This window comes from Triturus cristatus, chromosome 6, assembly GCF_964204655.1.
Source record: "Triturus cristatus chromosome 6, aTriCri1.1, whole genome shotgun sequence".
Taxonomy (NCBI): Eukaryota; Metazoa; Chordata; class Amphibia; order Caudata; family Salamandridae; genus Triturus; species Triturus cristatus.
Window position 1 is genome coordinate 704,258,979 of NC_140589.1, and position 144,179 is coordinate 704,403,157.

Here is a 144,179-nt window from a genome sequence, read left to right on the forward strand (position 1 = left end):
AGATGTTCACAGGCAAACTTTTCAGCTGCAGTATATTTGATAGGAATGTTCATTCAGCCAGCACTTTCCCAGTTAAACATGGGTGGAATTTTGCATATAACCGTCCTTTTAAATGAAAGTGGCGCAAAAATGTGACGCGTTTCAAGTTGGGCTTATGCGCTTAGGCTTGTGAGTTAATGTGTCCAAAATGATAGGCAAGGGATGCAGCTTGCTTTTTATATGTGGAATTATCACAAAAACGAATAAGTGGTTGTGTTTTTTTAAAGAAACTTATTTAACATGGAAATTTTTTTTTTTTTTAAATAAGTGCTTTTCAAAATCGTTTTTTAATATTTATAAAGCTTAATACTCATACTATGACCTCCTAGCATTAAAATTTGATTTGAGTTGTGTTGCATCACTAAAATGACAAGCACTCGTGTGTACAATTTTCCCTTGGCACAGGAGCAAACAAGCTCATTTTTATAAAGTATAAGTTATTGTTTCCAATGCCTGACTCATGGGTTATGTAATAGACATTCTGGTAATGCATATTATGCAAGAAAATTGTAGGATATTCGTTTTTTAATGCCTAAAATATCAAAGTCGAATTTGGGTAAAAGCACTGTTTAAACTGCATTTTCTTTCATTCAGAGTACTTTTTAAAGTGTCTCAGGCTTCAGTAAATGCATACATTTAGGTTTGATATATATTTACAGGTTGTGCCTTCTTATGATTCAATGAGTCAATGTGCCAGTACAACGGCTTGTTTTAATATCAGGGTTGAAGGTTCTAACTTCAGCTGGGCCTACTGAGAAGTTCATTAATTTAAGGTTGATGAAATGTGTACCATTGCATAAGATTGCAACGAGCATTTATTCTAAAAACTGGTATGTGTGTTATTAAGTTTTGTGAATTATTCACAGTAAATGTAGTTTAATAATCTGGGAATAGAGATAATTTTTTAGCACCTAAAAAGGAGAAATTATTTTTCAAAATAGAGTAAATTATTGCAAGTTAGGAGGAATTACAAAGGCCTTCTGGCTTTGACAAATTCAGAGTGGCAGAAGCTGGGGTCTAGGAGAGCTGCAGAGGCTGGCTCAAGTCATGCTGCTGAGATGCTATCTTTAGTTTTCCCCTAAACAATGGAGTAGGCTGCCACGTTGACATTTATGACCTTTTAAATTAGGGCCTTGTCTCTGTGGAATGCAGAATGACCTTGCTACACGGGCCTCTAAAGGTGGGGTTTCTGGTTTCTCCATAAGAACATCAATAAAACTAAAGAACTTAATTCCAAAGGGAAAATATAGAAAAAGGGTTTCTTTGAAAGTCCAAACATTATGTTAAATGCTTTGCAGAACTGATACATTTGTGTCTTGCTCTATAAAAAATAGAATGATGCCTGCTAGTTGCTTTTATTTGACAGGAAACAAAGTGTTGCATTAAGTCTTAGACAGAAAATAAGATGCAGCCCTTTTCTGAAATTTTGGAGGCTACATGCCTAAGTGAGAACGAATTGCGAATTAAGACTTCTTTTTCACAGTGGAAATTGTAGGTGCCAAATTAATATGGAGTGTCAGTGTAACGATTTTTACTTTTAGAAAGGTAAAACTACGGTGGCTTGATGTTGCAAGGACTGACAAGAGGGTAACAGTTAAGTAATGGAAATTTATTTTTGTGTATTTGGTCCTATCATGAATTGTTCTTGCTGGTCCTGTATGTTAGAAGAGAGACAGTAAAGTTATATTTGACAGCAGATTTCCATTGCCTGGTGATCTGCTGACAAATTAAACATGCCCAAATATTGGGTTTTGGGCTGCAGGTTTACAGTGCATAAAAGTACATGACATGGTGTTGTGTGTCACCGCTTATTCACATATGCTATTGTTTTGTCTATGCCTTTTGTGCTTGATATACAGCAAGTATATCTGATGGCTTGACGTTTTGTGCGTTTTTATTATTTTTTTTATTATTATGCATGTTTTTGTTCTTTTTGTTGCTGCTTTTGATACTATTACAAGGTTACCTGTGTTGTGAGGGGATGGTGATGACGATGCCCATCGCTACGCAACAGTTGGTTGAACTTGTTCTGGTTACTAAATTCCACAGCTAATGATATTTCATGCTGTGAACATGAGAGACAACACTTCACCAGTGCATGTCTATTTGGCTATAATGGTATTGAAGGAAAATAAAAGAGATATACAGGATCAAAGTGTGTCATCTGTAGTTAGTCACGTTACTGTCCCTTCCCTTAAAGGAACAGGCAGCCTTACATTTATGTATCCTTGATTGGACCTAAGGATGAAATTATAGATCTGTGACTCAAGGTGGCCTAATTTCTATATTACATTAGTTAATGATGTTCTGTTTTCTAAGTAGCATATGGCTTTTGTTCCTTAAAAGAAAAACCAGGTTTTCATTTTTCCCTGAAGAAGGAACTGGAATATTACCTAGGAGTATCGTATATGGTGTAGTCGCCAGCGGTAGAGTTAAAATTTGTGTAACTTTGGCCTTTTGTGTATCACCCGCACTCTTGGTGTTGTGTCACATGCCTGACTATCACCCAAGTAAATTCTTGTTCTTCCTATTTTTTTTTCCCTTTTGTTGCTTCTCCCCTGACCGATGTCGCATCATGCTTAGTTATTGGGGATTTTAGTTGTGTCCTAGTTCCAATTCCCTTTTCCGTATTCCTTTCACCAGTCAGCCCATTTATTATTGTAGGTGTATTGTTCAGGTACACACTTCCAGACTGCAGTGATGTACCAGGGACCCCCATGTTATGTATAATTCCCTTTTGTATGGCCAGACTGGTATTCAAGAATTTTCCTTAGGCCTGCTTCAATGTTTTCCAGCCTGACTGTCAGGGTAGCGATAGACTGGTTAACTGACTCAATATTATAGTAAGACAAGTTTTCCATAGCAATAGGAGATATCTTACGTTTACCCTTTTGAACATGACGAATTTTCAATGTCTATTTTTTAATGTGGTTTTTACCCTTTTGTTCCTGCTGCTTTAATTTTTGGTGGGATCAGATGTGTTCTAATCATGCAAATATCAGGACCCTCTTGTTCTTGTCTTTTGTTTGCATATTTGACTATTAGCCTGTGTATTGCATAGTGCACCTGATGTGAAAGTTTTCTACATGCCCATGATAATCTGTACCATGTGATTTCTCTATTGAGATGTTCTAGATAAGGAATTTAGGAACACCTAGATGTAATCATTGAGAAAAAATGTGTTTGCCCCACTAGACAATGCCACCATATGTGAAGACATCCATTTAGATAGAATTCTCGTGTAGTTATCTACCCTTAGATGATGGAGGCTCTCACACGGAAACCCAATTGAAAAGATTAGAGACACTGTTTGGCCTACTGCCTTTATATTTGTATTGCTTTTTGAGAATGACAGTGTATTCTAGACCAAAATTGTCCCATGGCGTGTGGCCACTCCTTTGAAAGACCGCAGGCCACCTGTTTGCAGTCCCCTTGTTATACAATGAACTGTTTAAAGCATCGCACTTGCTTCATCAGAAGGCGTTCAACATCAGAAAAGAAGGAGGAGCTGGTTTTTCCACAAAACCAGAATTTCAGTGCAAAAGAGCGCCTGTCATGTGCTGGAAACCTCTGACAGTGTGCAGTCCCTTGAGCCCCTTGGCCTGAGTTTTTGGCCACACACCCCTCCTCTTTTTCCTTTGCTCCAATGGAAGTGCAGTGCACCGGCGGATCCAAGATTGACAAAAGGCACTACATTCTGGTGCCCATGAAAGAGCAGCCTAAGCGTCCTCTGACACCGAATGATGAGTGTTGGATCCTGAGAATGGTCCCGGGTCTGCACAAGATGATCTGTGCCCATGACCAATGAAGAGCATATTATTTGTAGTGTCTGCTGCAGACGAGAGACACTGGTGCACTGCCTTGAGACATTGAGACTTTCGAGTGAGCTGTGGGGGTTTGCCAGGAGGGCACTCCAACTAAGCAGTACTTTTCTCATGAAAGGCTTGAATGAAGAGGCCCATGCGAAAGAAAACAACAAAAGAAGATTTGATGGGCAATAGAAGCCTGCCAGAGAGGCTTTTTGAATGGACTCTGGGCATAGTTGGTTTCACAAGAGGTTTCCGTGTGATTGTATAGACTAGGTGTTAGGAGACTGATTGTTTTGCTGGCATTGTTTTAAAGTACTATTCTGTTTAGTAAACGCAGAATAAAGTCCATTTTCTGTGGAAAGAGTACCCCCTTTTCACCTTAGAGTATTGATGAGGGTCACCACTGTTTCACCTGAACATACAAGAATTACTGAAATGCATAGGAGCCCTAAAAATGTTACTAGATAATTTTGGGATTTGCTTTTTGCTTAGGGTTGTGAAAAATTAGTATTTCATTTGTAATAGTGGTCACTACTTTCTCCCGTTGTCTATATGTTCTTAATAACGTGTTTTCTAGTGTATTTTTAAACATGACGTTGTCATTTATGGGTGGGATTGTTTTTCTCTACTCAATTGACTTCTGCACCCGCTTCCCAACCTATGTCTTTTCCTACTACTGTTTCTTTGCACTCTTTTCACCCTTTTCCTGAACATGAGCAGGTTGAAAGATCAGAATTCGTAAGCAATTCTTTTGTACAGCTTCTGCATCAACACCAGTTAGTAGTGAAGATCACTAATTGTTGGGTTTGAGATCTTATGCCACCTACTACAGATAGAGGTATTCCTTATTTTGTCCTGCCATATGTGGCCTTTGTGCTTCTTCATGTTCAAGGAGACCTGTCCAGAGAGAGTTACCAAGTACTAGGATTTTGCTCCATCAGCAACATCTTGATGATCTGATGAATGTAAACCTGGAATCAGATTAGTATGAGTATAGTTATTGCCTATGTAAGGGCAAAAGGAGGGTCTGCGGTACTGTAAAATTCGGAACCACATTGGAGGCATGGCCCCACCATGCCTATTTTGGTGTCAACGAACCGCAAATGACAAAAGCGGTATGTACAAGTGTTTTCGTCATGTTTCACTGATGAATTCACGGTGTATACGATACTACATATTGTATCCGTGGGTTCCATTTTACAATAGTAGCCATTTTGTGGTTGCCCTCAAATAGGCTGCGCTCAGAGGCCATGCCTAGGCCTAAAGGACACGTACACCTTCTGTGACTTCTCTGTGACCTGTGCAAACTGACTCCGATGCCCGAGGTCAATCCTGTCCGGCCAGTTCCTATTACCCGCGGCCTAATGTGATTAGCATCAGGGCTCACACATCATAAAGTCCTTGTTCCCACACGATCTCTGACTAAGCTATTTCACACCTGACTCTGTTTCCTACTTTATTGCTTGTTTTACGAGCAGGAGGTGCCCGTGTTATTGGGGTCTGCTGATATCTGATGAGGGTTCTGAGCCTTGCTGGGTTAAATGATAGTGGGCTGAACGAGCTGAAATGTGGGATTGTCATCATAACTCTGTTCCTTCTTTGAAGCGAAAATATGTGAATGACCACTTGTAAAACAGGGGCGGTGTTGCCCAAAGCGTAATATTCTGTATAAAAGAGAAGACTGGTTTTTGTTCTGGAGACTGCCTCGTTCAGTTGCTAAGGCTTCTGTGTGACGTAGTCTTACTCAATTGAGTTTAATAAAGATGTCTTTTTCATATTTCAGCTTCTTTTGCCAAGTTCTTTGTTATATTACCATGAGAATGAAAATCAGCAGTACCTCAATCCTCATGCAATACCTATTCAATATCGAAATCCAAAGACATGCATTCAGATGGATCTGCTTTTCCTTACTGGGATGACCCACTTAGTCAGCCTGGCACCGTACATCTCCGACGTCCGCAACCTCATTTGCAGAGTTCTGCAACGATCCCCCCTGAGCCTGACCCTCTTCAATGCACAATGGTCACTATAGTCAGCATCATACACTCTCACAACATCAACATCCTATCGTACCTGACAACATGCAACTTATTCTCTCCCTCCCTAACAGACAAGACACCAAATACCCAGATCAAATTTAATGCGTACAAGTTAGACCTGAAATCCTTGGCTTAGTATTACCCCAAATGTTTTGTTTATACTCCCCTACTATGCTGAACTCATTTTGGACAATGTGTACTTTACCCCTGCTAATCAATGCTAAAGTGCTTGTGTTCGCTCCTTAAAACATGTAAACTTGGCCTAAACCTAATTGTACTTATAAGTCCCTAGCAAATGGTTCTACCTGTACCCAGGCCATGTAAGTTAAATGCTACTAGTGTCAGCAGCACTCATTTTACCACCCACTAAAGTAGCTCTGTATACTAATCTCGAGCCTGCCATTGTAAACTGTAGTTCATTTTTAAAATGCCATTATGATCTGGCAAGGCAGAACCTTTTGCCAGACTTAAATCTTCTGTATTTACAGATAAGTCACCCTAAGGTAGGCCCTAAAGGCTATTAAGAAAGGCTGCGTGGTATTTAAAAAGTAGGGCGTGTACAATAAAGTTTTACATGTCCTTGCAGTAAAAATCTCCTAAAGTCATTTTCCACTACTGTACGGCTATCTTTCCCTTACACTAACACCGTGTTGCATTATACAATGATGTTTACACTTAAATTAATTGTAATGTAAAATCCTCTTTATTGGTAGTTTGATTTTATGTTACAGTTTTAAAATTGCCACTTTTAGCAAGTTTATCGTGAACAAAAAGGGGGTGTACCTGACTCCTTTCGTATTTTCAGCTTTTATCTCTTTACAGCATCTATCAAACAAAAACTTTTTATGTTTGATTTAGGTTATTTGTGAAACCACTTTGTTTAAGATTTTTCGTATATATTTTGGAAACATTTTTCAAAAGTAGGAAAAGAAGATCCACATAAATTTCAATAATCATAAACAAGTAATAAATAAAACAATTCACAAAATTACATTCATAGACAAAACGTTGGAAAATGCAACAATTCATTAAACACTACGTGAGCCTTCTGACTGTCAATTAGGCCAATAATCCCAGCAACGCCTAACACAGGGAACTACTTTCTGCAAATAGGAGGGAAATTAATTTTTCAGTCCAATTCCCTCACTCACAAATCACAAAGAATTACATTTTTGACAGTTCCTCAGTGTTTTAGTAGAATGCCAACGCGTTTCAAAGCACAGGCATCAAGTACTGTGCCTATCATCAGTGCTTCTTATTCATGGGTATTTCTCAAAGGTCTGGCAAGACCTGGTTACAATCATTAGTATGCTTTCATCATGGCAACAAAGTCGCGAGTCTATATGTGCTTTTACTTCGTGACAACGCGGTTTGCTGATTGAAAGTTGTACTTCGTTTCATATATCGCTTTACAAGCACGAAAGTGTCACGCACTCGTGGATCTCAGTTCAACCATGTCCCGAATTGTTCTGGCAAACTTCATTGAATCATTCCGCCATAATTCGACCGGCAAGTAGCTAGAGTGAGGTCATAATATAATTCAGTGTCATAGAGCTGCCACTGGCAACATACTATAGTGACTTATCTAATCAAAAAAAGGAACCCTCCTTTAGGAGTGTCTTTTTCCTTAGTCTAAACCTTAATAAAAATATATAAGTTGATGAATGCCGTCCAATAAAACAATGGTAGTGTTTCCCAGCTCTGTTTGCGATTGAAGCAATTGACGGCTTCTGAGAAGATTAGTCAGCATAAAAGAAATAGTTTCTGCTTTCAATATGTCACAATTTCCTGCACTTTTTGTATATAAAATAAATTGCTCTGGTTGAATAAACATCTAAGACCTGTTTATAGGAAATATATTTTTTACTGCACTTTAATACAGCTTGAGAGGTCTAGGCTAAAGCATGTTGACTTTGTCAAAATGGGAGAATCAATTTTATTGAAGAACTGAAGCCTATATCAAGGGATTCATGACGAGGTTCTATTTCTCAACTACAATTTAGATTTACAAAAAAGGTTGATTCAAGAAATGCCATGGGAGTACCCCATAAATATTTCATTTGCTTCTTTCTGTTGTAAAAATAAGAAACTTAAGGTCTCCTTTATAGTTTTTCTGAAAAGTGGTTGAACTATTGTTTGGCAGAGATAGATAGTCTTGCTGCAGTTAAATTGTCTTTTGAACCCTATGATACTTATCTCTGGAAAAATGGTCTGCCTTTCCTCACTACAGTGTGTTAAAGATCTCACAAGACCTGATTGGAAGCTGCTGCCGTGATTTATGCTAATAGCTTGTTCTACTAGTACCTCAGTTTGGACACTAAACACTTGTTTTATTCACCTAGCTTGTTTTTCTAAAGAGCATGTGAGAACTCTATTGTGCATCAGTGTAGGCGATGCAACCAATAATGTAATTGTTTTTTATGTGCCCAACTCACTGTGCTTATTGCATTAATTATTTAATACTGTCTTAGGTGGGGTTGTTGTATTAGCTAGAATTGTTTATCTATGAATTCCAGCTCGTTCCTGGTGTTCCAGTCTCCATGGTAATGTCTCTGCCGAGACAGTTAGAGGCTGGAGTCCGCGGAGCTTGCAGTGTCTGTTGGTGGTGCACTTCTTGGAATAAAATTCTTCCACAAATCTACTCAGTGTTTGTCTTTACAACACTGGCGATGAGCGACGCTAGAGGGGGACAAGCCTACCCACCAACAACTCCCCCGTGAACCCACGAATATTATGCGACTTGGTTTTACTGCCGGCGGACTAATGAACTTTATCATCTTTACTTTACTGCCATCTTTCTAGCATTCCTTCCGCATCTACATGGACTTTCATACTGCTTGGATTGGTAATTATATTTAAAATTACCTTAGACTTTGAATTTGATTTCTCGCAGCTTCTCGCGTCTGACTCGTGCTTGTCTCTTGCTCTTGACTCGCGCCTGCACCATTCGAGCCCTTGACGTCTCGCTGGTCATCGTCACGTCTTCATGCATGTTACGTTACATCACGTCGTGCGCCCATTTTGTTTACTGATTGCCATAGTAACACTCATAACCGAGTAAGGATTGTTTTGGGCTCATTTTTACTAACGAAGAAATTGCAACAAGTTAAATTCAGTGGATATCGACTTTGGCTCAGTTATTTTACTTTGGTTTTCATTTATTTTTCATTGTTATCATTATGTCTACAACATCTATGAGCCAACCTTCTGCTTTTCTCAGTGAAAAAGGTGAGCCTTTACTTCCATGGAAGAGATGGAAGAAATTATTCGATTCTTACCTAGTGGCTATAGGTGGGGAAAGATTTTCAGCATTTAGGAAACAAGCCATTCTTCTTCACATTTTAGGCATTGAGGGTCGTAATATCTATGAAAGCATTGATGAATTGCCTATTGGTGAGGAGGATAGCGAGCCTGCGGATGTTTATGAAATGTCCATGAAGATGCTCCTTACTTATTTTGGTCCACGTATCAATGTTGTACTTGAAAGAAATTAATTCTTAATGAGAATCCAAGAGCCAAATGAGAAAGTTGGAAACTATGTTGCATCTTTAAAAACACTGGCCGTAACTTGTGAATTTGGTGATTAATCCGTGATCAGTTAGTTAGATGCACTAAGAGCTTTAGAGTTCAAGAAAAACTCTTGTCAAGGAATCCTTCACTGAAGGAGGGAATTGCTATTGTCGAAGGCGTAAAGAACACTTCCGGATGGGTTAAAGAAATGAAAGGACAAAAACCAGTGACTGAAAAAACTCTCATACTTAGTAACATTCATGAAGTTTTGCTTACTGATACTCAACAAGACCAAGTAGACAATATTTGTAAAGTTTTTCAAACACCCAAAGGCAAAACTCATAATGAACCATGCAAAATGAAGTGCTATCATTGTGGGAGTTTTAACCATACATCAAATTATCCAAATTGTTATGCTACAAATGCTACCTGTCTCAAATGTGGTATTAGGGGCCCCCATGCTAGGGTCTGTAGGTCTAGTGGGAAAGTGCTCACTGTGGAGAGTATTGAAACTATAAGTGTTAGACCAAAAATGGTTGTGTCAAATGTAAGGAGTGATGGTGTGGTGGATGCTGATCCCATCTGCATGCCGGAATGGGATGTTGAGATTGGAGGAAAATTATTTGTTGTTTTAGTAGATTCAGGCTCTCCCTTCACTATGACTGGAAATGAGTTATTGAACAAGATGTTTCCTGATGTTCAGTTGCTTCTGCCTGATATTAATCCTGTGAGTTATGGGGGTGCGCGCATTGGAGTATCTGGTTATGCTGTAATGAGAATACATTTCAAAGGCAGGGAAACCATTGGGAAAATATATGTGGCAGAACGAGGGGACAATCTGTTAGGTTGGAGGCACCAAAGAGATTTGGGTATAATCCTTAATCCCAATGCTCTTAAAGTCTCTGATCAAGTTATGTTAGTGGATTGTAGTTTACATTCTAACAAATTCTTTGATAAATTTCCTCAAGTTTTTACTGACAAGCTTGGTCTGTTGAAGGACTTTGAGCATCACATTATTCTCAAACTGAATGCTGTGCCATGTGTACACAAAGTCAGGAAAGTTCCTAATTTGATGATGACTCCTCTGAAGGTTGAACTAGATAGACTAATGAGCTTAATGTGATAGAGGAAATTGAATCCTCTGAGTGGTTGGCCCCAGTGGTTTTGGCACCCAAGGATGGTGGAAAGAGCATCAAAATGTGTGTGGACTTAAGAGGTCTTAATAAATGGATATGGGTAGACCGAAAACCTCTCCCTAACATCGCCGAGTACATTACTATGCTCAATGGGGCTAAAGTTTTTCTGTACTTGATTTGTCCTCGGCATATCACCAGGTGCCGCTTCATCAAGACTCTAAATATCTTACATTTTTCATGACACCGTTGGGAGCTTTCCGCTTCATTAACATGCCGTTTGGTTTGGCTTCAGCCGCAGCTTGTTTCCAACGTGTCATGAAGATGGTTCTGGGTCATATGCCGAATGTATTATTTTTTCAGGATGATATCTTAGTTTATGGTAAAGATGTCAATGAACATGACAATATATTAAGGAAAGTTCCCTTAAAACTGTCAGATAAAGGACTCACTGTCAACAAACAGAAGTGTAAAATTGGTGTGTCTTCAGTCACATATTTAGGTCATGTGATTTCTGGCATCCAATCAAAACAAAACTTGAACTTGCCAAGAGCATCATTGATGCTCCTGCTCCTACTGACAAGGAGCAGGTCAGGTCTTTTCTTGGGCTATCTGAGTTCTACACAAAGTTTGTCAAGGGTTTTGCAACTGTTGGAGAACCAATTAGGACTTTGCTCAAGAAAGGAACTCAATTTGTGTGGAGTGAGGATTGCAATGCTGCTTTTTGTTCTGTTAAATGTGCAATCAGTGAAATGCCTAATCTTGGTCATTTTGACACTAAGAAAAAAACTATTCTCACTACTGATGCTAGTCTGTCTGGTCTGGGTGCGGTTCTCACTCAAGTGGATGAATGTGTTGAGAAGGTGGTTGCGTTTGCATCCAGGGCTAAAGAAAGCTGAGCAACAATACTCATGCATAGAAAGAGAAACACTTGCAATTGTGTGGGCAGTCAGACATTTTAGATTTTACTTATGGTGGATCCCCTTTATTGTGAGATCTGATCATCGTCCACTTGTGCAAGTATTTTCTTGCATGGAGAGTGAGAGATTTACTCCAAGATTGAAGCGTTGGAGCGAAGGTCTGTGAGAATTCAACTTTCAGGTGCAATATCTCCCTGGTTCTGCTAATAAGGCTGCTGACTGTTTGTCGAGGCTGCCTATTGAGGTTCAGGAAGATTTTGGTGATGCCGAATCCATGAGAATTTTTTGGGTCAAAGAGCCGGCTATCAAACCAGATGAATGGACTGAAGCTATGTCTCATGATCCTCTCTTGCCTGTTGTTACTGATTTTGTGATCAAAGGATGGCCCAGATGCAGCACAAGTGTTAATGCTGACCCTCATGCCTTTTTGGTCCACTAGGGATGAGTTAACCTTACTGCAAGATGAGTTGATGCATGGAGAGAGGTTAATACCTCTTTGTGACTTGAGATCCAAACTTGTCAACCTTGCGCATGAAGGGCATTTGGTAAGGAGTCTCACCAATGCCCGGCTATGTGAGAGATACTGGTGGCCAGGTATGGATCATCATGTTGAAGAGGTAGTCAAAGATTGTTACTAATATGCTACTAATGGCAAGTCTAGGGTCATCAATTCTGCTCCTTTGTCTCCTGTGGAGGTTCCGCGAGAACCTTGGTCAAAACTGGGTTTGGATCTGATGGATCCCTTTGAGCTATTGGGGCCTTCAGAAACATTTGTTATTCTTTTAGTGGATTACAAGTCAAAATGGGTCTCTACCAGGTGTGTGAGCACAGTCAACACTAGTGTAATTCTTGACTTTCTCAAAGATGAATTTGATTATGAGGGTAGTCTCAACTTTTTGATCACTGACAACGGGGTACAATTTACTTCTCAGCATATGCAAAATTTCTTAGATGATTTTGGAATAACCCATCTCAAAACAGCCCTTTATTCTCCGCAGGCCAATGGTCTTGCGGAATGTATGAACAGAGTGGTCAAAGCTTGTGTTCAAAGAGCTTTGGAGTTGAAAGTTCCTCTTAAAGAAGTTTTATGTGATCCTTTGTGGGCTCATCGCACCACTGTTAACTATGTCATGCAGCGTTCTCCATTTCAAGTGTTGCGAGGTAGAAAAGCTCACTCTAAGTTGAACCCTGGATAGTTGCCTTTTCAAAATATTATTTCCTTGGCTAAAGATGAGGTGGATTCTAGAATAAAATCTCATCAAAGGAAATATAAAAAGAGGTATGACTTCAAAAATTCTGTAAAAGCAAGATCGTGGAGTGTGGGTGAGTGGTGATGGTCAAGAAACCCAGGTGGAAGAAGAAGGGTGTCACTGAATTTATGGGTCCTTTTGTCATTACCTCAATCCCGAAGAATGTTGTGACAAAGCACAATGGAAGTAAGCGGAGCATATCAAGACTTGTAAAGTTCAATGGTGACAAGTCACTGTTTCCTTCTTGTTCTGATTCTAATTTTTCTGGTGCTGATCTGCTTAATTTTGATCCTGCTTCTAGAAGGAGATTTCCTTCCAGATCTTATCGTCTTCCTTTACGCTTTAAAGATTATGATATGAATGTATCTTAATTCGATGGTTTTTTTCTGTTGTTTTCTTCTCTTTTTCTTTCTTTTCATAGTATTAGTATAGGGGATGTGTTGAATTAGCTAGAATTGTTTATCTAAGAGTTCCAGCTCGTTCCTGGTGTTCCAGACTCCATGGTAATGTCTCTGCCGAGACAGTTCGAGGCTGGAGACCACGGAGCTGGCAGTGTCTGTTGGTGGTGCACTTCTTGGAATAAACTTCTTCCACAAATTTACTTAGGGTTTGTCTTTACAACAGGGGTCCTACATTTCCATTGCTAATTCACAAAGATATTTCCAAGTGTAATTTGATATTACTCCAGAATTAGGGTTCACTTACTCAAAACTAGAAATGTTTACTCACAGGGAAGATTTTGTACTACTCTCCTATCTGGTTCTATGACCAATATGTGTAGAGGTGTGCCATTGTTACATGCACATGCTTAGTTTCCATGACTCGAAGCTGTGGTGGGTTACAGAGCAGATCCTGTCACTGCCCTCTGCCTATTCTCTTATCTGTGGGTTTCTGTAGTAGCCCTTACTTTGGTACAGCAATAGATGTATATCCTAAAGTACCTCCTGTTACCAGAATAATGAGGCACACTCGCAAAGTGACAGTTAAGGCTTTTTTCTATTTAAAAGCACTGGCAACCCAACACGTTTTATTGCTCATGAGCTTCTTCACAGTTGTAAGTATGCATAGTCTTTAGTAGTTGCAATTGAACCACAAAACATTTGCACAATTGTATTTATACACTTGGTGGACTCCCAGATGGGTTATCAGTGTACTGCATACTGGGATTTGTGGTACGCCGCAAATCAATTAAATCCTTCCAGTGGGAAATGTCTATAGCTTTGCCATCCCTGTGCTTTAAATCTCACTTACATTGCCAATCTCTGCTCTGCATTTAGCTGACTTTAAACGCATTGCAGACCGATTCCGCAGCGATACAAGACAGCTGCCTTCCCCCTGTTTATTGCAGACATTCCCAACTTGGTCCTCTTTCGGGGGAGAATTGTGCTTTTGCAGGTGGTGGGTACTCTACGGCAGAACCAAGGGGCATATTATCAATGACGGCATTAAAAATTATCGCCGGTTTAGCGGCAGAAAACTGCCACTAAAGCGGCGATAATGGGCTTGATAATATGCCCTTGAGAATTCCAATAGAAGTCCATGTTCTGATGTGAACATGGGCTTCTATTGGAATTCTCCAGGGCATATTATCAAGACCTTTATCGCCACTTTAGCGGCAGTTTTCTGCCACTAAACCGGCGATAATTTTAACGCCGTCCTTGATAATATGCCCCCAAGTCACTTGTATATTCAAAAACACCTTATATTACTAGAAGAATGAGGTGTACTCGCAAAGTGGCAGTGAAAGATTTTTATTCATTTAAATGCACTGATAACCCTTCCCATTTCGCTCCTCATAAGCTTCTTCACAGGTGTAAGTATTCACAGTCTTTAATAGTTTAAACATTTGCACAATTTACTTATGTCCGGAGATGGGTTTTCAGTGTACTGTATGCTGAAATTTCTGGTCCTCTGCAAGTCAATTCAATCCCTTCAGTGGGAAATGTATGTAACTTTGCCATCACTATGCTTGAAATCTCATTTAGATTGCCATTTTTTGCTCCACATTTAGCTGACTTTGAAGGCTATGCTGACCCATGTCACAGCGATCTGCGTCATCTGCCTTCCCCCTGTCAATTGAACGGTTCCCAACTTGTTCCTGTTTTGGGAAGATGGCGCTCTTGCTGGTGGTGCCTACCTCTTCAGTGGAACCAACCTGCTTGCATAACCCAAAGCACTTTTTCTTACCAGAAGAATGAGGCACTCTCGCGAAGTGATAGTGAAAGGCTTTTATTCAATTAAAAGCACTGGCAACCTGACGTGTTTCACTCCTCACAAGCTTCTTCACAGGTGTAAGTATTCACAGTCTACAGTAGTTGCAGGTGAGCCACAAAACATTTGCACAATTGTATCTATGCCCATGGAGGTCTCCCAGATGGGTCATCAGTGTACTGCATTCTAGGATTTGTGATCTGCTGCAAATCAAATAAGTCCCTTCAGCAGTAAATGTCTGTATCTTTGCCATCACTGTGCTTCAAATCTCACTTTACATTGCCAGTCTTGCTCCACATTTAGCCAAATTTGAAGGCTATAAGGACCCCAGCAAGAGCACCTACTCCCCTGAAACAGGACCAAGTTGGGAACGTGTACAATCGACAGGGGGAAGGCAGTGGCCGCGGATCGCTGTGCCATAATTCCGCAAAGACATTTTGTTATGTATTTTAATGATTTTTTATTATTTAAACATTTTATTTCAATAATGTTTTTATTGATGCCAGTCATTTGCAAGTGTGCTTGGCCCAACAGGTTTGAATAAGATTGTTAAATGGCTTGATGGAGGTGGAAATTCAGCAAATCATTAGATATCATGATTTTTGTGGCTGTATCTGATTTATAGAAAAATGAATCCATAGAATGACAATTCTGAGAAATTCACCTAAACTATTAAATCAAAACTACTAACAACAATGACATTTACTTCTTCATATCAACCAATCCATAGAATGACTTTTTAAGCTGCCTTTTTACATGCATTTTTATTTAAGGTATGAATGATTTTTTTCTTGAAAATGTATTCAGTATGTTAAGTACTCATTAGGGTTAGTGCAGATCATTTGTCGTTTCACTACTTTTCTTCTGATGTTTCACCTCTTCATAAAAATTGCTGCTCCCAGAGTGGTCCGTCGACATCCCATTACCTCTTTCACTTTCTAATTTCCTCTCCTATATCCCTTCCCCTAACTCTTTCTACATTAAGTTTGGTGATTCCTAAAATTGATTTTTGGAGGCATTTTCACTAAAATGTCTAGATAATCTAATGAATTTAACAAAGCTAATGAGGTATAATACATGGGCAACGGAGTAGTCGGTATTATAGATACCTATCTCTACATTTCTAAGATAATGGATCTTGGCTATCCCTGGATATCCAAATATCATATTTCTTAAGTGTGGCATGGTCCAGGGGCAGGGGACACATCTGGGCAAAGCCCAGGCCAAGGGCAGGCGGTCCATGCCCGTCGAAGCCTGGAGGAGACTGGACTGGGCCATCCCTCTAACTCCTATTGCCTTTTCTTTTTTCTCTGCAATTTTCTTCCAACTTTCATTCAATGGACAAATGGAAAGCAACATCTAGTGACCAAGAGTCCTCTAGACCATCAGTTGAGTCCTCTAGACCATCAGTGAGTCCTCTAGACCATCAGTTGAGTCCTCTAGACCATCAACGAGTCCTCTAGACCCTCAGTGAGTCCTCTAGACCATCAGTTGAGTCCTCTAGACCAGTCCTTGAGTAGTCCTTCAGCTGAATCCATACTGAAGGTGATTAAAGCCACCCTTCTCCCTGCCCTACATTATGGGCACCAGGCCTTTCCTGAAACATGTACAGCCAGTCTTGACCAGGCCCAGATTACTATCTACCCAAAAATATTTTGACTTCTGAAATATATACACAGGGCAAGACTACGACTGGAGTTGGGCCTCACGAAACAATCTCTCTCCTGTGAGGCAGATACCCTGAAGAACTATATAAGGGTACTAAAAGACGTTTTTTCTTTGGTGTTTTTTTTGTCCACATTAAAGAAAGAAAGTGAATGGTCGTAAAGCAGTACCATTGCACCCTCCTGGACCCGATAGAGAGGACACGCCGCCCTGTAGATCTCTTTCCACCTCAAAGGGTACCTGGGGACGCGGACCGCATGACATTTGGGAATTTACCAGGATAATATCGAGCCCATGGTTTCTGCATGAACCATCTTCCCAAAAACTCACTTGTTTCAAAATCATTCGACTTTTGTGTATACTAGGAAGTCACAGGACCCAAGTTAACTAACCCACTCTTCCCATAATCCCCCAAAATCTTTTTCTTTTCTTTGACTTACAACCCAGGTCCAAAATATCCGAAGTAACCCAATCTAAGAACTTTGGTGGATTAGGGGAGATCCAGTTTAAACAGATTTCCCTTCTTGCCACAAGAATTAGAACAAACAGAAGTGAAGCTGTCATCAGGTAAAATTCCCAAAATAATTAAAACCAGGCTTATCTTAATTTCTTGGCCAATTACGTCTGAGATAGTCTTACCCACTTGCCTCCAGAAGCCCTGGATCTGAGAACACTGCATGAACATGTGCACATCATTCGCACTCCTCAGGGTACATTTCACGCAAGACTTCTCTCCACCTCCCAGCTTGGAAAGCCTCTTCGGGGCCCAATAAGGGCTGTGGAGTGTGAACAGATGATTTCTCCTCAATGGTGCAGCCTTGACAACCCTCCACAAAGTGCTCAATGATAATTGCCAGTAAGATGTGACGTCACTGGAAGGCAGTTCTCTTCTCCAGGGCTCCTCCATGGACAATGGTGGTGTGTCTTCTTTAATAAACAGCCAGTACCATTTAGATACTTCTTTGCTTTGGTGGCGAGGAACTAAAAACGTATCCTCCAGCTCATCATTTATAGCTCCTTCTTTGCCCAGATTTGCAGCCCAACAAGACAGTTGATAAAATGTGAATCTAGATAGGCTTTGATTTGTTTGTGAGTTCAACTCATCACAAGGCAGTAGTGTATTATCTCCGAGTAATTGGCCCCATTTCTGAAAGCCATTTTCCCATGAAGGGGCTGATAATCTGTCGTTTAGGCAATCGGGGGTACCTGGCGAGTTCCATATAGGAGCATTTGAACAATAGTATGGAATTCTTAAAAGCTTCCTCACCTGGAACCATAGTTCACAGGCCGACTGTAGCACCTTCAATTTGACCTTTTTAAAGTATCTGGGATGTCCAAATTTAAAAAGAAATCCATCTCCCCCTGGGGGACACTGTTTGACATGGCTATGAGGTAAGACGGAAAGCAAGAAGAGTCAAGGAGCAAGGATCTCATATTCTTAAAATGGAAAGCCCAGCTGTAGAAACCGAGGTCAGTGCTGGCTACTCCCCCGGTTGCTTTCTCACATCTTAATTTCTTCCATGCGATCCTGACCCCTTTGTCAGCCCAAAGAAAACTATTTATATCCGACTGTAGATTTTTTAAAGTGGCCGTGCTAAAAAATAAAGGGATTGTATCAAGAATGAATGTGATTTTAGGCAAAACAGACATCTTAACAAGATTGGATCGGCCAAGAATTGATAGTGGAAGGTTGCACCAACATTTTAATAGCGATCTGACCTCTTTCCTTTTAACCTCCAGATTGACTTGAGCCAATTTGTCGAGGTCCTAAGTGATTTGAATGCCTAAACATCTTATTTGATTATGAACTAAAGGCGAGCTAGATTGGCAGTTCCAAGACATGATTTCAGTTTTTTGCGTATTAATTAAATAACCCGATATCTTCCCATCATCATTCAGCAGTTGCTCCAACTTTGGCAGAATCGCTGGTGATTCTTTCGTAAAAATTATCAGATCATCGGCATATAAGGTCAGCTTTTTTACCCATCTCCTATATTCGAATGGAGCAAAAAGCTTGCTGGTCCTAATGTTATGTGCCAGTGGTTCTATGTAAAGTTCGCAGAGGAGAGGGGAAAGGGGGCAACCCTGCCTAGTACCTCGCTCTAAACTAACTAAGTTGGGTACATTTCCATTGACTATTATCCTAGCTGTGTGTGTTTTATAGATGTTCCTAATAGTCTTAGAGATGTTATCTCCTAAACCGAACGCTTGGACTATATGGTGTAAACTAGACCAGCTCATCTGGTCAAATGCTTTAGCCACGTCAAATGCAAAAATTATGAGCGGTAAATTGTTAGCTGAGCCGATATTGAATGCTCCTATCAGCTCATGAGTTAAATCATGAAGTTGATGACCTCTAATAAACCCCTTTTGATCCGGATGAACTAAATGTCCCATCATGTTATCCAGTCTCCCTGCTATAATTTGTGCAAAACTTTTATAGTCACAATTCAGCAGGGAGATAGGTCTATAGGACTCACATTTTTTTTATCTTAATTGGGCTTTAAAATCAAGGAAACCGCTGCCTCATTCCAGGAACTGGGGATTGGAGAATTGTTAGAATAAATGCTGTCAAATAATTTCTCCATATTGGGGGCGAGGGTCTCACTAAGTGCAATATAGAACTCGTTGGGGATAGCATCTAAACCTGCAGCACTACCTCTTTTTAGATTTTTTATTATAGATTTAATTTCAAGTAGTGTTATCTTCCTATTTAACTGTTGTGCCTGGTCTACAGATAAGGGTTGTAAGGAAGTTTTATCCACATCGTTTTTTATTTGGGAATCTGGGAAAACTAGGTCTTCAGTGTACAATTTTTGAAAGAATAACTCAAACGCTTTTTCCATGTTAGCCCTGTCTGATTTGCAGATCTCCTTAATTAAGTTTCTGGTTAAATTAACTTGGGATTTTCAGGCCAGAAGATTCCCGCACCCTTCTCCATATTCGTAATTAGCGAGTTTACTAACTTCCCACCTTCTTCTAAAGATAGTATCAAGATAGTCTGCCATATACTGCCGCTTAGCTAGTATCTCTGAGCTTTCCTCCCTCTGTTCTGCATTATTTCGATTGGCTGCTTGATTAAGCGAGGCTCTGAGGATTTCGGCTTCCAATAACCTAAGTCTTTCTTTAGCTTCCTTGTTGATTTTAGCTGAAATGCTAATAATTCTACCTCTAATAAATTCCTTATAGGCGTCCCATAATACCTCCATTGGAGCTGACCGATTGTTCACTTAAAAAAAAAAGCAGTGTCTATCTTTAACTGTTCTACTGCTGAAACATCTTTAAGAATAACTTTATCAAATGTCCATCTTTTTATTTCCTGTTGACCAGAAAATTTTAAATCTATCCGGACGGCTGAATGATCTGATAAGTGTTCTGGGATGTGAGATACTGCACTTACATAATTTATCAATCTGGAATCTGTCAGGAAGTAATCAATTCAAGAACGATGGCTATGTTTTTTATTATGAAAAATAAAATTCTGATGGCCAATTACGGACCTATTTTTAACTCTCCAAATATCTACCAAATTCAGGTCATCCATAAGAACTTTAATCAGGGAGCCCATTTTCGTAGGAACCAATGTCCCCCCCTTGGAACTATCAAGAGGGGGGTTCAGCAAAATGTTAAAATCACCACCCATAATAATCGGGAAATTAGTTTCGAGTAGGTGATTGTATATAAATTTAAGGGATGACTCATCGTCTATGTTAGGGCCATAGTAACCCACCACAACCACCCACTCATCTCTTATTTTAATATCCGTTATGATCTATTGTCTATCTTTGAGGAGCCCAAGATTGCTTTGGCAGATTTTTTAACGATGATGGCGACACCTTTAGTACAAGAGGGTTGCGTGGTGTGGAGCGAGCAGTGAATCATCTGTGCTTAGCAACCGCCCTCTCCCATTCCTCGACTGTGAGGTGAGTTTCTTACAGAATCATAATATCAAAATCGGCTTGACTTAGGTATTGAAAAATCCTCCTTCGTCTGCTCGCTACCCTTAATCCATGTACAAATTCTGGTTTCAGCCATTTAAGCCATACCCAAGTGCCTTATCTTTAAACCTGGAGAATGCAGGCTGTTCCTTTATGGTTAGTGACTTCCTTAACATAAATGTGTACATGAGGACTTTTTCTATTTTTTCCCTATTTTGCTCCCCACCCAGTGAAAATCTAACATTACTTTCTTCTCGTGTGTTCCCCCCCCATCCCCGGGAACCCTCCTAAACCACATTGGGTATGATGAAATTTAACCCCTGTGAGCTCACTACCCACTCACCACAGCCACCGATACTTATAACAGACTTTCATGCAAAACTATCCCTGAGCTTTAATTTGGTCAATGAATTTTCCACATCACCCTAAGGAGGGCAGGAAACCTTAGCTTTACAGAGGCACCCATAGATCTTAAATGCTACATGAATTTTCCCGGGTCCCATTGTCTGTTCTGCGTACTTCTTGAGAGGTCTGACCTTATCCGAAATACCCAGTTCCCTTTCGTGAAGCTGCCAGCTTTTAAGGCTTTCGATAGTACACGCTCTTTTAGCGCATACATTTTAAACTTTATCAGAATTGACCGGGGATTTTTTCTGTTTGGGTTTTTGGAGAAAGGATCTCTGTGAATTCTCTAGATGTCTGATTCCAATTCCTTAACATCCAGCATGGGGATACATTCTTTTAGCAGATTTATGACATAGGTTTTGATATCCCCACCCTCTGAACCCTCTGGAATATTCATAATTTTAATGTTGTTATGCCTAGCATTATTTTCTAGGGTCTCCACTTTATCTAGCATGTCCTTTTCTCCTTTCTTTAATGCCAGCATCTCAGTGCAGTTCAGCTCAACTTGTTTATTCAAGGCTTCTATTGAGGCTTCCATTACACAAATTCTTTCAGTAATTGCCATCATTTTGGCTTCTAAGGGCTCACATGACTCTTGTATTTTAGCCTGATTTGTCTCTGAGATAGTAAACTTACTCCGAATTTCCAAAGATAAGGCAGCTAACATATGTGCCAGATTTAGTTGATCTGGAGTAATTAATCCTGATGGCATTGCTAAAGAGGCTGACGTAGAGTTAGAAGTGTCAGAACCGGAGCCAGAGCCAGAACCAGGACCAGAGACAGATTCCAAACCATTTTCGCCTAATACCTCAAACCTGTTAGCAGTTGTAATGTTGGCGAATCCCACCTCACCGGGAACCGGGATAGTTTTCATTGTGTCCATTTTCGCCTCTAATAACTGTAGAGTCCTACTTGGTGCTGTCTTTCTCTTGTCTTTACTTATAGAAGACTGGGACTCGTCCCCTGGCAAAGCAGCAATTTGTGCTTTTTCCTTTATTTTACAGTACTACCTTAGAGACGGCGTAATCTTAAGTATCGAAGTTTCTTTCAGTTGTCGCGAGGCTGAAATGGCTTGCAGACCCCCTTTAGGTTCTTGCCTGTTTTCTTATTGGGGGGTTTCCCTGATGTGGGGACCAGGGGGTGATGGTGGAAGGAGCTTCCAAGTACTCCGATATATGTGGTATGATGCACTGTGGTTATGACTTTGTCTTCTGGAACCGCTTGTGAGTGCCGGCTCTCCAACAACCCGGAGGGCTCAGGCGGAGTTGAATTATCAGCAAGACCCCCTTTATCTGTGTTGTCTACTTGGGGTGATCCCAGGGCTGATGACTTTGATTTTGCTTTCTTTTTTGTCTTTGGGGGCTGGTTTGGGGGGGAGATCGCATTACAGTCCCCCTTGTTTGAATTTTTGGTTCGTCTGGGGGTCATAGGCTGAATCAAACTGATAAACCTGTGGATTTCAATCTGCGGAAGCTGCAAATTAGTGAAAGGTACGAGTGATTGAGACACTATTCTGTGCCCTTGTTCGTTTTGAAAGTCAGCTGGGGGATACGCCGGGGGATATTTCAATAGAAAGACTCTATTACAATCAGGCACTACCTTATCTCTGTTAGCATACCCATTGAAGGATGACCATTTATATTTTGTAATCCTACCTGGAGTTCCACGCATTGGGATCCTTGCAGCTGCACGCCTGTCGATGCAGATTTCAAATGCTGCCTGAATCAGCCGGCCTCTGCCGTGAAAGTCCGAGAAGCTCCTGCTCAGCCGAGCCGGATCCAGTCCTATGTTGAGGGCCAGCAGACCTGCCCGGTTATCTGCAGGCCGTTTGAACGCCTGCACCCGCCAACCGACCACAGCTACGGAATGCCCAGAACCATGCCCAGCATAGTGCAGCGTGAGACACGGCCATGGCCATGAACGAGCCGAGCCGCCGGACGGATACGGGGGAAAACAAAATGCTGAAATCCGCAGAGGAAAAAGCACAGAAGAGAAACACAGGCAGCCTTTGATGAGCCGCTGCCTTCCGTAAGTACACTACATGCTGAGAACTTGCTAGGCTCAGGAATCTTTACTGAAGGTGCCGGGAGGTAGAGAGGAGCTCGCGGCGCAGACTAACCTGCCGCCATGTTCCCTCAATAATACTCTTAAAGCTCGCTTAAAAGAAACCTTTGTCAGTCCTGGGAACCCATGGAATAGTCAAATTGTAAAGGCCATAAGATCCCTACATATTGTTGATTCAACATTATCAGCAGACTCTATCCCTTACACAGCCTGGAAAAGGGTCATAAACAAGCAGGCAAAACAAATCTCTTACGAGATGGACTTGCAGTCTCTAAAATCGTCCACTATTCTGCAACCCCTGAACGAATCATACCTCCCAGTGTTACCGCAACCTTATTTCTTTGAAAGTTTAAACACATCGGCCAGCAGAAACATTATGTTCATGCGCCTTCTATGCTTGCTTTCCATTGCTTTTAATCGATGAGCCCCATGTGGTGAGGAGGGGGCTTGCAGATCGTGTAATTACAGATCTGAATCATGGCTCCATTTCTTGTGCTACTGTCCTGCCCTAGATGGCCCTAGAAGAGTCCTCCTAAAATCATTATATCTAAAAAGGGGCATTAATACTTGTTTGGAGGCATCTGCACTTTGCTTCACACAATCGGACATTCAAACGCTTGCAAGGTCCGGAAAATACGTGAGAGTCTTGGAAAATCTACTATCTCCCCACACTGTCTCTCCTATTCTGGGGCCTGCGCCTCAAAAACTCATTACAGACTACTTTGGACAATGCCCTAGTGTTTTCTTATTACACTAAGGCATAATGTTTATTTTATCTTTGACTTTGATGTTTTTTATCTTCTGTTGCGGTTATTGTACATGATTGCCTTGTCTTTACAACGTGTTTTGAATGCGATGGTCAGCCTTGCCCTGCTCCTAAAAATGCAAAGACGCTACAGAGGCATTTTTTCTTGCAATGGTTAATTCACTGTGTAAAATGTAATAATAAGTTCACAAATGTTCTCCTTAGGCAGATAGAATTATGGCGATCCATTACTCTAAACTGTTAATGATTTTATTGCACAGTATTTCTTTGATGTTTGCACAATGCACTTTTCAAATGATTGGCTTATGTTTAGTCAGGTTGACATAGGATGGCCTATGATTTTAATCTGGTTATGCTCTTTATGCTCTTTTGCACAGTATGTCATCTGCCTGACTCTCCTGCCTTCAGCTACTGGACATAGGATGCCGTCTGACGTTAAACTATTAAAGCTCCTTTGCACAGCACCTCGTTGCTCTTTGAACAATGCTCAAAAGATTGTCTTGTGCCTTGCCAGGTTGATACAGTATGGTTAACAGTCTACGATCCTCTGTATAGTGTGCCTTTGATGCCCATACAATTTACTCTCTGCATGATTCACTAGTGTTTATTCAGGTTGACGCAGAGATTAATTTTAGATTTATTAACTTACGTGAAGATGTAAGGAGGACTATTTTTACAATCCTTGTTCTTTGAATGTTTATGGTTTTTACTTACTAATAACAATAAACTAACTAACTATATATATATATATACATATATATATATATATATATATATATATTCACTGAAAAAACCATAGGTTTCAGGGGTGTTATAGTTAGCTGGACTTTTCACTTGTACAAAACCATTGAAATTCCCCCGTTATAGTTAGTTCAGCTAACTATAACTGGCGCGCCCGTGATGTTATTTGAGATGTCATCAGTGATGTCATGAGTGATGTCACTGACCATGTCATGAGTGATGTAATATGTGATGTCATCAGCAGTGCATTGCGGGCGCGCGAGTTATAGTTAGCTGAACTAACTATAACGGGGGAATTTCAATGGTTTTGTACAAGTGAAAAGTCCAGCTAACTATAACACCCCTGAAATCTATGGTTTTTTCAGTGAATTTCTGAGGTTTTTTAAATGCTAATTCCTAACTAGAACGTGCCTGAAACCTATGTTTTTTTCTGTGAATTTCAAAGGTTTTTTAAATGCTAATTTCTAACTATGCCTACAGAGATAGGACATGTGAAGAAAGAAGAAAAAATGCACAGAAAGAAAAAAAGAAGTGCAGAAAGAAGCAACAGAAGTCCTCAAAGACGAAGAAAAGTGCAGGAAGAAGGATAACGTGCAGAAAGAACAAAAAGAAGAGCAGAAAGAAGCCTTGTTGCAAAATCATCCTGTACCCTCAACTTTTTCAGACGGATACTGGTGGTAACTGAGTCTGACTAACCAGTCCTAGAGCCAGTGCTATGTTAAAAGACACTTAGAATACAGTGAAAACACCTACATACACTAGGGAACATTATGCGTTGGGGTCCCCCTGTGATTAGCATGACCTCCTCTGTAAGCCCCTAGTATATAATAGGGCAGGGGGATTAAAACTACCTCTTAAAACAGGCCACAGGGTGTTTTTGCACACGTTAACTCAGGCCCCATCCCCTTCCTTCACCACTGTGTAAACACGCCCTGTGTCCGTTTTTAGTTGGGAGATTAAGTTCATTTGAATCCTGAGGGTCCCTAGGGTCCAACTAGCCCACTAGGTACCTCCAGTAAGTGCCACAGAGCTGCGTTGCAGAGAGGTGTAAAAAGTGGCACGGCCTGGACCACCTCTCTGCAATGCAGCTCAGTGGCGCTTACTGGAAGCACTTGGTGGGCTAGTTAGCCCCCAGGGGCCCTCAGTATTGAAGGGAAATTATATCCCCAATTTAAAACGTGCCATAGTGCGTGTTTGCACACGTCACCTCAGGCCCCGTCCCCTCCCTTCACCACTGTGTAAACGCGCCTTGTGGCTGTTCTAAGTTGAGAGATTAAGTCCCCTTGAATCCTAAGGGTCTCTAGGGTCAAACTAGACCACTAGGTACCTCCAGTAAGCGCCACAGAGCTGCGTTGCAGAGAGGTGTAAAAAGGGGCTTGGCCTCAGAACACCTGTCTGCAGCGCAGCTCCCTGGCGCATACTGGAGATGCCTGTTGGTCTAGTTGGCCCTCAGGGACCCTCAGTATTGAAGAGGAATTAATTCCCCAACTTACTATTCGCCAGGGGGCGCGTTTGCAAAGGGCTGCAAGGCGGGGGCGTGGCCTCCGGCACGATGCCAGTCTTTTATTTATTTTAATTTTTTAAGAAGGGGGGCTGTGTGGTTCCCCTTCTTATTCTAATTTATTGGCCCTGATGACCCCATCCCCCAAGGCCTGTCTCCTAATTATATTTTTTTGACCCCAATCCCCAGGGCCGGCCACTGTTTTTTATTATTTTTGAAAAATATATATTTATGGACACACCTAGGACATGCTGGACAAACCGTACATACCTATCACCATGACGATTTGCATGATATTCATTAAAAGGCGACTATGCATACAATGATTCCAAGTGGAATGTATTTACACCACTAGTGAAGCTCTGACATGTCTGATGCCCTACCGTGCCTAATCCCGGTAGACACCCTTGTCGTTTATTTATACAAACATGGGTAGCTATTGACGGGCACATTTAATACACATGCACACCAAGCCATTCGAAGGGGATTCGTCAAAAATTCGACCAAAACTATGCAAGAAACCCCCCTCACGGTTAATAAAACACACATCCACTGCCGGATGTTTAATACTTTTTATTTTACTCTCAGGAAAGGGGACGAACATCACTTGAGAGTCACAGCGCGCTCCTGTCAGAGCCCAATGCTGTGTTACACCCACCATTGCCTGCTGAGTGCCACAGACCTCTGTGTTGTATTCCACTAGCTAGTGCATATGCTATGACACTCTCTAGCCCATGTGCACTGTAACACCACCCCGTGAATATGTCATGCCACACTTGCCTTTGCGTGGGTTATATTGCCCCATCTAACGTGCCTTCCTCGATGCCTATGTTATAACGCACAGTGCTATGCCATACATATTACAATCTGGGATCCATATCTTTGTCACAGTGCATATGCAACGTTACACTCCCCAGCACATATTTTATTTTACAACTTTAGAGACTACTTAGGTTACACAACACTGCCCTGTGCATATTACACTCCAAGGCGCATATCGCATAGCACGCGCTAGTGCCTGTGCTATCTCGCGCTCTCCAATGAATCTGTAATTGCACACAATGTATTGCATATTATATTTCACTCCCGGTTCATCTTATATCACACTTTTTGGTGCATAGTTTATACCATACACCATATCTAGTTTTCATTTTCAATCGTGCTCTCAGGACTATGTTCTATATAACACTGTGTTCACCTACCCTTTTCACGGGCATTACATTTTGCGAAAGGGGGTGGAGGGTCAGGGGGTGTTTCTGCCAAGTGAGCCCGGAGTCACAGTCACAAACGTCCTCTTCTTCCTGAATAAAAGTGAGATTATGCTGCATACTTGTTCATATTTTAAGTAGTTCGCACAGACACACATTTTAAAAACAATAAAGTTCCTAATACCCGCCTTCTCTGAACAGTTAGCTTGCTGCCCCATCCCCCTCCTCCCTATCCTCTGTTGTGTGAATCCATGGACTAGCCTCCTCCCTCCTGCCATGCATGGTCTGATGTGCTGCCACTGCCCTCAATTTAGTATGATGTACCAGTCCACTCCTCCTGCCCTCCATTGCCCAATTCTATGCCCCATCATTGACCTCCTGCTTAAACTCTGTGCTTAGCTTGCTGCCCCTATTCTCCTTCCCCTGCCCTCCGATGTCTTTGTGCATGCCCCTGCTCCATCCTATTTGCCCACCATGTTGCATGGACCTGCCACTCCTATCTACTCTGAGTGTTCTGTTTAGCTGCCACTCCCCTCCCACCTGCCTAGCATTGTCCGATGACTGTAACCTGTCCCTGCCACCTCCACCCTGCCTGTCCACATGCCATGCCCCTATCCTCTTCCTCCTGTCCTACATGGTCCATTGTACTGCCACACCCTTCTTCCCTCCCTGGTCTGTTGTGCTGCAACTGCTCCTCCTGCCTGCCCCGTGCGGTCTGTTGTGAGGCCCCTTCCCCTGAACTTTCTTGTCTGTGCACAGGTCCTGACCCTCCCTTCTATCCTCCATCGTCCTTTGTGCATGCCCCTGCACCCTCCTTCTTGCCCATCATAGCCATTGTGCTGCCACTAACCCTCCCACTTGCCATGCATGGTCTTCTGTGCTGCCATGGCCCCTCCCACCTTCCCTGTGTGGTCAGTTAGCTGCCCCTGACCCCCTCCCACCTTCCCACCATGGTCTGTGTGTATGCAATCACAGTCTCAGTGTTGCTCTTTATGGTGTGTCTTGCTTCTAGTGCCCATCCTGCCTGACCTCCATGGCTATCTTGCTGCTCCTGCCCTGCCCCCTTGCCCCCAGCCCTCTGTTTACATGTGCAGACCCCTACTCCCTCCCTCCTGGCTTGTCTGTTCCATTGTAATGCCCCTGATCCGTCCCTCTTGCCCTTTATGGTCTGTTATGTTGCAGCTTTCTCTCCTGTCTGTCCATTATGGTCAGCTAGCTACCATTGCCTCTTGCCCCTCTGTTCTCTGTTGTCCATGTGCATGGTCCTGTCCCCTCCCTCTTGCTCTCTATGGATTGTTGTGCTGCACTCCCGTCCCGCATGCCCTGTGTGGTGTATTGTGCTGCTGCAAACCCTGAGGACTGCCCTGCAGGGTCAGTTTGGTGCACCTCTCCATGTCCCTCCTGTCCTCTGTTATCCAAGTCCATGTCCCTACCCCATTTCCTTCCATGATCCAATGTACCATACTTGCGAACATTTTGAACTTGGTAAGAGGGAGATTTTGAAAAAAAACTGGGGTATTGATTTTCCCCTTTGAGTTACATTGAAAAAGAGGAGATTGTAGACAGGAGACAGATCAAATAAACCCCATTTGAGCTTAAAAACATTGGACGTTTCCTGGCTGAATCGGGTCTGTTGGCATGTATGGTTGTACTACCATTGCCTCTTCCTTCTGCCCACAATGGTCTATTACATTGCCACAGCCTCTCTTGCAAGTCCTGTATTGTTGGTTTGTTGCCACTGCCCCCCTTTCCACTGCCCTCCATAGTCTGTTGTGCTGCCAGGGCCCTTCCTGCCTGCTCAGTGTGGTTAAATTGTTGCCTTTGCACCCTCCTACCTGCCTTCAATTTTCAGAGTCCGTGACCCTGGCCTCTGCCTCTCAACAGTATCCTAATGAACAACTAGATTGCTAACATTCTATATTTATTACAAAAGTGTGGAACGCCTGACGTCATCATGATGTAATCAAAACTGTAATACCTAGAGCATTTCCTTTAGAAATTACATATATGAGAGGGTCTTATTGGCATCAAAATTATGGTTAGTGCTCTAAAAGACTAAAATAAGGACATATTTTCTGAGTTTTCAAATAGCGACAAAGCACTTTTAAATTATTTGTTATCTTTATGTTTTTTTATCCAGTTGACCACTTGTTTAAATGTTGCACTTAGGGGAGAGGATGTGGTGTTACTTCCAGAACTGCAGACTTTGCAACTGGGGAACCAGGTTGGAGTTTCTGCTTCAGCTCGACATTCTGTGATTCTGGTCAAATCACTTAGTCTCCCCATGTCTACAACCAAAATGAATTTGTTCTTGTGTGATGTAACCAATGCTCATGTAAAGCACTCCAATACCTGACAAGTCTGCACTATATAACACTGCAAAAACACAAAATAATAAGTGTTTTGCACACTTCTGTCATTGGGCTATATTTGGGCTACATCTGGGTGATTTTGGGCTACATTTGGGCTCTTTTGTCTCCGGTGGCCATCTTGGGAGATTTATTTGTTATGAAGTTTCCTAATTTCCTCATGTACTGCAGTCTCCTCAGTAGGAAATGCTTTCAGTTTTTTACTTTGATTCCATCATGAAGGTATTCAGATATGTCACACATTTGCCATAAATTCAGAATGTTAGCACTCTAGTTGCTCATTAGATCACTGTAGTAAAACTACAGTTCACCATGGAAGTCTGCTCCTGGTATTAAAAGTGCATGTTTCAGTCTGCATGTCAGAATTTTTTAATGAAATAGAAGAGGATTTGAGAAGTCACTCAAAATGTGCCCTCATTTTCTTTCTTCAGCATTAATCATAATTTCTATGGCAAAATGAACCCCCTCATTGTGTTCCTTTTTAAATTAAATGTTTTAAGTGTTACCAGTTTATTCCAATCAAGATGGCTTCAGGTGTGCCATACTTTTGTCATAATGAAGACAGTAAGCGCTCTAGTTGTTTTTAAGAACACTCTGGGACATTCTGTCATTGGGCTTTACTTGGGCTACATCTGGGTGATATTTGGGCTACATTTGGGCTCTTTTGTCTCTGGTGGCCATCTTGGGAGACTTATTTGTTATGAAGTTTCCTAATTTCCTCATTTACTGTAGTCTCCTCAGTAGGAAATACTTTCAGTTTTTTACTTTGATTCCATCAAGAAGGCATTCAGATGTGTCACACATTTGCCATACATTCAGAATGTTAGCACTCTTTTTGCTCATTAGATCACTGTAGTAAAGCTACTGCTCACCAGGGAAAACTGCTGCTGGTATTGAAAGTGCATGTTTCAGTCTGCATGTCAGAATTTTTTAATGAAATAGAAGAGCATTTGAGAAGTCACTCAAAATGTGCCCTAATTTTTCTTTCTGCAGCACTAATCATACTTTTTATGAAAAAATGAACCCCCTCATTTTGTTCCTTTTTAAATTAAATGTTTTAAGAGTTACCACTTTAATCCAAGCTAGATGGCTTCAGGTGTGCCATATGTTTATCATAAGTAGGACTGTTAGCGCTCTAGTTGTTCTTTGGAACACTCTGGGAAGCTGCAGTAGAACACAAAGGAATCAACTGACAGTCTCTGCCCTTGTTGGATGTACATGTTTTACTGAGAATGTCAGACTTCATTCTCACATGACTGAGAAAGATAATGTGAATTTACAGAAAATAAGCTCTCAGTTTAGCTTATAGATCACCTTCCAAACCTCTGTGGGAAAAGCATGAGAAAATATGTTTCTCTCAATCATGATATCCCAGCAGGAGGCTTTTTCACATGGTGAAATCACCTTAGAACATACCACAATTCCTAAAATGAGTATGGTACCATCAACAAATGATTTATAATGTAACTAAAGTCTTAAAACCTTCTATTAACTGCAATGCTTTTTAATGAGGTGCTATCATGTATATTGGTCCGAAGATGGCTGCCAACACTTCTTGGATGAAGTGCTGACAGCCAATCAGATCTCAGGATGAGATGTGTGGTTAGGCTCCGCCCACATATATATATGATTTTACTTTTGATTTTCTCAGGAACTACTGAACAGATTGACACCAGACCTGCAAAAGGCACTTCCCTGACCTGAGGACTACCTCTCTGCCAAATTTCAAGTAATTCTGTTCAGCCGTTCGGGCTGTACCTTGGACTAAAGGTCCCTATGGAAAATTGCATGGGGAAAACGCGTTTTGGGACCCCCTTTTTTCCCAGCCCCCGCTTGACGAATCCCCCCGAGACTTTCAGGGTAGGAGCGGAGCGGAGCGCCCCACATATTTTGAAAATTTCGCGAGGATTCGTCAACCGGCGCCAAAGTTATTCCAAATAGAATGTTGCGGATTTCCTATGGAAACACGGTCCTAACTATAACTATCTACTGGCGACCGCCAGTAGATAATGTATATATATATATATATACTTTGAAAACACAGTAATCAATCTCACCAACATGGAACTCACGACCGATGAACAAAGAATCCTTTCTTTAGGCCTCACGTTCTGTGCTAAAAACAATTTCGATTATGTTCACACTAGGGTGGACCTTTTCCAACTTGTAAGAAAACTTAAATTACAAAAAAAAATGATTACAATTCTAAAATTAACAATGACATTGCAACTAGTGATGACACCAGCAATATACTCACTATGGGAGACATGTCTCTTCTCCAGAATTTGGCTAATATGGAAGAAACCGAGTATCAGGAAACAACAACCGACTTTGCCATATTAGCAGGCCTGGACATTTTTAGTATAGTGAGAACACCAGTCAAACCCAAATCAGTGTTCACACCTATGATGCCCAAAGATGGGCTTGACATCTTTGCCGAGAATGTAATAAAAGACTTGAAGGAACTAGCCTACAAAAGCAGTAAGGAGTTTGCCAGTACCAACCGGAACACGATGACCAAATATAATGAACTCATCGACAAAATAAAGCAACGACAAGACATAGAGGTCCGCTGGTCGGATAAAGGCGGAAATTTTGTCCTTTGGCCACTGGAACAATCCAATAAAGAAGCGCTAAAAAAACTTCAAAACAGAGAATGCTACAGCCGAATAACTCCAAATAGCATCATCGGAATTAAAGAGAAGTTCCAAAGATCATTGTATGAATGGAGAGGAGTGGGACTGTTATCCAAACAAGAATTTGAGTTCCTTAACCCCTTCCATGCGGGGCAAATTCTGCTGCGGTGCGAGGGGGGGCGGGGCTGGGCGTGGCGCTCAGGTGCTCAGGACGGCTCCCGGCCATCATAAATCATGGTGGGCGTGTGCTCATGACGGCCGGGAGCCGTCCTAACTCCGCCCACTAATTGATTCACCCGCACAGGCGGGGAATGTGCCGCGCGTGGGCGGAGGGGCAACGGTCGGACGGCTCCCGGCCGTCATGAGCACACGACTACCGTGACTCATGACGGCTGGGAGCCGTCCTGAGCATGGAAGGGGTTAAGACAGACTACCCAGTCACACCACAGTTGTATTTCATTCCCAAAATACATAAAAATCCACTGGAACCCCCGGGAAGACCAATCATCGCAGCAATCGGGGACTCTTTGAAAATACGTCCAGATTCATCAACTACTTTTTACAACCAGTTGTATGTGATCTACCTGCCTACATAAAAGACACGGGTGATTTTTTAACCAAAATCTATGATGTATCTTGGGAAAGTGACTATATACTGATGACTTTGGATGTGAACACACGTTATACTAGTATTAGACACAAGGATGGACTCAATGCCCTCAGTTACTATCTAGGCAAAATGCCTATGCATTTGTTTCAACATACTAGGATGCTATTGCAAATGACAGAGATGTGTTTTAAAAATAACATTTTCATATTTGACAAATCGACTTACAAACAGCTGCAGGGCACTGCCATGGGTACTTTTTTCGCCCCCAGCTATGCTAATTTGCATATGGGATGGGATAGGGTCCTTAGAAAGTGCGAACATCTTCTCAGAGGAAATTAACAGCAACTCTCTGAATCTCACTTTCACATGCAATACTAGTACGAAGAGCATACATTTCCCAGACCTCGAAATCTTTGTAGAGAATAACAAAACCCAATTGAGAACTTTCAGAAACCCCAATGCAGAAAACGCCATACTCCATGCTAGTAGTTTCCACCCCACCTCACTAAAGGAGAGCATACCTCACGCTGAATGCTTGCGCATGAAACAGAACTGTAGTACCATTGAAAGGTCTAGAACAGTCCACTAGTGATCTCTGTAACAGATTAGAGTGCAGAGGGTACAGCTCAGACACACTTGTGAAAGCAAAAACTAAAACAGCCAACATACTGAGGGGAGACCTTCTATTTAGGAAAGACAAGAAAACTGAAAATGTCAATAATTCCAACAAAATCGACACCCCTAGACTAATCACAGGATTCAATGCCTATCACACAATTGTAAGTAGAATATTACACAGACACTGGAACACTGTACGCAACAACCCAGTTATAGGCCCCGTTTGTACTTGAACACCACAAATCACATTCAGGAGGGCCAAATCAATGCACTAGGAAATAGTCAGCAATGCTCCGGCTATCACCAAAAATTGTACCTGGCTTAAAGCATTGAAGGGTTTTCACAAATGTGCAAAGTGTAAGGCATGCAAACGTGGTGTCAACACCAGAATGGTCCAAATGCCTTTCTGACAATCCCCTTATGTAATTAGAGGCAGTTTCACATGCAAATCGGATTTCACTGTCTATGTCCTGTACTGCACATGCGACAAAGTGTACGTGGGTAGAACCATCCACCCAGTGCACATCCGCATTCTACAACACCTTAGGGCCATCTCCAATATTGACCCTACTTACCCTGTTGCCAGGCACATAAATACATCTCATGAAGGTAAAGCACAGGATCTATTCTTCTATGTGACCAACACCGTTCCCAGAAACCCTAGAGGAGGGAACAGACAGTTGGCCCTTAGAAGATTGGAATCACGCTACATCATCCTCTTCAATTCTAAAATCCCCAATGGAATGAATGTGGATGCGGCCCTGAATGTGCATCTATAATCTGTTTTAGCTGCCAGTCCCACCCTAGCCCAGCCTCCGTAAACGTTAGGTCACATTCACTAATATTTTTGCTAAGTTTCTTTTCACCTTTTTCACTCACGATAGGGACAATCACTTGTGACATGGTTTCTAAACTTAGATACTCAGTGTTATTGCCTGTTTATATTCTTTTTAATCCAGCATAGGAGCATTCAAGCCTAGCTACCCTGCCCACCGGGGCCAGATGGCTGTTTTCTCATGGTTACATAGCCTTGAGACTCTCACATGTATTCTTAGTGAGAACACATATAACGTTATGTTGAGTGTTTGGCTGAGCGACCATTATGTAGAAATACGAGAGGATTTCCTCTAGGTCAGATTCACAAACACCACGCAAACAATTAGTGTTGGACCTTACGGTAACCATAGATACACTTCTACCGTAAATATAATATACCTCAGCGTATAGCTTGTGCGCTCCCCCACTGCAGTATACAGGTCAATTGAGGCTCTGCTATTTCTTATATGTCCTTACATGTGAACTGGAACAATGTCACAATCGGTATAATTCCACATGCTGCTTATTAACTTTTCATTTTTTAGGTATTGTTATGCTGATAATGATGGTGCATTAACAATAATACTGTGTATTTCCTTACTTTATTTAATTTATTTTGTTTTCAATACAAGTAAAATGCACGCTCATGTGAATTTAGACATAGGTGACTTCTATGTCTATTACCTAACCACTGGTTACTGTGACAACCATTTGTGAGTAATGCATAAATTATGAGAATGTACCGCGTCTAGGTCGTTGAAGGATTAAACTTCTTTGTTGTCATCATTTCAGTGCCTGTCTGTTCGCCGCCGTCAGGATTGGTGTAAAAAAAAAATATTAAAAAAAAATATATATATATATATAAATGTAGCTCGCCGCTGACACTGCCTTACTGACAAAGTGACGAAGAGCGGTCCCATGGAAATAGTGCTTTATTTAATCGCCCAGCTAGACCGCCATATACATATATATATATATATATATATAGTGACCAAGGGGAGGTGACTACTAACACCCTGGACTCATTCCTTAATAGAGCTGCAGATGCCTTGTCTAAGAGTTTGAGTTAACCGAATGCCAGCTATCCACAGGAGAGCTGAGAATCCTGCTACAAATTAGAGACAGCGTGAACAATGTTTTGAGACTATAAGTGATGTATGTTCCTCCCTTTCTAATGGTAGCATACCATCTCACTCTCCCATTCTTACAGCCGTCACTGAAGGAGATCATGGTTCCCCCAAGGAACTGCCAGTGAAAAAGAAAAGAGGGGGTGGGAGGTTGTGCAACCCCCCTAAAGTGGTCACTAGCATTAGGCCAAGATCTAATTTAGACACGCAAATTTAAATTGATGCCCGCTATACCAAGCTAGAACAGACCATCTCCCGACACCTTCAACTCCTTTCAGATAGATTTAAAAGGATCGAAGATATTTTAGTTCTAATTAACACACGAGGGGCTGGGACACACGAGAGGGCAATTAGGGTGCCAGAGGTCACGCAGGATTTACAGCTGAATTTACCAAATTACAACACTAGTCTAACTGCCACTTCTAAGTGATTGGCCATGTGTGAACGCCCAGTATTAAATCACCAGAGACAGAGAGGTTTGGGCGACTGCGTGGGGGATGGTTTTTTAAATTCCACCCCCCAGATTATACCAGAGAAAATTGTAAGATCCTTGCCAACCCTTTTTCCTACCCCTTGCTCTCATCTTCCCCAAGATTCCAAAACTCCTATTTCCAGTGGCCAAGCCCCACAAACCGTGCTTGTTATGGGGAATCCAGAGGCCCCCCTCTTGCCCAGAACGGAAGCAATGACTGGAGTGAGGCAGCCCCGATCTGGGAAAATCTGGGAGGGTGCAAATCGACAGAAGACTCACTTCAATTTAAATCTTCTCCCAGCAGCTTGTCCTTTTGTAATCATTTTGGCAAATACTCCTGAATTGAAACATACCCACTCAGAGTCAACACAGCAATTGATGTTTAAAGCACTACACTGGATGTCAAAGTACACCCATGGTGGACTTGACCTATCGAATCATATTATTATGGCAAGAAGAGTTCAATGGTTGGGTAATTCTGCTAAATCGCTCAGAGGGGGTTGTATAGTAGTAAATGTTAATGATCAATACCTTATGAGACCTTTGCTGGACATACTCTCCAACCACCCCTCAACTGCCACTCAGCTTCATGCACTGCCATTAGGATTTTTCTATAGACCGTTAGGGTTAAATATAAATGGGCCAGGTTATGGTAGTACCATCAATCTTCCTTGCATTCAAGATAACAATCATTATGCTGTGGCCATACCTGCAAATAACTAATACGATATTTTGGAAGGTCTTGATGCATGTGATTGACAGAAGGTAGATAGGCTAGCCGAACAAGTACCTAACCACCCTGTAGATAACCCCCTAATGGTCATTGCTGTGTTGGAGCCCAGTGATGGCATGATACAACTAATAACCTGGAACATATCCAGGCTCAGGTTGAAGCTGGATGACCCCGAATGGGCCAGGCTCATTCATTCTTATGATCTATTATGCCTACAGGAAACCGGGGAAAGTGGCCCTACTCATATAGATGGGTTTCATTCTTTTTACACTCCAGCGATCCCCTTAAGAACAGGCAGAGCAAAAGGGGGATTACCTATGATGAATCCTTATTAACATCTCCAAGTGGGTGCAGGTCCTGGAGGTGTGGATATGTTGTTAATAAACTTCTAGAATAATAATTTTGAGCGAGATATATCTCAGGTGACCAACTCACTTGAGAAGGCGATTGATACTGTCATGACAAACCAGCATCATTCTCTTAATATCCTATGGATGGGCAACTTTAACACTCACAGTGTATTAGGATGCTGAAACCAACGTGAAGCCTAATTTATGAAGAGGGGGATGTAATCCTTTATTTCCTACAAAACTCCTATGGCAGCTCATTGAATAGACTTTCAACCATAAGGAATTTGGTTATTTAACTCGATGGAGTAAATCTCTGGTCTTCCGGAAAAGATTTTTGGGATTAGCTCACAGGGTTCTACTATTGATTATCTGGTGGTCTCGGTCCCTTTTAAATCCTTTTTTAGTAACATTGAAACCCTTGTTACAGCATTTAGTGATCATTCTGCTATAACCTTCCAACTTAAATGAAACAAATATCCCAGTCTTCCACTGAGAAGAGTCCCTGCACCCTATATAGCAAGAAAGAATGGCATAGTCCTTAAATGGACTAAGATAAACAAAAATGAATTGAGACCTATGGCTGTAGGAGCCACTCAGAGGGGCATAATGACTTTCCTTGACCATTTGTATTATTTCCTCTTGGATATTGCAGGCCTTTGGCAATACTGAGCGAAGTGAGAAGTATCTTAAAACATTCTAGGCGGTCTTTTACACCCGAGGAACCTCGCTGGTTCAATGCCGCTTGTACTAAGGCACTCAGTAATTTACATGTAGCATTGAGAATTAAACCAAGAGATAAGGTTGCAGTCAGACACACCGGCCACCAATATAAGGAAACTAGAAAGGCCAGGCTGTAAGCCCTGAAGGATGAGGCATGGGTAAACCTTCAACACTCAGCATCCACTAAAAATACAAGAGAGTTTTGGGAGGTAATTCATTCTCTCTTTTAAAGCAAGACACAGCTCCAAATCTTGACGTACACGTGGACAAGGACACTTGGGTCAACCACTGTATTAGTATATCTCGGACCGATTCGGAACGGGAAAATTATTCCCCCAGTAGTGAAATTAAAGTCCCTCTACCCCTTTTAACATTTTCTATGGCAGAGGTGAGGTATGGACTACTCCAATGCAGATGCATTAAGGCCCCTGCCCAGACGGAGCCCCTATAGATTTATTTTTTGATAACCTGGACCTTTGGGTACATTTGCTGACTAACGTGTTCAATGCAATTGTGCTGGTGGGCCCACCCCGAATCATGGAAAAAGACGGTCATCCTTCCTATTTATGAAAAAAAGTGATAGAGCATTGCCTAAAAACTACAGGCCCATCTCTCTTGTGGACGACATAGTCAAATTGATTGGCTGTTTATTATTAAACAGATTAGAGGACTGGGCCACTGCATAAAATATTTTAATACGATTACAGTACGGTTTTAAGAAATGTAAAGGGACCCTGGACCAATGCTTAAATTTGAACCTGATTGCAGCTAAGTATATCCTAGCATTTATGGACTTATTGGCAGCTTTTAACTGTGTTTCTCATCATAAACGTTGGGGAATTATGAGAGAGATGGGTGCAGATGAGAAAATTATATCTATCATACATCAATTGTATTGCAAAAAATGGGCATGTGTACGGTATGCGAGTCAGGGGGAATGTACAAGATGGTTCCCAATTCATAGAGGAGTTAGGCAGGGCTGTGTCCTAGCTCCTTTTCTGTTTTCCATTCATTAGAATGGTATTGAATTAGCCTGGGCAAATCCTACAATAGATGTTCCTATGGTAAATAAAATGTGTATTCCTATACTATTGTAGGTCGATGACGCAGTGCTGATAGCAAGGACAAGGGTGGCATTGCAAAACCTTATTGATGAGTACGTCCTTTTTATGGCATCAGTAGATCTCCATGTTAATTAATCTAAAACTTTTCTTTTGATGACAGAGAAACAGTCTAAAAAAGTACCATCCATTCAAATTGCAGGACGTAGAGTGGAAATTACCCAAACCTTTTCTTACTTGGACATTTTATTTAATAGCATGTCCACATGGACCAATATGGTAGCTAACTGATGTCTTATGCTAGAAAAAAGTATTTTGGACATTTTTTCTTTTATTAAATAATTAGATTCTAAGCAATTGGAGGCTATTCAAAAGATGAATTCAGCAAAAGCAGTTTCTGTAGCCACATATGGGGCAGGGGTTTAGGGCCTGGCAAATGTTGACTGTTGGACTTGGCCCTTTTCGCAGGGTCATCCCTAAACTTTTTGCCTTTCTCCTAGCCTTTTTTCTGACATGGTGTTGGTGGTTCTAGGACTCTGGGACTTTAGCACTAATGTCCAGTGTAAAGTGCATGTGCTCTCTGTGTTAAATATGATAAGGATAGTCTACACCTGTTTTGGCCTATTTAATTTACCTGTCAGTACCTTGTAAAGTGGTATCTCATATACCCAGGGCTGTCAAATTAAATGCTACTGGTGGGCTTGCAGCGCTGATTGCGCCACCCACCAAAGTAGCCCTTTCAAACAGGGCCTGTGCGCGCAGTGTGACTGCCGCTGTGACGTGGCACCTAAAGTGTGTGCCATGTCCGTGACCCCCATTTTACTACATGTCAGTCACCCCTAAGGTAGGCCCTAGCTAGCCCTATGGGCAGGGTGCATTGTAGGCAAAAGATAGGGCATGTACCTTAAGTGTGTGACATGTCCTGTTAGTGATAAATAGCCATTTTGGTTTCTCACTACTGTGGGGCTGCCCTCCCATAGGAATGCATTGGGGATTCCCTGATAAGTGTTTCAGTGGTAATCCCTGATATGAGAGGTGGAGCGTGGTCAAGTTTGGTATGTTTGGAATAGTGATAATAAATGCTGCGCAATGGTGTGCACAGATTTATAACTATTTTAGAAATGCCACTTTTAGAAGTTGGCATTTCTGTGTGATATGTGTCTGCCTGCCTGATGTGAATTGCATGTCTGGCTTTTGAGTGACAGGGGCTAGGAGGTGTGTGTGGGTCCAGGAGGGGCAGGGTGAGTCGGCGCTAGGCTGAATGGGACATCTACATTTTGAGTAGTGGGAGGGGAAGTCCCTGGTCTCTGAATAGGATGGTACCTGCCCTAGTGAATGCTGGCTCCACCCCCATGTGGCGTGTCTGATGGCAGAGCCCCATCTCTGAAAGGAGGGTGTGAGCACTGTAAGCAGAGTGTTCCAAAAAACCCCAGAACCAGTTGCATCTGGTTCCCTCATGCCCTGCACCACAGACAAAGGAGGAGTATGTGTATATATGTAGGGGCTGTGACCCCATGGGTGGGACTGGTTCCTGTGCTTGTTCTGATGCTGGGGGCTGCTGCTGCTGGGCTCCAGGAGGAACCGCCACAAGGGACTACCTCCCTGCTGGAGGGCCCTGTGTGCTGGCCTGTCTGAGCCCAGCCTTGTGTCCCCTGACCTTTGCCTTGGACTTTCTCAGGACTTTTTGCTTCAGCTAGCTCCTTGTGAGCACTTTCTTTTAACTGCCCAAGCAGGAGAAGAGTGTGGGATGCGCAGCGCTGACCTGCTGTCTTTTTCGAGGGAATCCCCATCATAGGTATTCCCACGTGGTACCAGGAAAGCGGGTGCCCACCCCGCATTGCGCCTACAGAGCGGGAGCCCACCCCGCTTTATAGATATTTAAAATAGCAGGAACCCACCCCGCATTGCGGATGCTTCCAAACCAAAGTGGGAGCCCACCCCATGGTTGTGCTTCATCGAGCGGGAGCCCACCCCGCATTGCCGAGAAGTCACCGTCGCAACCCAGGCCAAGAACAAAAGGACAGCCACGATCACCGAGTGACCATGAAGTCAGGTGCTAGTGCCTGACTGTAGGTGGGCAGGCCGGCAGAAGGAAGGAAGTTCCGGGGTCCTGACGTTGGGGCCTCGAGGGCTCCTGCTGCCGCTGCAGAGGCCAGGAGGAGAGACGTCGCGTTGAAGGAGTCCCGGTGGAGGTCTGCGGGCCCCAGAAGGAGGTGCCTGAGGCCCGGCAGGAGCCCAACCCGCCTTCGCGGGAACAGGAGGAGTGCGGCCGGAACAGGCAGCACCTGTGCAGGATTTGATGTGGGGCTCTCGTGAGCAGAGAGAGCCCCGCGTGTTGTGGCACCGGCCTACGGAGATGCCACAGAGTTCCCCAGACTGCCGGTAAGTGGGGCTAGCCTGGGGGAGCGAGAGTGAGGCACATTGCTGGTGCCTGGTTACCTGAGCAGCCCCACAGGACAGCGGTCCCCTCCAACATTGGGGGCAGTTGTTGTTTAGGAGCCCCAGTGGGGGCTCAGTAGACACAGTAGTGCCAGCCCTTAATTATGGATGCGCCGCACCAGTGCGGGCAGCTGCAAAGTGGCCATACCAGTTTGGAGGGCCCCAGTGGGAGTCCAGAGGGCACCGGAGTGCCGGTGCCCCTCGTTAGTTCCTCAGTTGCACCACCATAGCGGGCAACTGCAAGGTTTGGGCATATTTGGGTTTTAGAGTCCCAGTGGGGGACGGACAGCAAAGTGAGTGCCAGTACCCACCTTTTGCTGCACAGCTGCACCGCAATTAGCGGCAGCTGCACTGTTTAGGCCAGAGTGTATTGAGGAGTCCCAGAAGGGGACCCAGGAGGCACAGTGGTGCCAGAGCATTGTGCACTTTTTGCTTCAGCTGCAAGTGGTATATTAGAGCCCTGACATTCTGGACAGAGAGCATTTGAGCCCTAGAGAAGGCCAGATGGCCTGGGGTCATTGTGGGTGAGATTGGTAGAGCGCCAGGCTCTACAAGGCTATACAATGTGTTTTTATGCCTCGTATGATTGTGATTGCATATTGTGATTTATGTGATGTGAATTATGCACCCTGATTTAGGCCTCTAATGATGTTTATGGTTATACGGTTATTGCATAATGTGTTTACGCTGGTGAGGATTAGTTCATAATGTGTTTATGCTAATGAGGTTTGGGCCTAATATGTTTTATGCCTAATGTAGTAATGCTGAAGTCATTACTGTACCAGTAGTTACTGGTTGTGTTCTATGTTTATTACCTGCATTCTGATGGTTCTAATCGTGGCCCGATTGGCCGGGCCCTGTATATAATCTCCTGTGAATATTGCCCAGAGCCAGTTGGCACAGTGTAAATGTGTGATTATGTGTCTAATGTGTTTATGATAATACAAAGGCTATCTTTTGTATAACCTTTTGTGGAGTTTCTTTTTGTGGTGTACCTATGTGTGTTGCGCAAACGCTTTGCACATTGCCTCTGGGATAAGCCTGACTGCTCGTGCCAAGCTACCAAGGGGGTGAGCAGGGGTTAACTTCAGCGTGTAACTCCCTTGCCCTGACTAGAGTGGTGGTTTCTGCCTGGCTTTGGGGCAAGCCTTAACCAACCAGAAATCCCATTTCTAACATTGACGCTTTACAAACTATAGAAGATTCCTTCTTCAAAAGTCTTTTAATGCTCCCTAGTAAAAGTGACTTAATCCTATATATAACTCTTTATTGTTTGGTTTAAAAAAACATTTACAACAACATGCTAAAAATTGAATAATCAAGTTAACTATAATAAAAGTTTTAAAACAATTAATCAATAAGATAAAATTCAATAATCATAAAAGTCTGGTAATATTCTAATACAATACATCACCCTGGATTTCATGTAGTTTCTGATTTGAATAAATCGTCTTTTAGTTCAAAATCTCTACTCTGGCTAGAATGAAAGTTTGGCTTCAAGAAGTCTTGACGCTTTATGAACAAATTTCGCAAGCCCAATATTTAACTTGGTGTTAACAGGGTTGAGGGCAGCCATTATTGCTTGACGGCAGGAGCGTACACCCAACATAATACATTGGCCTCTCAGCAACTGCCGTCTGGCTTGAAGTAATGCTGGGCATGCACAAACAATATGTTCCATTGATTCAGTATGATAGCCGCACAGCCTGCATGCAATGCTACTGCCCGACCGGCGCCATACCGGGAGATTCTTCAAAAAGGGCGATTCTCCCATCCTCAAGGCTAAAAACTTACGTTTCCAATAAAGTGCATATGTGCTAGACAGGTAGGGCAACTGGACACCCACTTCGTAATTGGCAATTACCGCCCAGGCATGTCCCCTCTTTGATAGTGTTGCCCTGTCTGAGTGGAAGGACCACAACCTAACAGATTTCTTTATAACAGATTTTAACACCGATGGAGAGGGATTTGAGTCCCATAAGTCTTTTACGCCTAACAGCTGTAAACTGTAATCCAAGAGTTGTCGGTGCTTTTGACTTGTAGGCTTTTTCTGTATTTCCTGCCAGAGTCGGGCCTCCAAAGAACCCTCCCTGGCCTGGCGCAGTCTGTGGCACAATTTAACAAAAGCACCTGCCTCCACGCCGAGGTGATCTTGAAGTCCCAGTTCTAGTCTCACCTGGGCTGGCGATGCAGATTTTGGCAGCCGAAAGGCTCGTTTGAAGATTTTTGTAATTAATTTATTTATTAATATACTGGTTGAGCCCTTGGTGATCTCGTGACTATATGTCAATGAGTTAATTACTTTGGCTTTCATTACTTTCAGCATAGATGTAAGGCTGGGACCTAATAGCTGGTTTGTCAATTTTGCGGCGGCCACCTCTAATGAAAGTGCTTTTATTTGTAATGCTTCCTTGTGCTTACCAAAAGAGCCACTTGCCTCCAGAAAAATGCCCAGATATTTATAACTGGGATTTGAGTCCAGCTTTGTTTTATTAAAGTACCACCTTTCTATTGTCTTTTTTTGCTTCCCAAAGGAGATAGTTTTGGTTTTTGACAAATTAAGTTCTAGATGGTTTTTTGTCGAGTATGACAACAATTCGTCCAATAACCTCTGTAGACCCACTTTTGTGTGGCTTAGTAGCACCAGGTCATCGGCATAAAGTAAGTTGGTAATGCGGGTCCCATCAAGTTTAGGAGGGTGACAATTTACTCTATCAAGTGCTGGGGAAAGGTCTGATATGAATAGGTTAAACAGGAGTGGAGCCAATACACATCCCTGTTTAACACCAGTTACAGTTTTGATCTTCCTGGAGACATGACGGCCTTCGCCCAGCTTGATTTTAATCCATGTTTCGGTATGAAGCTGAATTATTGCCTGTAGAAGAGACTGTGGTATTCCCCATGATTTTAATTTCTGCCATAACAGGCTTCTGGGAACTCGGTCGAAGGCTGCTTTGAAGTCTACGAAGCAGCAGTGCAGCTGTATGTGTTGGCATGCTGCTTTATCCATCAAAACTGTTAATGTTAGCAAATTGGTTATTGTCCCGGTGTTGGCTACGAAGCCCGTCTGATTGAAGGGGAGACGCGCGGTTTTTTCGGCCCAGGCCTGTAGCTCCTCTAGTAAGATGTTTGCAAAATACTTGGACTCCACGTCAAGAAGTGCAATCATTCGATAATTTTTTGGCTCGTTTCTCTTTCCGCCTTTATAGATCGGGTGAATGATTGCTCCTCGCCAAGATTCTGGGACCGTGTTGTTTAATCTGCAATAATAGAACAGCGGGGTCAAGTAATCTGACCATAAATTGATGTCAGATTTAAACATTGCTTGGGGAAGGCCATTCGGACCCGGGGCTCCATCAGCTCTTGCTTTCCTTATGTGATTTGAAATCTTATTTTTTAATACTGCTGGCAACACCGTAGGCTCTGGTAGGATGTCATTCCGTTCCATGGGGTCCTTTTTTATCGGGTCATCTAATGGGGTGTTTTCGGGCCAAACCCTCCTCTGGCTCTCTGGACCCGAAAAAAGGAACTTAAAGCTTACTGGGCTGGCAGAGTCGAGACCAACTTTGTTGTCATGAGTGTCTCCAAAATGAAGAGATAAAAACTTGCTCCAGTCTGCTTCACTGATGTTTGCGCTGCCGTGCCCAGTTACACTTTGATTACTCCTATTCACAAGGGACCAGAAATGCTTCGGATTAGGATTTTTACTTTCATGGATGAGCTTCAGCCAGAATTGATCCGAGGCCTTTAATTTTTCTTTTTGGATGGCGGTTCTGAAAGAAACTTGCGTTTGCTTGTAATTATTGAAGTGGATTTTGTTACTAGGGAACCTAGTAGCTGTTCTAAATTTAATACGCATCAAGAGTTGAATGCACCTTATATATCAGATATAGTTTGTCTCGCTCTGATTTTATTATGGCACTCACTGTGGAGAAGAGAAACTGTGGCCTTGACACAAATTATCATTAGGGATTGTTTAACCCTTGACCAGGTACAGAAGGTTCCCTGGATACAATATGTTAAAGATACATTGACTGCTGTGGGACTGCAATCTCTGTTTATAAACCCAGCTAATTGCCAAACGACCTCTAAAGAACAAATTAGAAAACTCTTTTTAAAGAAAAGGTGGAATAACGAATATGAAAATAGTTGTAACAAAATCATAGCAATATCATACTCAAAAATGCCTTTTATCCCTTTTGATGCAAACTCTTACCTAACGTTTTTCACCAATATGTGTCATCATTTTATACTAGCAAGATTTCAATTACACATTATTCCATGCATGCTGGGCCACCCTATGGGAATCTATTCACCAAATGCATTGCTGGATTGCCCATGCGATGGAACCTCTCCACAATCTAATTTGCATCTCATCTTTTTTTGTAAATTTTATACGGTGCATCGCAAAAAGTACATCCTCCCTCTTATGCGGAAATATAAATTCACACAATGTCGCCCTGTCTTATACTTCCTTCAAATGTTGTCTGATTATACTGGGGCATATCTCTGCTTTTCTGCTTTTCTGGCTTTAAAAGCCAGAAAAGCGGAGATAAAACCAACGCTCTAACAGCAAGAGGGTGCTAACATGCGTATTCGCATGTTAGCACCCTTTTACACTACGCCTGCCTTTGTATCTTTAATGCGATGCAAAGTGGGCGTTCCTGACATACACTACATGTCAGGAGAGCAATAACGCGTCTTTGCGCTATCAGCAAGGATGCCCTTGCATTTTAGCAGACGTCACTTTTTGGAGAAAACTGCTGTTTTCTCCAAGAACTAACGTCTGCTAAAATCCTGACTAAGCCACCCCTAACATTGGGGGTGGATTATGCTGATACGACCACAGGGTCGTATCAACAAGGTTATCACCCTTTTGCAGGGAACATCGCTGGGAAACCAGCGATGTTCCCTGCAAAACGGCAATAACATCGCTATCTCTGGAACTTTTATCACCCTGGAGCAGCGCATTGATGATAACGCGCTACCAGGGCGATAAAAAGCAGAGATAGCCAGCGATAAGAAAATTATCACTAAGCACGGCCAGTGATAATTATCGCTGGGCTTTGCTGATATGGCCCTATGTGTGCTATTGCCTTGCATCCTACCTTTGTTTGTCAATAAGGACTAGGAGATCACTTGACCTATAATGATAAGAATAATCAGTTTTAGAGATTATATATTTTAATCTTATAAAGCCCATTTCTAATGGAATTATGTATATTACAACCTCAATTATTTTTCGATTACGCAAAGATTGCAACACTGCAATATTAGTTAAGGAAACGCGGGAGTGTTTTGTTGGTCTCCTGTGTGAGGTTTTAGTTCCCATATTAATATCTGCGTTTTAATTCCTTTTTTACTATCTACTATTCATGCATAAGATTCTTATGTAAACTTTGATCTGATGTATTATATGGGTATTAAGTGTTTGCACTGACATTTTATGAGATTGTAATCCATGCTGTAATGAACTGTTTTGATCTCTAGTTTACTTTTATGATCTTTATTTACAAAAAAGATCGTATAAAGTGACTTCCGATCTCATCTGATACAGCAGGGTTGAAAAGAAAACTAGGACATGCAGGTGATAGTATACTCGTAGGAGAAACAGGAATGAGGTGAAATAAAGACTTCACAGCCTTGGCCTCAACATTCGGCAGCGGCCTAACCAGCTTCTTTAAAACAACTGGGTCCCAGAATGTACTCATTTAAAAATTAAGCACTAAATTAAGAGGCTTTGAAGTCAAATATAATATTCATTTATTATTTTGTCTGACCTATTTGCTGCGTGTTGCATTTCTATGCAATGATCATTGAAAGCAGGCAGCATTTAAATGCATTCAGAAAATGATAAAGTAGCAAACAACATTTCTCTTATTTTCCCATCACCCACACATCTTTGTTGCTGATTAGTCCAGTTTTTTAAGGCTCCGAGGAGACAAATATGTCCTCAAAACCAGACCAGATGATCTAATCAGCAGATAGCCCGCTGGCACGTGAACAACCAGCAGCTGGTGTCGTGAAAGCCTATCACGGCCAATGAATCTCAAGCTACGCGAACACCGCCCTCGAGAACAAGCTGCTGCCTCCATTCACTTTTTCTCTTGTTCTGAAAATTGAATGCGACTGAGGTGACAGGTATAATAGGTATCAAAAGTTGCGTTTTCTGAAAAAAAAATGTTTTTATTTGCAAACATTTTTTTCTCTTCTTTTCCATTTGCTCTGCAATAAGTCCCAAATGTATTTAAATTAGTGTGACTCTTTAATTCATCTTCAGTCATTCTTCTCGGTGAGCAAAGGGGGAAGCTTGGTCTCACACATTTGCTTTTTCAGCCCTTTAAAATTTGAAAAAGGCATACACATGTAGCATATTTATTTTTGCCAGATGCATTATAGTCACATACATTAGGAGTACATCAGAACGGATGTATGACGTTACAACGCATACATTTACATCGCGGTACATTACATCGTGGTTTTTACAACGCAAGTCGTTACAACGACTTGCGTTGGAGGGCGCTGGACTTAGGAGTAGTATAATTTACTATTCCAACTCCAGTCTACGTACAGTAGGGAAGGTGTTGGATAGTAAATTATACTATTCCTTGTCCTAGAGCGCCATCCAGCGCAAGTCGTTGTAACGACTTGCGTTGTAAAAACCGCGATGTAATGGCATCGCGATGTAATCCCCGCGTTGTAAACGATGTTTCCCCATCAGGACCAACCAAAATAGATTTCTGGGAAACTGTCGGTTCAGAATGTGTGGAGCCTTCATAAAACAAGTTGTTATTCTAACAAGAATTGGCAAAGCCAATAGGCCTCGCCAATGTCAACGCTTTTCGCTGACTTTGTTCAGCATTTAAACATAAACAGTGGCGTGCCATGGGAGGCGGGGTACCTCACAGGCCGCTGCAAGTGAAGGGGTGAGGTTGAGAGCAGCAGACTCATTGCCTCCTCCAATAACATTGCAGAATCTATGGACCACCCACTTGTGACCGACCCTCAGTGGGCTATGATCGACAACACAGTGGAGAGACCCACAGAAAAGGTACAGCCAAAAGTACTGCGGGAGGCAGCAGGAAGAAAGACAATATGGACAGTGGGAGGGGGGTGGGAACAAAGGGAATGGATACAACAGGAATGGGTAGGAGCATGTTGAACACAGGCAAGGGGAGGGGGCGAGAGCAAAGTAATAAACAACAGGAAATTAAAAAACAAGCCAAGGCAAAAGAAAACATAGTGTGGCTACCAAAACATATGGCCCGTATAGAAAGGATCCATGCTGCAGGGACAAACGTCAAGGTAAACAAAAAAACAACCACAAGGTGTGACAAATGTACTCTATCCACGAACCAAAATTATGGCATTTAGAAAGGCAGACTAAGTAACCAATCAGAAGTGGTGGCCATGTGGTGGGTGTCTTCTAACTTCCCAGAGACATTACCACAGGACTCGAAAAGCAGCGCATGCACGCTGCCTCTAGACTCGACCTAAAAATTATTAGAACTTTTGGGCTAGCTTGGCAGGAATGAGGGCTGAGAGACAAGAAAGGCTACGAAGATCATTTAGACCCTAGCAATTAGCCAGCCACCACGGCACCAGATCAGTGAAGTCAGGAGCCACAAATCCTGGGCAAGGAACCCGCCTTTGCTCTACAGTCAGAACATCATTTACAGAGCAACTACTGAGCAGAGGTTGCGCTGAGGGTAGAAAAATGTGCATTGTGTCTTTTGTGGATGTTTGTTCTTGAAAGACAAAGGCCAAGTGACCTCAACAGGCAGTTTGTCCTGTGCATGAGTGCCATTGGGAGATTTAAATGCCAGATAAATCTTTGATCAAAGTAGGAAAATCTAGTGATGGTCACAATGGACTAAACAGGGCAGAGTAACCATCAATGAGCCTTGACTGTCTTGAGATTCTGTTGCCCAAAACACTTTGGTTCCCTCCACCTCTTAATGAGCTGGCAGTGCCACACATTTGGCAACTGAGAGGTGAGCTGCTGATTTATACTGCTTCACCCACACTGCCAAGCTTTAAATGAGCTCCAGCCATACCTAGGCTAAAACTATTCCCATTTAAAAGTGAACTGTATCTAACTCAGCTCTTGATTTAGAAGGAAGGTCTGGTGCAAATGCCAAAAAATGGCAATCGAACATTTTGCACTTTATTGACAAAACCATCTTTTGAGTCTGGTTTGCAGAAATAACAAGGTGGTAAAGACCCTGGGTTCACCAAGGTGAAGAGCTAACTACTATAAAAAGTAGTGAATCAACAGTCAATGAAGAGTGGTAGACCTTCCCAAAATGCCTGAAAAGGTAAGCTAGGTGATAAGCTCCCACAAAAAGGGTGACAGACTTTCAAGAAAATGTAAGTAAGAAATACCTCAAATTATGGTGATTCCCAGCAGGTAGGGAAGATTAGAGAGGTGGGCTCTGACAATATACATCCATTACCAGAACTATATTTGGTGGAGGAACTTCATCCATTGACGTGGAATCTGGCAGATTGTGGACCAGAGTTTTCCCTTCTACTACCTTTGCCTTTCCCATGCGTGATGCAGGCATTTTTGTAGTGCAACCTCCTCTGAAATGTGTTCTAATGAAAATGTAGCCTTCAGGTTCCAGAAGAGAACTAGACTGAAACAGAGGGGGGGCATGTCTCATGACAAGATCAATTAGGGATTTTCTCACCTTAACTCAAGCCTGGCTAAAACATAAAGCAAACAAGTTTACATTTGTTTGTTCTATTAGGGCCAAACTTTCAGCAAGTAAAGAGGGCAGTAGAGGTGGAGACCTTGGTGGTGAGGAGAAAGTGAAGAATTCATTGTGAGAAGTTGGAGGGAAAGTTTAGATGCTGACTCCCCTTGAGGAAAATGGTACTGAGACAAAAAAAGGCATGTAGTCCATCAGATGTATTGGTGGCTGTTAGACTCAGTCACAGTGATGATAAAAACAAGGAGCTGAATTGCAAATACCAATGCAGTCTTTGTGGGGACACAATTGGGTGCTGTGATTTAGGAGGCTTTGTACCATTGGTACAGAGAGGAAGACTAGTGATGAAGCTGATCTCAGCTTCTGGTTCCATGCCCTGGTGAACAGAGGGATGTCAAGGTCTTCAGTCAGGAGAGAAGATGTAGGTGTCTGCCAATGGATTCTGAGGCAGTGAGCTTATTCCCAAGTTGCACCACTTTGTTGTTGAGGTGCTGGACAGAAATACACAGAAAATGCCTTAAAGGGTGACTAGCATCCTGTTGCCTACTCTGAGCTAAGAGTATGCATAGGGATCCTAAAAAAGGGAAAGCAAATGGGATTCGAAATTGACTGTGCACCACTTGCTCATGCTTCACCCAGAGAAGTCGGAGAGCATTTAGTGAGGCACAATTAGGCTTCTCAAAGGGGGGATCAGTATCACAGTTAATCTCAACAAAATGCTCTGCAGTCAATATACAAGAATGCTGAAAGGCTATGAAGAATACAATTGGAAAAACATTTCACTCCTAAAATGCAGCTTCTGTGAGGATGTGATTTCACATTATTGCATTGGAATTCCAATATAGCATTGTCGATGCAAGTGCACTTCATCAGCTTGATGTTGCCATTTAGTCTTAATTTGATTTTACATTGACATTTGTTTTGTTTCCTGATTGGGAGCTGTTTATCTTCAAGGTTCTATCTCTAATTGAGGGGTCTTTGTGACCTGTTGTGAAACAAAGATTCCAGTGACGCAATTGGCGGTAGGTTGGAGCTTGTAAAGGTGAAGAGAATGCTTGTAATTTAAAAGATACAGAAAGAGAGAAAAGGGAAGCAGCAGACGTGCCCATATATCTCTATGGAGGACTTTGTAGGATATGCCAGGATAACTCATTATTTAGAGAATGACTCAGAGGCTCTGATAAGCTTATGTGTCTGGACAACATAAACTGTGTCTTAGGGCATCAAGATCCCTTTTTCAATTCAATTACTTCACGAGTACAGGCGGACCCTGGGGAAAATAGTATCTAGGTGAACTACTAAGGGTCATAGCATACCAGAATTAAGGTGATGAAGTATCGTCCTGGTTTTCTTGCTTGTTTGGTGTTATTGTCACACCTTGCAAGATGAATTTATCAATCGGAAGAGGGGGTAGAAGACCCATCAAAAGTGCAGATTCTATCATAGCTATAAGGACGTAGCCTGGAAGGGGTAAACACCACCATTTACTATGAACATTGTTGGAGGTAAGCATGTTTGTTCTAAATGTAAAAAAAGTTAAAAGTAGGTTACTAGAGTTAGTTATCCATACAGAAGATGGATGGAATCAGGTTTCTCCATTTTAGGTGTTGAAGATGGATCTTGCTTCCAGGGTTATGCATGTGTATGGCAAAGAATACCCACAGCCTATGAGATATGAGTGAAAACCTTTCTTGCTAACTGTACAAAGGTTTTTTCTTGGTATCTAGAGGGCATGACAGACTGATATGTCAGTTATTTTGAAAATGCAGCGTCACAGAACTATGCTTGGGATCATAGACCCTCAGTAGACAGGGACTGAGTCATCCTGCCACCTGAGTACCCATGAACCCAGGACCGACTAGCTATAGTGGCTCACTTGCTCTCCTACTCTCTCACGGAGGAAGATGTGATTAGACAACCCAGAACACAACACTCCCAACCCTCTCAGGATTCACGGTTATAGGACACACCCTTTCGGTCTCACACTTGCACTAGTCCACAATACATTCTGACAAAGACACAAGGAAAGTTTAAAATGTTCATTTTAACTATTGTGCTTTAGAATGCAGTATATGTGCTACAATAAGTAAGAAAATGTCTAACACAAATACGGTCAACATAGTAAGTAGTCCATAATTCATAAAAGGGGCTGTCACAGCCTAACGTCCCTCCCCTTCTACAGAAGCAAAATGATTATATACCCGAATATCTCTGGGTGTTAGCAACAGACTTCGTACCTTAGCAGACACAGATGAAAGTTCAACATCTCAGGTGCTGTCACAATCTCCTCCCTGGAAAGACCCCTCTCCAAGTGTGTGTTGTTTCCTATCTGTGCATACCTATATGACAAAAGTATGTGTTCCCAAACAACAGCTGCATTTGTATGTTTTGTCTAGGTGCTAGAGCCTGACCAGAACAGAATAACAAGGTGCATTGTTGCTTGACCTTGTCTACAGTGTTCAGACTAAATCCCAGGAAAGAACAGAACGCAAAAACAACAGCAGGTTCTCTATGAAAGTACAGTGCAGCACAAAGCAAAATATGTTTATAGAGTAACGTGCACAAAGCAGAGGACCGTTTGCAATGTGCTCATGCTAACATAGGGAAAACGACAATGGGCCTTAACGAGACATATGACACCCTCCCCTTGGTCAGGATGGTAGCACGAAATGACATCAGAAATCAGCTGATAAGCAGAACCAAAGCATACAATCCATGCATTTGGAGAGCATATAAAAAATAGTATTGCCAATTGAGAAGGAAAGTTTTGTGCGCAAAAATATATCCAATTACAGCGTATTGGATACAGTATATTATATATCTGACAATGCACCGAAACACATACAATACTGTTACTAGTCTCTTTGCTCAGCAACAATTTCTTTTACAGTTGTCGATTGAAGTTCAACAAATGATGGTATGAAAGGTCTTTTTTTTATTCCAACAATAAACACAGGAGTAGCAGCCAACACGTGTTTCAGCCTCCTGGACGTTTTTAAGGATATCACATAATCCAGTAAAAAACAATCCAATCCAACCATTTGTTGCCTCACCAAGTAAAAATCATTTGTCTGGTAGAGTTCACGGGACGTTTGTCGTCCGTGAGGTTCTTGTCAGAGTAGTTAGACGTGCAATTATCATGGTCCAGTGACAAACAAAATTATTTTTACTTGGTGAGGCAACAAATGATTGGATTGGATCATTTTTTACTGGAATATGTTGCATACATGAGAGAGACTAATTCCTTGCTGACCTACAGCACTTCAGTGATGATTTGTTTTATCTTACTTTTAACAGCCATGAAAAAGTCCAGGAGGACGAAACGCTTGCCGGCTGCTGCTTTTCTGTTAACTGTCGGAATAAAAAAAGACCTTGCACATCATCATCTGTTGAAGTTCAATCGACGAATGTAAAAGAAACTATTGCTGATCATAGAGACTATTTCGTTTTGGATAATAGTAACAGTATTATGTGTGCTTTGGTGCATTGTTGGATTAATTGTACTAGACTGCATTGCTGTGCAGTTTAGGGGATTCATACCTAAGATGGATGGGAATTATGGTGCCACGAGATCACCACTTAATAGGAAATTCATCAGATTGGGAATGAGTAAATTGAAAACTGACTAATAGATGTGTAGACATTTAAGCATATCCACCAAAAGATTATATATATATATATATATATATATATATATATATATATATATATATATTTATATATATTATCTACTGGCGGTCGCCAGTAGATAGTTATAGTTAGGACCGTGTTTCCATAGGAAATCCGCAACATTCTATTTGGAATAACTTTGGCGCCGGTTGACGAATCCTCGCAAAATTTTCAAAATAGGTGGGGCGCTCCGCTCCGCTCCTACCCTGAAAGTCTCGGGGTGATTCGTCAAGCGGGGGCCGAGAAAAAAGGGGGGTCCGAAAACGCGTTTTCCCCATGCATTTTTCCATAGGACCTTTAGTCGAAGGTACAGTCCGAACGGCTGAACAGAATTACTTGAAATTTGGCAGAGAGGTAGTCCTCAGGTCAGGGAAGTGCCTTTTGCAGGTCTGGTGTCAATCTGTTCAGTAGTTCCTGAGAAAATCAAAAGTAAAATCATATATATATGTGGGCGGAGCCTAACCACACATCTCATCCTGAGATCTGATTGGCTGTCAGCACTTCATCCAAGAAGTGTTGGCAGCCATCTTGGGACCAATATACATGATAGCACCTCATTAAAAAGCATTGCAGTTAATAGAAGGTTTTAAGACTTTAGTTACATTATAAATCATTTGTTGATGGTACCATACTCATTTTAGGAATTGTGGTATGTTCTAAGGTGATTTCACCATGTGAAAAAGCCGTCTGCTGGGATATCATGATTGAGAGAAAAATATTTTCTCATGCTTTTCCCACAGAGGTTTGGAAGGTGATCTATAAGCTAAACTGAGAGCTTATTTTCTGTAAATTCACAATATCTTTCTCAGTCATGTGAGAATGAAGTCTGACATTCTCAGTAAAACATGTACATCCAACAAGGGCAGAGACTGTCAGTTGATTCCTTTGTGTTCTACTGCAGCTTCCCAGAGTGTTCCAAAGAACTACTAGAGCGCTAACAGTCCTACTTATGATAAACGTATGGCACACCTGAAGCCATCTTGCTTGGATTAAAGTGGTAACTCTTAAAACATTTAATTTAAAAAGGAACAAAATAAGGGGGTTCATTTTTCCATAAAAAGTATGATTAGTGCTGCAGAAAGAAACATTAGGGCACATTTTGAGTGACTTCTCAAATCCTCTTCTATTTCCTTAAAAAATTCTGACATGCAGACTGAAACATGCACTTTCAATACCAGCAGCAGTTTTCCCTGGTGAGCAGTAGCTATACTACAGTGATCTAATGAGCAAAAAGAGTGCTAACATTCTGAATTTATGGCAAATGTGTGACACATCTGAATGCCTTCTTGATGGAATCAAAGTAAAAAACTGAAAGTATTTCCTACTGAGGAGACTGCAGTAAATGAGAAAATTAGGAAACTTCATAACAAATAAGTCTCCCAAGATGGCCACCAGAGACAAAAGAGCCCAAATGTAGCCCAAATATCACCCAGATGTAGCCCAAATATAGCCCAATGACAGAATGTCCCAGAGTGTTCTTAAAAACAACTAGAGCGCTTACTGTCTTCATTATGACAAAAGTATGGCACACCTGAAGCCATCTTGATTGGAATAAACTGGTAACACTTAAAACATTTAATTTAAAAAGGAACTCAATGAGGGGGTTCATTTTGCCATAGAAATTATGATTAATGCTGAAGAAAGAAAATGAGGGCACATTTTGAGTGACTTCTCAAATCATCTTCTATTTCATTAAAAAATTCTGACATGCAGACTGAAACATGCACTTTTAATACCAGGAGCAGACTTCCATGGTGAACAGTAGTTTTACTACAGTGATCTAATGAGCAACTAGAGTGCTAACATTCAGAATTTATGGCAAATGTGTGACATATCTGAATACCTTCATGATGGAATCAAAGTAAAAAACTGAAAGCATTTCCTACTGAGGAGACTGCAGTACATGAGAAAATTAGGAAACTTCATAACAAATAAATCTCCCAAGATGGCCACCGGAGACAAAAGAGCCCAAATGTAGCCCAAAATCACCCAGATGTAGCCCAAATATAGCCCAATGACAGAAGTGTGCAAAACACTTATTATTTTGTGTTTTTGCAGTGTTATATAGTGCAGACTTGTCAGGTATTGGAGTGCTTTACATGAGCATTGGTTACATCACACAAGAACAAATTCATTTTGGTTGTAGACATGGGGAGACTAAGTGATTTGGCCAGAATCACAGAATGTCGAGCTGAAGCAGAAACTCCAACCTGGTTCCCCAGTTGCAAAGTCTGCAGTTCTGGAAGTAACACCACATCCTCTCCCCTAAGTGCAACATTTAATCAAGTGGTCAACTGGATAAAAAAACATAAAGATAACAAATAATTTAAAAGTGCTTTGTCGCTATTTGAAAACTCAGAAAATATGTCCTTATTTTAGTCATTTAGAGCACTAACCATAATTTTGATGCCAATAAGACCCTCTCATATATGTAATTTCTAAAGGAAATGCTCTAGGTATTACAGTTTTGATTACATCAAGATGACGTCAGGCGTTCCACACTTTTGTAATAAATATAGAATGTTAGCAATCTAGTTGTTCATTAGGATACTGTTGAGAGGCAGAGGCCAGGGGCACGGACTCTGAAAATTGAAGGCAGGTAGGAGGGTGCAAAGGCAACAATTTAACCACACTGAGCAGGCAGGAAGGGCCGTGGAAGCACAACAGACTATGGAGGGCAGTGGAAAGGGGGGCAGGGGCAACAAACCAACAATACAGGACTTGCAAGAGAGGCTGTGGCAATGTAATAGACCATTGTGCGCAGAAGGAAGAGGCAATGGTAGTACAACCATACATGTCAACAGACCCGATTCAGCCAGGAAACGTCCAATGTTTTTAAGCTCAAATGGGATTTATTTGATCTGTCTCCTGTCTACAATCTCCTCTTTTTCAATGTAACTCAAAGGGGAAAATCAATACCCCAGTTTTTTTTCAAAATCTCCCTCTTACCAAGTTCTAAATGTTCGCAAGTATGGTACATTGGATCATGGAAGGAAATGGGGTAGGGACATGGACTTGGATAACAGAGGACAGGAGGGACATGGAGAGGTGCACCAAACTGACCCTACAGGGCAGGCATCAGTTTTTGCAGTAGCACAATACACCACTCAGGGCATGTGGGACGGGAGTGCAGCACAACAATCCATAGAAAGCACATGGACAACGGAAAACAAAGGGGAAAGAGGCAATGGTAGCTAGCTGACCATAATGGACAGACAGGAGAAAAAGCTGCAGCATAACAGACCATAAAGGGCAGGAGGGACGGATCAGGGGAATTACAATGGAACAGACAAGCCAGGAGGGAGGGAATAGGGGTCTGCACATGGAAACAGAGGGCTGGGGGCAAGGGGGCAGGGCAGGAGCAGCAAGATGACCATGGAGGTCAGGCAGGAGGGGCACTAGAGACAAGACACACCATAGAGAGCAACAATGAGACTATGATGGCATATACACAGACCATGGAGGGAAGGTGGGAGGGGGTCAGGGGCAGCTAGCTGACCACACAGGGAAGGTGGGAGGGGCCATGGCAGCACAGAAGACCATGCATGGCAAGCAGGAGGGTTAGTGGCAGCACAATGGCTATGATGGGCAAGAAGGAGGGTGCAGGGGCATGCACAAAGGACCATTGAGGATAGAAGGGAGGGTCAGGACCTGGGCACAGACAAGAGAGTTCAGGGGAAGGGGCCTCACAACAGACCGCGCGGGGCAGGCAGGAGGAGCAGTTGCAGCACAACAGACCATGGAGGGCAGAAGGGTGTGGCAGTAAAATGGACCCTGGAGGACAGGAGGAAGGGGATAGGGGCATGGCATGTGGACAGGCAGGGTGGAGGTGGCAGGGACAGGTTACAGTCATCTAACAATGCTAGGCAGGTGGGAGGGGAGTGGCAGCTCAACAGAAGACTCAGAGTAGATAGGAGTGGAGGTCCATGAAACATGGTGGGCAAAAAGGATGGAGCAGGGGCATGCACAAAGACATCGGAGGGCAGGGGGAAGGAGAATATGGGCAGCAAGCTAAGCACAGAGGCTAAGCAGGAGGTCAATGATGTGCCATAGAATTGGGCAATGGAGGGCAGGATGAGTGGACTGGTACATCATGCTAAATGGAGGGCAGTGGCAGCACATCAGACCATGCATGGCACGAGGGAGGAGGCTAGTCCTTGGATTCAGACAACAGAGGATAGGGAGGAGGTGGATGGGGCAGCAAGCTAACTGTTCAGAGAAGGTGGGTATTAGGAACTTTATCGTTTTTAAAATGTGTGTCTGTGCGAACTACTTAAAATATGAACAAGTATGTAGCAAAATCTCACTTTTATTCAGAAGAAGAGGACGTTTTGTGACTGTGACTCCGGGCTCACTTGGCAGAAACACCCCCTGACCCTCCACCCCCATCGCAAAATGAAATGCCCATGAAAAGGGTAGGTGGACGCAGTGTTATATAGAACTTAGTCCTGAGAGCACGATTGAAAATGAAAACTAGATGTAGTATATGGTATAAACTATTCACCAAAAAGTGTGATATAAGATGAACCGGGCGTGAAATATAATATGCAATACATTGTGCGCAATGACAGATTCATTGGAGAGTGCAAGATAGCACAGGCACTAGCGCGTGCTATGCAATATGCGCCTTGGAGTGTAATATGCACAGGGCAGTGGTGTGTAACCTAACTAGTCTCTAAAGTTGTAATATAAAATATGTGCTGGGGAGTGTAACGCTGCATATGCACTGTGACAAAGATATGGATCTCAGATTGTAATATGTATGGCATAGAGCTGTGCGTTATAACATAGGCATCGAGAAGGGCACGTTAGATGGGGCAATATAACCTGTGCGAAGGCAAGTGTGGCATGACATATTCACAGGATGGTGTTACAGTGCACATGGGCTAGAGAGTGTCATAGCATACGCACTAGCTGATGGAATACAACACAGAGTTGTCTGGCACTCGGCGGGCACTGGTGGGTGTAACACAGCATTGGGCTCAGCCAGGAGCATGCTGTGACTCTCAAGTGAGGTTCGTCTCCTTTCCAGAGAGTAAAATAAAAAGTATTACACATCAGGCGGTGGATGTGTGTTTTATCAACCGTGAGGGGGGTTTCTTGCATAGTTTGGTCGAATGTTTGTTGAATTCCCTTTGAATGGCTTGGTGTGCGTGTGTATTAAATGTGCCCATCAATAGCTACCCATGTTTGTATAAATAAACGACAAGGGTGTCTACTTGGAGAGTACCCACCGACGGGGGCGCCGGGATTAGGCACGGTAGGGCGTCAGACACGTCAGAGCTTCACTAGCGGTGTAAATACATTCCACGTGGATTCATTGTATGCATAGTCGCCTTTTAATGAATATCACGAAAATCGTCATGGTGATAGGTACATACGGTTTGTCCAGCATGTCCTAGGTGTTTCTATAAATATATATTTTTTTTAAATAATAAAAAACAAAGGCCGTCCCCGGGGGATGGGGTCCCCGGGGCCATAAGTGGCCTGAGGAGGGGAGCAACGCAGCCCCCCTCCTAAAGATTTTTTTTTAAAAAGGCCATGAACCGGGGGTTGGGGTCCCCTGGGCCAAATAAGGCCTTGGGAGGGCCAAATTTATTTTTTTCAACAAAAAAAAATTAGGGTGCAGGTCCTGGGGGATGGGATCACCAGGGCCAATAAATTAGAAAAAGATGGGGGGGCCACACAGCCCTCCTTCTTAAAAAAATAAAATAAATAAAAGACCGGCATCGCGTCGGAGGCCACGCCCCCTCCTTGCAGCACTCTGCAAACGCGCCCCCTGGCCAGTTGTAAGTTGGGGAATTATTTCCCCTTCAATACTGAGGGTCCCTGAGGGCCAACTAGCCCAACAGGTATCTCCAGTATGCGCCAGGGAGCTGCGTTGCAGACAGGTGTTCTGAGGCCACGCCCCTTTTTACCCCTCTATGCAACGCAGCTCTGTGGCGCTTACTGGAGGTACCTAGTGGTCTAGTTTGACCCTAGGGACCCTTAGGATTCAAGGGGACTTAATCTCTCAACTTAGAACGGCCACATGGCGCATTTACACAGTGGTTATGGGAGGGGACGGGGCCTGAGGTGACGTGTGCAAACACGCCCTGTGGTGCATTTTAAGTTGGGGAAATAATTCCCTTTCAATCCTGAGGGACCCTGGGGGCCAACTAGCCCACCAGGTGCTTCCAGTAAGTGCCACTGCTCTGCGTTGCAGAGAGGTGGTGCAGGCCGTGCCCCTTTTTACACCTCTCTACAATGGTGCTTACTGGACGTACCTAGTGGGCTATTTTGCCCCTAGGGACCCTCAGGATTCTAGGGGACTTAATCTCCCAACTTAAAAAACGGCCACAGGGCGTGTTTACACAGTGGGGAAGGGAGGGGACGGGGCCTGAGGTGACATGTGCAAACACGCCCTATGGCGCGTTTTAAGTTGGGGAAATAATTCCCCTTCAATCCTGAGGGCCCCTGGGGGCTAACTAGCCCACCAGGTGCTTCCAGTAAGCACCACTGAGCTGCGTTGCAGAGAGGTGGTCCAGGCCGTGCCATTTTTTACACCTCTCTGCAATGCAGCTCTGTGGCGCTTACTGGAGGTACCTAGTGGGCTACATGGACCCTAGGGACCCTCAAGATTCAAATGAACTTAATCTCCCAACTTAAAAAACGGCCACAGGGCGTGTTTACACAGTGGTGAAGGGAGGGGATGGGGCCTGAGTTAACGTGTGCAAACAAGCCCTGTGGCGCGTTTTAATTTGGGGAAATAATTCCCCTTCAATCCTGAGGGACCCTGGGGGCCAACTAGCCCACCAGGTGCTTCCAGTAAGCGCCACTGCGCTGCGTCGCAGAGAGGTGGTCGAGGCCGTGCCCCTTTTTACATCTCTCTGCAACGCAGCTCTGTGGCGCTTACTGGAGGTACCTAGTGGTCTAGTTGGACCCTAGGGACCCTCAGGATTCAAGGGGACTTAATCTCCCAACTTAAAACGGCCACAGGGCATCTTTACACAGTGGGGAAGGGAAGGGACGGGGCCTGAGTTAACGTGTGCAAACTAGCCCTGTGGCGCTTTTTAATTTGGGGAAATAATTCCCCTTCAATCCTGAGGGACCCTGGGGGCCAACTAGCCCACCAGGTGCTTCCAGTAAGCACCACTGCATTGCGTTGCAGAGAGGCGGTCTAGGCAGTGCCCCTTTTTACATCTCTCTGCAAAGCAGCTCTGTGGCGCTTCCTGGAGGTACCTAGTGGTCTAGTTGGACCCTAGGGACCCTCAGGATTCAAGGGGACTTAATCTCCCAACTTAAAATGGCCACAGGGCATGTTTACACAGTGGGGAAGGGAGGGGATGGGGCCTGAGGTGACATGTGCAAACACGCCCTGTGGCGCGTTTTAAGAGGTAGTTTTAATCCCCTGCCCTATTATATACTAGGGGCATACAGAGGAGGTCATGCTAATCACAGGGGGACCCCAATGCATAGTGTTCCCTAGTGTATGTAGGTGTTTTCACTGTATTCTGAGTGTCTTTTAACATAGCACTGGCTCTAGGACTGATTAGTCAGACTCAGTTACCACTAGTATCCGTCTGAAAAAGTTGAGGGTACAGGATGATTTTGCAACAAGGCTTCTTTCTGCTCTTCTGTTTGTTCTTTCTGCACGTTATCCTTCTTCCTGCAACTTTCTTCATCTTTGAGGACTTCTGTTGCTTCTTTTTTTTCTTTCTGTGCGTTTTTTCTTTTTTCTTCACATGTCCTATCTCTGTAGGCATAGTTAGAAATTAGCATTTAAAAAACCTTTGAAATTCACAGAAAAAACAATAGGTTTCAGGCACGTTATAGTTAGGAATTAGCATTTAAAAAACCTTAGAAATTCACTGAAAAAAACATAGGTTTCAGGGGCGTTAAAGCTAGCTGGACTTTTCACTCGTACAAAACCATTGAAATTCCTCACATATTACATCACTCATGACATGGTGAGTGACATCACTCATGACATCACTGATGACATCTCAAATGACATCAATGATGACATCACTGATGACGTCATCCTTGTGATAGAGTGGCAGACCTCCTCTCCCCCTAATATAACCTTTGATACACACATTCAAGAATAGAAACTAACATTTTCAAAGCAATGGACATACCAATACCAGTTACAACAACCTATTCAGTAATTCTAAGATCCACATACACATCCACTCATTGACCAACAGTCCTATACAGTCACTCATACATGTACTCACTCATCATATGTACTCATACACCTATACATCCTGTTACACAACGCCACTCAGAGTTACTCACACACATAGTCACACATACTAATGCAGAATCAAACATCCATGTACTTGCATATACAGCTATACACACACCACCACACTTACTTCTACAGAAAATCACTTATAGAAACACGTACTTATTCATACAAGAACTCTTTCAATCTCTCACTCTCACATATACTCACTTATATACACCAATAGTCACATATACTAGTTTAAAACATATGTAGTTACTCATAAAGACACTATTGAGACAGTCATTCACTCACTAACACACCCATGCACACACTCATCCACCCATACAGTTCTGCACACATGCTGTCTTCAACACATACAAACAGTGAGTCCCTCATTCATGCACCTATGCACTATGTAATGCCCCGACCGAACCATACAGACACTCAGACACTCATACTGATACTCAAAAAACCAACTAATAACCTATATAGACACTCATGTAGCTACTCACCAACCCATGCAGCCACTAATACACAAAGATATATATACTGATACAGATATTTACATATTTAAACATTACTCACTAAGCCATGTATTCACTAAGGTACACTTAATCAGTCAGTTATACAATACATTTTTCAAAAACAAATCATCCATTTAGACACTTATATACCCCTATATTCTTCCATCGACCTTGAGATATACATATATAAAACATATGTAATTTTCAGAAAAACACACATTCACTGGATGATGTCATCAGTGATATCATCAGTGATGTCATTTGAAATGTCATCAGTGATGTCATGAGTGATGTCACTGACCATGTCATGAGTGATGTAATATGTGACGTCATCAGCAGTGCATTGCGGGCGCGCGAGTTATAGTTAGCTGAACTAACTATAACGGGGGAATTTCAATGGTGAAAAGTTCAGCTAACTATAACGCCCCTGAAACCTATGGTTTTTTCAGTGAATAGATCAAGATTGCGGAGGCGATCGAAACGCGTCTGAGGCGGACACTTGTCTGACGAATTGAAAATAAAGTGTCATGATTTGATCTTTGAAGCCGCTTGGTGTATTTCTTGGATGGCAGTTTTGAACAATGACTGAAACTCCCTTAGGAAGACGGGAGGTCAGGACTTTGTCTGCATATATATATATATATATATATATATATATATATATATATATATATATATATATATATATATATATTTAAACTCCTCGTTCTGCTGTTTTCTGTTGAAAAAAGACGAGTGTGGACCCAAATCCGTGCTGCAAATGGTTTATTGGTTACACACCACCAGTTAGTCCACCATGACGCGTTTCGGCCGTCCCTCGGCCTTGATCACATGACCTATATATATATATCGCATAGATGCATAGATACATATACATGGAGTGAGGTATAGAATAACTATATTTACTTGCCTCTCTGTATTTTGGATTTCACATTCTGACCTCGATATTCTGTGCAATCGATATTCTGGTTTTGATATTCAGATGCACACTTTGTTATTCTGTGTGACGGAATATGTGGATTCTTTTAAGGTACATATCAAAGCACACTCAAACTACTTTTTACAATCCAACCTTAAATCCTGACAATTGGTTCGGATTTAAAGTAGAAGGGTGTAAAGTTGTAAAATTAGGCTGACCCACAACTTTATTTTCTAACTGTTCAAGCTTTGTGCAATGCAAAGCTTATCAAGTTCTTTAAAAAAAATATTATTAGGCTGTCCTTAGCTCAGAAACCCCTTCCACACGTCGTAACTTTGGTGGTGGATGTTCAGCGTCCACATTCACATTTTGTTTTGCCGGAGAATTTCCTACATGGGACATTCTGCATCAAGAAATCATCACACCGCGAAGGCCTGAATGGATAAACCTTACCTCACGTAAACATAGGAAAACTTATTCTGCTTGATAAAATTTGGGTTTTCCTAATTCCAACCAACTTTATAAGTAAATTTTTTATTTAACTCACTATTTAACTCACCACTAATTTAAATAACTTTACAGAGAGCTTGGAGCATATCCACTAAGAACATTTTGGTTTATTAGGGGTGAACAGTCTGTTTAAACATTTTCGAGATGCAACAATAGTGAACACTACATAGAAATGAAATGTCATTTTACAGGGGAAGTTGGGAAGGTCCCACAATGAATTTCACTATATGATTGAGACAAAAAATTGATAATTCAATTACATTTAAGCAAAAGCACCAGTGAAAACTGCATGGACTTGAAGCAGGCTCCGACATTGACATTCACTCCTCACAGTTACAAACAGGTTGTGTGAAAGGTATTGTTCTAAAGGAGACATTTGTTAGGCATCAGCCAGCAAGACAGGTAGGCATGGCAAAGTACAGGTGATTGGGTGAGCATGGGATGCGTCCATTTGAGGCCTGTAGCCTGGCTGAGGACACTAATTCCTTCCCCAGTTAGAGGAGCCGTACATGGGCTGCCTCTAATGCTCTGAGTGGAGGTTTCACGGTTTGCATCTAGGATCCTGATATGTATTACCAACTCTTTTTTGATCCTGCTTGCATGGTACCTCCCTTTTGGATGCTACAGAGTCCCCAATTTCCAGATTAAGGTCATTTTCTACTCTTTCACATGGAGTAGACTCCTGTATATGACCCTCATGGTGACATCCTGTTTGTGGCCAACATTGCTTGGACGAGAATGCACTTTTCTGATTGATGAATGTTGAAAAGCATGGAAACCTGCCATGTGTACTAGAAATGGAAAATATTTACTTGCAGAGTAACTGTTTGGCATTACTACAGGTGAAGATACAAGTTGAGCTTAATGTGATGAAACAGTTAAGAGACTGCCATATTTAAATGTATCTTAGAAAGCCAAATCACCTCCTTAATAGAACTTGGACTTCTCAGCAAGTAGGTTGTACTTTCCAGCAACTATACCAGCAAATGTAGACATGACTGATATGCATTAAAAGAGAAGGGTTCAGCACTTCTCACCAAAAGCATATAATGACAAAAGCCAAGGGAGTATCATTATTAAGCAATTTGCACACAAAAAAGTTGATCAAGCATTCATGGCTAGACCTTATTAGGATTTTAATTACCACTATGCAAGGCAATTTTTGGATCCTACACTAAAATCCTTTTTTGAAAATAAAGTGTAACATTGTGCTTTTAAATCACATGGGGTCAGGTGTATCGGCCAAAACATGATAAGCTCTGAATTCCACTTAAAATCTCCTATCATCATTTCTCTGCATGTACCTAACTCCTATCTTGCTCCTTTATGCTCTCTCTTACTTTCTCTATTCTTTTCCAATCTCTCAATATTGGTCCCCGCTACATCTCTCAACCTTTTCCCCACTATCTCCTTCTGATTGCTGCTGCATCTATCTTCCCATTCCTGTCTCTCCTGCTCTCACTTGCTTTTTCTATTTAATTTCCTTTCTTTCTCTCAACATTAACTCCTTTTCTAGAACCTCTTCTCCCTACCTTCTTATCTATTCTTTTTTGGACTTCTCAATATTTTTTATTCTCACTCTAGCCCTCATGGACCATGTATTGCAACTGAAACCTTCTCTTGGCTGTGCATGGTCAGCAGCAGCCTCAGCCACCTTTCTTTGACTACTTTGCTTTTCGCTGTTCCCCAGTCCCATAAGTCTACCATCCTGGGGGCATCCTGGAACAGGAGAAGTCCCCTATTATAATGGAAAAAATAAGTCAGTGCAATGTGTCCATCATATCTCTCCAGCTTGTTGTCAATTCTTGTTGGACACGTAATCAGGATGCATGGATTTGGTGGGTTTTAGCTCCTTTAGGGCGGTTGAAGACCCGCTGACAACCACCACACTACTTATACAGTACAGTGGACGTCAACGGTTTATCCACAGTACTGGAAAAGAAAATGTTTCTGGTAAAGACACCAGAAACATTGTTTTTCCCCAAATCAAAGTCATCATGCAAGGGAAATGCTTCCCATGAGCCCCAAGTTTGATTTGTTGTTTTGCTGTCTTGCACAGCACACTGTGCGCACTGACATTACACAGCAAAACAAAAGTGAAAGCAGATTGCGCTAATGGAATCTGCGGGGATCCACAAGTGTCCTACCACACAGCATTCCTACACTTCCTCTAATAATAATAGTACCCCTTTGGTGTGACTGAACTATCACCTTTGAAAGGAAAAGCCCTTAAGACAGAAGACAAGATCAAGAAATTGACTCGCAAATTGACCAATTCTGGAGATATGGGCAGCTGTGGCATTTAGGCCAGGGCTCGGTCAGCACCTGGGGAAACCTGCCAAGCCCAGACATTTCAGAAGACAAGGTCCCTAGGGAAGCCGGGAGTGGGATAGCTTGCATGGATCGCAATACCTTTTCCTATCCAGAATGTCCTGCAAACATCAACCTTTGGCTAAATCACTGATGTCCCTCACATTTCTGTGAACGCAAATGATGGAATCTGTGAGGATCCATATAGTTCCTATCACTAGGGGTGGGCGGAATTTGCGAAATCCACTTTTGCAAATTATCGCGAAAATGTTAAAAATTATCGCAAACACGCGGAAATATCGCGAAGATGCGGAAGTTTTTTTCCCGCATGATCGCGAGATTTACTACATGGTTGCGGCTCGCCAACTTACCCATGTGGTTGCTCGCGGGCGCGACCATCTTGTTTTCAGTTGTCTCGCGGTGCATGATCGCGAGAAGAAAGATGTGATCGCGTGACGCATGACGTCACTGCGGGTGCGAACTGTCGCGAGACAGCGCAAATGGCTAAAAACAATACAACATCTCATGGAGAACGCGACCGGATCAAGAAAACTTGTCGGCGAACGCAGGGATTCAGGTAAGGCGATCGCGCGCGCTCGAGAATGTATTATTTTACAGCGCGAGCATGAAACAAATTATCACCAAGCTGCGGAATGCGAAAATTTTGACATTTTCGCGCTTTCCGCGGAACGTGAAAATGTCAAATTATCGCAATTTCCGCGAACGGAACGAAATTTTAGCCCAGGCCTACCTATCACCCCCCGTTCCTACACTACTTCCAATAAAAATGCTGTCCCAAATCTTCACCAAACATTATTTATTTAGTACATTAATTACATAGGATCTCATAACAGCTATGTATTTGCCATGACCATAAATTGGATAAAGATAAAGCAGAATTTCAGTTGAATCAATACATTTCAAAAAGCGGATTCATACTACACAGATTTTAAATTACAATTTATTAAAATCAGAAAATGTTATTCAATATTTTGCAGAGCCCAGCTTATTGACTCTGGAAGGGTTATCTAGATATTACACAATTTTTTACAGATATTCTGTTATAGCAGCTCCTTGTGACATGGTAAGCTATACTGGGTCATTTCAGATTCACCCTACTGCTAATAAGGGTATTTGCCATCGTCTGCAGCAGGCACATTAATCTTACAAAATATCTGGTTTCTGAAAACAAAATAGTGATCTGTAGCGCAGATACATTATCTTACCAGGCTACATTTCCCAAAAGGCCAGTGTAGGCTGAAGAAGTGTCAGCCAAATATAAGTCATACCTGACTTGTGATAACTCTGCCCCGGCACAATAAGCTAATCAAGGCACCATGCCATATTGGAATCTAGAGTTTCCTGATTGGACATTGCTTCTGAATGACTGGTGTATGTAGTAACAACCACTTACTTATCAGCAATAGAAAATGTCATGAAAGTTTCTGACCTAACAACAACATAACTCAAAGTCCTGTACAGCTGTGCACTCTCTTCACACAACACATTCTTGTTTGACATACCATATGTGAAAGATGAGAAGGGAGTTCAGCTAATGCCCATTGAATTATTGGCCTCCCAGCAGTGACTGAAAACTAGTGCTGATACAACCTTTCAAATCAGTTCCTCACACACAACACTGTGGTGTCCCACAGAGGTCCTCCATATCCCCCCTATTATTCAACATTTAGCTAAACTCTTTACCAAACATGATTAATCATTCATCCTCATCCTGTTACAACTATGTACATGACACCCAAATCATTTTTTTAAATGGATGGTCTGCCACCATATGGCCTAATGAACATGAAGCCCCCTAAACAATATCAAGAGCAGTCAGTAACCTAGGTGAGACCACGGATTTAGACCTATACTTGGTACCACATCATCATAACAACGTAAAACAGTGTGCCTTCTACACAATGAAAACACTACAGGGCTTATTTACAAGCCCCAAACAGCCTATAGGTGCACCCTCATTCACCATACTCAAAATACAACTAATCCAAAATGCTTTGTGTCCTCAAACTTCACTCAAGAGAACACATGACTCCGGTCTTGCAATCACTCCCCTGGGTACCTATAGCTAAAAGGGAAATGTTCAAAGCACTTTCTATTGTTCACAGAGTCTCCAAGGAAAAGTACCACTGTACCTACAAGCTAAATTCAAGCAATTCAAATAAATCACCACCCTGCACTCCAGGCTTGCACCACTTATAATACCACCTTACCATAAGAAATGTGTAGTAGGCATTCCTTTCTCAGCATAAGCCACCAAGTTCTGGAACACATTCTAAGTCAGCATTTGAAGCATCTAGGACCATGTACACTTCAGAAGAAGATTGAAAACATGTGTATTTCCAAGACAACTACATCACCACACATCCGGGCAACAGAACCTGGAAAGACAGTTGCACCCTCAAGATCAATCGTTACAGACTGGAAACAACCCAACCAGCTATCTACTTTTGATAAGCAGGTATGTTAAGGAGAACTGTCCTATGCTTCATGGGGTACTATATAGTATTGTACGTTCATACAGATCATTTCTGCTTCACACTAATACTAATACTATAACACTCAGCAGTCTGCAGCCAACTGTAACTTACACCTCTTACATTCAATGAAGGCATATATGCCAAAAGTGTTGTCCATCACCAGTACTGTGCAGCCAGTAAACCTGCAACCACTAAATTAACAGAATTGGAATAACTGAAGAGCTCCATCACACATTGCGGGTCAATCGGTGGACTTTAATCTAGTCCATGACTACAGGTCCCAAATATCTAAACTCTATGACCGCTTACTTTCATCTCCCAATAGCTTTAATATATGAGATGATAATAAATGCTCATCCAAGCAAATCTTGTCAGTTCTCTCTCCCTCCACAAATGGCAGCTCTGGCCCACAGACTATACATTAGGATGCAGATTTACTTAGATTTTGTGTTAGGGTAATGCCACTTTTGTGGTGCAGCAACGATGCAAAATCACTTTTGGTATTTACTAAGCCATGCAAACCCACTGTGTTTGGCTTTGTGTCGTTTAGTGAATACAAAGCAACGCAAGGCAGTGCATATCTCTGTCTTGCGTTATCTTGCATTGGGAAGGGTTCCATGGGGGGAGCATGGGCGTTCCCATGCATCAACCGATGGATTTTGGCGCATTCCCAGATTTACTAAATCTAGCAAACTTGGGAATTCATCAAAATGCTACACCTTCCCCAGTGAGGCATAGCAAAATAAAATATCTTAATTTCTCCTTCTTACTTCCTCATTCTATGTCTGCAGACATAGAAAACGAAATGCCTCTAAGGAATGTTTTTGTACAAAAACAATCCTGCTCATGATACAGATACCTTTGCACCATGCTACAAGGCTTCCTGCGTAGGCGCTAGGCAGCACACAGTGTGCCAGAGCCAGGAGACAGCAGAAATTTGCCATATCTTTGCAAATATGGCGCATTTCTGCTGTGTGCCTTTCACGCGGTGCTGCAAGTTGCACTGCTGTGTTACGTTGCGTTGTATGAAATGTAATCAAATCTGCCACAAAATTTCTGATTGGACTCCCCAGTGCAATAACCAGCTAAACAGATCATAATAAAACAAAATGTCATAAAGGGACCTGCAAAGCTGTTTGATGCGGCCAGCATACTGAAAAACAATAAACTGAGCCTCTGTTTGTCTCACACTTCATTATTCACCACACAGCTATGCGCTGTCTCCTCTAATAAGATAACCACACCTTCGTGGTCATCACACATGGCATGGAAACACTTTCCACAAAGGATCACAAAACAAGGACAACACCCTTCCAACCGCACACCATTCTATATGGCGTACTTTGCTGCCATGTAGGAAAGCGCTTCATTGCCACACATAGGGCTAAAAGCACTATACAAATGTACAATTCAATATTTATCATTTGTGGATCACCAAGATTTGTTTTTATCTTTGTTTCCATCACACTTCAGAATTAAAAAGCAAAATGTGCTTCATTAAATATATGTTGAAATATTTGTATAGTTCATTTACTGATATTTCATTTTGTGAATTAGAGACAAACTGACATTCTACAGTATTTCCTTTCACACTCCCTGTATGCAAGGCCACTGGAATTAAGCGATTTGGCAGCCTCTGCATTTTCCTCATAGTTATGAATTTGCAACATTTGCCACATAAGCCATCATCTGCTGCACAATCTGCAGATTTAAAAAAAGAAACATATTTCATTTTTAACCAAAAATGTTGCAACATGCCCTGCCAATCAGTGGAAGGTCCTTCACAAAGGTTGACTGGTCACCTTTTAGTTACTTACAGTTGTATTTGGATGTGTAACTGGTAGTGATGAAGTGAAGCTTTTGCCCAGAAAGTGCTAACGTGTAAAAATGACAAAATAATGAAGTGATACTATCACCAAATGTGCTGCATTAAGTGACACATAATTTGTGTTGTCTTGCCACATGATTTAGTCAAAATTGCCACTTAATTTAGGCCTCTCATGCCGCATAATACCAGTGGCTCTGCCTGTACCCCAAAAAAAGTGTCACAAAGTTCACTTTACAAATTTCTCTTACTTTGCAGTCAAAGAAAGAAAAGTAAACAAGATCTCCACTTCAAATAATAAGAAGCAATTAATCAAAAGACAGCCTGACTTTTAACCTGTATTGGAACACTTAGCAAATGTAACAAGATGAAAACAAAATCTAGAAGCATTTTTATTGCTCATTCACCTTCTGACCTTCCGCACTTCTATACTGTGCCACCTGTCTTGGTCATTTGGGGGGGCAAAGATTATTGTGGGCTGGCCAGCAAATGGCCCCCCATGGCTACAGCTCTGCTTCCGAAGTGGAAATGGCAGCCATCCAATTGAGCAGGTCAAAGCAACAAACATGCTCCTCACTTCCAGTTGGTGATAGGACCGTCTAGGGAGAACCTGTCTTGACTTTGATGAAACTAAGATCCAGGAGACGCTGTGCATCTGCACAGGGATTAACTCCAGCCCCTGTCCCCAACTCTGCGCTATACACAAGCCGCATACCCAAGGAACAGTCCAGGTTATTTGCAACTAAGGGACCCATCAACAGTTCAACATCCAGGGCAGGGTGAGATGGTGTAGCCAGGCAGATATCAAGGGGCCTACTGAAAGGGGCACCAGATGCAATGAAACACGTTGCACATAGGTGATATAAGAATATAGGAAGGTTAGTCAAAATTCAGCATCTACAGCGTCCAAGGGCACCAATTTCAAAATGTTGTAGCATTCGCTCACAGTACAGCTACAGCAATGCCTGTCTGGCCAGGACCACAGATGGAGCAGCCATTGCCTAATAGATGGAACAGCATGATGATGCTACAAATCAAGAGGCGCATCAGTGGGAACCCACAAAATACGCTGGAAAAAATAGAATGTATAAAAGCTGGGACTATTCCAAAAACTGTTTGAAATGGTGTCACCAGGCCGGAGCCAACAGGTTAAAAAAATTGTGCCAGGCCTGGGGTATCAGACACATTAAATATTTGATGTAATAATTCCCTGAAATGTAGGGGTAGATTTGTGTTTAACAATGACTGTATTTCAGTAGATGTTCTCGATACCTGCAATTCGAAGGTCTCACACGCTGAAGTGAGAGACACTTCTTTGAAACAATAGCGCTTTGAGTCTGCTTAGCTTATTGAGATCTATTTTCAGAGTTGGAATGGAAGGCCACAACAAACTATTTACATTCCCATGCGGAGGGAAACAGGACATTGTTGCAACAAGTAACTAACTGGGTATCAGACACCACATGCGGGATTCCCGCCGCAGACCGCAACAGTCCTGATTATTAAAAATGACATAACTGCCATTCGAAAGCAATTTGAGTTTGGAAATAATTGAGGGAACAGGAGTTCTTTAAAAAATAAGCCAAATTGGGGGCAGAAACATTGCAGGCACTGTAGATGTTTACTTGTTGACACACAAGGGAATGACTGGCAGTGGAGTCGAATTCCTCCCCTGTAAGAAAAACTTATCTTTCAGCCCATTGACAACAATATGTAAAAGGGAGGGACCATAACTCATGTATGCAACTGCTTCAAGGGGTTCATATCTAACTACGGGGAAGTGTTAAATGGAGGCAGTGAAGAGCAAAATCGAGATGGGCAACAAGATTCTCCTGTGTTTTAATCAAACCGCTGAATGAGTTTCAGCGACGGTGAAGGGAACTACTGTCTTTCATAGCCACGGTTTCTTGTTTGCGTGTTAACTTGAAGGGTGAGATCAATGTGCTACAGTGTAGATAATGCCAAAGAACGCACCCATTTTTAAGCATTTGCAGTGTCCAACCAAATTGCACAACTGATCTAATTTGATTCGGACCATGATATCCGGTAGACACTTCATTTTGTACAATATCAATAACAGAAGACACAATATTATCTAAAGTATAAATGTGAGATGATAATGTATTAATACAGATATCGACAACTGCAAGCACTTTATCCAAATTATCCTGATCAATTTGGTGTAGGTGTACAGCAGCATTCATTTGTGACAATTTCCAAAATTCATTATATGCAACATAAACAAATCATTTTAAACGGAGGAATTTTGGACCCAAAAGGAAATCAGAAAGTTTTATGTCTTCCGATAGAGGAGAAAGATGTTGTGTCAGGGCAACCACCGTGGAATGTTCTAACTAATGTTGACATAATTTGCCTACGGAATAAGTAGTAACGGTATTGGAATGTGGTGTTTGTGGTAGAGTGGATCAGGTCTACATAATGTTAACCCTGAAGTAGTGTTTATGAAACGAGAATGGCAAACATTTGAGTCTGTCAGCCACAAAGCCCACCCAGTTGGAAATATCATAGAACAAATAAATGTACTGTTTCTAACAATTTAGTTGATCTTCAGTATAATTTGTATAAGATTGCCAGTTATCAAAAAGGGCCAAGGATGGAATAGTGGGAGTATTCAATTCTATAATCTTAGCCAACCCCAACCAAGTAGTTTGTTGGACTGTGTCATTAAGAAAGAGGATCTGAGTAGGTATCAGACATGCATGGAATAGAGATTCTACGACTTGGACCTGACAAGACTTAGTGCCCCAAACCAATTTCAAGTCAATATTGTCCTTCCAGTAATCATATCTTTCCAGGGTTAGGTTTTCAATAAAAAAGGGATGTGTGTATTAACTTGTCCTGAGAAAGCATATAGTTTTCTAAAAGAGTGGGAACCAATTTAAAATAGTATGATACCGGGACCGAAAGGTTATAACATGGAATACATATGGTACCTGTAGGGTCTACGTAGGACCCAATACATCGAATGGTACTTCATCCCTTACAACACCATCAGTAACTGGGACCACTGAAATGTTAACAAGGGACTGATCTCTTTTCATTTTATGCGAGGAGGAATGTGGGCCAACACCCCGTCGACAAGTTCTGCAGCAGAACATTCTGGGAGGTAGTGGCCATTAATCAAAAGGAAAAAAACTGTCACAAATCCAATGCACATAAACAGAAATACCATGGAATACATGATCCAGATATACATCTAAGGTGGAACCTAATAAGTGCATTTTAACCAGGAGATGAAAACACAAATCCGCTCTGGTGGTGGGGATAAAACTGAAGACAATGAAGAACTGTACGAAGAAAAATTATCTTGATCGATATAGTAAGCAGAAGAACTCAGCTGGAATAACAGAGGCTGGACTTCTGGATGTAAACCTGAGGTTGTGTTTGCAAATATATATAGGAAACTTGTTCCAACAAAGTGAAGTAGTTTAAAAGCAATTGTCGACACATATATATATAACTGTGCACTATGCTGTTATAATGACCACATATGACCCTGGGAACAACTCAGTTATTTATCTTTTTTTATTTTCTTGTTTATCAATATGATTTGGTACAATACATAAATTTGAGTCTTTTTCAGTACTTTTTTGTACAGATTGCTCCCATAATGAATACTAAATCATTGTATATATACATTGATCAATAACATTCTATTCAATCTCGGCCGTAATGATTCATTAAACATGGCTCTTTTCGATTTGATTGATCATCTATATTTCAAATATCAACAAAAAAGTGTTTTTATTAAAACATGGCTCAATTTAGATCTACGCGCGTTTCGGCGTTCAGCCTTCCTCAGGCAGCCATGATTCTTAGGTTCCTTTTAGCAATGGATCAGATGCCGGCAATGGCGGGCTATGTAGAAAAGCGCAAAGCGTGCTCCGACACCTATTGGATAGCACAAGCTGGCGGAGAATTACATCAGTGCATCTAGCGTTCTGGGGTATCGATGCTTCCTACGTCCGATATTCGTTTGAGCAAAATCCTCAGCTTGCCCTTGAAGCGTCTTGTGTTTTCAATAATATTGAAAATATATGTGGAGTCACAAGGATTTAAATACGTGCCTCAATCACACAGGCAGGTGTGTTATGTAATGGCAGGACACTTTAATGATTGTTACCGGATCCCCACACTGTGACAACCGGCTACTCCCAAGGGTCAAGGGGTTAGAGTTTCCACTTCTCATGCGCTGCTTCGCACCGCGATCCGGTTCTGCGAACTCGTCAGTCCGATAAGAGGCCGCTGCATCCGTTTCCGTGATAGCAGCAGAGACGTATGTAAACCTGAGGTTAGCACTTCTGAAGAAAACTCGAGGGGTGGATCAGAATAAACGATTTCCAATGTGGAGTGTGGAGAAGGTAAAACAGATACCAGGTCAACTGAAGACTTGACATCCCCCTCCGGCAGTTGGAGAGAATCAGATGGAGTGGAGCTCACAGGCAGTAAGGGAATATGCCATCCTGGGACAACCCGAGGCATACTATTGAGTATTGGTCATATGATGTAACTTGACATGTTCAATGGAATCAAAGCACGTGTCTTTGTATCCAGGTAGTGAAGGTCAAATCACAGTGTGGGTACCCTGAAGACCAAGCACTGGAATAGGAGCAGAATAGGAGGGACAAAATCCCTTTTTGATTGTCACCTTTTCACAAACCAGATCACTAACTTTAGGAAGCCAGTCAGAAACAGGAATCAGAACTGCTGCATCCGATGGCAAAGTCGAGGGCAAATGGGTTTTGGCCAGAGCATCACAACACTTTTGTAGATCCTGTAAGACAGCACAGTGGTTATCTAGACTATCAAGGTCTGGAAAAAAACAAGATGACGAGCATATCATACGGGGTCCCTCCACAGGGGCGGCTCCTCCACTATGGCAGAGGAGCGTCACCCATTGCTTTCTTGCAGTGCATGAAGCAGAAACATAAAATGGTAAAACTACCAGTTGATGTTTCTGGTGCTCGCACTGTGAGAAAGCAGAATTGTTTGGCTGGGGGTGGGAGGGGCTGCTCCAGGGCAGGGGAGAAGTGGCTTGTCCACTGCTGATGGAGCTGACTGTTTGGTCGTCCCTCTAGGGCCAACCAAACTAGTCATGGGCGCTCTGCCTTTTCTCCATGTAGGCTGCATGCAGTCTACATGGAGAAAATGGCCGCCCCATAGGCACCTGGCTTGTCAGCATCCCGACCAATCACAACGCTGCCATTGCAGCATTGTGATTGGCTTAGGGGAGGAAAGGGAGGCTGCCTGCTTCCTGTTGCTGCCAGAGACAGGAGAGCAGAAGAGGCACAGTTGATGCAGCACTGGGCCTGCGAAGGTAAGTTAACCTTTTTATTTTTAATTTAAATTAACGCGCGACCACCCCCCTCCACCCACGAGTCATGCTGGCCGCGACTGTCCGTTCACCCAGAGATCTTCTTGGGAGATTATTAACATCATGTTGAACCTCATAAAGGTGAGTTAACCAGCCACAGCCCGTGCCTAATACCCTTGCTGCTAATGATTGCTTTAAGTCACCGTTCATCCGCTCCACAACAGAATTGCCCTCAGCCTATATGGAGACGAGAAATGCACCTGCACTCCCTGAAACGTCATTGAATCATAGTAAGCCTTAGAGGCAAAAGCCGGACCTGGTCTGAATGGCAAACCTCACAGGCATATGTTACGACAACGACATGCAAATCCTTTATAACAGTGCGAGCGTCAGCAGAGTGTTGCGGCCAAACACAGAGGAACCTAGTGCAAGAATTCACTGCAACCAAAATGTATTTGAAAGCATTATCAGATATAAGGGGACCGCGGTGATCACGATAAATGCATCCAAAAGGATGATTCGAAATGAAAAGATGAGTCTGAGGCAGCCGCACCACAGTAGAACTCTTGATTTGTTGTCAAACTTCACAAGGACATATCTGCGAGCCTGCTGGTAAAACCCCTGCCACCAATAGCGTTGTTATAAAAGAGAACCAGTAGCCACTATTCCCACATGAGTATAAGCAATGCCTTCATGGGCAGCTACTATAAGAGACTGTCTGCCGTCAAGGTTGGGACTCAAGTGATCAACAACCGTAGGAATGGATATAAAAGGTGCTTTGTCAATAGTTAATTGATAATTATATCGAGAAGGAAACCCCAGAGTAAAAGGAGTATCCTCCCTACTATTGGCAAAATGTCATCGTCAATTTAAGTCGTAGAACGAGTAACTGTGGCTACTTTAACTGTGGCTACTGCAGATTTGCCTGCTTCATCAGCCATCGAATTTCCAACAGTGTGTACTCTCACACGTTGATGTCCCAATGTATGTACAACATGTGTAAGTGGCAGGCGTTCATTAAGAGCAGCCAATTGAACCCAAAGCATTTTATGCTTTATCGTTCTACCTTTAGAATCCTAAAAATAATTTTGTTCCCCCCAAAAAAATTGTAATTGGAAGATTGTACACAATAAAAGGAATTACACACAACAAGGGTGGGTAATTCAATATCAGCATATTCAGGAGCTAAAAGCAGAGCTCGCATTTCGGCCAACTGAGTCATGCAGTCCCCAAGGGATTGGGTATGAACCAAAGTAGAGTGAAAAACTCCATCTTCCATTGTACCTACGACAATAGTGCAAGCTGAAGAATAAGTCTGCTTAGAACCAATGGCCGGTTATGCCAAACCATCAGTGTAAATGATACATTTGTGCTGATCAAGAGGAAGAACTGAAGAAAGGAGAGGGTGAACATGTTCATTGTAAAGAAATTCTTGTGTTTGCAAAGAAGGGCCAACGTCAAAGCCAAAGGTCATTGAATCCAATGAGAATGCAGAGCTTTAGAATTAGGAACACTAGCTTTCAAGACCGGCTCTAAGGCGGGCACAGGTTGATTGACATAAATGTATTTACCTTGTGCAAGCGGGCATTCTTTTAGAACGTCCATTCGCACAACAGTCAGAAGTTTTTCAGTAGGAGAAAAATGCAGTTCTGCACGCGGATTAAGATGGGATTTATAATTGATTGGAACTGTGTCCTTCACAATAAAAGTTACAATAGTGAAACCGATCACACCTAGCAAAATCTGGATGACCAAATTGATAGTATTCAATCTAGTCCGTAAATATTGCGTAGCAAGCAGGTCTGACTGTAAAGCGTGCAACACCGCAAAATGTTCCAGAAGACAAGAGGAAGCAGAAAAGAATGGGTGTATCAAAGCATAAAGAGGTTTGATACGCTTTGCGTAGACAGGAATGTAAGTCCTGCTAAAATTTAAGAAACCCAGAAGAGACTGCAATTTCTTAAGGGTAGATGGAAGTTGTAATTGAGCACACATCTCCAGTAAATGGGGTGCTAGACTCCTACCCTCATTTGTTAATTCAGAACCAAGAAAAAGAACGTCCAGAAATGCAATCTGCAACTTTGCAACATTGAATTTGTAGCCCAGAGCAGCGATTCACGTGATGATGTGATCCACACGCGGTGAGATGGGGATTTAATTCATCATCTGTCAGGTATATGTAATCGACATAGGAGAAAGCATCAGGATCAGCTTCATTCAAAAGGGACACAATATGTGCTGCAATCACCCCGGGGCTATTCATATATCCCATGGGCAGTCTTGCATATCACCTCTGGGATCCAAGGGCGCTGAATGAGGACAAGTCCCAGCCCTCAGAAAATTAGTTATGACTGAAAAAGCCATTTGAAATATCCAAAGTAGTTTTAAACTTCTTACGCACAATATTATTGATCGATGCTGTACTATACGTGTTTTGCACTGCAAAAGTATGGGTGCGACCATCAGGTTTCAAAATCGGAAAGAGAGGATTATTCATTGCAGAGACACAGAGTTCAATTACACCTTGATATTATATTTGAGTTAGAATCTTTTTAACAGACGCCTTAGTGTCATGTTCAATTGGATATTGAGGTTGTGGTTGAGGAGTAGAACAAATGGGGAGAACATACCAAGGAGAATCCTCATCCCAACCAGCTTAGGTGCGGTGTAAGGCAGGGGAAAAGAAAAGAGCCCAATAAGAAGCATAAGCATGCTTAGTCTCATCAGGTACATATTGGGAAAAGGAAGGTAAAATCCCATCCTTGCCTCCAGGACAGGCAAGCATACACGGGGGAAGCCAATTGACCTTCACTAGTAAAATGTCATTAGAAGACATTAAGTTGTTCAAAAAAATAGCATTTATGGTACGCTTAATGTCACCTTCAATCTGAATGTCTACATCATAAAGTCTATCAGGAAGAGCTACGCGGGTATCTGCGGTTTCAACAGTGTCAGTTGCTTTTGCCTTCAGAACCTGGTGGAGTATCTGGCTCACTACGGTAACTTCTGCCATGCTGCCGAGGAGAGTCACCGCCTAACTCCTGTCCAAGAGGATGGTTCTTACCATCTGGGGCATATTTCATTGTTAATGTGGCAATTATCTTCTTCTGGAATCGAGCTCTATATGGAGGTAGTTGCTTCACATCAAAAGAGTACTGCGGGTCCCACTTAAGTTGCGTGGACTCGCCTTGTCTGCACTCTTGCCATTCTCCTTGGTCATTCGCTTGATCAGACTATTTCTGAAAGGAATGAGGAGAATGAGGAATTTTAGAGCGATCACGTACATCATTCCTACGTTCAGAAACGTCCTGTGGTGGTGACCCACCACGATACCTGGCTTCTTTTGCTGCTTGGATTCGTCCCATGTCTTTTTTGGATAGATAGGACAACTCCCTTTTTTAAGAGGGGGCTTACCCTGAGACTGAGTAGAAGGTCTAACCGCCAAGTTGTTGCATCCCAAGAATGTATTAACATCACCAATAATAATCGGCAACTCATGTCCCTGATCAATGTCAGCTAACACCGGAAGGCATTGACGAACCATCAAAGATGCTGCTTTACCTTTTATATTAGAAAGAGTAAATTCAGAGACTATGGGAAAAATACCCATCAGCTTCAGCCCCCCAATCTAGGGCTGCCCCATGTTCATTCTGTTCTTGATTGAGAATGCTCAGAACAATGCTCATCGAGGGGGTGCCATAATAGAGCAAATACACTGAGGCAAACACCGTCCCCCAGGTGTTGCAGTTGGCCAAAGGAGGAATTAGACCACTGGCAAACATAAAGTAAGGAACCTGTGTTTCTGTACAGGACTCGTAAGAGGGAAAACTGCATCAAGCTGATCAATTTTCTGAGCAACCCAAAAAGGAAAGTCCTCATGATTCTGAGGGCATTTGTCTATCACCAAATTAATAATAACGGGCCTAATAACAAGACCCCCTCTGTGTGCAGCCATCACAGGAGGAGCAGCACCAGGCAGAGCCACTAGAAAAACATGGGCAACAAATTGGTCCAGGGGTCTATAAAGGAGAATAACCTGAGCATACAACAAACAAACTTCTGCCAAATTAACATTGAGATAATTAGGATACATAGTAAAACCGTCCAAAACAGGCCATGGGGCCAATTCCAACAGAAGCCATAGGATGGGGTAGGGCACCATTTAATCACATCTTGTGCTCCCAGGCCATACAAGGAACTTCAACAACCGCATAAGGGCATAAGGGCAAGAAGCCGTTGGAACTGCAGCAGCAGTATCAGCATGAAAAGAATTATCCTTTTCATCCACAGTGGGAAATGTAACCCAGGAGTAAAACACCTCAAAACAGTACGCAGGATCTGCTTCGACCACAAAAACAATGGGAGACCACCATTGGGGACTCCATGCTGCAACAAATGTTGAGGAGCCACTGTGCAGCAATGAGCCGTAATCACAACCGGTTGAGCCATGAAGCTGAGGAAAGGGATTCAGAGGGTAGCACAAAAATGGGTAAACCAACCTTTTAAAATGTAAGCTTGAAAAACCTACAGCAATAGGTGATCCCTATAAACTGAGGAGGCAAAGCCCACCCACCACAGAAGTCTCCAGGTACGGTGTGAGGGTATTGTGGACAAGCACAAGCGCTACTTAGGGGTCCCGTGTAGAAGTACCCATGAGCCCTGGACTGACTAGCTATAGTATCTCACTTTCCCCCATCCACTCACAGAGAAACAAGTGATGAGACACTCCAGAACACAACACTCCCAACTCTCTCCGGAATCGTGGTTATGGGACACACCCTTTCATTCTCACACTTGTACTAGTCCACAATAAGTTCTGACAGAGACACGCGGAAAGTTTAAAATGCTTATTTTAACTATTGTGCTCTAGTATGCAGTATATGTGCCACAATAAGTAAGAAAATGCTTAACACACATACGGTCAGCAAGTAGTCCATAGATCCTAAAAGGAGATGTCATTATATATGATAATGTAGCCTAATCTCCCTCCCCTTCTACAAGAGCAAAATTAATATATATCGTAAGATCTCTTGGTGTGGACAGCAGACCCCGTACCTTAGCATGCACGATGAAAGTTCTACATCTCAGGTACTGTAACAATCTCTTCTCTGGAAAGATCCCTCTCCAACTGTGTGTTGTTACCTGTGCATACCTATATGATAAAAGTACGTGTTCTCAAACAACAGCTGCATTCGCGTGTTTTGTCTACATGCTAGGGTCTGACCAGAACAGAATAACAAGGGGCATTGTTGTTTCACCTTGTCTACAGTGTTCAGACTAAATACCAGGAAAGAACAGAACACGAAAACAACAGCAGGATCTGTGTGAAAGTACAGTGTGACACAAAGCAAAATATGTTTATAGAGTAACTTGCGCAAAGCAGAGGACCATATGCAACATGCTCATGCTAAACATAGGGAAAACGACAGTGGGCCTGCACGGGACAGTTCTAGCTTTAAGCCAAGGCTTGGAATCTAAATCTTGTCACCTTGTGGTGCTCTGCTCAAGACAGATGAGGCTCAGCGGCCTCCTAGCAAAACACATGGATCTTTCCAATAAAGGGGCTCAACAATCTTATGCAGAGCATCAAGCAAATCATTACAACAATGACCTGTTTTCAAATTTTTTACCAGATGCGGTACCTGAAGAATACTGACTCTAAAGAGATGAAGGGCTGTGTACGGAGTTGCATCTCCCAAAATAACTGTCAAGTGAAGTACAGAGACAAAAATATTAAACTTATCACTGATGATAAATTCATAAAAAACAAAGCCTTTAACAAACCCCGCAGAGCACACAAATGTCAAAAATACCAATTCTAGCTGGAGCTGAAGATGAAACTGACAGTTAAAGATGAATGGGCAACTGAAGAAAAATGGTCTGGGCCATACTGATGCTTGTATTCGTCCTCAGATCGGTGTGAATTGCTCAGGAAGCAACCAGAAGTTCAGATCTACAAATATTTTCCTAAATACTGTACAGTGGAAGTGCAGTTAAGAGAGAGGAAAGGAATTTTTCCTTCTAATATCACCAAGAATTTCATCAAGCAAAGAGCTACTGAAAAGAAGGCCTGTGATTCAGGCAAACACAGAAAGAACATACTGAAACAGTACAACAAGATAACAGAAAAGAAAAAGTTGTCTAAGTTCTATGAAGGCCATGAGTAGGAGAAGCATATCTGAAGCATTGATAGCGAATCCTGTTTTAGGTTTACACCTATAGTAACTCATAAACCCCCATCAAAAGGGAAACAGCCCTTATCAGTGTAAACACATAAACACTGATAAATACCTACACAATCACAAACTAAAATACCATTCAAAGAAAAGAAACTGAGAAAGAATGAGGCATTTGTATTTCTACCTGAAGGAACCAACACAAGTAACGTCATACAAGGTTGCAGCAAGAAAGACTGGTCTCAGATTATTCTGCTGGAGTTTTTTTTCTTTAGGAAAGTCACTATAATATTGTTTCTCCCTTCCCTTTTGTTTCCTCAAATTTTGTGTACTTGAATTAAAAGTGTGGGGTTTTAGAAGCATGTTTTATGTTTTTATGTCCCATCTAATTATTTTTATACATTCTTTAGTATCTCAGAATATCACAAAATAGTACAATCATATTTGATTTTTTGACCGTGTTTAATTTTTCCACTAATTGATGAAATGGCTGGCTCATGGTAATGATGGGCAATGTGTACTATCACATTTGCCAAGATACACAGAATGGATGATCAAACCCTTTGATACATCAGCTACCTTTTCTACCAAGTCAATGTTGGTAGCAGGTCAAGTGCAAAATGCTCCAGGCTTTAAATATTCAATGTGAGGTGTAGTGACAGGTATCTGTTAAAAGGTGATAAATGACTTATAGTGAGACATTTGCTAAAGGGCCACATGGAGGCTATGAATGATCACACAACAGTAAAAGTACCAAAATGTATTCAGACAAAGAGTTCATAAAACAGAAGCAAGCATGCTTAGAGCATTAGGTTTTAAATACCCTGGAATACAAGGCTACCAATTAATCTGGAGCAATACAGCATTTTAACATTTCCCAAGGAACTATGCTCTTGGCGGGGTTGGCCACCCATAATATTCAGTAAGGAGGAGGCCAGGAATTTGAGTATTAAAAGATTTGACTGTATAATTCTTACTTTTTAAATCTATTAATAGTCCAGTAAACCATATAGAATCCTGACAGAATGAATACAAGAGGTAATGAGATGTGAGAGAGTGTAATGAGATGTGTGTGAGTGAGAATTCAATACACATACTTTCTATACTTAAAACAGTCTCACATAAGTCCATTAGAGACATTGCCATGCACACTAAATATGCTGCATTACTTCTCCTATAAATTAAATATGTGCTTTATCTAACAATAACTGAAAAAAACAACATACTTTTGTAAACACTGAAAAAACACAGTTTGTGTCTATTTTGCGGTTAAGCAGCTGAATAAACACTGATAAACACTTATTTCAAAAGCTTTGAAAAATACTGAGAAAGAAACGTCTGAAATCCACCAAAAATAAAACACTGAAAACAGGACAGCCAAAGTATGTTTTTTTTTTATAATCCATTTGTACCTTGTTAGGCAATAGAAATAGTGGAGAGAGAGAGAGAGAGAGAGGGCTAAATGATGGTAAATTGAATTCTGTTTTTACCACAGCGGAGACCTATGAAAAGATATGTAAAACGTGAACAGAGGTGAAGTCGCCGCATCATCCTGCTAAACTTCTCAATGGTCTTCGACACTGTCTCCCATGGCACAGTCATCGCTAGACTCTAGGACTCAGAAATTTAAAGGTCAACCCTGAGATGTATTGCCTCCTTCCTTCTTCTCCAACAGAATTTAATGAATCAGACTTCCCTCTTACACCGCCGAACACAAGAAGCTAATTTGCAGAGTAGCCATGTTTCCTCCTTAAGACCAACCCTGCTCAGTCTGTACAAGGCACCCCTCACCCACATCGTAAGAGCTCACAGCATCATTATTGTCTCCCACACCCATAACACTCAGCTCATCATCTCCCTTACCGATGAAAACAACATCACCAGGACTAACTTCACCTCCTGCATGACCAACCTGGCCAACTGGATGAGAGAGAACGGCTTTAAACACAACACAGTTAAACGTAGATCCTGATATTCAGAAACAAGAGTTCCCCATGAGACTCGTCCTGGTGCCCAACAAAACTAGGTCCCACGCCGATCTCCACAGAGTACGCCAGAAGCCTCTGTATTATCCTAGATGACAAACTCACAATGAATAAACAGGTTAATGCTCTGAATGCATCCTGCTGCCTCAATCTTCGAACGCCTATTTTTTTTTCAAATGGCTCCCTATCCACACAAGACACATTGTCGCCCAGACGTTCATAAACAGTAGAGTAGACTACAGCAATGTGCTCTACAGTGGCATCTACAACCATCTCACACATAAGACTCCACACCATCCAAAACACTGCCTCCAGACTCATCTTAGTGGTCCTTAGAAGCACTCACATCACCACTTACCTCACTGAACTGCACTGACTACCCATCCAGAAGAACTGCCAATTCAAGAAGCTCATTCATGCCTACAAAGCGCTCCACAACACCGGACCAGCATACCTCAATGACCAACTTCAACTCAACCAACCTTGCAGACAACTACACTTTACCTCTCTCACCCTCTTCTGGGTCCCCGCATTCACAGAATCAAGTCATAAGTACAAGCCTTCTCCTTCATTGTTGCCAAGGGCTAGAATGAACTTCAACACATCAGGATAGTTACTTCACTTCTCGACTTCTACGAGAAACTGAAGACCTTGCTGTTCAACTAGGAGCTCCTCCCGGCCTGTCCTCCATAACATAACAAAACAAGCTACTAACTGAAACATTGTCCTTTATATCCCAAAGCAGGGATAAAAAAAATTACACAAAAGGAGTGTTGAGGGATTTCTTTTTAATTGAGAAACAGGAGTAATAACTCACAATACCGCACTCGATAGGAAGTGCTTGACCACTCTCTGACATGCATTTTGAGATGTAAGCTATAATGTAGTTTTAACTGAGTTAATACAATGTGTATTTGTTTTTGGAATAAAAAAAAACAAACCTGTTGTTGCCCCTGAAACTGAAAACATGCTATATTTAGAAAATAAGGGCCAGATGTACAAAGCCTTTTTAGGTCTCGCGAGCCAAAGGCTCGAAGAGACATTTTATATGTGGGCTCCAAAAATTGCTACCAGGCCAGCCTAGAGGTACAGTGCATGTGCGCGGGCGCGCGCGCCGCGCTTACTTTCACTTTCGCGGCCGCACGGCCGCTTTGATCGCGTATTCTTTTCAATTCATGAGCCCCCCCCCTTCCTGTTCAGCGATAATTGACACCTCCAAGAGGCAGTGACGTGCTCGAGCGCCCTGCTGCGGCTTAGCCATGCGTTCATCCCCGCCAGCCCTGTAACACACTCCGTGCTTACTTGCACGTCTCTCGTGTTTTTCCCCACGGTTTTCACTAGTATTTAACCTGCTCCTCTGCCATCCGCCACTTCGTATCACCAGACAGAGCAGAAGGCTGCAGTTATCGTGTTCCTCGGGTACGTCTAACATACGCTCTACATCTACCGAAGCCTTTACCAGCCTTTCGATCTTAGCTTATTGCTGGCCTTAGTATTGCATGCTTGGCTGCTTTTTATTATTTTTATTACTTACGCCCTTTTCGGCCCTCGTTTGTACTGAGTTTAGTGCTTCCCGCCCATACGGTAATTCTACCGGCATCAAACCTGGCCCGGTTAGCGCCTGTACTTTTTGTTTCTTTTTTCTTAAAATAAACGTTCTCCCGTAACTTGTACATGCAGTGTCATGCTTATCATACGAGGCGCACCATGCCTCATGAGCTGACCTAAGACTTTCTTTCATCCCACAGGCCGGGAGGCTTTACATCACTTGGGCCACCAGCGCGCCACCATATACCGCGCACGGATCCATTATCCTTGTAAAAGCACGATCTGTGCTTTCTAAATGCGCCTTATTTTTGATAATCACATTGCACTACTGTGCGCCGCCTCCCCCTCGTATTATATCTAATGATGTTTAATCAAATCACGGGGCTTTGCCCTTTTATTATGTACTGATTATGATCGGTTTGAACGTACGGGGACATCGTTCACTGCACCCTTTCACGTGCAATCTCGGCTTTCCTGAATGCGCCCAATCATTGTTTTTCGCATCCCACTGTTGTGCACTGCCCCCCACCCCCCTTGTTAGGTCTCGCTATTGTCAGAGGTCAGCCATTTATGAAGGGCCGTATAACTTCCTCAAGCTGCACCCACATAAGTTATTGTAAACGCCCTCTTTAATGATCAGTGAGAAGAAAAACCACACCTAACGCCAATCCCTTCAGGACACAAATACACCCAGACTACTGTCAACCCAAGCGAGTGAAATAAGAAGCAATGCACAGCATGCACACACGTGGTAGAAAGCAACACAAACAGAATACGCAAACAGCCAAACAGTACGGGATCCCACATAAATATGCATAATAAATGACTAAAATAAATAAAGTTAGACAAACTGCTGGACTAATTCCAATGTCGGCATACGCAGCAAGGCCTTCTGGGAGTGAGGAGGATCACACGGAAGACAGAGTGTAAGGTATACAGTGCAGAATGGCCTTTAATGCAGGTCACAAATACTGACAACACAGATACCGGGTATATTACTCTCCACTATGAGCGCACTACCAGAAGTACATATGTATCACACACAGGTTTACCCGAGGGGGAAACTTTCTACCATACAAAGAATCGCAAAAAGGAGCTATAAGCAGTGATGAGTAGGGGCTACTTCACCCTTTTACTATTAGATAACATACTCTCTTAGAAACAAATGACCTTTATATCATATATACTCGCACAAGTTGGCCTAGGAAAATGTATGCAAAAACAACAATTGATGGACAGAATGCAGAACAATGTCATACATTCACCCCAGTACAGAGATCTGGGCCTAAATCCATCGTTTTTTTGCTCACCATGCCGTTCCAGTTTGAACCCAGCCATATGCAAATCAGTCTTGACCCTGTGCCTCATGGGAACAGTCCAGCCCGAACTGCCAAGCCAGGTCCTCCCTGGACTGGAAACAAGCATCCTAGGACCGGTTTCTGGCATTTCAGCCGTCTTCAGCCAGGCTTGCTTGATTTCCAGTGGCATGGAGAGCAAGGGACCCACGTCTTACACGGAGTTCTGTGAGAGTACCAAAGTGTTTTAGTGGAGTAATAATGCAGCTAGTAAATACTAATAACCAGCGTTTAATCTGTGAAAAAGGTAAGTGCAGGGCCCCAAAGTTTTTCTTAGGAGCCTAGCAGTCTACTTTAGTCTCGATTCCCCTGCATACTCATTCTTCCACGACTCTGCACTTTCTGATTGTCGATCTCAATCATGCAGGTCATTTTTCATCAATGTTTTCTCAGACTCTCACTGTTTTCCTAGCTTTGGCTTCCCCATTCTCCCTTTCCTGCCTTTTTCCTCTTGGTCTGAGTCAAAGAGACATGATGAACAAGCATTTGCAATGCATTAGGTCTCGCATTTACGCGAGTTTGAGCTATTGACATTGCAAATAACAATGCCTAATGGCATTGTCATTTACAATGCCAATAGCTTTAACTCGTGTAACTGCGAGACCTATTGCATTGCAAATGCTTGTTGCATTTGCAAGAAGTCCAGTTTGCAGGTTCAGGTTGTTTGCAATCACAAAAATGCTTTCTGGTTTGCAACAACACAAATTGCTATTTGATTGCACGTTACTAAATTGCATTATGTTTTTGTGACTACATAGAAAATCAGTATTTGGAAGGGGCATACTTGGTGTGTCCTTTCTATACTGATTTGGAATATGATGTAATAAAGTTTTGCAACTGAAATATGGTCACAAAGCATTATTGCTTTACAGACTACACAAATGTAGTGGTAAGCAATTTGCAAATTTGAAGGCATTCCTATGGCACCCGGGTGGTCTCAGGAACCAATGCCTACTGTTAAAAAATGGTTGTTGTAATTTTTTTTAATACATCCCATTTTCCTTTCAGGAAACCAGGCTGCATAAAAAGGCTTTATCTAAAAGACATCACAGACATTGTGGTCTGCTGACCTCAGCAGGCCACTAACGCTGTGGTTGCCCCTGAAACTGATAAAATGCTTTATTTAAAAGATAAGGGCCAGATGCAGAAAGCCTTTTTGAGTGTGCAAGAAGTCCAGTTTGCAGGTTCAGGTTGTTTGCAATCACAAAAATGCTTTCTGGTTTGCAACAACACAAACTGCTATTTGATAGTACGTTACTAGATCGCATTTTGTTTTTGAGACTACATAGAAAATCAGTATTTGGAAGGGGCATGCTTGGTGTGTCCTTTCTATACTGATTTGGAATGTGATGTGATAAAGTTTTGCAACTGAAATATGGTCACAAACATTATTATTTTACAGATTACACAAATGTAGTGCTAAGCAATTTGCAAATTTGAAGGCGTTCCTATGGGACCCTGATGGTCTCAGGAACCAATGCCTACTCAGAAAAAATGGTTGTTGCAATTTTTTTTAATGCACATCATTTTCTGTTTGGGAAAACAGGCTGCAGAGAAAATGCTTTATCTAAAAGAAATCACTAACCCTGTGGTGGCTGCAATTCATAGTGGTTAACAATTAATATTCAAATCATTAGTGAAATTGCGACCCACAATGAATCAGATTTTTAAGAACTGACCTTTTTTTTTACATATTGCAAATGTATTCAGTAAAGGTTGGTGCACAATTTGCAAACACATTTTAAAGAATTCATTGTTAGATAATCTGGCCCTAAGTTCCTACAGAAAGCTTTTCTATATGTTACCTTAAAGGTTAGGCCTTTACATGGTGTATTGCTCATCACCAGAGCATTACCTTAGTGTACTTTTGATAACCTCTTTTGAAATTTAGGTTATGCCATTCGATTGTTTATTGTTGATATTTTATTTCTTTGCATTTTGTAATGTGATGGAGTTGTTTTATTGTTCGTCTGTATTTTCACAAACTGATTGTTACCTAACCAATTTTTAACTTGATTTCCCAGAAGCAAATATATATCAGTCAATCAATGCAAACATTATTCAGGTGAAATTACACCCATAAAAGTAATAAATAAATCAAATAAGAGAAACATTTAACAGTTAAAAATGACATGAATCATAACATTTGAAGAGAGATGACACAAACAACATAATTTAGCAATGTAAGATATTACAGCATAGTACTTCAAGCCCTTATGGCTTGCACCTACATCTAAGCTGACTTCTTCATCTGAAAGTCACAAAGCAAAGGAAAATGGAGCTCTAGCATACCTTATATTATGACATTTCTTTTCAAAAAGTGGAATTAAAAAATGCATCATTGCTTGGCCTGTTTTTCCATCACATGAACATGTGATAGCAGCTAAATTTGGATGAAAGCCGAAGGGAAACCAAAGCAAATATTTGAAAGAATCCACTCTCTATCAAAATAGTAGAGAGCTTTACCGATGCCCTGCAGCTGCCAAAGATAATTGAGGAGGCAATTCAGAGCTGTCAAAAAGAGGTATGCCATGATCTGCATTTTCCCTTCCCTTCTATGTATATGATATGCCTCCTCACAATCAAAAATGTTTATGACAAATCTTGTTTGTTAAGGTTAGTACATATATCTGGCTCTACAAAGGCCCTCTGTAGTCCAATTTTACCCAGTTCAGATTTGACATAGGTCAAACATGGGATTTGGAGACCATTATCACAAGAGAGGCAGTCCAAAATGATAATTCTGGTTAGAGCTGCTTCCTCATTCTTCTTCATAGCTATCTAATTGATAGCTAGAATATTAATGGTCTAGCTATGATGTAATCAGATATGTAGGGCAAATCTAGTGCTTTGTAACAAATGAGGTGAGAGGTTTAAATTGAGACTGTAGGAGCGTTCTACAAAACCTATTTTCTTCACATTGTAGGGCCTTAAAGTTCACAATACCCCATAGTTCGACTCCATATGTTGCCATGGGAGCGCATTGATATTTATATATCTGAATCAAGGGTGCCAGCTGACTGCCTCCCTGGGGATGTGGAACACTAAAAAGGAAACCAATTGCCTTAGATAAATGTGTTCTACATAGCACAATACCAGGAGTCCATGCACCCGTGCCAGCAAATGAAACTTTTACATAGGTTAGTCGATTGGCACCCACAGAGTTGAGAGCTGACTGCATCATGGTCCACATGCCATAATGTGTGTCTTAGTGTAGTTGATATACAGGTCCAGAGTAGCCATAAGCGCAACAAACGCAAGCATTAACAAATACAATGCTTTTGGGGTGTGGACATAAGCACAGCGTCATCCCCCTATAAAAGTGTTGGTAAGAGGCCACCCTTAATTTTTGGCACGTCACTAGTAATACCTATAAAAAAATGGGTGCAGATCATTGTTATATAAAATTAAAAAAAGGGGAGTTCACACACACTTGTCTCACCCCTCTCTTGATCTCTGTATGTTTTGTCACATCCCCCTTTTCACTAATTCTAGCCCTGACTCTCCGATTAATGTGCAAATATGCAAGAAAGTGCACAAGTGCTGCATCCAATGCTTGTGATAATGACATTTTCCATAGCTTAGGGCGACTGACAATCAAAAACGGCAGAGAGATCTATAAAGGCCAAGTAGAGAGGGGCTTGCATTGCCACAGTGTATTTGCCTAACACCAGAGGCAGATTCATAGATTGCTCAATTGTTTGAATCGTATTTCTAAATCCACATTGTGATGGATACAATATGGACTCTGCTTGGACCCACTCTTTGGTTCAATTATAAATAACACAACCTAGTATCTTAACAGTGGTGTCAATCAATGATATGGGCCTATAACAGCTCGGGCTTTCCCTGTTACCCTTCTTAAATATAGGGACAATAATTGATGTGTGCCACGAGGTAGGCAGATTTAAGTATGCAAGATTATTAAATACATTGGTCAAGAGGGGGCTCCAGTGGTCAGTATAATGGTTTAATAAATCAATGTAGATGCCATCCAGCCCAGGAACCTTCCCCACTGCACTCTGATTGATAGCATCTTTTACCTCAACCAAGCTTAGCTTAATGTCTAACAACATCCTAGTGCTAATTTCAAAATCATCCTCTAAAGGTGGGGCGGCATAAACTTGTCTAAAATGAGCTTCCCATGCCTCACCAGTGACATGAAAGGAGATTGAGGACACTGGCTGGTTCTTATATCTCATGTCCGAAACATTTGCCCAAAAGTGCCTACTGTCTTTCAGGAGGGCTGCCTGCACTAATGCATCCCAATGTTCAGATAACACGTCCTGCCATCGCTTAGAGGTGATAGCCTTATATTGTTTCAGCAGGGTGGCAATTAATATTTGGTTGCTACGTTTCTTCCTGAGGGCTACTCTGAGGTCCTGTTTAGCCATGGTACACTCATAGTTAAACCAACATTGTAATTTGTTCATGCGGTGTACAGGCCTAAGGTGTTCTCTCTTAATACTTAAACAAAAGCCTTTAAATACAGCAAGAATCTAATGCTCAGGGTCATCCTCGGCCAAACATAACTCCACCAACCCCATATTTTGGATAATTATTAGTTCAAATATTCAGACTGGGTCACGCATTCTCCATACCAGCCTTAAGTTGTCTGTATTGGGTTGGAAATCCCTAGCCCCAGTCTGTTTAGAATACTTTTTCCTGGGTGCCACTAAGAGGGCAACCTCAAGGGAGTTGTGATCACTAAAAGTAGACGGGACAACTGTACCATAGAGTAGTACCTCCTCCAGACTTTTTGTCACAAATATTGTCATGTACTATAGACTAGTCCTGTCATGTATACCCCTATTACATAAATTTGTCCCATCCATATGACAATAACGATTATAAACAAGTGACCTTTTACCTAGTAGCTTGCTCCAGTCACTTCGACACCAGGCTCTCGGTACTCTAGCATAATCCCTGTTCCTGATGTACATAAACATGTTCCCAGGCATGGCAGAATTATTCTGTGTAAGGGTCACCACTTTTTTCATCCTTGGCCAACAGCCAGCTGTGCATGATCGCACTTGTTAGGAAAAACATTGGTGATTGTTTTTAAAACATTTATGATTGTTTTCAAAACATCCATGATTGTTTTAAAAACATCCTTGATTGTTTTAAAAACATATCAATTCCAGAAAAAACCCTGGATTGCATTTTTGGAATATGCAAGTGCTACTGTTTTTGAATCCTGGGCGGAAAATTGGGCTCCACTCACAAAGTTTGCAGATTTTTGGCAACTCCGCATTCCACGTAGAACGCGGAATTACCAAAAACTCCGCGCTCCACAATGGAGCGGAGGTTTTTTTTTGTTCTCGCATTCAAAATGCGTTTTTGCGTGCACGGGAGTGACTTACCGGGATGCCTGCATTCGCCGATGAGATTTCCTATCCATTCACGTGCGCCACGAGATTTGGTAGCTGGCTGCACGGTCCATTGAGAGTGTGCGATTGTGAACACGTCATTCAAACGGGCCATCGGACTTCCGGCGGAAGTTCTGTGAAGATTGCGATGCCGAACACACAGAATTTGGAAGCTGGAGAACAATATCTCCCGAGCAGCATAAAACCTTCTCGAAATGATGATGAAAAAAACTCTTCAGATTGACATTTGGCGGTTCTTTTTTGTGCAAGGAGTTCTTTTACTTTATTTACTTTTTTTAAGGGAAAGGAAGTGCCCCAGAGTCTCCAACTTCCTGTTCCTGTCCAGCAGGCTCCTCCCAGTGCCTTGTCCATCTCCTGTTAACTTTTTATTTGGATTTGGAGCTGGAAGGATCACTCTTTGTGTCTGCTGCATCATATATCATATTGGATTTGAGGACTTTTGGATTTTGGATTTTACAAGTAAATTGGAAAATTGGTGTTGTTTGTTTTATTGGGGCATTGCACCTACATTGTTTTGTACTTTTCATTGTTTTTTAAAAAATGTATTGTAGTTAGTGGCCTGTAGTTTCAGTAGGGGCCTAGTTGTTTTTCTTTGTAAGTGATGTTTCTACTAGTTTTCTTTTATAAGGGAAACATGTTACAAAGTTCACTACATTTTCTCCAACTTTTGCAATCAATTTGCAACATTTATTTAATTCACTAGCCCAGTAGTCTGCCAATAAGCCTTTCAGCCATTAGGCCCAGAGCTACTCATGTGTGCATGAAACAACTGTTTCTGTGCTGTCTGTTGCATTTAAACATTATTTAGGGCATGGATGGCATTGGATTGAATTGCAAAATGTGTTTTTGGGGGTATATTTCACTTTTTTGTGTGTTAAATAAATGCCTTTGTTGGATGTGTGTGGTGTGGTTGTTGTGTAACTTGCAAACCTTTTTAAGCCCTGTAGATTTTCATTTTTGCATTGTTGCATTAAAGCTGTGTTTTTTAGCATGCCTCCTTTGTCTGGCCATATAGGCCTGCTTGAGTTAATTGTTTTACAGGCCTCCTGCTTGTTGTTGTGTGAGTGACCATGTTGCTGGTGGCCATGATGTGGTGGTAGTTAGTGTGATGCTTTTGCAGTAGGCCTGCATATCTTTCCTTTGTTCCACTTGGCTTACTGCTTCTTGTTGTTGTGGCCTGGCCATGTGGCTTGCAGCCATTTTTTGAAGCCAGCCAGTGTGCTTTTGCCATAAGCATGCATTCTCTGTCTTCCCTTTTTGTTGTTGTGGTGGCCTGGCCATGTGGCTGGTGGCCAGTTTGTGAAGCCAGCAAATGTGCTATTGCCATAGGCCTGCATTGTCTGTCTTCCCTTTCTTGTTGTTGGGGTGGCCTGGCCATGTGGCTGGCAGCCATTTTGTTCAGGCATCCAGTGTGCTTTTGTCATAGGCCTGCAAGCTTTCTTTGTGGTGGCCATGCCTTGCCCTTGTTGTTGTTTTGCATGCAATTTTTTTCTTTATACCCAGCAACAAAAATGCAGGACAGTTCACTGCATTTTCTAATACATTTGCAATATTATTGATTTTAATTGATTCACTATGTGGCCTAGTCTGCCAATAGGCCTTTTTCAGCCAGTATGCTCAGAGCTACTCATGGGTGCATGAAACAACTGTTTCTGTTGTGTCTGTTGAATTTAAACATTATTTAGGGCATGAATGGCATTGGATTGAATTGCAAAATGTGTTTTTTGGGGTATAATTCACTTTTTTCGTGTGTGTTAAATAAATGCCTTTGTTGGATGTGTGTGGTGTGGTTGTTGTGTAACTTGCAAACCTTTTTTAGCCCTGTCGATTTACGTTTTTGCATTTTTGCATTAAAGCTGTGTTCTTTAGCATGCCTCCTTTGTTTGGCTATATAGGCCTGCTTGAGTTCATTGTTTTACAGGCCTCCTGCTTGTTGTTGTGTCAGTGACTATGTGGCTGGTGGCCATTTTGTGGTGGTAGTTGGTGTGCTGCTTTTGCCATAGGCCTGCATGCCTTTCCTTATTTCCTCGTGGTTTACTGTTTCCATCCCCATTGCCAGCTGCAGCTTCCTGTATGATGCTGCATCCCACGTGATGCACAATCACATTCACAATGCCAAAAAGGTTCCATTACATTTGTGTTTTTGTTCTTCTTTCCTATCCTTCCTGAGTGTACACAGTACACCATGAAAGCCCTTGTTGTCAAAGTACCACAAATGGCTACACTGTTGTTGTTTTTTTAATAGCTGAGTTAATACAATGTAATAATATTAATAATACCACTAACAAGTGTGACCACACAATAAGTTATATAGTATATTTGTTTGTTTGTACAGTAGTAAATTGAACCACAATAATAAATGCCACATTTCACTGATGTTCTTCTTGCTTCTTTGCATTTAGGTGCACTAAAGAGGAGGAGGCATCATCACCCATTGTACTGCCAGACAGAAGTCCTGCTGAGCACGGCGTCATGTGACGTGTGACCACAGACATCTCTTCAACTTGTGCCACTGTGTGCTGCTGACATCTGAAGAATATGGCACCAAAGAAAGGTACCATGTCCTCCAGTACCAAGAAAGTTGCCAGTGAGAAGAAGAAGGAAGTGCCACTTACCACTTCTGGTGTGCCTACCAAGATCTTTTTTGGGAAACCAAAAATTGTGCCGGCAGCAGCGGTGTCTGGGGATCAAGCTGGGAGCAGCATCCCTGCATCAGTGGACCCACCCCACCAACCTAGGCCCAAGCCCATGTCTGTCACAGAAGCAGCCAGTCTCATCACGACAACGCAAACGAGCAGCGATGTTGAAATGGACTTATCATTATCGCAAAGTAGTACCCAATCAACGCAGGAAACTCAGATAAGTAGAAAACAACAGCCGCAACCACCGCCCACAATAGTGGTTGTTCCTCCTGAAGTGGGGCAGTTCGGGAAACGAGCTTCCTGCAGAGGAAGAAAAAGCAAGCCACTCTTTCAAAAGATCCATTGTCTTCCAGATCCCCAGCAAGGAAAAGGAGGGTTAGTCCATCGAGTTCTTCTGCAAGCCCCCCTTCTGATGATCTAGATGCCACTTGGAAGCCACCACCTCAGTCTGAGAGTGAGAGATGCCACGAGACAAGACTAGGGAAAAGGAATGTTCCAGAAAGCCTTAGAGTTATGGAGGTGGATGTAGAAGAGGAGGATGATGACGAGCCAGTCATCATGGACATCCGTCCCGCTCCAGTGGAGACCGACATTACCCCATCCCAGATTGCTGTGAGGGATGTGGCACAGATACCACCAACACAGGTAACACCAACACCCCCTCTAGCTTCCATATTTGCATTTGAAAAGGTCCAGCAGCGACCTACATCCAGCAAAACCATCTGAGTAGAAGTAGGTAGTGCACAGAGTCAAATTCCATGCCCACCCTCCAGTTCATCCGGCATTGCAAGTGGCATCTCCAGCAGTTCCCGAAAGTTCCCCTCCCCAATTTGGACTTTTTTTCAGTTAACAGTAAGGAGGAGAATATTGCTATATGCTCCATTTGTAAAAAATGTGTTAGTCGGGGTAAGCTTAGGACAAACTATGGTACCGGAGGCAAAACAACCCATCTGAAAACACACTACTTGATCCAGTGGGAGGAACACCTTTTAGGCCAAAAAAGTAAAATTGCACCGAATGCTTTTGGTGGTGATGGAGAAGTAGAAGATACGATTGCGGTGGAAGGTGAACAAGAGGGAGATATTTTCTCTGAAACACAAAGTAGCCCTGTCCCCAGCAGTGCAGTGGTACCGCCCACATTCTCATCAGCCTCAGCAACATCTCAGTGGCACCAGAGTAAGAGTCAGACTGAGAGTGAGACACCAAGGCAACAGAGTACCGCAACAAACAAAAGTGCGGGGTGGAGCCTAACAACATCTGGCGTCAAGAAGTCACCTACATCAGCGGCACCAGAAAGGAAAAAAATCCAGCCTACCATTCTCAGCATGCTTAGGTCGGAGGGGCAGTACGAACGCAACCACCCAACGGCACATTTGTAAAATGCAAAGCTCACTAAAATGTTAGCTCTGGACCTTCTCCTTTTTCTTTTGTGGAACGGATGGGTTTGCTTGAATTTGTGACAGCCATCTTCCCAAAATGGAAGGTTCATAGCAGGTCCTATCTTGCCAGAGTTGCTGTTTCAACACTACATCACGATGTGCTGGAATTGCTTGGACAAGCTTTGCGGCAGAGTGCTGTTCACAGTATCCGCATGACAACAGACATGTGGACCAGTTGCCAAGCCACTGCACACTGGATCTCTTTTGTGGGGGTTACAGAAAAGATTTCTGCAGGTGTTGACACTGCTGAGTTTTTAATGCCACATGGAAACATGCAACTGTAGCCATGTTTGCCATGGAGAAATCTCATACTGCTGCAAAGATTTTGGAAAAGTTTAACAGCAAGGTCTTTGAATTGCTGCACCCAAGAGGGCTTAACATTGGTTTTGTTGCCATGGACAATGGCCATGGGCGATGGTGGCTATTTCAGGGTCCTGTGTTTGGGGCACTGCATTAACATCATTGTTCAAGACTTTCTGAAAAAAGAATACAGAGTCAGCAACTTACTGACCACCTGCAGATGAATATGCACACATTTCAGCCATTCTTTTAAAGCCCAGAAGCAGCTGAGGATCATTCAACGAGAGTATAGAGTGATAGTTAAAGCACTCATCCAGAAGGTGCCAACACGTTGGGAGCTCAACTTATTTAATGCTTGACCGTCTGTTTGAGTAGTACAGACCAATCAATGAATATGTCATGCGAAGACAAGGGAATGCTACTGTAAAAGGCATGACGGTTGAGATGGACCAATGGGGCCTATTTAAATGCCTGACAGAGATGCTACTTCCTTTCAAGCTCTTCAAACGTGAAGTCAGCAAGGAGGACTGTACTATGGGCCAAGCTAGCCGATTGTTGCACATGCTACAGGAACAGCTGAAGGAGGTGTCCACAATGTATGGAGATGGTGAGGAAAAAAAAAGAATATGAGTTGGTGGAGAGCTTATCCCTTCGCTTAGCTGAAAATACAAGGGTGCAAACTGAGATTGTGTCATCCAACCATTATATTTGTGCCAAAATTCAGAATCCACGGTACAAAGCAGTACTGAACACTAACACATTAATTTCTTATTCACAAGTGGATGTTGCCAAGTACAAAACTTGGATAGCTGCGGTAGCCATTCGTTTTGAAAAAGACCAGCTGGAAATTAGAGGCACGCTACTCCAACCCACAACAAGTACTGCAGGGCAGCCGGCGTCATGTTAAACTTCAGAGCCTGAGGGTAGTGCAGTTGGCTCACAGCAGTCAATACCACCGACATTAACAACAGCAAGGACAGGATCATCAGCCCGAGTAAAATCGGCATAAGGAATGGTTTCTACAGCAAGGGCTTGTTAGGTCCAGTGCTGATGGAAATGCAAAGGCAAAAGAGGCTGGGTAAGCGCAGCACCCCTGACCATTGATCACATGGTCCGGGCCTATCTGGATGACCCAACAGAGGTCTACATTGATCAAAACCCATTGCTGTATTGGCATGGGAAAAGTCGCCATTGGTCAGTGCTCAGCAGGCTGGCGATAAACTATCTGGCCTGCCCAGTCACAAGGGTCTCTTCTGAGCATGTTTTCAGTGCTGCTGGTGCCATTGTAACAGTGAAAAGGACCAGTCTCTTGTCCCAAAACATAGAGAGGTTAACCATGAAAAAAATGAATCAGCACTTTATACCACCAGATTACACCATACCTGAAGCACCGCAGGAAGAAGAGGACAGTGACTTAGGTGACGGAAGTAGTGTATTAGATGACCTACTTCTGGGTGAACCACCAGAGTCTGAGGACAAGCTCTACTTCCCTGACAACTAGGCTTTCAATTTCTTACTTACTTTCTTTCTTCCTTATTTACTTTTCATTTTTGTGTGTGTCTCTGTCTTTCTGGTTCGAACCACAACAAATCCATCACCACCGTCTTGTCTTTTTATTGCTCTATTTGAGTTGCAACTGTGTGCATTTGTTATAGTAGCCCACTTCTCCGAGTCCTGCTCCATCCATCCTGACTCGCCCTAAATCCATTTCCCTCAAGCCAGACATTGGATGGAGCGAATAGTAAGCCTGGGTTAAAATTTCGTTCCGTTCGCGGAAATTGCGATAATTTGACATTTTCGCGTTCTGCGGAAAGCGCGAAAATGTCAAAATTTCCGCATTCCGCAGCTTGGCGATAATTTGTTTCTTGCTCGCGCTGTAAAATAATACATTCTCGCGCGCGATCGCCTTACCTGAATCCCTGAGTTCGCCGACAAGTTTTCTTGATCCGGTCGCATTCTCCATGAGATGTTGTATTGTTTTTAGCCATTTGCGCTGTCTCACGACAGTTCGCGCCCGCAGTGACGTCATGCGTCGCACGATCACGTCTTTCTTCTCGCGATCATGCACCGCGAGACAACTGAAAACAAGATGGCCGCGCCCGCGAGCAACCACATGGGTAAGTTGGCGAGCCGCAACCATGCAGAAAATCTTGCGAACATGCGGGAAAAAAACTTCTGCATCTTCGCGATATTTCCGCGTGTTTGCGATAATTTTTAACATTTTCGCGATAATTTGCGAAAGTGGATTTCGCAAATTCCGTCCACCCCTAGCGAATAGTGCAAGAAATGTGTGCCTGCCTCGCTGAGTCTCTCCAAAAGAACATTGCTTTAGCTATCCTCCTTTCCGAGACAAGAGAGAGACTGCCCCTTAAGATAAGAACAGGTAATGATGGAAATCATTGGACGCTGACGCTGAGTGATTGTTGTTTGTTGTTTTTGTGCATGAAGTGTGCTAGTATTTAATCTGCACATTAAAAGTGACTCAAGTCAATGTTTCCCTTCTTGTTGTTTAATAACAAAATTGTACCGCTACTGCAGGCCAATTCATTGCATTCTTGATTATGGAATCTGGACTCACTCGGTAAACTACAGACTGAGTTGGACACCGTGATGATGATGATCACATACTATACTCTTCGCAGTCAGTCAGTAGGATCGGAGATGATTGATGGAATAACTTGGGCGTAAACAAGTCAAAAACAACCCCAGCAGACCTACATGTCTGCGTAGTGATGGAGTCAAGTGTAGTGGTATGACTGACAGTGGTGCATTGATTTAGCTACTTAATTTGGAAAGTGCTATGTTGCTATATATATGTGCTCTGTCTGTCTCAGTCAAAATATAAGCTAAGTGGAGGTTGGGTGGGTGCTGCGGGCCTGCTCTGTCCTGTTGTTGTTGTAGCCTGGTTAATGCTGGAAACAGAGTAGGCATGATTTAGCCATGTCGCCACTGAAAGTGTTCTTATTGCACTCCTCCTTAATTTATGCATTTTAACTTTTACTTTTCTCCTTGATTTTTCAATATCCATTTTGTTTTTCCATCTACACATACAGGCCGGCCTTTACCCTGTGCTATACTGGGAAAAACAACTCACACTTACCTTACTAATCCACATCTGCCAGGCAGGCAGTGGCACCCAAGATTGACAGACGGAGAGTTCATGGAAGGGAGGTACAAGAGGAATACCGAGATGCAACTTCCCAATTTGACCAGGATAATAACATGCAGTAACTTAGTATCATTCATAATCTTTTAATTAATTTGATTCATTTTTTGTCTTCAATCGTTATGACTGTGTGTTGTTGATTGTTTATTATGTTTGCTCTTAGTCTTTGCTTATATCCCTACAGCAATTTTTTAATTTTCTTTGCTAGCTTTAAAAGGAAGCCCGATACAACTGAACATAAATAAAATGTATGTAATTTGGGTCTCTCTGAGGGCAGACAGGCAAGGCAATTGCATAATAATAATAATTAATAATGTACTGCTGCCCTGTACTGTCTACTAGTCTACTTAGTACTACGTATCATTAACCACATCATTCATGCATTTTCTTTTTCTCCCTTAACAGATTTATGAATATGATGGCCGTCTGCCAAGATTTTGTGTTGTCCATGTGTAGTGTTTGTCTTTCTCATACCTTTCCCTCAAATATCCCTTCCCAACCATTCACCAACCCCAACCCTCTTACCCGGGGCTGTGTGATTTATTGAGGTGTGACTGAATACAATGTACACCAATAATTGATCACACACTTGCTGGGGTGGATGTGGTGAGAGCAAGCAAGCTACACTAATTCAAGGCAGGGCAAGGATCTTCTTCTGCTCTAAGTATATATGTATTATCAGCCACATTGATGACAGATTATATTGCTCAGTGCCCACCCAAGCTCAGTAGTATTCGCTATTCTCTTTTTTTTCCAGAGGAAGATAATTATATTAACCCATTATTAGTTATTAATTGCCGTCACTGACTGACTTGTCTCATTTTCTTTTTTTGCAAATGCAACTGTCTACTACTGCTACCACTACCCACCATGGCACCTTAGGGAACCAAACCATCACCATGCAGCCATTGCCTTGCCTAAACATCAATCACAGGTAAAAGAAGAAGTGTGGGGGAGTCAATAATGTATATACTATGGAAATTAATTAATTCACACACCCATATCCTTCAAAGTACATACTACAGTACAAAGGGGTTTTAGTTGCAGTATGCATAGACTCGGAGGGGAGACTGACAGTGGTTGGACAAGTGAGGGTACTGCATCTATCTGTCGGTGTGTTACACTATTGGCAGATTTCAAAAACTGACTGCGGCCCTGCAGCAAAAGGAGGACACAAAAACAAACAAGGTGATGTAAAAGAGTAACCCCGCCCCAGAAAAGATTTGCATCTTATGTATTGGAAAACTATACATTTATCATCCTAACAAAAATAAACTAGAAGAAAAACCCACAACACCTGACCTACCCCTCTTTAGACCCCAAACAATGTCCGATAAGTTAAATAAATGTCCATGTCCAAGTTCGAGAAAAAGTAAACCCCAAGGTCCCCCAACTAGTGCCAACATCCCACCCACCAAAAATAAGATTAAAAAAGGGCCAGGAGTCAAAAAATGAGGTCGGTGATGATGCCTAGCAGCGGGGGTGCCGGCTAGTTATCAGGACCTTCTGCAGCTTGGCCTTCATGCGCGCCACCCTGAGGAGCACAAGGCGATGAAAGTTCCTGCAGGAACAACAGGGGTGGGCAGCTGTAGATGTTGGTGATGGGTGGAAGGCAGCTGCCAGAACACAGTGCCGTACAACCAGAGGCATGGGGGGGCTGGCTGGACCCCAGGGCATTGGAGGAAGAAGTTGCAGCTGCTGACTCCTCCTCCTCCTCCGCCAGGACAACCAGCCGGCGATATTCATCCCGGATGGCCTCCAGCTTCCTTTGCCAGGCCCTGGCCGCCAACTCCTGCCTAGTGGTTTGGGAAGGAGTAGCTATATCAAGATAGGAAAAAAAGAGAATTGTAACCAATACTCTTAGCAAAACAGTAACACAAAAATAAATTACACATAAAAGTTATAGTGGCACAGTAGTAGTACCAGTAGTACTAGAAGCTGTCATATCCTCCTCTCCTCCTCACTTCCCTTCCTCTGCCCCTAAGATTTGGATGTGATGATTATACTTTCAGGCACTAAGTATGGAGTAGAGTAGAAGTATTCTTTTTCTCTCTCTAGTTTAGCACAATTAATCTTGTAGGCATGCCAGCTCAGTCAGCTTGTGCCCTGGCCTAGACAGACATTCTCGTGTCACAGACTCATGTATTATACTACTGTCTGCATGTGGGGCAGCTGTACTACACAATTATATATGTCCATTACGGCCAAACTCTGTTAAATCAATGGCAAATGCTTAGACACTTTCACTTTCACCCTGACTACACTACTGCAATAAGGCACCTGATGATGGTTAATGATCACATGCTTATGGATGATGAGAAAAGGCGGCACAACATCATGTCACTCATGTGATGGTGATAATGACGATGACATACTGAGTGATTTGTAAGTACTAGTTACCATGCAGCCAATAAGCTACCCATGGCTGACACAGGGAAGGGACTGGAGCGGAAGTGGGCCTCAGAGTCAGAGGGAGGCAATTATGAGTAGGATAAATAATAATAGTCATGCACAATATATATGTTGTGCTTGCAAACTACTGTGAGTCAAGGGAGTATTCCATTCTGAAATACAAGTACAACCTCAAACCTTTGAATCAAAAACCTTGCAAAAAACAGTCATTGTTCTTCCCAGGGCTTGTTTTTTCATTTACATTCAGTGCATTGCTCTTCTAGCATTATTATTATTTTATTCTTAATCTTCTTCACCCTTGGCTTTTGTACTCTGGCACGGTTTAATTTTCTTTTACATTCTCTTCATCCAGTCTGACTCTGTTTTCACCTACTGTATGATACCATCCAGGCATCCATCCATCAATCCAAACATAGCTATCATAAACCGTCTTTCACTGACAACAACATACATTTAGATATAACCAACCACCACCCATTCCATGCGTCCTTGCTCGCCTTAGGTTTGACTCCTCAAACTCCCCAGAGGATTCCTTTTACCTATACAGTTTCACCCACCCAGAGAGGCATCATTTCTGCTTTCTCTTTCACCTTTCAGCCATCCTTCAAGTACCCATGCATCATATTCCTATCATCTTCATCTGCCACCTATGCATCCCGGGGCCCCTTCCTTCACCCACGCATCCTTCCCTGCCAGTCATGGATGTCGTCTGACTGTTTGTCTTCATCATAAAACTGTCTTTACTGAGTTGAAGATAGAATATTCCATTAGTTACTCAACCCCCACCGCTAATGCTAATGTTTAAGTAAAGGCCAGGGTGCCTTCTTCAACTGTTCAGTGTTCACAACAACTTAGGCCAACAGAAGTACAGTGTATTAGTACTGAGGGTACACCCTTACAGCAAGTGTATTCATCATTCTCAATAAGTAAGGAATATGACTTACCACCGCCTGCCACTGCTGCTGGCTCAACCCCCGTGGCTGCCGCATCCGCTCCCTCATGGTGGCCCTCACCGCTGGTGGTCGGTACACCTGGAAAAAAAAATCCAATTTTTTTACATGGCATATACGCCTCCCCTATTAATTTTTTTCATTAGCAAGATTGAAAATACATATTTAATAAAACATATACACCACCCATCTACATTTCGTATACTAGAGTACAGTAGACAGTATGTCCTATAAAAAATAACTAAATAATATCCGGTTGGGCATTTTGTTGATGGCAATTTTTGAAAAGCCTCTCAAGAAGAGGGCAACCCATAGGACTGGACTCATTGACTAGAGCTATTGGTGCATCTATTTCTTTGAAAAGAAGAAAGAGTGGCCAACTGGGAGGACATGAGGTCTCTCTTAGTTGAAAAATAATGTTACCGTACTCCTACTCCAGTACTCATATTGCCTTCCAGCCATAGTGCACGGTAACAGTGGTTCAGTGTTCACCATCAATTGAAGCTCCTAAAAAAGTTCTAGGCCTGGATTAGAAAAAGGAACATACACAACTTTGGGGGTCCTGCTCCTGTCCAACGTGAGTGACCACCATTACTGATGGGGCATGATGCGACAGTAAAAGAAACTAAAGCCTTCTCATCTCACAAATCACAAACCTGCTGATATACCTTACTTGTATTGGGCATGCAATCTGCAGTCTGCACAGCACATTAGTGCTACTAGTAGTAGTAAGGAGTCCTTACTAGTACTAGTAGTAGCCTAGGACCAATGGGTTCTCTGAGTCTTACAGTACCACTAATAGGCAATCCAAATAAGGGGAGAGAGAAAGCTCAGTGAAACCCAGAAGACAGCAAGCTACAGACAGTCTAATATAGAGTCAGAGTAAATGTTAGGCAGATGCAGTTTGATTTGATGTAAAATAAACAATGTTAGTAGTAGTACTTAGTAGTAGGTAATGGAACAAAAACAAGAATTTAGAAACAGATAGATTGAAGAGGATTTTCGAAAAATTAGGAAATGGAAATAATAGAGCGGTAAAAGTTAGGGAAATATAAATATATTACAGCACCAGGAGGACTTACTGGGGCCAACAGCATAGCCATCTGCGCCTGAGGCCACATCCTGCTGCTCCTGAGAGGCCCCTCCAGCTCCGCACCCGCGGCACTGACAGCTGCCCCAGTCTTCTTGCCCCTGGATGCTGATCATGTATAGAGACAAAAAATGATTTGTGTTAAATATATAATTATAATTGCTCTAAAAATATTTTTAGACAGGAAACGGCAATTGCAATAACATTGACCTATGCTAAATCAATCAGATTGACTTATTCAACTAGTGGTAATCGCCTAGTATGTATCGCAGTCAAGTACCATCCAATCATTACTATTCCACAGTCCAATTCCAAATTCTGAATCCTAAACATACCTAGCCCGCCTATTCTTGACTTTGGAATGAATTGCAAAAAATATATATTTGCTTCTAAGTTGAGATCTCATTCCCAATCATCTCTCAGTTTCAACTCCAACAACACCATTTGACGGGCCAATTCATAAATCTGCATTTATTCTTCTTAATGCATAGATGGACACATGCATATTGCATACACAAAATTGGTTGGTTGCTATTCCACTCACTATAAGAATTACAAAAGGTTCTACTAGGACTGAAGTCATGTGAGAGGACACGTCACAAGTCATGATGCAGGCTGCTAAATTACCAAATAATACTAACTAACTAACTACTCACCAAGCCTCGGGACCTCAACACCTAGCAGGTCCTGTAGGTCATGCTCTCCAGGTCCAGGATATCGGACCACCGGTGCGTCAATTGTTTATGGGTGCGCCGGACCACAGAGCAGCAAAACACTGCCTGGCACACCCTTGCCCACCACCATTGATGCTCCCTGGGCCCGTACCCAGACCCAGGCCTGCCACCTGCTGCTAGGGTTAAGGGGAGGCGGCGCTGGAGAAAAAAAATCAGTGCGGCCTCCTCCACCTCACTGAATAATGTCCATTCCTGCACTCCTTGTGGGCGCCCCCGTTGCAGCTAACACTCCGAGCCCAGCTCTTAGTCTTTCCCTGACCCTTTGCCATGGTTATGGGTAGGCGGGGTGGAAAAGAAAAGGTAGGAACTAAGAAAGTAAGTAAAAGAAATTAAAAAAGCAAGTAGTAGAAAAAGAGTGAAAAACGCAGTAAAACAACACACAAAAGTAGGGATAAATGCAAAATATACAATCAGGAATAGAGAGCGATAGATAATAAAAAAAGATTTTAAAAAAGTTTCTAGAAACAAAGAATTGAAAAGATATGGGGAGGAAAGAAAAACAGGCCCAGAACCATAGAAAAAAGTGAAAAACAAGATGGCCACGCCAATTGGCCACCGTGTGGTGAAGTTCGCCCGATATTTCCCCCTGAGCAAGCAAAAAGCGTCCCCGAACAAGAAAAACACATTGTGAACGGGCACAACAAGCAACTCTGCGCGCTCACGGAAAGTCGCGTAGCTCATGGAGTTTTTATGCGCATTCACGGAATTCCGGATAGCGCGACTTCGCTAACTCTGCCCAGGGTTACTGTTTTTATTTGAAGTACTCATGTTCATCTTATTAGTACTATAGTAGAAATGTATCTACTATTTACTATATTGGTACTAGCAACTCTTTTGTAGGCCTGGGCGTAGCACTACGCTACGCTCGCGTAGTTTGCGAAGTTCGCGCTACTTCGCGCTACGGGAACTGCACGTAGCACAGTGCGAACACGCGTAGCGTAGTGTTGCGTAGTGCTGCGGTCATTTTTTGCTTGCTCGCGGTCCTCAACGTCAAGTTGGCGACCGCGAGCAAGCAAAATGACATCCTGGCGAGACTTTTTCCTTGTTCGCGATCGCGAGCATGGAAAATAAACCTCCCGGCGAGATTCCCAACGCGAGAAGGTCAGGTTTCTCATTGCGAGGGGTCGCGTATGCTCGCGACCGCTCGCGATGAGAAACTACCAGTTCGCGTTGAGAAAGCTGCAGCTCGAGTAAAAATCTACTCGAGCAGCAGAAAACTACAGCTCACACTGTGCAAGATGCCATTTTCAATGATTGCACAGTGCCGGTTGCTTGTCCGCACTGTGCAATCATTGAAAACAACATCTTGCACAGTGCGAACATGTTACTTCGCAGTTCGCGAAGTGCTACGCGTAGCTCGCGTAGTGCGAACTTCACTTTGCGTAGCTTCGCGAAGTGCTACTTCGCGAACTACGCCCACCCTTACTCTTTTGTATGCTTTTGTCTCCTGATTGTTGTAGCACATATGTTTTACACGAGGCTGTCGCTGGACCAATAAATACTTATTGAAATGTCCTAATCCCCATCCTGTGTATTTTCTGGGAGTAAGCAAGCATGAGTGTCTGAGCAAACAAACTGTACTGTTTTCCGCATCCCTGAGGAATCAGAGTTGTCATGTTCAGTGGTTGCCAGAAACTACCTACACCACTGTAGGATACAGAGGGGTGGTAGTGGCACTGTAAAGCTAGCCGGTCTAATGGCTGACTTATCCTCTGGGGGTGTCCGGAAGCGTTTGGGACACCAAGCCCTCAGTTTAGGTCATCCAAAACACGCAGGTTCTGGGACACTCCTAGGAACTACACGACATGGCACCAGCAACGCTGGTTTGATTTTTATATTAACAGTAAAAATCAGAGTAGTTCAGTCGTGCTTTCTCAGAAAGCCCTACTCACACTTTTCAGAGATGTTTGAAGTGTGAAGGGAAATCTGCATCAGCGGAGCAGACATACTCTGTGTATTGCAAAAACAAAAATTGATGGACCGAATGCAGAACAATGTCATACATTCACCCCAGTACAGAGATCTGGGCCTAAATCCATTGTTTTTTTGCTCACCATGCCATTCCAGGTTGGACCCAGTCATATGCAAATCAGTCTTGACCCTGTACCCAATGGGAACAGTCCAGCCCGAACTGCCAGGCCAGGTCCTCCCTGGACTGGAAACAATCATCCTAGGACCGGTTTCGTACTTTCAGCCCTCATCAGCCAGGACAGCTTGACTCTAGGGGGTTGGAGAGCACGGGACCCACGTCTTGGCATACCCGTCCCACTCGGGGTGACAAATGCAAAAACAACAATTGATGGACAGAATGCAGAACAATGTCATACATTCACCCCAGTACAGAGATCTGGGCCTAAATCCATCGTTTTTTTGCTAACCATGCCATTCCAGTTTGGACCCAGCCATGTGCAAATGAGTCTTGACCCTGCACCCAATGGGAACAGTCCAGATCGAACTGCCAGGCCAGGTCCTCCCTGGACTTTAAACAAGCTTCCTACGACCGGTTTCGGGCTTTCAGCCCTCATCAGCCAGGACTCTGTGTATTGACTGGAGGTTTAGCAAGCTTTTAAGGATAAAAGGTTCCCAACATTGTGCAAAACCCTACCTCTTAACTTTCTCTTCTCTGTTAAATAATGACTAAGTCATCGAGTGGTGGTTTAGGCTTGGGGGAAGAAGAATTTGCAAACGCTCTTAACATCACAGAGAATTGCAGACATTTGTTTTTTAAATTATTTTTACAGTTTTATATAGCGCAAACTTGACCCGAATCGCGTATCAGAGTGCTTTACATAGCACCAGTTGCATTACACGGGGACACATTCATTTTTGTTAGGGTCAGGGAGATTAAGTGATTTGCCCAGAATCATTGGATGTTCAGCGTCATTGACATGACTCTAATCCAGTTGCCCAGATTCGAGGTCGATCGCCCTAGCCATTAGGCCATCTCCTCTCCCTTGACATCGACATAGACATGCAGTTACTATGAAATTGTTAGAACACGGCATACCAGTAACAGGTGGCTGTGTTACCTTCATGATTGAGGGACACGAGGTGTTCAGATCGGAGGTATTCTATTCTTGGGTTCTGTTCCCACCTGCAGATCCGGTGACTAAATTGTTCCACATATACATTGTAGTTGAACCATCAGAGGAATACATTACATATGAAGAAATTGAAGTCCAGTTAACTTACCAACAACACTAAAACTGGTTTACAGGTGCCCTCCCACACACAACATCTGTCATGAGACTTGGTCCGCTCAGCATAGAAGGAGCAACCTGGCCAGTCTTAGCGACATCCACTCCACATCCCGAGATAGATACGCTACCAGTGGATAAAGTCTGTACAATATACAAAGACATAGTCAGGCTATACAGACACATTGTCCAGTTTGTCATGCGAACATTAACAGTCCAACCTGCGAAAAATGCGCCAGTGGTACACATGAGGCCACTTGAGTTTGTGATGGATTGCCCAAAGAGGGGAAGTGTCATTTTGTCTGCTTTCTCCGACCTCATGCCAGAATCTTTAAAACATTCATACGTGGAGGTGTGGGTGCTAGTGCTAGCTCCGGCATTCTACTGCAACCATGTAGGGTGGGACGTGAAGTCTGCCCCACCATGAAATCCCATTAAAATCTACTCAAAATCCACAGAGACAGTAACCTATAAAAAAACGATTTAAAAAGACAGGTCAAAGAAATTCTAGACCAATTCGAATACCAAGGTGTTATTGAGACTTTCACCTCCATGATGAATACTCCTTTGTTTCCAGTAATGAAGCTAGACAACACATATCGTATCGTTTTAGATTACCAACATTTAAACACATGCACATGAACATTTGCAGTTTAAAATGCACATAGTGCCGCATTACAGAATGACATTGTGTGGAAGAAATATAAAACAACATTAGATATCTTGAATGGATTCTTCGGCCAAAACTCTTAACTCTGCCCTTGTGAAAACTCAACATTGGCTAACTCACAATCACCTTATGCGAAATACCCTCAACACAGAATTCCTACTGATTGCCTGCCACAATCATCCTACCCCCATTCAAGACAGGCTCAAACAGCTATCAGCCCTCAATTGCACTCCACATGTCGTGGATTCCACTACATCTTTAGGCATAATGCTGGACAAGCACCTGAGCATGAAAGACCACATCAGTGCAACAACTAGAGGAGCCAATCATCAACTCAATACTTTAATGAATATGAAACCGTTCTTGCCTCCTGATGATATGCAGTTACCAGTCCAGTCCCTTGTTATCGACCACTTGGATAATGGAATTGTCCCCTGGCTGGGCTTTCCAAAGCTAGTCTAGCCCCTTTAAGGGCTACCCTGATCTCTGCTGCCAAGATCATCACAGGTTCCCGAAAACGCGATTACATCAAGCCGGACATAATTCAACTCAAGTGGCTCCCTCTCAAGGCAAGGATAGTCTAGCACCTTTCAGGGCTAACCTGAACTATGCTGCCAGACTCATTACAGGTTTGCAAAAATGCGATCACATCAAGCCGGACCTAATTCATCTCAAGTGGCTCCCTTTCGAAGCAAGGATTCATCTGAAGATAGCCTGCCTGACACACAAAGCACTACACTACAACACTCCAGTCTACCTGGCAAAAACTCTTTGTTTGAACCAAGCTCCAAGAAGTTTGAATAATCTACTGTTGAAGCCTCAAAAATTCAACAAAAAGAGAACATACAACCAATCCTTCTCTGGTCTTGCTCCAAGAAAATGGAACTCTCTTCCTCCCGAAATCAGAACTAACCCCTCGATCGCCACATTAAAAAAATAAGTCACAGGTTTGTTCCTTAATAACTACTTGCATTAATAGTTCTGAAATGACCCAAACAATCTGTACTTCCTGCTTACTGCACTGTTTTGCTACAATGCATTTTATACTGCTGTGTACCTTCCATTACCTGGGCTATTCTTCATTCCTCTCCTGGTTAGATTGCATGCTATCATGTACAAAGCTCTGATAAAAACTTTCAAATAAATAAATAAAATAGCTCCAGACAGCAGATATTTGACAGCATGTTCTGCCCTCGGCACTCAGCGTCACTTCCGTTGTTTGTCTCAAGGGTATAAGAACAGCCTGGGGCTATTTTCGGCAACCGTGTCACGTGTCAGAAATATTACAAACATGCAATGAGAAGCCAGTATCCTATGTAGATGTCATCTATCTGATGGACAATGAATTACTTGAACACTTGAGCAGGGTGAACGACATAATTGCGGGAGGTGCCAATTTGGGCTACAAATTAAATTTTAAAAAATCAAAAATTGCTCATCTCAAATCCTGTTTTTGGGATTTGAGCTATCAAGTGGAGCAAAATCCTGGCAGCCAACATTTTTAGAAAATTACGCGCAGCTCCAACCTCCAAAGACTCTCAAAGGTTTGCAATCCATTTTAGGATTTCTAAATTTTGGCAGAACATACATTCTAAATTATGCAGAAAAAATAAAACCTTTCTACGACTTAATCAGACTTGATTTCACACCACATCAGTGGACGCAACAACACACAGATACTTTATGTTCAGTTTAGGCTGTCATGATGGCATCTAAACAGTTGCACACACGTGTGAATGCCACTAACTTGGTGATCTGGGTGATCCCTGGTTTATCAGGATATACCTACATCACTTTCAATGAAGGCGAGACAGTCCCAATTGCATACAAATCACATTTCAACACAAATGCTGAAATTCGATTTCCAGCAGTACAGACTGCTGTAGTGAGAGAAAGAGCACTAGCACAGAGGAAACACATAATTGTTGTAACCCCGGTACCAACTTTAGAAGCTGTTACCACAGCGAGGATTCTAAATGTGAAAGCACTGCATCCGTGATGGATACAATGGGCTAATTCTCTCACTGCAACAGATGCAGATTACAAATACGATTTTACACTAAAAACACAAATGTTCCCGCAGTATGAACAAGAATACCCTCTCGTGAATGAGATCTTGCCTCTCTAAAAATATGAATACATCATTTATACCGATGGTTCTGCTCAGCCTGCCAAAGGAAGTAAACAACAGTAAAACGCAGCATGTGCTATAGTGAAGGGATGTATGCAGGATGGTAAATTCCATCCCAGCAAATCTCTATGAGATTGTACCACACAGCTGGCAGAACTAAAGTCCCTGATACTGGCACTACAATATACAGATCAGGAATTCCCCAAACTGATAGTGTGTGATTCATTTTACTGTGTGCAGTCCTACAATGAATATCTTCATTACTGGGGCCAGAATGGGTTTAGAGATTCCAAGGGTTGCACAATTAAACATAGATTGTTATGAGAACAAGTGGCAAAGTTGGAAGTATACCTGCCAAGTGCTCACATTATTCACCCCTTGAGTCACCAGCGTGTTGGCATACACGTTGAATGGAATTCACTGGCAGATGAAGCCACCAAGCCGACTTTGCGAACTGCTGCCTTTGCTGGAATCACTCGTTCTAGCAAAAGGATATACAGAGGCATACTGATAGCTGCCAATGCCTCAAAAAACAGCCCTGCTGTTCCGAAAGGCTTTCCACTCAAATATTCCTATAAGTTAGATGAGCAAAACACACTGTATGCTCAAATTCGAGGAGTGGGGGATAGAGTTGCATATGTGACATTACAACGCGGTCGTCAGACCGCGGTACGTTACATCGCAGTTATTACAACGCAAGTCGTTACAACGACTTGTGCTGGAGGGCGCTGGACTTGGGAATAGTATGATTTACTATTCCAACTCCAGCCTACGCAACAGTAGGAAAGGTGTTGGAATAGTGAATCATACTATTCCTTAGTGTATAGCACCATCCAGCACAAGTCGTTGTAACGACTTGCGTTGTAATGACAGAGATGTAAACATACCGTGGTGTAATGACTGCGTTGTAAAGGTCGTTCGCCATAGAGTTATACCAAACATGGATCGCAGATTAGGTTTAATACTAGCTGCACACAAGGGTCTGGCCTCTGCACACGCAGGAGTCACTGCTACAGTTTGGTTACTGAAGTGGCGATTCTATTGGCCAAGTTTGTCTAAAAAAACAAAGGCTTGTGTCTTAAAGTGTGACATCTGTCAGCAGATGAAGGGTTCCACCATAACACGGCCACCACAAAAACCATTACTCATTTCAGACAGACCTTTCACATGTATCTACTTGGATCACTGCGGCCCCTTAAATTCAGACGGGACTTACATATACATCTTGGTGGCAGTGGATTCATGCTCTAGATTTCCATGGGTTGGGCCTGAGCACTCGGCTGACACTCAAACTGTTATAAAGGATTTGTGGATCTTCATCAGGACATACACAACCAGGACATTACATTCCGACCGCAGCCCTGCGTTTAGCTCTCAGACTTACAAAGAAGCCATGGAAAGTATAAGCGCGGCCTTGCAGTACACCTTTCCCTACCATCCTGAGGGAAATTCGGTGTTGGAGAGGACAAACTGGTACCTAATGCAATTCCCAACTGCAAGGGTATTAGGTACGGGTGATAGTGGGTCAATCACCTATATGGGGTCCAGAGGGCACTAAACAATATGCCAAGAAAATCCTTGGGAGGACGTTCCCCCTATGAGATCCTGTTTTGGACAAGAGTGTGGGTACCTGACCTCAATTGTGCCAGCACAGTGGCAGATGTAAAAACATTTGAATTGAATGATCGTTTGGCTGTTTTACCAGAACTCAGTGAATTCTGGGCATTATAAAGCAACGTCAAAATCAAATGCACCACCACTGGAGAAGTGGAACCGGTTCCGGCAAGCCCTGTCTGGGTTCCAAAGGTTGGAGACCTGGTCAGAGAAAAGATTGTGGACAAGAAGGACTTTGGGCCATCCTACAGAACACCTGTACCAGTCCTGACAGTTCAAGGAACAAGAACAGTGTTTCTTCCGCCTCTTGCTGCCTAAAAAGAAAAAAGAATTGTCTCCATTGATCTGATCAAACCACACTATGTGGCCGATTCTCAACAGCAGGCCGCATGGAGTCTTGAGTAGCCGCAGATCTCCTCTCGCTACTATACAGGAAGTTCAGATGGAAAAACTAATAATGTTCCAAGACTCCTCTGTGCAAGACAGCAGAGTAGCAAATAACGGAATATGAATTACACCAGTTGAAACATCCAAATGAAGCTGAAATGTAAATTGCAATTCAGCCCAATAATGAACTGTACATGAATGTGCCTTTACAAGAAGCAACTGTCACTTCTACAAACACTGCTGAGCTCCCAAAGATAGAACGAACTGCGTCTGGCTACTTCACCCACTTCAATGACTTTTCTTCAGATCCAAGTGAACCTGAGCAGACGCCACCCATCTCTAAAAAAGAACAACTGCGACAATTCTATCTCTGGCTGAAAAAGACTTACTTTGTGCCCCCTTGGTTGCATCTTTGGTTTGCATTAGGGATCCTGTTCCTGTTAATTTGGATTGGTCTAGTAACTGTCTTTTTCCTACTACTGAATGTACATTACGTCCCACAACGCTCTGCAGTACAACCTGTGAACTTGGTCTTGTAACCACATAAGTCATCACACTGTGAACAAAGAGACTTGTCCTTAGTGGACATTTCAGCAGTTCCAGTACCGGATGGTATAGTTTGGCATAGATTTTCATATGATGTATTTGGTCTTACTGAACATTTAAAAATTCCACATGTGTTTAAAATTTCAATGAATGATTTCATTACCCGGAGTACATTCTGATGATTGGGACATTTAGACTGTAAATACTATGCTCTCTGATTTAGAACAATTGTTCGAAGATACACCTGACTTCGGCAGTATGTATTGTTACCAGCACTATGGTTATCACTTTATGCACAGAGCTAGTGTTCCATGCACTGCGCACAATTACCATCAATAGGAACATTGCCAGACACCACCAAAAGGCAGTTCTGCCACATTTGAAAATAAATTTGCATACTTTTCAGGGTTTAATACATTAGACCCAATGTCATACTACTGAAAGTTTGTTCAGACTAATGCAACTGCGAAGAAAATGATGCTGACAAACACCAAGCTAACATATTCAGCACCTTTTATCTCCCAATTGTCTATACAAGGTTTTGACTATTGGAGGGACACGATAGACACAAAATCCATCTGGGGGACAATAGATTGGCAGGTTCAGGGACTGGAGGCTTTATTTAGAGCATGCCTCATACCAATAATCCTGAACAGAACAGTGCAACAAAGTACCTGCTACGGGTTTGCAAAACTTAAAGACCTAAAAACACCATAGATCCCCTCGCCCATACCTATTGAAGGTATATTGAATGACACACTGATTAGTGAGGAGGTACTGGGTACAACGATACAGAATGGTACATACAATTCTTCAGCTCCCAATTGGAAGGGATGGTTGGTTTGGCCTATCGACACAAATAGGTGTCAAGCAAGATTCAAAGGTTCCACCGGAGGGTTTAGTATCCACAGGCCTTACCCAAGCTATGTATGCACAGCCAACTAGCGATAGTGACTTCTTATAGTGTTGGGAAGTTGTGCCAAGAATGGCCAAAAAACCTCAACACTACAACAGGTGAAACAAGAGTTGTCCCTTCTAGCTGACAATATGGATCTTAGGGATTTATTGTTACTGCAAAAGAAACCACGTAAGAAACGCTTCATGTATGCCATCTACAATGAACTGTGGAAAGTCTCCTTACAGGATGCTGCTGAGTGATTACGTGAAATTAATAGGATTAATCTAGAAAAGGCCCTGGCTGTGGTATACAATGATATGACCAAACTTTCTTCATGCATTTATTCACTGGGCAAAATTGTGTCCTTGGCAATTGACATAATGGAACAAGATTTGTCTATTCTGCAACATCGACATTCTCAATTGTGCTCTATTATGCTTTTAAGCTGGACACTGCAATCATTATGTTCAGGCCACGTGCCATGGAGATACATTAACAGCACAAGTTTGTTCTCATTTTACAATCTGACCGACAGACAGTTGACTATGGCATGCAGAGATGCAAAGTACACCATGCTGCTCATTGAAAAATTAGATAAGTTACCTTTCCCAGTAGCTGAGTCACCGCCTATTAATGGTTAGTTCATGGCTATATCACATTGCCAATCACATTTCAGTTCCAATACTGCCTTAGATACATCCAAGCAGGTAGGTATGAAGTGTTAGGTGAAGAGTACATACAGTAAACCTGGGAGTTATTGTATAGATATAGGTGCAGAAACAGGGGCACTGAAGGTTTCTTAAGTGGTACAGACTGTGGGAAGGCTTTATGTGGATCTTCAGTGTACAAATAAGTATCCCTTCATGGAACGTGTAATGCGTCAGAAGCAAACTTATCTTGCTACTTGAAGGTCTCCCAAGCTGCCGTGATTCATCCATTTTTTTAATTGCTATTGAATGGAAGTTATTTTGTGCTGAATGATCGAGGCTGTTGTGGAATGGCACCAGGCATTGCATATCTAGTCACAGTAAACTTCAGGGTTGTTTGCTGTAAGAAAGTATTGTTTTCCCCAGTTTGCACTGTTATGGAGGCACCACTGTGTCATTCATTGAATGTTTCCAGTGTAAGGTTTGATTCGCTGAGCAGACTGAAAGCCATTTTGTTTCAACAAAATGTGGCTTTAACTTCAGCCCAAGAGACTTTTGATCCCCAGGTTTGAAGGTCTTCAGCAGAGATACAGGCCCTGGTCCGTACGAACTTCCTGATCCATTTCGGAGAAGTGGTTCATCGTATCTTTGACTTGACACTTATTGACTTGACACTTATTTAAGCGACTTGGATCTGGTCTCTTACCCACCTTTCAGGCCATCTTCACAGTATTTCCTGCCTTCATACACTCAGTACTTGGAAGCGATTTTGGGTGGCTTCCTTTGGTTCTGCTTTTGGTAGCGGGCATCCTGATTTTAATTTTCTTGCTTTGCAATGGACGTCGCAATCCCTCAAGAAATGGGAACACTGCTGGAACAACGTTGTTGTGAGTGTACGGTGTTCTACCTAATTACACCTCTGCTTCAAGAGCTGAGTGAGCATTGGTATCTGTCTTTCAGACCGGTCTGGCTAGACTGTGTCTTGCCTGCATTCCTTTGCCTCTTCTGCAGATTTGGCTGCGTGATGGACCTGTGTCTGACACTTCCATCAGTTGTGCCACCGGACATAGACGTGCTCCTGGAGCCTTTGTCGGCCCACGTTGGCAGTTGTCCTCAGCATATTCCCATGTTGATTATGGCATTTCTAGAGCCCCCAAGGGGAGCTTCCACTCCTTTTGGAAGGGAAATCGGCTCTGCTCCAGAGGTACAGGCATCGGTATCAGGCATGCAGGCATCCAGTTTTTTCCCTGGTGGCTGTTGTGGGAACCAGAGAGGAACATCTTTGCTCACTCGACATGATACTGGAAGTTCTGGAGGGACTGCCACCTGTGGATATGATGTTTAGCAATGTTGAGTTTTCAGCGCAGGATTTAAAAAAAAATGTGGCCTCTCCTGTGCTGGAAACCGTTTGGCAACATTTTAAACATTTACTAAAATTGAAGGTTGTAAGAAACTTTTGTTTTATTATTTTTCTTCTCGACTTTAACTGAGCTTCATGGCTTTCAAGGTGCTCAGTGTAATAATAACAACATATACAAATTCAGAGGGCCTTTTGTACGCTTTTTTGGAGAAAAATGGCTTTACTTTTATTGACATTTTTTCAGGCTTTTAAAGTGCTTTTAGTATGTTTTATTGCAAATATTTGTTTTTCCTTTTAATGGCCTTAAGTATTATTATTATCTAGCTGACATTGTTGACCTTTTGATGAGGCGTGGGTGTTATGTCCTTTAGGCTAGTCCTGTCGTGTATACCCCTACTGCATACATTTGTCCCATCCACACGACAATAACGATTCTAAACAGGTGACCTTTTACCCAGTAGCTTGCTTCTCTCTCTTTGACACCAGGCTCTCAGTACTCTATCATAATCCCTGTACCTGACGTACATAAACATGTTCCCAGGCATGGCAGAATTATTCTGTGTCAGAGTCACCACTTTTTTCATCCTTGGCCAACTGCCAGATGTGCATTATCGCACTTGTTTAGAAAAGCATTAGTGATTATTTTTAAAACATTTATGATTGTTTTCAAAACATCCATTATTGTTTTCAAAGCATATCAATCCTAGAAAATACCCTGGAGTGATCACTTTAGTATAAAAGACCCTCAACCCCCTACAAACTAGAGAAGAATTCCTTCTAAGCTGCAACAGGGTCCTGCATGCTGAATTCTCGACACGCATCGGTCTGACATCCCTTGTGGGGTGTCATCCTTGACGCAGAGACAGGCTCCTTCGTTCTCAGCCATCAGGTGAGGGGGCTGGTTCTTCCGTAGGGGATTTTTTGTATACAGATACATATACACGCATATATATGCTACACATACAGATCTAGGCTAGGTACATTTAGGCAAATTACTCAGGGCGCACATTTTAGGAATATGCAAGTGCAACTGTTTTTATCTGAACTACCCATGTTCATCTTATTAGCACTATTGTAGAAATGTATCTACTATTTACTATATTGGTATTAGCAATCTCATATGATTTTGTCTCCTGATTGTCGCAGCACATATGTTTTACACAAGGCTGTCGCTGGACCAATAAATACTTATTGAAATGTCCTAATCGCCATCCGGTGTCTGTTCTGAGAGTAAGCAAGCAAGAGTGTTTGACCGAAACGTACTGTACCGTTTCCACGATCCCTGAGGAATCAGGGTTGTCATGTTCAGTGGTTACCAGAAACTACCTACACCACTGGAGGAAACAGGGGGGGGGGTGGTAGTGGCACTGTAGAGCTAGCTGGTCTAACAGCTGACATATCCTTTGGGGGTGTCAGGAAGTGGTTGGGACACCGAGCCCTCAGTAGGTCATCCAAAACGCGCAGGTTTTGTGGGAATTCAAGGAACTACATGACAATATGTAATCTATCATTGAGGAAGCACCTTTATCTCTATATGTAGGTGGAGCGATATTATCCCTTCCTTCTATCTCCATTGCATCTACCAATTCAAGTGGTGCTAAGATGGACACTAACTTTTGACTTCTAGGGTCTGGCGAAGCTATAAAGCAGGTTGTGGCACCGAGACGAGAGGGAAGGTGAACATTAGAATCACCTACTAAACATAGGTACATTGCATGACCTTTATAGAAACTTTAACTGCTAGCTCTGTCAGATAACTAGATAACTCTAAAAACTTGGGATTCGTTATGTTGATAAAACCATTATCATAAAAATGAACCAGATAAAGACTAATGTGATTCCTCCAAAATACCGCTTGAAAACTAGTGCTAGGCATCTCCAACAGCTCAATATTACCTATCATGACTGATAGCCTGCCCGATGTTCAGCCACACCTGGACTTAGTTGCCAGGGTACTCTACCATTGCAACCCATTGATTATGGAGGGCATAACATCCCATGTCTCCTGAAGCATGACAATATCATATTATTTTTTTAAATGACATCCATCGGGCAAACAGATCTTAGAGTGGAGAACAGCCACATTCCAACTCACAACTCTGCAGGAGGTACTCTAAATAGGAAATGGGGCAGCAGTATGGTTAACGGCCAAGGACATTGACATATTGGGCAGCGACTGATGAATGGACACTGCCTCTTGCAGTCATTCAACATCTTCTAAGCTACTCAGTGCTTTATACCGATTTCCACAAGTTAATGGGGGTGCTTGCCAAAGGGGAACAACTGTATGGGGTGAAGATGCTGCTGGCCTATAAAAATATCCAATTTGAGGGTTGACATTGTATGCATGTTCCTTCACTCTCAGCATATTACGAACATATGATGGATTCCAATAATGTACCACTATGTTATGTTATGTCCTTACACCCAACCCACCCTCTGTGCCATAATGATTTCATCCATTTTTACAACATCAAAGTGTGTGTGCCTGTTCAGGCAGTGAGTGGTTTACCTCTGTAGTTGGAAACAGTTTTCATCGGGGGCCTTGTCTGAGTGGAGGGACAACAGCTAATATCAGCACATAAAGACAAGCTGTGAGAGGCAAACTCAACAAATGTTTACAGGATATCTGGTTGAGTTCATCTTCACCGAGGGGGGGGGGGGTGTTTAAACTTTTCTTCTGAGATGCTGTGTCTATACCTGAGGTGGTAATGTCCATGGCAGTAGGTCCACAACCAAACTCCAATGCAGCAGTCTTACTGGAAGTGGTTCTGCCAGCTCGGGCAGAAAGTCCCTGCGGTTTGTTCACTAGGGAGGGATCAAAATCCTTGCTTGTTTGGTGGTGAATCAGTTGGGCCTGCAATATGAAGCATGATGAGACACTCCCCTTATTAGTAGACTTACATTGTTCAGATAGTCCAGATAGTAGGCCCTCATATAGACTAAACACGTATATGGCTCAGTGTTTGGTCCAGGATCGCGCAGATTTGAGCATTCAAATTGAATAGATTCAACATATCCTGAGTTTGTACAGCTTTAAGTGGATGCGTTTGCGTAGACTGGGTTAGGGATTGAGGCTTAACCCAGGAGAGTAGCTGACTTTGATTGGAATATTGTAGGAGCAGATGCTTAGAAGGAGTTGTTGCACTACGTGCCCTGTGCACCCCTCCAAGTTTCCTTCTTTTAGATTCAGGCAGGCTTTTACATGGGCTTCTAGGTATGCTGGGCTGTCTAGGGTCAATATCCCCAATATCTACCAGGGCCTGAACAAGAAATGAACAGCCGGCTGCACCATCAATATAGGAAGAAATGTCATCATCGTCTTGCCCTAAAGGGAGGTCGAAGTCCAAAGATAGTTTGCGTTCTGCCAATACAATATTGTTAGAAATTACCCCAATGTCTCTTGTAAGCATACTATTAATTTTCACTGTTCATTGTGTGGCCACAGTTGACCCAGCAATTTTGCACCTGCCCATTTATCACGCATCTTTCATAAGTCTCCTGATCAATGTCCCGGTGCAGCGGTAGGTTGCTATCGGGCTTCAAAGAGAGTAGGCACTGACCAGCTTAGTCCAGCCATGGACAGGTGCAGAAGGAACTGCTCTTGGTCTGGTCTTCACCAGGGCACTTTCCTGGGCATGCCACAGGACTCTGTTGGCACTTTTAAGCGCTGAATACACATCCTGGCCCCATCCAACCACACTGAAGTCTGGGGGACGTAATCCCACCCCAGACAATGGCCGGTTGCAAAATTTACAGTGCGGGTAGGGAACCGCCGTGAACAAAAACATATCCAAAATGTCTTTTACATTTTGAGATTGAACCTATATTTACAATATACATGCAATTAGGACGTGTGAGCAACATTTTGTGTTTTATTTATTATATGATTCCTGGGTTTACTCAATGGTACTAACAGGTGCCCTTAGTTTTATATGATTCCATGTACAGGTAAGAGGTGTGATAAGTGAAAATAGAAATAACTTACAATTAGCATGTTGTTGAAATTTTAATAGTTTTCCAGAAAATGCTCTGATTCATTAAGGAGGTAGGTAGATCTCTCAGAAGGTGTTGGTTAAAGTAGAAAAGGTATAAATTAGTTTGGATACGACTTTAAAATGCTAACCATAAGGAGGAGCAGAGAGCAAGCATAAAAAGATCTTCTTTGAAGCTCCGTGGTTCTGCACACCTCGATGGTATGATGTTAGTGGGAGGGTAATCGCACTATTCCTGGGTGCATATTTGTTCTCCAGAAGGTGGCATCCTTCTTTTCTGCTATTTAATTCTTGACTTTCTGTCTTCTGAGTCTATTTATAGAGTCCACCATTATTCATAATTTTTCCTCAGCTTCTGGAGAGTACTTGTCCAGACTAGCCTGCGCCCTTCAGAGAGCATTGTGAAGTAAATTTCAGCCTTCATTGAATCACCCCCACAGATGGTTTTAGCTACTTCATAAGCCTTTTTTTACGTTATTGGCTTATTAATCTTAGAAGATATATTAGCTACTGGCGGTCGCCAGTAGGTAGTTATACTTAGGACAATGGAGAAGTTTTTTTTTTACTTGCATATATCTTTGGCGCCATTTGATGAAACTTCACAAACTTTTCCATAAAAAGTGTGCTGGTGATTCTTGTTGTGCATAGAAATTTTATGAATTAGAGGCAAAAAAAAAGATGTCTCCTGCACGTGTTTCTACTTAAGCCAATATATTAAAGGAGAGAAGCGCATGTGGTCCCCCCTCGGGACGACCAACTCCCTGGGCCTTATGTTGAATTTACAGCTAGGGGCGCACATGGACTCCAGCAGATCAAGGAGGCCACCATCTCCCCTGGGCTTTAAAAAAAATTAATAGGGGGGCTGCTTGGACTCCCCCGACTCCTGGGGACCACCACCTCCCTAGAGATTGTGTTAAATTAACACGGGGCTGCGCTGACCACCCCTCCGAGACACAGGGACCACCATCTCTGTGGGGCCAAATACTAGAAAGGAGGGGGCCATGTGGCACCCTCCTGGAGACATTAATGCTCTGGGGACCGCCATCCCCCCAGAGCTTGCTCCTGCTATGTCCTGGGGTGCTCTCCCCCGAGACATAGCCATATGCGTTTGCTTTATGGGAGCTGACAGCTCCTGCAAAGCAAAAGTAAACACTCGGGTTCCAACGGGCAGGGGCTGTCAAAGAGCTCCTACCCGCTGAAAGTGGAGGTTTCATCTCTTTCCCTGCCCAGAGACATGCGGGCAGGGAAAGAGATGAAAGTATTGCTCCTGCACGCAAGGAGATGAATTTCCCGCATCTCCCACCATGCAGCAAAAAAAAAAAATGGCTCCCACAGAGGGCGGGAAGCTGTCTGGGACTGCAGGTGACTTGAGGCTCCTTCCACAGTCCTGGGGGAATGGACAGAATGGAGCAGAAATAGGCAGAATTAAGTTCAGTAACAAGGGAAAGAGGTAAGATAAAGGTGAAAAAGAAGCAGGAAGAGGCAAAATAAAGGTCAGCAATGAGCAGAAAGAGGCGTGATAATGGTGAGAAATGAGCAGAAAGAGGCAGAATAAAGGTCAGCAAAGAGGTGAAAGAGGCAAGATAAAGGTGAGAAAGGAGAAGACAAGGCATAATAAAGGTCGGCAAAGAGCAGAAAGAGGCCAGAAAAAAGAGAGAAACAAGCAGAAAGAGGCAGATTAAAGGTAAGTAATGAGTATAAAGAAGCAGACAAAAGATAAGCAATAAGCACAAGAGGCAAAATAAAGGTGAGACACTAGCAGAAAGAGGCAGAATAAAGGTGGGAAATGAGCAGAAAGAGGCAAAATACAAGTCAGAAACGAGGAGCAAGCGGTAGGATTAAGGTGAGAAATGAGTAATAAGAGGAATAATAAAGGTCAGAAACGAGTAGAAAGAGGCAAAATAAAAATTAGAAATGAGCAGAAAGAGACAAAATAAAGATTAGCAACAAGCAGAAAGCAGCAGAATAGAAGTGAGAAATGAGCAGAAAGATGCAAAATGGAGTTCAGAAATGAGCAGCAAGAGGCAGAATAAAGGTCAGAAATTAGCAGAAAGAGGCAAAATAGCGGTCAGAATTTAGCAGAAGGCAAAATAAAAGTCGGAAATGAGCAGAAAGAGGCAGAATAAAGGTCAGCAATGAGCAGAAAGAGGCAAAATAGATGTTGGACGGGAGCAAAAAGAGGAAAGATAAAGGTGAGAAGTGAGCAGAAAGAGGCAAACTAAAGGTCAGCAATGAGCAGAAAGAGGCAAACTAAAGGTGAGAAACAAGCAGAAAGAAGAAGAATAAAGGTCAGAAGGGAACATGAAGAGGCAGCATAAAGGTCAGAAACAAGCAGAAAGACGCAAATAAAGGTCTGAAATTAGCAAAAAAGCTAAATAAAGGTCAGATGCGTGGAGAAAGAGGCAAAACACTGGGCAAAATGAGAAGAAAGAGGCAAAATAGAGGTCAGGACACTCACGCACCCACTCACAGACCCACTTAGAGACTCTTGCATGCACTCATAGACCCACTCAGTCACTTATACACCCACTCACAGACCCACTCGAACACTCGTGTTCCCATTCACAGGCCCACTTGTAGACTTATGCACCCACTCACAGATCCACTCAGATACTCACAGATCCACTCCCAGACCCACTCAGTCTCATGTACTCACTCACTGCCCACTTAGACACTCACACACACTCACAAACTCACTCAGTGACTCATCCACCTAGTCACTGGTCCATTTAGAGACTCATTCACCCACTCACAGATACACTCAGACACTCATGCGCCCACTCATAGTACCACTCAGAGACTCATGCATCCACTTGCAGACCCACTTAGAGACTCATGTACCCACTCATAGACCCATACAGACACTCACACAGACACTCAAAGACCATTACCAGACACTCATATACCCAGTCGCAGTCCCAGAGAGTCATACACTCACTCACAGATGCACTTATACACTAATGCACTCAGTCACAGACCCACTGATGCAATTACTCATAGATACACTCAGAAACTCACTCACCTACTCAGAAACCCACTCAGAGACTCACGCAACCACTCACAGACCCACTTAGACACTCATTCACCCACTCAATCACCCATTCAGAGGCTCATCCATTCACTCACAGACTTTCAAGGGCACTCATGAACCCACTCTCAGATGCAGTCAGAGACTCACACATGTATTCACAGAACCACTCAGACACTCATACAACCACTGATAGACCCACTCAGGCACTCATGCATCCAGTCACAAACCCACTCAGACACTTCTGTGAAATTCAAAGGATTTTATAACTCTATTTCATAACTATAACGTCCCTGTAACCTTTAGTTTTTTCAGTGAACTTCTAATTTTTTTAATTCTATTCCCTAACTATTACGCCTCTGTAACCTTTGGTTTTTTCAGTGAATGTTATTTTTTTTGTCTTATTTCGTAATTGTAACAGGTAGCCTTTGAGAGTGGGTATGTGAGTGATTTTATAGGTAGGTGAGGGGGTGTGTGAGTGGCTGTCAGGTCTCTGAGTGGGTGTGTGAGTAGGTTTGTGAGTGGCTGTATGGGTTTGTGAGTGGGATTGGAAGTGGTTCTATGGGTCTCTGAGTGGGTGTGTGAGTAGCTATATGGGTGTGTTAGTGGGTGTGTGAGCAGATGTATGGGTCTGTACAATGGGTGGAGAAAGTTGTCAGGGCCTCCGATGAGCTCTCAGCAATCCCTCTTTGAGAGACATACCTTGGTAACAGCAGGGATTCTTGGACCCCAATGATCCTAAGCATCCAATGGGACTTCGCCCCCCAACCAGTAGTGCAACAGCAGATGTGTTTGCAAGTGCTAGACAAAGGGTGCAGGGCATCCAATGACATCTCAGCAATCCCGCTGTGTGGGACTTACTGGGGGTAAGAGGAAGGGTTCTTGGCCCCCAAAGACCCTCATCATCCAAGGGGACTTCATCCCCATAGCAGAGTTGTGCAAGGAGGCATAGTGGTGGTGAAAGGGAGCAGTGCCTCTGACAAGCTCTAAGCAATCCAGCTGTGTGAGACTTGCTGAGGGTAACAGGAGAGCTTCTTGGCCCCCAAGGACCCTCAGTATAGCGGGGGACTTCATTCCCTAAGAAGTAGTGCGCCAGGAGGTGCATTTACAGAGCGGTGGATAAAGGGGCCAGGACCTGCATAAAAGGAGGAGGTGGTCTATGGGGCTTTAAACAGCCCTGAGAGGGGGCCTGCTGGCCTCCTCCATTTATAAAAAATGACTGCCCGGGAAAGTGGTGGTCCCCAGGGTGCAAATCTGCCAATGGAGGGGGGTCTGCATGGCCCCCCTCCAATATTTACATAATGCCCTGGGGAAGGGGTAGTCACAAGAGACTTAGGAGGGGGGCCTGTGTGCCCCCTTCCTGTTTTTTAAAAAAAATGCCCCATAATGTGGCCCACCAAGGGACTCTAATTAAAACAAGCGGGAGAGCCCATACTTTTTTTAGAATTTTTGCTGTGGATTCACAGCGCCATTGGTTTCCACAGCAAAGCTTTTTTGGCAAGTGTTTTCTGACCCTGTCGGAGTCTCAGGGGAACCCCAGGACTACATTTAAGGGGCCAGGGTATTCCTACCCTGCACTCCTTCCATTTTTCTAAACATTTGTTGTGGGACTCGGCTATAAGTCGAGTCCCAAAATGGCTGCCAATGCTTCCTTGTTGAAGTGTTAGCAGCCAATCAGATTTCAGCAACGGGACTGTCAGCTCCTCGAAGGATCTGCGTCGCTTCACTATATATATACAATTTTTTTTTTTTTTATATCTCAAAACAACTGAATGGATTTACACCGAAAGTAAAAAGGGGTCTTTCTGGACCAAGAGCTCCATCCAGCGTTTCGGGCTGTAGTTGCGACTAAAATCTCCATGGGAATTAACATTGGAAAAACACTTTTGTATATATACATATATATATATATATATATATATATATATATATATATATATATATATTCACTGAAAAAACCATAGGTTTCACACATGTTATAGTTAGCGGAAATTTTACTGATAAAAAAACCAGTGAAATTCCCCCGTTATAGTTAGTGCAGGCAACTATAACTCACGCGACCGCAATCTTCTGCTGATGCTAATACTGTATTTAGACACTTATTTGCCCATGTCTTCTTCCATACATTTTTAGCTATACATATATTACAAATATTTTTTTTTCATAAAGACACATATGTCATCAGCAGAAGATTGCGGTCGCGTGAGTTATAGTTGCCTGCACTAACTATAACGGGGGAATTTCACTGGTTTTTTATCAGTAAAATTTCCGCTAACTATAACATGTGTGAAACCTATGGTTTTTTCAGTGAATTTGCAAGGTTTTTTAAATGCTAATTCCTAACTATAACGTGTGTGAAACCTATGGTTTTTTCAGTGAATTTGTACGGTTTTTTAAATGCTAAGTTACTTTACACCTTTCGTGGCGTGCGCGCCCACTTAACGCAGTTCGTTCCATGCTTCGCGCACCGTGCGCGCACATTAAGCACGCGGTGCGCTTCGCGCACCGCGCGCCCACTTTACGCAGTTTTTAGAGCTCCCTAATATCTAAACTCTTAAATCTGCTTTTCATTTATTTATTTTTATTTTTTTACCGTACGCTTACCGTAAGCTTACCGTACGCGTACCCCGTGATTTTTTTAAAAATCAATAAATGTTTTTTTTGTACTTTTCTGTCCTTCTTTGACCCCCTTACAAATGTTAGGGGGTCTGTAACTCTCCTCATTGCCCCCTTTTCTTGTTTTCACTCTTTTTTTTCAGAGTGAAATACACAAAATGGCGGCCGCCGCTTCCTGGTTTCGGCCGATTCGAATGTTTACTAAGATCTAAGAGCCAATCAGAATCGCGCTCGCGCACGCCACCGTACGCTTACGGTAAGCGTACGGTAAGCGTACGGTAAGCGGGCTCAGATATATATATTGATTTAAAGGCTATTTTCTCAGAATCTACTGAACAGATTTACACCAAACCTACAAAAGGCACTTCCTTGACCTAGGGACTACCTCTCTGCCAAATTTCGAGTAATTCTGTTCAGCCGTTCGGGCTGTAGCTCGTTCTAAAGGTCCTATGGAAAAATGCATGGGAAAAACGCGTTTTGGGACCCCCCTTTTATCTCAGCCCCCGCTTGACGGATCCCCCCGAGACTTTCAGGGAAGGAGCGGAGTGTAGCGCCCCACCTATTTTGAGAAATTCGCGAGGATTCATCGACCGGCGCCAAAGTTATTCAAAATAGAATGTTGAGGTTTTCCTATGGAAAAGGGGTCCTAACTATAACTACCTACTGGCGACCGCCAGTAGATAATATATATATATATATATTCACTGAAAAAACCTAGGTTTCAGAGACGTTATAGTTAGCTGGACATTTCACTCATACGCAACTAGAGAAATTCCACCGTTATAGTTAGTTCACCTAACTATAACTCGCGCCCCTGCAATGCACTGCTGATGATGTCACATATTATATCATTCATGACATGGTCAGTGACATCACTGATGACATCACTGATGACATCATCCAGTGACTGTGTGTTTCTGTAAAGTTTAAATATGTTTTATATATATGCCAAGGTGTATTGAAGAATGAGTGGGTGTATAAGTGTCTGGATGGAGGATTTAGTAGGTGTGTGACTGACTGTATAAGTGAGTGATTAAATGTGTCTTACTGAATGCATGGGTTAGTGACTAAACTGTCTGAATATGTGTATCAGTATGTCTGTTGTTGTGTAAGCTGCTACATGTGTTGGTCAGTAGCTACAAGAGTGTCTATATGGGTTATGGATTGGTTGCCTGAGTATTTGTTTGGGAGACTGAGTGTGTGTGTGGGTGGGTTGGAGGTGTGTGACTCTGTGCCTAGATGTATGAGTGGTTGATTCACTGGGTATATGGGGTCAAGAGTGTATGTGGAAACAGCTGTATGGGTGGGTGAGTGTGTGTATGGGTGTGTTGGTGAGAGATTGGATGTCTCAGTGGTACATGTTCAAGTAACTACATATGTAAAAGGTAGTGTATGTGAGAGTTGGAGTATATAAATGACTATATGTGAGAGTCAGTGGTTGTGAGAGTCAGTGGTTGTGAGAGTGCCTGTATGGATGAGTGAGTACTTGTATCATTGCTTGTATAAGAGAGTAAGTATGTGTTAGTATATGTTTGAATAAATAAGGTGGTGTGTGTATAACTGTATTGGTGAGGAAATGGGAGTGTGATTGATTCTTTGCATGACTGACTAGGTGTGTGAGTAACTCCATGGATGAGTGGCAGTGTGTGACTGTCTGTATAGGTGTATGAGTGCATATGATAGTGTAGTCTTGATGAGTGACTGTATGTATGAGTGATTGTATGGGTGAATGAGTGGATGTGTGTGTAGACCTAGGAATCAGTGATTGCGTATGTAGTAACTGGTATTGGTGTGTTGATGATTTCGAAAATGGTAGTCTATATTTTAAGTGGGTGTATCAAAGATTATACTAGGGTTAAGAGGAGGTGCATCAGATTATCACATGGATGATGTCATCAGTGATGTCATTTGAGATGTCATCAGTGATGTCATCAGTAATGTCACTGACCATGTCATGAATGATGTAATATGGGACGTCATCAGCAGTGTATTGCGAGGGCGCGAGTTATAGTTAGCTGATCTAACTATAACTGTGGAATTTCTCTGGTTTTGTATGAGTGAAATGTCCAGCTAACTATAATGTCTTTGAAACCTGTGTTTTTTTCAGTGAATTTCAAAGGTTTTTAAAATGCTAATTTCTAACTATAACGTCCCTGAAACCTATGGTTTTTTCAGTGAATTTCAAAGGTTTTTTAAATATGAAACTACTATTCTGCTATTTGTCTTTAGTACTCTTTTTTCTAACTTTTCCACAACATAAAGGAAAATAATCTGTAAAACTGTTGTGTAATGTAATATATTTCAGAAATTACAGTGTTACTTATCAAATAATATAGCATCATTTAACATTTTGAAAACATGTTTCTCCCTTTTTCTGCTGTTATCAGATTCTACTTAACTTCACTATTCACAGTGATGTCAGTGTAGTATCATCATAAGCAGCTGGATAAAAAAAAACAATCAACTAGATTGTGAAAAAACCCAAATTACTAATTCTTGCAAGCACAATATGGAATCAACACAAATAACACATCCAATACTATTTCCAATGTTTAAATCTTACCTTTACTCTGTAGTTTCCGTTCACACTTTTCCTCAAGGCCAAATAATGTGTCAATTTTTTTTTTTAATTATCCAGTACGAATTCCTTAAAGCATCTTCCCATTTTCCCTCTAGGACGAATAATGTATCTAAAATGTTTGTTTGAGAAATATTAAATAAGAGTTGGGTAATTCATAAGGCAATCTCGGTTTTATTTCCAAGTGTGTATCGTTACAGTGACTCCAACCATTATTGCATTTTAAATATACAGTATAATGTCCACATGGGGTAGTAGCTCCAGCATGGAAAACAATAGCCAGTGTTGCGAAAGTTCTTCCAGAAACAGATACTTGACTAGCAACAAAACTTTTAATTTTCATTTCCACTTTTGTTCCATTTGGTCTACAGCGTTGTAGCATTAAAATGAGATATTTCCCATATCTTTGTAGGCATAATGTAGATAACATTTCTGATTGACAACGAGAACATTTCATATCATGATTACTAATTTCGCAAAAGGTACAGATTTGCAGTCAGGTATTGTTAAATATAGAAATCGTTCTCTGTCAACTATAGGGCTGGAAGTTAATAAACACTGTTCACATTTGTGATCCCATTTGAAACTGAATCCAAACAAACTCTCAACCTGGATTCCTTCATCTTCTAACACTCCAAGCATAACCATCTAAAACTCTTTTGCATCTTGCTGAATATTAGGGCTGAACGTTAAAGATCCAGTATATGTATCCAAGAGTTGGTGAATACCAGAAGCAGTATGGATCTTCCTTCTGTCAGTTCTCAATTGTTCAAATAAAGTATAAAGTGCAAAACATAATCTTTTTTCCTGACTTTCCATAATTTCACCATAAAGATCTTCTAGATAAAATACAACGTTTAGAATAACATTACCATAGCAGTTGACACCAGAAGCATTTTCTAATTGGTATACCACCACATCATCACTTGTTTGTATTTTCTGTTTCTTTGCATCTTTACTTGCCTCTTGAATTTTGCTTTTCAACCACACTTGATTTATCAACATGTTTCCATTTGGAACACACAATATGTTTTTCATAAATAGGATATTCACCTAAAGTTGGTGCATAAAGTCTTCTTAAACGATTATATTCTCTTACACAATTTACATCAGCTCTAACCTTCTTTTCATCTAAATCAATTACATAGACACCAGACAATGTTCTAACTCTAGATAATGAAACATATGCCATTCCCTCTTGAAACACAGTTCTTCCAACATTTACTAAAGCATTATCTACAGTTAAACCTTGAGATTTATGAATGGTTATTGCATATGCTAAACAGAAAGGAAACTGTTTCCTACGAACATACAAGTCTTTTACCAGCAAAAAACATACAGCACAACTTCCAATCTGTCTTACCTCTGTAATCTGATCAAATTTAATTTTCAAGAATTCAATTGCATTTCTGTTTTGATATTTTACAAATTCAACAACTTTCCCCATTGCACTGAATGGATCACTAAACCTACTTCTATATTCAAATTACGCCTCAAAATGAACCAACAGTTTATTCATACATCTACATTTTTTTCTAAGCCAGCAGTTTTTGAAACAGACTTTTCCAAAGAATCCAATTTAGTCTGTAGTTTATTTGAAAGAAGAATTGTTATTCCTTGATTCTCGATTTTATCAATAGCTTCAATGTGAACTATTTCTTGATTTTCCGATTTCGGAAGCTCTTGATTAAATGTATAACACTCTTCCACTGTAGGCATTAAGGAAACTATAGACTTTTTTCTGCAATGTTCTTGTACAGTACTGCTGCTGGTGTGTTTTCAGTCGTGAACAAGTTCTTTAGTAGACGACTTTGTAAAGCTTGTTTACCATGTTTGCTTAGAACACCAATTCTTACATCTTTCAGAATATTTCCATACCCTTCATCACTTGCTTGTCGCAAATTCTGAGTGAGTTCTTTATATTCAAAATGGAACCAGAGATTCACATTTCCAATACTTCCCAAAGATTTCCTAGTGTCTTCATGTAGAAGAGTTTTAAAGACTGGTTCTCCTTTTACAGGAGTTAGTTGTAGCAGATCTCCAAATACAATTAAATGTTTTCCTCCAAACAGAACGTCATAATCTGTTTTTAATACCTGTTGCATTCTTAAATGCACGACAGCAAGCATTAAGGTTTGTGACCATGCTCACCTCATCAATATTTAAAAGTTTCATCTTCTTCAGCACTCTTGACACTTCATAAGAAGCTTCTCCAGACAACTTCTGATATTCTAATTTGTTATCATGCTCAACTGGTAACATCAGTAATCTATGCAAAGTTATTCCTTTAACATTGTGCGCAGATAATCCAGTTGGAGCTGTTACCACACAAGATAAATGTGAACCAGCAGTTTTTTTAAGATAATTGGTCAAAACTTTAATGAAAAAACTTTTACCCGTTCCAGCTTGACCACTAATGTACATCAGAATCGGTTTAAATGATGAACATACACATTTTTTTTAATGTAACAAACCATGTTCTATCTGTTCTCTCACTTGTACATATATTTCTTTCTGTTCAATATTTACTTGTTCTTCTAACTTTTCCAATGTAATATTCTCCTCTTGTGCTTGTTGCATTGCAATTTTGGCTTCATGCATAGCAATCGCTGCTTCATTTTCCACTATTTGTCGCCCAAGTAGATCTTGACTACATGGACCAGAACCTTGACTATCTTGAGAACTTTCATTAGCAACTTCAGCTGTAATAGTCTTTTCTTGTTCAACTTCATCATTCAAAAATTTTAAATATGTAGGGAAAATTGAACATGCAATGCTATCTTTACATGCATTAAAAGAATCTTCGTAGAAGGCAAAATCTCCGAGTAATTCACTTTCACAACACCATGGTTTGATCAGTTGGAGAAGTGCTAAATAGTAAAATTCTCGCTTATCTGGAGTTTCAAAGCTGAGTTTCTTGTGGTTGATAAGGTTCCCTTTTGTGTGTTTTACTAAACATCCATGACATCCAAATACTGCATATTTTCCTTCTTTTAAATTCTGTTTAACATTTCTTTTGAAGCTGTAATGTTGAAGTACTTCATACAGACATAGCTGTTCCAGATGTCGACTCGTTTTCGGATCGTATGTATCCAACATATTAGTTTTAAGAATGTCTCTACAGTCTGGTTCATTTGCTGCTAAGTATTCAATTTCTTCTAAGGATTTCAACACTCTATTCCGTGAGCAGGCAAGACCTAAACTTACCCAAATGTTCCCTCGTGATTTTGAATATAAACTTGAAGATGACAAGCAGTCTGAACATTCATAGGATCCAATTTCTCTGTGGGAAAGCATTTTTAAAGTAAAGCTGTACAATTTTTTTCTAAGGCTCTTCTCTTGTGCAATTTCCTCCCACATTTGTTTCAACTCAGTTTTTTCTGATTTTGTTATGTATGATGTTACATAGCGTGCAACAGCAATTGAGTTGTCTGCAAAATACTGGATATCCATGTTTGCATTCCACATTTTCAAAATAACCGGATTGTAGTCATTAATATACTTTGACAGTTCTGTTCTTTTTAAGTTGTAGGTATTCTTTGGAGATTTGCAAGTTATTGTGTGCTTTACAGAAGAAAAAAAATAATTTACTCTTCCTTTAGAAATTACTGGACGTGGAAATCCAAACCGAAACTTGGAATAAAATGTTCCTTTAGACTTGTATTTTCGTCTGCAGTACTTTCCACAACGGTGACTTTGGAAACGTAAAACTTGCTGTCTCAAGCTTTTATCTCCTCCTTGTCTTGGAACCTCACATGTCACATACTGTTCAATGAAAGACAATACTATTTCATCTGAATCACTTCCAAATTCAGGTGCATCCTTGATCCACAATAACATATGTATATGAGGAGCACCTCTTGCTTGGTACTCCTTTCTCCAAAAGAAATCGGTAACTTCTCCAAGAGGTGGATTCTTTTTATTGCAGATGAAAGACATCATAGCTTGAAACCTATGAATAAAACATCTGCACACATTTACAGGATCCAAAGAACACAGTTCTCCAGGTGTCTTAATTTCAACATTCTTTATATTGGAATTTGCTTCTCGTAGAAATTTAAGCAAATCTTCCCATGCATACTCTGCACAGCTAAGTGTCACAAACCATGTAGGTGTACCTAAGTTCCATAACTTACACTTACGTTCTCCATAACGATGATACCAATACTCATTTGTTCCTCATTGACATGCCATCAAATTAATTAACTGTGCTTCTAAATTTTCATCTGTTTCTTGAACGTTCTCCACAAATTATTTCGCTGAAAGAAGTGATTGATGAACTCCAGTTTTCAGTATGTGGTTCACTGCATAGGACAGAGAAGACAGATCACTTTCAAACAAAAGGTGAAATATATATGGACTACACTGCCGGAATCGAGGATCTTCAGAGTATATTCTTGTTGAGCGATATTCTGAAGCTGGAATCCGTACATGTCGGTCATCATGTCGTCCACCTTCTCCAGTAGGAAACAGCTGTGGAAAACAACAAGCTTCTAAGCTTTTCTCCCATACACTCATTGGAGTTCCCTTTGCTTTTTTCATTTGAAATAACTCAATGTTGTTTCCTATTACTTCTTTGGAATGTAGAGAACATATTGTGCAATGTTCATAAATCTCTTCACTCCTTGACTTGTCCACTTTCTCTATTTGACCACTTGAATTTTCAGATTCATCTTCCAAACTTTTTACCTGTTCTTTCACATTTACATTTGTATAAAAAATATTATTCTCCATAAGATATAAAGTAGTCTTTTGAAGTATTTTAACATCAACAAATTCTTGCCATACTTTCTGACTCTTTGTTGGTACTCTATTTACTAAAATGACTACTGCTTTATTTTCATCTTTGTCTCCACCAACAATTTCAATATTTTTCTTAAAATCCAAAGGTAAGTACACCACTCTTCCTTTCAGCCCTCTTTGTAAGTCTGTTGGTGGCAGTTTACCTGTTTTTGGCTCCATGCGAATTATAGTTTGAAATGGATAAACAGATTGAATTAGAACTAACTCATATGTATTCAAATCTGCCAGTTCCTCTGGAATAGCTACTAATTCTAACTTATTATGTACTGCTCTAGCGGGTATTTTGTTCTGTTCTAATTTGTTATAACAATATTCACAAACACGTTGATCACTGCCTAATTCAAATTGACCTTCCACTAACAAGTAAGTTGCAAATTCCTTCCATTTATCATTATTCTTCTTGTCAGATTTGAAATACAAATCAACATCCCTAGTTTGAATTTTATAATTAGTACGTCAACAACAAACACAAACATAGTTTGGAATTTCAGAGCACACTATGTTACACTTTCTAATTTCTTCTTCAAACTGATCAATGCTAATCACTTTCCCATCTTCTTCAACATCTGTAATTGTCAATCTTTCACCTTCTATGTACTGCTCTTCTGAACCAAAATATCAGAACTGAATATCATCACACTTTTTTTGTACATCTTATCAAGAACCGTATAAAAGACCTGTTTTTAGTTCACTTAAACATAATGCAGAACTTTTTACATAGTACACTTTCCTTACAAACTTCCGCATTTCTGAATGGTGTACTGCTAACATCCTCAAGTAATGAAAAACACTTTTACACACTTTTCTTGAAAGACAAGCCAGAGAATGCCCATGTTTCTCAGTATATTTTCTTACATTACATGGCTCTAGTCCTTGTAACAACCTAATCTTCTGTTTTACGGGTTTCTGTGCATATTCTCGTAAGAAATTTTGCATTATATAAATAGATTCCTGTTGAATACTACAAATACTGCTACAACCCCACTTATACACAGGAGCTTGTGTGCATTTCCCTTGCACTTCTTCAGCTATTAACTGTTCTGCACTAATAGTAAACATTTCCTCTTTTGGAACAGGACAACCATTCTGAACTTCGTAGCAATGACCTCCAGTATCAACTGCAAATGGTAAACTATTTTCTTGGAAGTAACTCTCTTCATTTAAAAAGGTTCCCTATTAGATGTATGTTTCCATTGTCCACTGTAGATTTTACAAAAGTTGCTTCTGTTTACACGTCTTTTGTTTTTACTTTTGTCTTTCAGAATCTTCATTGTTTTATCCAACACTTTCATCCTCTTCAAAATCAAAATTTATTTTTTTTGTTTTAACTTAAAAGCAGTATCCACTATGCTTTCAACACACTGTTTCTCTTTCAATTGCATCACTTTCTTTTTATATTTGCGGCATCCTTTTATTAAATTCTGAATTACTCTATTTCGAAAAATCTTTGATGAATTTCTTGAAATTGTTTTTGTCTATGGGTAACAAATATTCTTTCCTTATCATGATTCTTTTTCTTGTAATTTGAAGTCGAAGTTTGCTTCTCCTTACTTGACAAATCCTTCTTTTTCCTTTTTGTGATGTTATTTTCATTAAATGTTCGTAATACTTTTTTTTAAAAATTGCCTAGTGTTTTTACCAGAAGAAACTCTTTTTGTAGTACTCCCATTTACTTGTAATCCACATTTGCCTTTTTTTAAATTCTTTTCTTCTCACATCTTCTAGGCATTTTTAATTTTGAATCCAATCAAAATATTTGTCTGAGAAAGAAAAAAAAGTTTCAATTATTTGTTATATCTGTTCAATATGTCAAAATAATCACATACAATTACATAAGTTCCACTGGCGGGTTGCAGAGGAAATGTTGCATAGTACTAGAGCAGAATAAGGGAACAGTAGGGTGGCAGGTAGTGTCACTGGACATACAGCATGCATTTATTGAATTATTTAGATTCACCTTCCCATTTTATATGTGACTCCACTTCCTCCTACTTTTCCCCTCGCTTCCCTGCCCACCCGACCGTCCCGCGCACCCCACCGCCCTTCCTTTGCAACCCACTACAGATGACTTTGTAGATACTATTTTTATAAAATTGTGATCTGTATACTTAGAGTCATATTTTCAACTAAATGGCACATGTAAACGTTACCCTTATTAGTTTAAGACTTCTATCTGCAACTTAGCAAGCATAACACTGCACCATATTAGCAAAGATATCGTACAAACATTTATTTCATTGTGGATGTACATAAACAAATACAGATCAACTGTTAGAGAGCAACAAAAACGACCGACATGGAGATGGAGAGGGGGGAAACTTTAAGTAAGGTGTTATTCCCATTTTAGTAATGTGCCAGCCCAGTCGTGTACGGAGCTGTAACACCAGCAGAAAACCTCGTAAGTACGTTAATTTACATTTACGTGTGCTTTACCACTGCAACCAACACTTTGTACCCCTGAGACTACTGTCTTGAAAAATAAACAAACAGAGATTTATCTAGTATAAAAATAGCACACAGTGGTGTGAGACCTCCCCTTCCCCCCACACGACCTGGCTTGTAGAGGGAGAGCTGGGGCCACCAGCTCCTAGAGGGACAGCTGTCTTCCCGCTCACTGACGGAGAGCTGAGGGCCGCCTCGCAGAGGGCCAGCTATGGACCGAGTCGCATAGGGAGAGCTGCGGGCCGTAGGCTTGCAAAAGAATACCAGCGACCGCTAATGTGGGGTGAGGGAGGGTGAAGGGAGTATCTGGCAGAGGGAAAGCTGTGGTATATTTCCAGTATTGGCTTGCAGAGATAGACCTGCGGGCCCGATGGCTTTTAGAGGGAGAATCGGGAGCCATTGGGTTGCAGAAGAACAGTTGCGTGCCAATTCACAGAGGGAGAGCTGCGGGCCGGCTCACACAGCAGCAGCTGTGGGCTGCTACAGGCCGGTGATGTGGGGCCACGAGAGTGAAGGGGGAATCTGCACAGGTAAAGCTGCTGTATATTTTCAGTGTTGGCTTGCAGAGTTACAGCTGCGGACCCAGTGGTTCACAGAGCAAGAGCTGAGAGCCGACGGGCTGCCTCGCAGAGGCAGAGCTGCGAGCCGACGGCCTGGCTTGCAAAGGGAGAGATGCGGGCCCGACCACTCGCAGACGAACACCTGCAAACCAACGGGCTGGCTGGCAGAGGGAAAGCTACAGTATATTTTCAGTGTTGCCTTACAGAGTTAGAGCTCCGGGCCCAAGGACTCGCAGAGGAAGAACTCTGAGCCAACGGGCTGGCTCGCAGAGGGACAGCTACGGTATATTTTCAGTGTTGGCTTACAGAGATAGAGCTGCGGGCCGAGGACTCACAGAGGAAGAGCTCCGATATGAAGGGCTGGCTCGCAGAGAGAGAGCTGTGGGCTGGCTTGCATAGGGACAGCTGTGGGCCAACTCGCATACGAAGAGCTGAGAGCCGTCGGCTTGCAAGAGGATACCTGCGACCTCTGATGTGGGGCGAGGAAGAGTGAAGGGAGTATCTGACAGAGGGAAACCTACAGTATATTTTCAGCGTTGGCTTGGAGAGTTACAGCTACGGGCCCGACGACTCACAGAGGGAGAGCTGCGAGCCGACAGGCTGCCTCGCAGAGGAAAAGCTGTGAGCCGACCGGCTGGCTCGTAGAGGGAGAACTGCAGTATATTTCCAGTGTTGACTTGCAGAGGCAGCCCTCCCTCTATGAGCAAGCCAGTTGGCTCACAGCTCTTCCTCTGTGAACCACCGGTCGGCTCGTAGCTCTTCGTCTGTGAGCCATCGGGCTTGCAAGTTTATCTGTACAATCCGTCGGGTCCATAACTCTACCTCTACTAGCCAACACTGTGAATATAATACAGCTCTCCCTCTACCAGATACCCCCTTCACCCTCCATCGGACCGCATCAACAGCCCTCAGCTATCTCTCTACAAACTAATAGTAAGAATATACCACAGCTGTCTCTCTCCGAAATACCTCCTTCACCCTCTCTTGTCCCGCATCACCGGGCATTCCATATTATATTTAACACTATGATCAAATTTTTCAAACCAAAATGGGGGTGACACATGAGGAGAGTAAAAGGAGGTATAATTTCTAAACTTTTATTCTACCGTTCCTTTAATATACGTATATTGAGGGTTTTATGTGGGATGAAAAAAATTATTGGTGTCTAAAAGGGATACCAGTGACCCGGCCCACTTAAAGTTCTGCGTACATTCAGCACAGAGACACACCGTAACAATTTTCATCACTTATAATCACAGTTAGTTTACTAGTGTGAAAAAATCGTACAGAAAATTTACTAAGAACATTTTTATCTCTTTTTTATCTCTAAAACATTTATAAAATATCTCTTGTAAAGAAACATTTTTATTTCTTTTTTATCTCTCAAACATTTATAAAATATCTCTTGTAAAGAAAGGCCCCCTACACCTTTATTTCGTAAGGACGAGCAATAAATACCCCTTTACCAGCATTTAGTCACTAAGTACTAACACTGTGCACTGTACCCAATTGTAAAGCAGAAACAGTGTTTAGATTATTTCTGAAATTATCATCAAATGATTCAAACCATGTATACATACACAAAGCAACGTGCATGTTTACTTTGTCCATTTACTATCCATATAATCTGTGCACATTCTGAACGGGTTTCCAGTATATCACCTGTCTTCACTTATACTCAAATGTACCTCACAGTGAAAACAATGACATCCCAACCTATGCATATGTAATATTTCCAAAATAATACAGTGAAGTTTTATACCATTAAACTGATTGCAACATTCTCTATATAGTACAAATCCTATGAATATGCCAATAAATCTATAAGTTCTATTTTTATAATACCAAAAGCTGTATTAGATTATTTTTAAAAACAGTACTGCTGGGGGCACAAAATGGTGGTGGAAGGTGGACACAGTAAATGAAGGTGTAATTCCAAACTTTTTATGTATCATCCCTTTACTATACATATATTAACAGTTTTAAGTGAGTTAAAAAAATTGACGGTTCTCTTAAAGGGGTGGCGGAGCTCAATACCGATAAGACCAGCACCACTTAAAGGCCTGCGTATATTCAACAGAGGAACACACCCTGACAATTACTATCACTAATATTCACATTTACTTTAGCACTGTGAACAAAATCGTACAGAATATATACAAAGAACATTTTCATTCCTTTTAATCTCTCACATATTTAAAAAAAATTCTTCTGAAGAAACGCTCCCCAACAACTTAGATTTCTTAAGAACACCCAAATCCAAAGCCTCGCAATACCACACCAGCCTTGACTAATATTGAAATCTACCTCTCAGTGTAAAAAATGAGACCACAAACTGTGGACATAACATTTCTGTTTTTTGTTCCATCCCTGTTAAGTTAATAACACGTCATTTTCTACTCTCACCCCTTTCCCACTATTTCCAGACTATGCATAATTTGAAAACATACGACATTCTGTTTATCTCGCCGGAATAGATATACAAATCCAAATTAATGCTACAGCAAATTTTCAAAACCATACAGTCTTTTACAGATGACCAAGGAAGAGGTGTGGCGCCGCAGCCAGGGCAACTGACTCTGGAATCTGTGGATTACGGTTCGATCGCCAGCGGCAGATTAACCCAGCACTATGTGACTCTGGTCAATAGCTTGCTTAATCTTCCTGATGGACCCCAGCGCCTAGAGACCCTTACGGGTGATTGTTTGCGCTTTTCAAATGTGGATTATTATTATTATTATTATTACACCTTTCCTTTGAGAAAAACTCCTAAACATATATAAAGTACTTGTTTAACAACTAGTCACACCTTTCACATATTTTAGAACCAATAAAACACCAGACTTTACTAACACTATGTTGTTTAGAAATAAAAAATACTTTAAAAGTAAAAAATATTGCCTCAAATACTTAACCACTAATACAGAACACATAACACACCTTCTTAGTTTCTAACTTACCTTCGTAGTTGGTACGCAAATGTCACAAACAGATGATATTCTTTCTTTGTCACACAGTACTTGTACAGCACCGCTTTCATCAAGGACGGAACCAATAATGGCACAATTTCCCCGTTGCTCCACACATGAATACATGTAAAGAACAAATCAGAATGGTTCCTTGATTTTTTTGCATTGCAAAACTTCTCTCTATTGGTTATTTTTTAACTTTCCACATAAACAGTTTTTTTAAGGACACATACAAGTGAAAAGTTCAACCTATTGTATCAACACTATCTAGAACATTCTACGACACGTGCAGGTTAAAAGTTCATCATTTTTTTAAACCTAATGATTTTTTTTTGCAACATTCTCTCCAACATTTCACGGCGCGTGCAGGTCAAAAGTTCACCATTCTTTCAAATTCGAACTGCACCTTCCAAATACAATTAGCAGGTGTGGTTGAGCTGAGTAAATGTTATCCTATAATATGTACTCCACGTATAAACTGCTTTTTTATTAGCCAATGACAAAGATGCTTTTCCTCAAAACTAATATGCACCCTAATTTTTAGGAAACAAAGCATTTCATCTCCCAATCAGTTAACGTTTTGTATGTTAAAAAAAAAGTAGTTCCCCATCTTTAAACATATCTCTCATTCTACAAACGGACTGCATGTCCTACAGACATCTATCCATATCTTCCAGCCTTACCTTCAAAATGCTAGTGTGGATTGTAGGACATAGCTATATTTTCTGGTGCAAGAGGTATGCAGAACAGAGACGTATTGACTTAGACCTAGGTTTACAAAATGTGCACATTAAATGGTTTGCACAGAGAGGATTGAAATGGCACCAATTGCTGCCTTTGGTTAAAACCTGTTTGCATCTCCAACACCCTCACCTCATAATTGTGCACTGTGGTGGTAACGACCTAGGCACATTGACTGGGGTAGGTTTGGAAATGCTTATGAAGGACACCTTTGGACAATTGATGTTACTTTTGCCTCACACTGTCCTTGTATATTCCAATATATGCCAAAGACAGAAGTGGAAATGGTCAAACCAATTTTGACATAAAATTGAAAAATCTAGGAAGAAAGTCAACAAAGCTGTGTCTGCATACCTTAGAGACCATAGAATGGGGTCGATCTACAACAACAACAACATACGTTTTGATATGACTGATTTCTAAAGAAGTGATGGAGTGCACTTCACAGATGAGGGAAACCGAGTTTTTCTGAATAACCTGAAGCTGTGCATCCGCACTTACATGTAGCTCCAACTAATAAACACAAGGGCTCTTTTTAGAGCCGCCTTATATTCCCAATATAATCTCGCAGAGTGACAGCTGTGGTCCGGCTAGCAGAGGGAGACCTGCGGCCCATCGGGCAGGCTCGCAGAGGGAGACCTGTGGTCTCACTCGCACAGGGAGACCAACGGGCCAACAGGCCTGCTAGCAGAGACACAGCTATAACCTAACGGGCTGGATCGCAGACGTACTGCTGCGAGCCCGAGCTGCAACCCAACGGGCTGACTCGCAGAGGGACAGTAATGGGCCAACGGGCCTGCTAGTACAGACACACCTACAAGCTAACGGGGTGACTCGCAGAGGTAGAGCTGCGGGCCCGACGGCTCGCAGACGCAGATCTGCAAGCCGACGCACTGACTTCTAAAGGCATAGCCGCGCGCCGGTGATGTGGGGAGTGAGCCGCGAGCCTGTGATGTGGGGAGATGGACCGTGAAAGAGTTATCTCGCACAGACAGAGCTGCGGTATATTTTCAGTATTGCCTCGCAGAAGTAGAACTACGGACCGGATGGCTTGTAGAGGGAGAGATGCGAGCTGGGGCACTGAGCCACAAAATGTCTGACAGCTCGCAGACCCAGACCTGCGAGCCGACGGACTGACTTTTAAAAGCATAACCGTGAGCTGGTAATGTGGGGAGAGGGACCGTGAAAGGGGTATCTCGCAGAGACAGAGCTGCGATATATTTTCAGTGTTGCCTCGCAGAGGTAGAACTACTGACCCGATGGCTTGTAGACAGAGAGATGCAAGCTGACAGACTTAATCACAAAATGTCTGCCAACACTTCCTAGTTTCAACCGTTCATAGCCAATCAGCCACAAGCTCGTGCTCGTAACCCCTCAGCCAATCAGATGACAGAATTCCCAAATATTGATATCTGTAAAATGTGATATGTCTCAAAAACTACTGAACGGATTTACACCATTTAAACAAAAGCGTGCTTTCTGGACCAAGACCTTTCTCCCTGCCAAATTTAGCGTGATTCCATTCAGCAGTTTGACCTGTAGCCTTGTCTAAAGTTTCCTATGGAAAATGCCTTGAGAAAACATGTTTTGGGACCCCCCTTTTTTCTCAGCCCCCCCTGACCAATCACCCTCAAGCTTTTAAGATAGGAACTGATCAAAAAGGAGAAACTTTTTGGAAAATGTCATAAAGATTCGTCAAACGACGGCAAAGTTGTAAGCATATGAAAAAATGCTTTTCCTATGGAAACGTGGACCTCACTATAACTATCTACTGGCGACTGCCAGTAGATAATATATATGTATATATATATTCACTGAAAAAAACATAGGTTTCACACACGTTATAGTTACGAATTAGCATTTAAAAAACCTTGCAAATTCACTGAAAAAACCATAGGTTTCACACATGTTATAGTTAGCTGGACATTTCACTCGTAAAAAACCAATGAAATTCCCCCGTTATAGTTACTGCAGGCAACTATAACTCACGCGACCGCAATCCTCTGCTGATGACGTCAGATATTACATCACTGTATTTAGACACGTATTTACCCATGTCTTCTTCCATTAATCTTTAGCTATACATATATTACAAATATTTATTTTTCAGAAAGACACATATGTCATCAGTGATGTCATATCTGACGTCATCAGCAGAGGATTGCGGTCGCGTGAGTTATAGTTGCCTGCAGTAACTATAACGGGGGAATTTCATTGGTTTTTTACGAGTGAAATGTCCAGCTAACTTTAACATGTGTGAAACCTATGGTTTTTTCAGTGAATTTGTACGTTTTTTTAAATGCTAAGTTATGTTTTTATTTTTTTATTTTTTTTTCAGGTTTTACACCGTGCGCGCACCGTGCGCGCTCTGTGGGCACTCGTGCGCTTCGCGCGCCGAGTGCCCACGGTTCGCGGTGAGCGCTGGGTGCGCGCACCTCGCGATTTAAAAAAAAAAATGTTTTTTTTCTCCCTTGGGGGTCCTTCTGTGACCCCCTGACCAAGGCTAGGGGGTCAGGAACTGTCCACTTTGCCCCCTTTTCACGTTCTCCACCTTTGTTTTTCACCCCCTCAGACTGCGAGAGACAAAATGGCGGCCGACACTTCCTGGTTTCGACCGATTCGAATGTTTACCGACATCTAACAACCAATCAGAATTGTGCTCGCGCACGGCAGGGTGCGCGCACAGTGCGCGCACGGTGCGCGCGTATAGATATTGATATGCTTTTAAATGCTATTTTATCAGGAAATACTGAACAGATTTACACCAGACCTGCAAAAGGCACTTCCTTGACCTAATGGCTACCTCTCTGCCAAATTCTACGTAATTCTGTTCAGCCGTTCGGGCTGTAGCTGCGTCTAAAGGTCCTATGGAAAAATGCATGGGGAAAACAGGTTTTGGGACCCCCCCTTTTTCTCTGCGCCCGCTTGACGAATCACCCCGAGACTTTCAGGGTAGGAGCTGAACGGAGCTCCCCATTAGTTTTGATAATTTCGCGAGGATTCGTCAACCGGCGCCAAAGTTATTCAAAATAGAATTTTGAGATTTCCTATGGAAACTAGGTTGTAACTATAACTATCTACTGGCGACCGCCAGTAGATAATGTGTGTATATAGATATATATATATTTATGTATGTATATATATATATATATATATATATATATATATATATATATATATATTACCTACTGGCGGTCGCCAGTAGGTAGTTATAGTTAGGACCCCTTTTCCATAGGAAATCCGCAACATTCTATTTTGAATAACTTTGGCGCCGGTCGACGAATCCTCGCGAATTTTTCAAAATAGGTGGGGCGCTACGCTCCGCTCCTACCCTGAAAGTCTCGGGGGGATTTGTCAAGCGGGGGCTGAGATAAAAGGGGGGTCCCAAAACGCGTTTTTCCCATGCATTTTTCAATAGGACCTTTAGACAGGGCTACAGCCCGAACGGCTGAACAGATTTACTTGAAATTTGGCAGAGAGGTAGTCCTCAGGTCAAGGAAGTGCCTTTTGTAGGTTTGGTGTAAATCTGTTCAGTATTTCCTGAGAAAATAGCATTTAAAAGCATATATATATGTGGGCGGAGCCTAACCACACATCTCATCCTGAGATCTGATTGGCTGTCAGCACTTCATCCAAGAAGTGTTGGCAGCCATCTTGGGACCAATATACATGATAGCACCTCATTAAAAAGCATTGCAGTTAATAGAAGGTTTTAAGACTTTAGTTACATTATAAATCATTTGTTGATGGTACCATACTCATTTTAGGAATTGTGGTATGTTCTAAGGTGATTTCACCATGTGAAAAAGCCTTCTGCTGGGATATCATGATTGAGAGAAAAATATTTTCTCATGCTTTTACCACAGAGGTTTGGAAGGTGATCTATAAGCTAAACTGAGAGCTTATTTTCTGTAAATTCACATTATCTTTCTCAGTCATGTGAGAATGAAGTCTGACATTCTCAGTAAAACATGTACATCCAACAAGGGCAGAGACTGTCAGTTGATTCCTTTGTGTTCTACTGCAGCTTCCCAGAGTGTTCCAAAGAACTACTAGAGCGCTAACAGTCCTACCTATGATAAACGTATGGCACACCTGAAGCCATCTTGCTTGGAATAAAGTGGTAACTCTTAAAACATTTAAT